General features: G+C 43.9%; 6 protein-coding genes across 9 annotated transcripts; 1 reads left to right on the plus strand and 5 right to left on the minus strand.

The window, feature by feature from the left end:
- Nucleotides 1-738: 738 nt before the first annotated feature.
- On the minus strand, nt 739-12,055 carry LOC120048561 (B-cell receptor CD22-like). Its single transcript, XM_038994644.1, has 10 exons — nt 11,984-12,055; nt 10,896-10,971; nt 9,658-10,020; nt 9,188-9,478; nt 8,708-8,959; nt 8,300-8,560; nt 8,084-8,180; nt 7,899-7,985; nt 7,682-7,757; nt 739-1,384 (listed from the first exon to the last, which is right to left on the minus strand). Exons 2-10 carry the CDS (start codon nt 10,948-10,950, stop codon nt 1,319-1,321), a joined length of 1,548 nt encoding a protein of 515 aa, XP_038850572.1. The 5' UTR covers nt 10,951-10,971; nt 11,984-12,055; the 3' UTR covers nt 739-1,318.
- Nucleotides 12,056-23,947: 11,892 nt separating this feature from the next.
- Nucleotides 23,948-27,335, minus strand: LOC120048574 (urokinase plasminogen activator surface receptor-like). Its single transcript, XM_038994662.1, has 5 exons — nt 27,274-27,335; nt 26,795-26,905; nt 26,529-26,675; nt 26,076-26,186; nt 23,948-24,860 (listed from the first exon to the last, which is right to left on the minus strand). Exons 1-5 carry the CDS (start codon nt 27,317-27,319, stop codon nt 24,658-24,660), a joined length of 618 nt encoding a protein of 205 aa, XP_038850590.1. The 5' UTR covers nt 27,320-27,335; the 3' UTR covers nt 23,948-24,657.
- Nucleotides 27,336-40,611: 13,276 nt separating this feature from the next.
- smg9 (SMG9 nonsense mediated mRNA decay factor) lies at nt 40,612-49,685 on the minus strand. 3 transcript variants are annotated; one of them, XM_038994646.1, is made up of 14 exons: nt 49,099-49,196; nt 48,580-48,741; nt 48,415-48,489; nt 48,053-48,287; nt 47,857-47,954; nt 44,249-44,361; nt 43,965-44,076; nt 43,738-43,833; nt 43,440-43,525; nt 42,993-43,099; nt 42,791-42,898; nt 42,466-42,591; nt 42,201-42,345; nt 40,616-42,076 (listed from the first exon to the last, which is right to left on the minus strand). In XM_038994646.1, the coding sequence occupies exons 2-14, from the start codon at nt 48,721-48,723 to the stop codon at nt 41,998-42,000; spliced, it is 1,524 nt and encodes a 507-aa protein (XP_038850574.1). In that variant the 5' UTR covers nt 48,724-48,741; nt 49,099-49,196; the 3' UTR covers nt 40,616-41,997. The 3 variants fall into 3 exon arrangements, with proteins under 3 accessions (XP_038850575.1, XP_038850574.1, XP_038850573.1); XM_038994645.1 differs by lacking the exon at nt 49,099-49,196 and adding an exon at nt 49,573-49,685 and having other exon boundaries at nt 41,428-42,076; XM_038994647.1 differs by lacking the exons at nt 43,738-43,833; nt 49,099-49,196 and adding an exon at nt 49,573-49,685 and having other exon boundaries at nt 40,612-42,076.
- A 2,697-nt stretch (nt 49,686-52,382) lies between these two features.
- LOC120048552 (zinc finger protein 836-like) lies at nt 52,383-64,631 on the plus strand. Of its 2 annotated transcripts, none has more exons than XM_038994631.1 (3): nt 52,383-52,453; nt 53,282-53,400; nt 60,138-64,631. In XM_038994631.1, exons 2-3 carry the CDS (start codon nt 53,293-53,295, stop codon nt 63,768-63,770), a joined length of 3,741 nt encoding a protein of 1,246 aa, XP_038850559.1. In that variant the 5' UTR covers nt 52,383-52,453; nt 53,282-53,292; the 3' UTR covers nt 63,771-64,631. The 2 variants fall into 2 exon arrangements, with proteins under 2 accessions (XP_038850559.1, XP_038850560.1); XM_038994632.1 differs by lacking the exon at nt 52,383-52,453 and adding an exon at nt 52,685-53,137.
- Nucleotides 64,632-74,488: 9,857 nt separating this feature from the next.
- Nucleotides 74,489-111,119, minus strand: LOC120047223 (intermediate conductance calcium-activated potassium channel protein 4-like). The gene is made up of 9 exons (XM_038992752.1): nt 111,084-111,119; nt 110,776-110,961; nt 104,837-104,932; nt 97,545-98,008; nt 95,749-95,884; nt 87,663-87,773; nt 84,601-84,722; nt 75,702-75,771; nt 74,489-74,665 (listed from the first exon to the last, which is right to left on the minus strand). Exons 1-9 carry the CDS (start codon nt 111,117-111,119, stop codon nt 74,489-74,491), a joined length of 1,398 nt encoding a protein of 465 aa, XP_038848680.1.
- A 10,440-nt stretch (nt 111,120-121,559) lies between these two features.
- Nucleotides 121,560-132,101, minus strand: LOC120048568 (maternal B9.15 protein-like). The gene is made up of 5 exons (XM_038994654.1): nt 132,024-132,101; nt 131,644-131,821; nt 131,374-131,511; nt 124,086-124,419; nt 121,560-123,862 (listed from the first exon to the last, which is right to left on the minus strand). Exons 2-5 carry the CDS (start codon nt 131,814-131,816, stop codon nt 123,659-123,661), a joined length of 849 nt encoding a protein of 282 aa, XP_038850582.1. The 5' UTR covers nt 131,817-131,821; nt 132,024-132,101; the 3' UTR covers nt 121,560-123,658.
- Nucleotides 132,102-144,179: the final 12,078 nt, after the last annotated feature.

Genomic DNA, 144,179 nt, shown 5'->3' on the forward strand with positions numbered 1-144,179 from the left:
GGTAGATGGTTTAGACTGTTTGTACTCAGAGTATATAACTATAGGGGATCACTTTGGGATAGATTCTCTAGATGGGCTTTTACTGCAACACCATTTATTGTGATCCAAATCTACAACAACATCGTCCTGATAATCTTTGATGTAAATCTAGAGCAGACCAGACAGAACTGGTGCTGCATTAAGTTTGTTCACATTTTAGTCCTCTACTTCTCTTGCTCATCAATACTCAATCCATTTCACATAAACATATGATGTAATACCTTCTATGAACCAACAGGATGAGATGTGTTGATTTACAGAGGCCACCACGACTTGAGAAGAGTTTCAACTAGATAACACAGCCACAAAGTCAACGGACTATATCCTTATAATCTATGAAAACAAAAATGTGTTTTATTTTTCATCTAAGGTTAGAGTTAGGTTTAAAAGCAGATTTTAACGAGATAATTTGTAGATATAGGTGGGGTTTAGGACTTTGTGGCTGTGATAACCAGTGAAGACCCCTGAGAAGAGGAAGACAAGTGGAGACAGCAGCTCATTGGTGACTAATAATTACTTCTGCTTGACATTTACATTCTTTGAGTACTTGAAGTTGATTTATGATAACAATAGATGTTTGTTTTTCCCACACATTAGATCAATGTGGATCAGAGTGTCCCAGTAAGAACATAAAGGATGAAAAATAACTCAGTAGTAGATTGGGAGATTCAGAAACAAACATTACAGACTATATTAAAATGCAATGAAACACATATATTTTTCATTTGATCACTGTTGTTGTTGAAAATTTACACATGTTCATATTCAATCTGATCTGGAGAAGATGTTCAAGGTACTTTACTTTATAATCGTTGTATTCTCCATCTCAAGTACATACAGTATATCTCAATATGGCCTGTTTTGACAAATGACACTATACTGTATCTCTCTGTACATTCAAGGGGACCACAGAAGCACTGTGCTGACCTGAGTATCAGTTACACATAAGTAGATTGCAGTTGAAAGGAGCAACACAAAAACAATAATATACTGTATATACACTTCCCAATAATTATACCTGTATAGCCATTCATATCAGGTTCATTCTGATTCACCCAAGCCATAGATACAAACAAAAGCCTTGTGAAAGCCATAACACAAGCCACAACACAAATAAGAATGTACTATATTCTTTAGCCATAAGAACAATAAAGCTAACAAATAAGCAGTCGGCTGCTGTGCTACATTGGGTTAAAATGTAAATATTTTACTGGAACCTTTGACAGAATGAGTACAATGGCCTCTGAGCCAGCTGACTCCCACATGCTTCCTGTTGTGTTCAAATGTTACCATAGACTGCATCGTCTTCACCGACACATTCGTATGGGTCGCCATCCTCTTCAGCCTACAGGAAACCAGATCAGAGATATCATCATCATCAACAACAACACCTCTATTGTTATCTTAATCCTTTTTATTTAGAGCAAAGTTCTTCTCAGATCTTTACAGTAGCTGTAAACATATGCAGTAGGCCTACAGTAAAGGTGTGAATTATGGGGGAGCCAGGGGAGGCTCAGCTCCCCTGAATGAGACATGAGCTCCCCTAAATGCAACAAAAGTCAAGTAGGCTATACTTTAATGACAGTAGGCCTATAAGGTGACTCTTTCAGTTAGAAGAGGTTAACGTTCGGTTAGAAGCATTCGATTTTGCAATGGCATAGGACAAACATTATTTTGGATTTGTGTGCCCTTAAAGTGTTTTCACGGCGAAACATAATGAAATGTTATGAATGCATAGTTACACTTACAGTGCATTTTCCGAGATCTCCAAGATCCATGATTTGTACAGTGTTTAAGTTCAATGTTCTAATTCAACACTCCAAGCATTAACTCATGAATTATGGACAACTCATGAACTAGGGTGTAAAACCTGTTTTGATTCAATTATATTGAATGAAGGCTACCTGTTCTGCGTGTGTTTGAATATGTGTGTAAAATAGTCTTGACTGAGAGACTGAGAGGGTTGGCTACCGGCAGTGGTGTCAGCCTAGTGGAGGCTAAACGCAAGTAAACTCTGTTTACCCACCTTTTTCAGAGAAATTCATTTAAAGTATAGGGAGTGTTAACAATATTTATTTTTACCCCGACCGGCAATCAGAGTTTACCCACGTATGTTTTTTACCACTACCTCACTGGCTACCGGTAGGCCTATTTGAAGTTCATGGTAATACACATTGTAACCTAGTCTAGTAAATTGACTTTGTATGTTAGGCAGTGGAAGCTCCTCAGAGGAGGAAGGGGAGGACGATCCTCCTCAGTGAATTTCATAAAAATAAAATTGTGAAACAATAATAGATAAAACTATACTAAATATATCCACGTCACCAAATCATTTATTTAAAAAAACTATTTTTCTGTGAAGGTCTACAGTAGCCTCAACAGCACTCGCTAGGGGAGAACAATGGTGTAGCCGGAGGACAGCTAGTTTCCGTCCGCCTCTGGGTACATTGACTTCAATACAAAACCTAAGAGGCGCATGGTTCTCACCCCCTTCCATAGACTTACACAGTAATTATGACAGCTTCTGGAGAATGTCCTCCAATCTATCAGAGCTCTTGCAGTATGAACTGACATGTTGTCCACCCAATCAAAGGATCAGAGAATGAATCTAGTACTGAAAGCATAAGTTACAGCTAGCTAGCTAGCACTGCAGTGCACAAAATGTGGTGAGTAGTTGACTCAAAGAAAGAGAAAGATAATAGTTGAACAGTTTTGAACAAATTAATTTCTTCAAAAATGAATTAGAGAGAGCGAGCTAAATATATTTCATTGTATTTTTTTTCACTTTCACTTCCCTAGCTTGTGAATGCAGCTAGCTAGTTTAGCCTATTCAAACACCTGGCTCAAACAGAGAGGGATGCTATGTTAGCCAGCTGGCTATGGCTATCCAACACTAGAACTCTTCAAAGTCAAGGTAAGCTTTTGGTTTTATTAATTTATTGCCACCGGGGCCCGACGGTGTAACTGCCAAACTGCTTGCTTTACACTGTACTGCATGATTGTTGCGGGTTTATTAACATGTTAGTTCTAGTAGCTAATGTTAGCTATGTTGACTATGATGTTAGCTAATATGGTGACAACGATGTTGGCTGTGTGTAGCGGTTATGGTATCAAGGTTTGGCATGGAAAGGTTTTTTCACCTGGTCACACACAGCTGTTGTATTGTGCATTGAAGTCCACAAGCGAATGTAAAGGGTGAAAGGAGGAGAGTGCTTAGATGCAAGAAGGAATTATATAATGAGCAAATGATCATGCTGTTTGTATTTGGCTGCTATGAAAGTGAACTGTGTTTGCGGTGATCAGGGGTGTATTCATTCTGTCCGTAATGTTGAAAAACATTTCTTAAATGGAAGCAAATGGAATGAAACAGGAATAAACATAACTGAATTTGTCCAATAGAAACACTCATTTGCAACTGTTGTACTAATGATTATACCCTAGATCAGCTAAATACAAGCAAGTGTGCAAGGCGGTATTGCATGTGTCAATGTCTGTCAACTTGATTACTCACATTTTTCTCTCGACCTGTGCAGCTACGTTGTAAACTTTCGTTCATAGGCTAGGTTGTAGCAATCTCATGATGGGAATAGGGAAATTTGTATATCATGTAGTAGCCTAAACCTATCGATGTTACATTGAGCTGGGTGAATGGAATATGAATGACAGTCATCCAATACGCTGTAATAGAAATAAGACCATGCTCATAAAAATAAATAGAAATCGTCCTCCCTCATCTTAAACGGCACTGTTCGCAACTGATGTTAGGGTGACCATCCCATTTTTCAATTAATGTAGGCCTTATCAATGGCAATCACTGAATGTCATTGGCATAACTTTTTGGTGTTTTATAAGAGATGTTTATTTCCATTTATCAAACGGGGCGATTAGAGACTACAGTTTGGATGCTATAATTATTTTGGAGTAGACCAACATGCAGAGGTAGCTTACTTTTTGAAGTGATTTGTTTGACAATCAGATGAAAATATAATGACTGGTTGTGTTCATGCCACATTGAAAGGTAATACATTTTTACTGTTTAAATTACGTATTTATTTTTAATTGAAATAAATGATGTATGGGCAAGCGAGTGCACTCAATAGAGACCCCCCTGAATGTGTAACGGCAGTCTAGCTCTTCCTCCTCCCCGGACGAGGAGAGGAGAGAAGGATCGGAGGACCAATGTGCAGCGTGGTAATTTTCCATGAATTTAATTAACACAAAGACAAGATACTGACAAACTAATACAAAACAACAAACGACCGTGAAGCTACAAACAAAAGTGCAATACACAAGCTACTAACGTTAGACATAGACACTATACAAAATAACAAACTAACTAACCGTCACAGTCCTAGCTGGTGCAGACAAAACACAAAGACAGGAAACAACCACCCACAATCCCAAACACAAAACAAGCCACCTATATATGATTCTCAATCAGGGACAACGATTGACAGCTGTCTCTGATTGAGAACCATATTAGGCTGAACACAGAAACAGACGAACTAGACACACAGCATAGAATTCCCACCCAGCTCACGTCCTGACCAACACTAAACAAGCAAAACACATAAGAACTCTGGTCAGGACGTTACAGTACCCCCCCCCCCCCCCCCCTGAGGTGCGGACTCCGAACGCACCCCTAAAACTCAAGGGGAGGGTCTGGGTGGGCATCTGTCCGCGGTGGCGGCTCCGGCGGTGGACGAGGACACCACTCCACCATTGTCTTTATCCCCCTCCTTAGCGTCCTTTGAGTGGCGACCCTCGCCCCCGACCCTGGTCTAGGAACCTTCCCAAAGGTCCCTCCTAAATAGAGGAGACAACTCAGGACAGAGAGGTAGCTCAGGACAGAGAGGTAGCTCAGAACAGAGAGGTAGCTCAGGACAGAGAGGTAGCTCAGGACAGAGAGGTAGCTCCGGACAGAGAGGTAGCTTAGGACAGAGGGACAACTCTGGACTACTGGCAGCTCCGGACTGTAGGGCAGCTCCGGACTGTAGGGCAGCTCATGACTGGAGGGCAGCTCATGACTGGAGGGCAGCTCATGACTGGAGGGCAGCTCTTGACTGGAGGGCAGCTCCTGACTGGCTGGCGGCTCTGGCGGCTCCTGACTGGCTGGCGGCTCTGGCGGCTCCTGACTGACGGACGGCTCTGGCGGCTCCTGACTGACGGACGGCTCTAGCGGCTCCTGACTGACGGACGGCTCTAGCGGCTCCTGACTGACGGACGGCTCTAATGGCTCGGGACAGACGGGCGGCTCTAATGGCTCGTGGCAGACGGGCGGCTCTAATGGCGCTGGGCAGACAGATGGCTCAGATGGCGCTGGGCAGACAGATGGCTCAGACGGCGCTGGGAAGACAGATGGCTCAGACGGCGCTGGGCAGACAGATGGCTCAGACGGCGCTGGGCAGACAGATGGCTCAGACGGCGCTGGGCAGACAGATGGCTCAGACGGCGCTGGGCAGACAGATGGCTCAGACGGCGCTGGGCAGACAGATGGCTCAGACGGCGCTGGGCAGACAGATGGCTCAGACGGCGCTGGGCAGACGGATGGCTCAGACGGTGCTGGGAAGACAGATGGCTCAGACGGCGCTGGGCAGACAGATGGCTCAGACGGCGCTGGGCAGACAGATGGCTCAGACGGCGCTGGGCAGACGGATGGCTCAGACGGCGCTGGGCAGACAGATGGCTCAGACGGCGCTGGGCAGACAGATGGCTCAGACGGCGCTGGGCAGACGGATGGCTCAGACGGCGCTGGGCAGACGGATGGCTCAGACGGCGCTGGGCAGACGGATGGCTCAGACGGCGCTGGGCAGGCAGGCAGCTCAGACGGCGCTGGGTAGACAGATGGCTCAGACGGCGCTGGGAAGACAGATGGCTCAGACGGCGCTGGGCAGACAGATGGCTCAGACGGCGCTGGGCAGACAGATGGCTCAGACGGCGCTGGGCAGACAGATGGCTCAGACGGCGCTGGGCAGACAGATGGCTCAGACGGCGCTGGGCAGACGGATGGCTCAGACGGCGCTGGGCAGACGGATGGCTCAGACGGCGCTGGGCAGGCAGGCAGCTCAGACGGCGCTGGGCAGACGAGCAGTGCAGGCGGCGTTGGGCAGACGGCCGACTCTGACCTGCTGAGGCGCACAGTAGGCCTGGTGCGTGGTGCCGGAACTGGTGGTACCGGACTGGAGACACGCACCTCAAGGCTAGTGCGGGGAGCAGGAACAGGGCACACTGGACTCTCAAAGCGCACTATAGGCCTGGTGCGTGGTACCGGCACTGGTTGTACCGGGCTGAGGGCACGCACCTCAGGGCGAGTGCGGGGAGAAGGAACAGTGCGTACAGGGCTCTGGAGACGCACTGGAAGCCTGGTGCGTGGTGTAGGCACTGGTGGTACTGGGCTGGGGCCACGCACCATAAGGCGAGTGCGGGGTGCTGGAACTGGAGGTACTGGGCTGGGGCGGGAAGGTGGCGCCGGATATACCGGACCGTGCAGGCGTACTGGCTCCCTTGAGCACCGAGCCTGCCCAACCTTACCTGGTTGAATGCTCCCCGTAGCCCGTCCAGTGCGGGGAGGTGGAATAACCCGCACTGGGCTGTGTTGGCGAACCGGGGACACCATGCGTAAGGTTGGTGCCATGTACACCGGCCCGAGGAGACGTACTGGAGGCCAGATATGTAGAGCCGGCTTCATGGCACTTGGCTCAATGCTCATTCTAGCCCGCCCAGTACGGGGAGGTGGAATAACCCGCACCGGGCTATGCACACGTACAGGAGACACCGTGCGCTCTTACGCATAACACGGTGGCTGCCAGTACTCCCGCTCTCCACGGTAAGCATGGGAAGTGGGCGCAGGTTTCCTACCTACCTTCGCCACACTACCCTTTAGCCCCCTCCCAATACATTTTTGGGGTTTCTTCACGGGCTTCCAGCCACGCTTCCGTGCTGCCGCCTCATACCACCGCTCCTGGGCTTTAGCTGCCTCCATCTTTTCCCGAGAGCGGCGATATTCTCCAATGTGAGCCCAGTGTCCTTTACCCTCCAGAATTTCCTCCCATGTCCAGGATTCCTGTGTAGTGGGCCGCTGCTGCTCGTACTCACGCTGCTTGGTCCGAGTTTGGTGGGTGGTTCTGTAACGGCAGTCTAGCTCTTCCTCCTCCTCGGACGAGGAGAGGAGAAGGATCGGAGGACCAATGTGCAGCGTGGTAATTTTCCATGAATTTAATTAACACAAAGACAAGATACTGACAAACTAATACAAAACAACAAACGACCGTGAAGCTACAAACAAAAGTGCAATACACAAGCTACTAACGTTAGACATAGACACTATACAAAATAACAAACGAACTAACCGTCACAGTCCTAGCTGGTGCAGACAAAACACAAAGACAGGAAACAACCACCCACAATCCCCAACACAAAACAAGCCACCTATATATGATTCTCAATCAGGGACAACGATTGACAGCTGTCTCTGATTGAGAACCATATTAGGCTGAACACAGAAACAGACGAACTAGACACACAACATAGAATTCCCACCCAGCTCACGTCCTGACCAACACTAAACAAGCAAAACACATAAGAACTCTGGTCAGGACGTTACAGAATGTCATGGTGTAATTCACTGCAGTACATACAGTACCTCCATGTTGCCATATAGGTGATCGTTGGTGTAGTAGTTTGCGTGGGTTTCACTGCTGGTGTCTTTCTGCTCTTTCCTGTGGATAGAGTTAGGGCCACTCTCAGATGCATTCTCTTCATTTGATAAGACACTACAAGATTGAATTTAGGCTAATGGGCTTTAGCAACTCAGCAAGGATTGTAGGTTAAGATAGATAGAACTGCCTGTATTAAAATACCTTGATGTTGAGGGATCTGAGGAAGCAGACTTGGATGCATCCATATCCTGCTTACTGGCTACTGGTTGGTCACTATGACTCGTCCCACTGATGAGAAAAATGCCAAGTTATCAAAACAGAACAAAACAGCCATCAAAAAAAAATCTACTTAACTCCTTCCAAAAATAAATAAAATAGTAACTTACCACTTCTTAGTCAATAGGCAAGCTGACATGGGAATTACTATTACTACCACCACAAATGCAGTAATACCAATTGAAACGTACAGCAGGAACATCTTATCTGTCCAAAAACAAATAAATATGATGTATTAAATGTACCTATACTATTCCTTATGATATAAATAATTCTTTGTTTAATTAATTAATTAATGATACACTTCCCTCCACGGTTTCCCTTACCATTTGTGGGCACAGTGAAGGACAAGGTGGCATTGCCCTGTGTGTTGTTGGCATGGCAGTGGACGGTCTCTGAGAAGCCTAGTGCCCTCTGTAGGGTCACCATGGTAACTGACCCATGCATCTCCACCCTGGTACTGGGCAGGTGTCCTGCTGGAAGAGACCACTCCACAGTGCTGGGGGGCTCTGAATCCACAATGCACAGACATGTTACCATAGAGATGTCTGAAGTGCAGGCTGAGTCCACTTTGATCTCAGGGGGGTCTGGGATGAGAATGATGAACAGTTTGGTTTTAACTGAACATGTAGTGCTACATCCTGAAGAGTATTGTCTTAATATTATATACACAGACATGACATGCCCCTTAGTGACAACATGTGGATGAATCAACTAACTCTGGATCTACTTACACTCTATGTTGAGCTTCAGAGGGCTGGAGGGGACTTGACCTTCTGTGTTGATGGCAGTGCAGTAGAGGGCTTCAGTGAGTCTGGTCACATTCTCCAGTGTGAGTGTGGGTCCAGTGGTGGACAGACGCCCTCTGCTGTTGTGCCAGCGGTAGCTGTGTGCAGCAGGGTTACTGTCACTGGAGCATCTCAGTTCTACAGAGTCTCCCTCCTTCACACTGGACACTCCCTTAACCTTCACATCCACTGGGGCATCTATGAATAACATCATTAGTAAGAATGATATTACTATGTAATAAACATCTTAGGACAGATTCAGTGGATCAACCACATGATTTCAATCTATTTTAATTTCCAAAGGGAAGTACGGACAAAGTTTTAGTACCCTTTTCAAAGAAGTTTCATTTCTCATATTCACAGAAATATTGTGAAAGTGAAAATCTTCCAAACAGTGTTGTTAAAACACAGATGTGGTCCACTTACATTTGACATTTAGCGTCTTGGAGCTGCTCACTGTCATCCCTCCCCTGTATGCTGCTGTGCAGACCAGAGGCTGGTTGTTATCAGCGATGCTGGATCTAAAGGTCATGGTTGATGTCTCTTCCCACTGGCCCTTGGTCTGCTGCTGTGATTGGATGCTGGGTGTTCCAGAGTGGCTCCAGGTGATGCGAGGGGGATCAGATGGGCAGGAGTGAGACACAGAGCAGGAGGCAGATACCTCCTCCCCCACATTCACCTCCTCCATCACTGACAGAGAGGGGGGGTCTGGAGAGCCTGAAATCAACAAAGAGATGACAACAGTTGTAGCACTTATTCTTGGGTCTGTCCTTTTTTGTACCATTACAATTATAATCAACAAGAAGCTATAGCTAATATGTTAACTTTAGGGTAAATAGGATACTGTAATTAACACATTTGAAGTTCTCCTTGTCAATTTTCCCTGGAGAACTTACTGCTCACTGCAATGGAGACTCTGTCATCTTTGTATGAAGCCTTGTTATAGTTTTTTATTTCAATCCTGAAAGTAAAGGGTCCTTCGTCACTGCGATGGAGGGGGTCGATTCTGAGAGAGCAGTTCTTCTGTCTGAGGTCTCCCACCAGCTCTGTACGATGCCTGTAGTCTGTGATGGCGTTGGAGCTGTCTGGGTGGTAGATAACCTCATAAGTGTCTTTGAACCAGATGCCAGTGAATTCAGAGGGCTTTATCTTTGGTTCTGGGTAGTTGAATGAGCAGGGAATCACGATGCATGAGCCCTGCAGGCCGGAGACTGAGTTGGGCACCTCAGCAGTCCATGACGAGGTATCAACTCCCCACACTCAAATAGCAGATGGAGAAATGTTAGTCAGAGGTGTTGGACATATGTCAAGGAATTTGAGTATAAGAATGGAATGCAGCTAGCTAGTTTAGCCTACTCAAACAACCGTCTCAAACAGAAAGGGATGCCATGTTAGCTGGCTGGCTATGGCTATCCAACGCTGGAACTCTTCCAAGTCAAGGTAAGCTTTTGGTTTTATTAATTTATTGCCACCAAGGCCCGCTTGTGTAACTGATAAACTGCTTGCTGCTAACTGTACACTCTACTCCACACTGTACTCTGATGTGTTGTGCAATGAAGTCCACAAGCGAAGGGAAAATGTGAGAGAAGGAGAGCGCGTAGATGGATGTGAGAAGGAATTATACATACAACGAGCTGTTTGTGTGTTGCTGCTATGGACGTGAACTGTGTGATCAGGTGTGTATTCATTGTGCCGGTTCTGTTGACGGGGATAAACATACCTGAATTGGTCGAATAGAAACTCGTTTTCAACTGTTGGACTAATGATTATACTCCAGATCAGCTAAATGCAGTGGTAGGTGGTACTGACTGTGTCACTGTCTGTCACCTTGATTGATTACTCAAAATTCTGTCAACCTGTGCACCTATGTTGTAAATGTTCCTTCATCATGATGGGTACAGGGAAAATTTGAGCATCATGTAGTAGCCTCAACCTATTGATGTTACATTGAACTGGGTGAATGGGATATGAATGACAGTCATCCAATATGCTGTAATAGAAATAAGGCCATGCTCATAAACGGCACCGACCGCCACTGCTGTAATCACATTGTTTCTATTTTCTTGTCAGCAAATAAGTAAATAAATAAATACAATATTTTTTACTGGATACAGAATCTATATTTGTAGCCTACCTCCAAGCCAAATGCAATGAATAAGAAAACGCCATGTTAATTTTTCAATCCCCATCACCTCCTCTCAGTGCTGGACCTGAAGGTATAAGGAACATTTTATTATCACTAGTAAGTTAACATTTGATATGATACTTGTAATGTCTAAAATCCAAATCAATTACTTGCATAGTTTGCCAATTCTTGCTCGTTCTTGTCAGATAATCACCCTCCTTCAGAGAATAAGGGCACTAATGTGTACATTTCACATCTAATTCCCATCTCACATGTAAAATGATTTCTTTATTTTTGCCATCAGGAGTTCCCATATTTTGTCTCAGACTGATAGTGAGGCGAGTTAACTATTCTGCCCTACCAAGCAAAAAGGCAGTAACTGCTAATTTGTTCGAAAATGAGTTAATGTCATTTTTGCTTCATTAAACACATGCTTAATCATGTGGACAAGTATCCTGCCTTTATTGTATTGTGTTTTGGAGAAAATGGGGGTCATGTTAGCAGTAACTGCATAAAGTTACTGTGAAACCAAGGTAAATAAAAGCCATTTTTCTCAGTTCCACACTATAAGCAGTTACTGTCTTTTTGCTTGGTAGGGCAGTATATTCCCTTGAGGGTTAACTGGCCTCTGCTCAGTACCCTGCCCTGAACCTTAGACACTGTCACTAGCCGGCTACCACCCAGTACTGCTGCCCTATGTACATATAGTTAAAACCCTTTCACACGCACCATCACACCCGTGTCATTAGAACGCTCATTTAGAACGGCCAGTTTCAAATGACGTAACAATCAGCATTTGAGCTGGCTACACTTTTTTCAGAAACTTTTTACACAAACACTGTCCTTACAAAGTTATGTCCAGAATGTGAGCAGTTTATTTTTGGATGCAATGTTCAGATATTCACAGAAGTATCTATAGCATAACACAATCATCCTAACCGGAAAAATGTAGGCTACATTTGTCCTCGCGCTAACTGAGGAAAGATTGACGCAACACAAGCGGTCATATTTTCTAACTCTCGGCTGACATAAACTACAATATGAATTAGCTAATAGCAATTGCTATGTCTAATTAATCACATCAAAGGTGAGCTCACCGTTGAGTTAAACACTTTCTAGAAATCGAAAGTAATCAGATGATTAGTTTCAGCCCGCAGCCCAATTTTTTTCCACAAAGATAATAAAAGACAAGATGAGTTTGGTCTGTTTATAGTATGCATGTTGAAGGGGTGTGTCGTCTACCATCGTTCACATCCCACCATTCACTTCTTGAAGTTCTCAAAATGAGTGAACCCTGACTCACCTCATTTTGTTATAGCATCTTTGGTACGACGGGCGATCACGTGAAATCCAGAATGCATTGTATACATTCTGGAATGGAGATAACGTTCTAACATCACTTGCATAAAAAAACTCACGCTGGGGCGACCGTTAGAGATATTTGGAACTCAAAATGCACCTGTAGAACAGTGTTAAGACACTAACAGCTTACAGACGGTAGGCAATTAAGGTCACAGTTATGAAAACTTAGGACACTAAAGAGGCCGTTCTACTGACTCTGAAAAACACCAAAAGAAAGATGCCCAGGGTCCCTGCTCATCTGAGTGAATGTGCCTTAGGCATGCTGCAAGGAGGCATGAGGACTGCAGATGTGGCTAGGGCAATAAATTGCAATGTCCGTACTGTGACCGACAGCCGATCATCCTCGCAGTGGCAGACCACGTTTAACAACGCCTGCACAGGATCGGTGCATCCGAACATCACACCTGCGGGACAGGTACAGGATGGCAACAACAACTGCCCGAGTTACACCAGGAACACACAATCCCCCCATCAGTGCTCAGACTGTCCGCTATAGGCTGAGAGAGACTGGACTGAGGGCTTGTAGGCCTGTTGTAAGGCAGGTCCTCACCAGACATCACAGGCAACAATGTTGCCTATGGGCACAAACCCACCATCGCTGGACCAGACAGGACTGGCAAAAAGTGCTCTTCACTGACGAGTCGTGGTTTTGTTTCACCGGGGGTGATGGTCGGATTTGCATTTATCCTCGAAGGAATGAGCGTTACACCGAGGCCTGTACTCTGGAGCGGGATTGGTTTGGAGGTGGAGGGTCCATCATGGTCTGATGCAGTGTGTCACAGCATCATCAGACTGAGCTTGTTGTCATTGCAGGCAATCCCAACGCTGTGCGTTACAGGGAAGACATCCTCCTCCCTCCTCCAGCATGACAATGCCACCAGCCATACTGCTCGTTCTGTGCATGATTTCCTGCAAGACAGGAATGTCAGTGTTCAGCCATGGCCAGCGAAGAGCCCGGATCTCAATCCCATTGAGCACATCTGGGACCTGTTGGATCAGAGGGTGAGGGCTAGGGCCATTCCTGCCAGAAATGTCTGGGAACTTGCAGGTGCCTTGGTGGAAGAGTGGGGTAACATCTCACAGCAAGAACTTGCAAATCTGGTGCAGTCCATGTGGAAGAGATGCACTGCAGTACTTAATGCAGCTGGTGGCCACACCAGATACTGACTGTTACTATTGATTTTGACCCCCCCCCCCCTTTGTTCAGGGACACATTATTCCATTTCTGTTCAAATCAAACCAAATTATATTTTTCACATACACATGGTTACCAGATGTTAATGCGAGTGTAGCGAAATGCTTGTGCTTCTAGTTCCGACAATGCAGTAATATCCAACGAGTAATCGAACCTAACAATTTCACAACAGGTACCTTTTACACACAAGTGTAAAGGAATGAATAAGAATATGTACATAAAAAGATATGAATGAGTGATGGCCGAACGGCATAGGCAAGATGCAGTGGATGGTATGGTATAGAGTACAGTATATACATATGAGATGAGTAATGTAGGGTATGTAAACATATAAAAGTGGCATTGTTTAAAATGGCTAGTGATACATTACATCAAGATGCAGTAGATGGTATAGAGTACAGTATATACATATGAGATGAGTAATGTAGGGTATGTAAACATATAAAAGTGTCATTGCTTAAAGTGGCTAGTGATACATTACATCAAGATGGCAAGATGCAGTAGATGGTATAGAGTACAGTATATACATATGAGATGAGTAATGTAGGGTATGTAAACATTATATGAAGTGGCATTGTTTAAAGTGGCTAGTGATACATTTATTACATAAATTTTTCCATTATTAAAGTGGCTGGAGTTGAGTCAGTATGTTGGCAGCAGCCACTCAATGTTAGTGATGGCTGTTTAACAGTCTGATGGCCCTGAGATAGAAGCTGTTTTTCAGTCTCTCGGTCCCTGCTTTGATGCACCTGTACTGACCTCGCCTTCTGGATGATAGCGCCTTCATCACCACGCTGTCTGTGTGGTTGGACCATTTCAGTTTGTCCGTGATGTGTACGCCGAGGAACTTAAAACTTTCTACCCTCTCCACTACTGTCCCGTCGATGTGGATAGGGGGGTGCTCCCTCTGCTGTATCCTGAAGTCCACGATCATCTCCTTTGTTTTGTTGACGTTGAGTGTGAGGTTATTTTCCTGACACCACACTCCGAGGGCCCTCACCTCCTCCCTGTAGGCCGTCTCGTTGTTGTTGGTAATCAAGCCTACCACTGTAGTGTTGTCTGCAAACTTGACGATTGAGTTGGAGGCGTGCATGGCCACGCAGTCGTGGGTGAACAGGGAGTACAGGAAAGGGCTGAGAACGCACCCTTGTGGGGCCCCAGTGTTGAGGATCAGAGAGGTGGAGATGTTGTTACCTACCCTCACCACCTGGGGGCGGCCCGTCAGGAAGTCCAGGACCCAGTTGCACAGGGCGGGGTCGAGACCCAGGGTCTCGAGCTTGATGACGAGTTTGGAGGGTACTATGGTGTTAAATGCTGAGCTGTAGTCGATGAACAGCATTCTCACATAGGTATTCCTCTTGTCCAGATAGGTTAGGGCAGTGTGCAGTGTGATTGTGATTGCGTCGTCTGTGGACCTATTGGGGCGGTAAGCAAATTGGAGTGGGTCTAGGGTGTCAGGTAGGATGGAGGTGATATGGTCCTTGACTAGTCTCTCAAAGCACTTCATGATGACGGAAGTGAGTGCTACGGGGCGGTAGTCATTTATCTCAGTTACCTTAGCTTTCTTGGGAACAGGAACAATGGTGGCCCTCTTGAAGCATGTGGGGACAGCAGACTGGGATAAGGATTGATTGAATATGTCCGTAAACATACCAGCCAGCTGGTCTGCGCATGCTCTGAGGACGCGGCTGGGGATGCCGTCTGGGCCTGCAGCCTTGTGAGGGTTGACACGTTTAAATGTTTTGCTCACGTCGGCTGCAGTGAAGGAGAGCCCGCAGGTTTTGGTAGCGGGCTGTGTCAGTGGCACTGTGTTGTCCTCAAAGCGAGCAAAGAAGTTGTTTAGTCTGTCTGGGAGCAAGACATCCTGGTCCGCGACGGGGCTGATTTCCTTTTATAGTCCATGTTAGTCACATGTCTGTGGAACTTGTTCAGTTTATGTCTCAATTGTTGAATCTTGTTATGTTCATACAAATATTTACACATGTTAAGTTTGCTGGAGGGAAAAAACAGTTGACGTTTCTTTTTTTGCTGAGTTTATAAGACACACACTGAGTGTACAAAACATTAGGAACACCTGCTCTTTTTGTTATGACAGACTGACCATTTTAGGTGAAATCTATGATCCCTTATTGATATCGCTTGTGAAATCCACTTCAATCAGTGTATTTGAAGGGTTTGAGATAGGTTAAAGATGGATTTTTAAGCCTTGAGACATGGATTGGGTTGTTAATTTGATTCGTTATGACATTTCTCAATATTTTTATTTTTTTTAACTTGTTTGACATTTTACTGCATTGTGAGGAGCTAGTAACATAAGCATTTCACTGCACCCGCTATAACATCTGCTAAACTGTATACGTGACCAATAATCTTTGATTGATTTAACCCCCTAAAGTGTAATGTCTTTTACAAGATGTATTTTGACTTTGCTTTCCACATTGCCAAACTCAAAGATTTTCAGAAGCTAAGTGTGAAATCTCTTGAAATTAGTATTAAATCTTATAAAATTGTATCCTGTACCATTCCACCATTTTCACTTTAGTTAGGGCTATTACTCACACTCAGTTAGTATGACTAACAGCACATGATTAAATCAAACTGTTTGTCATATGCATTTCAATTCACAATTTCATTCAAACAATGTACTTGTGATAAAGTCTTTCACAGTCTGTATCATGATCTGTGCTGTGACCATAGAATTGGGGATAGAATACTGGAATGGACATGAAAGGTCTTATAAAAGGTCAGCCATTTTGGTCAGAGAGTTGGTCAACCATGGTCAGCCAGTGTGCTATGATAACTATTCTCTTACATCTGCTCCTGCCACGCCCTCTACTCCTCATCCTGTGTCTCCTTGACCTGCCTCCACTCCCTCAGTACTCTCTCCCTCTCCCTCTCTCTGTGTGTGATTGTGTGGGCGGAGACAGGTGTGCTGGAGTCAGAGCAAATTCCCACCAGCTGCAACCTGTTCCATAATCAAGACCTCTACAAATACTCAGCCCTGCCACTTCCACGCTGCTAGATCATAACCTCTGCTCAGTCAGTCTTCGGTTCTAGCCGTTTGTTACTATTTAGATCCTGTTATCCTGTTGTGCCTGTTTTCCTTGCCTGATGCTGTTTTCCTCTCCGCTACAGTTTTGCCCGCTATTACTCTGGTCCCTGTCTCCAGTCCCACGTCTCGTCATCCTGCTACTCTGTCCTGGATTCCCCACTCTACTACTCCCTTGGATTCCCCTCCGGACCTGCTTACCCTGTCCCAACCCCTCTCGCTCCAGTCTCAGCCTCCGCACCTGGTTTCCTGAAACCCGCCTGTGCTTCCCCTGACCTGCATTCCATCATCCCCCTATGTTTCAATAAATACATTGGTTACTTCATCCCAGTCTCCTCGTCTGAGTCTGATCTTGGGTTCCCCTGTTCCACTGCGCGTAACATATTCCACTTAAACTAGCCAGCCAGTTGAAGTGGAAGGGTTCCAACATTTTTTTTCATTAACTGCCAATATAACAACATTCCATTGAAACAATGCAGTCAGGCATATAATCAGTTGATGATAGGACTTAAACAAGTGGTAAATGCAACAAGTACTAACATATCATATAATACACAGCTTTCTAAGAAAACAAACATTGAGACCTTGATGGTCTATTTACATTTTAGAGGCTATTTATACAGAAAATGTGTATAAAAACGATATATACTGTATTCATAAGTATATGACAATATTGAAGGTTACCAATAACTATGTTACACAATTTCTGATATATTACATGCCTTACTATTATTTTCCTGCAAAAGTAAAAGCAGGAAATGCCTCTACTGCTACTCATTCCAATCAGACTGGTTTGGATTTCTCCCTGACCACGACTGCCATTTTCATACATTCTGGAACTGAGGGTTTATGACATAACCCCTCTAGTAATTTAATAGGATCTCTATGGCTGTGACTAGGTAGAAATATTTCACTAATCTATCCCTTAATATTGATAAAGGTCATTAGTCACGCCCAATTCTAAATACAGTAACAGTTCCAAGCAAAAAAACTGCACACAGTATATCATTCTCTAACACAATTATTAAAATAGTCTTTACCTTATAACAATGTCTGGTCTTCAATTAGATATGTGTATGGTGAGAAAATGTTTCAACATAGAGCGACCCTCCCTCGCTTGTCATGTAAGGCTTTTCGAATCAAGTTGAGCAGTGACTCAATCAGGAAGTAACAAGAGATCTAACTGTAGGACCTCATACATAGATAACGGTTATAGCTGTCACGCCCTGACCGTAGAGAGCTTTTTATGTCTCTATGTTGGTTTGGTCAGGGTGTGATTTGGGTGGGCATTCTATGTTCTTTATTTCTAGGTCTTGTATTTCTTTGTTTCTGGCCTAGTGTGGTTCCCAATCAGAGGCAGCTGTCTATTGTTGTCTCTGATTGGGGATCATACTTAGGCAGGCCTTTTCCCTCCTTCTGTGTGGGATCTTGTTCTTTGCTTGTGTGCAGCTAGTTTGCACGACGGAGCTGTTCGGTCGTCGTATTCTTTATTGTTTTGTTGGTTCGTAAGTTTCACGTTGTGAATAAAATATGTGGAACTCAAATAACGCGGCGCCTTGGTCTCATCCTTCCGACGACAACCGTTACAATAGCGCCTGAATGCATTGACTAAAACATGTCCATTAACATGACAAAGTGTCAAATGCAACAGTGAGTAATTAACAGATTAAAGGAAAGAATGTGCTAAACACAAATGCTGTAACACTTTATTTTATTCCTGAGTGTAGCCGGCCCCTTCAATGCTATCACCATCAAAAACCCCTATCGGTGTCCTTTTTTCATCTTTCAGTGGCTATGTTTTGCATGTATTAGCCTACACAGGATGTGTCTTCATTATTCTATGTATCCTTGGGGAGTGAGAGAGTACAATCTATGGAGACAACAGTAGAGAATCAGACCAAAGGCCTTGTGTAGGTCTACTATTTTCATACCACCCCTTGGTAGCTCTCATGATCTGTCTATGAAACATATCTGATATATTCATATTCTGTACTGTAGTCATATGGTCAAGAAGAAACCCTGACTTCCATGTGCAGAGTGGAGTGGTTTTGGAAATTCCAATTTAAATGATTATTATTATTATTTTTTAATGTTATTTTAATATTGCAAAATTAACATATTTAAATAGAGTAACAACAAGTGTATAGTAAGTTCTGACCTAAAGACATTGCTGTCCATTGTTTCAATGTCCCAAAAGACTACAGCTTTAGTTCATTTTGGACAAGTTTTCCCCAATATTCTAAGAGTCAGATGTATTCTTCCAGTTTTCACTTTAGTGTATACTGCCCTTCCAAGCAAAAAGGCAATAACTGCTCATAGTGTGGAACTGAGAAAAATTGCTTTTATTTACCTTGGTTTCACAGTAACCCACTGCAGTTACTGCTAATATGACCCCCATTTTCTCCGTAACACAATACAATAAAGGCAGTGTACCACATGATGAAGCATGTATTTAATGGAGCAAAAATTACATTAACTCATTTTTGACCAAATTAGCAGTTACTGCGTTTTTGCCTGGTTGGGCAGTATAGCTGTCCATGATAAACAGAAGTCAATGGTTCTTTCCTGGGTGACTCAGGAGTTCTGGTCTTCCACAAAGGCTGGGTTACACATCTCTCCCCTGTTAAGACAGAATCTGCTGGTCTGAGGGCATATGGCCAGGTGGATGTAACGGATGCAGCTGCTCCTAGCGAGATGCTCCAGCTTGTTCCCGGCACAGCCATGCTTGGGGACCGCCAACAAATCCTCTTCCTGTTTGGCCAGGAAGTCCTCCAGCTTGGCCTTGTCCTCCTTGCGGCTGCCCCAGGACAGCTTCCCAAGAGGGTGGGACATGTAGCCGCTGGATACTCTGTTTCCCATGGGACAGGAGGAGGTTACTGAAGACAGGTAGAGGGGTAGTCTGTGGATCACAGAGCACATGAGATATGGAAGTTAAACACACTGTAATCAGTGTCATGTGAGGAAAAAGGACATATACTGGTGCTAGTTGTTAAACCCACTTACAAATGCTGCCTGCCAACAATTGTACGAATGTGTTGAGGGTAAGATGTCATGAAAACATAATTGAGCCATAAAAACTGCAGCAATGTAATTTATTACCAGTGGTTTTGCCTCCGTGGTCAGCAACTGATGGAGAAGTGGGTGACTTACTCTGTTTATGGCAGAGGTCCTGTGGGCCTTAGAGAGGTGTGAATGGGCCTAGTCGCCATCAAACAAAAGGTTTCACTCAAATCTATTTTGACAAGATGAATGTATCAATCAGAGGATATCTGATTAGTTGAAACAATACCACTTCTCTTCATCATTGCTGATGAATGCATTTGGCTCTCAATCAATTTAAGATTGGTGGTACAAAATAATGGGGAAAAGCACAGGTATTTCAAAATATGTAACTTATAAACTTGCAAATATTGTAAAAATGTGTGGGAAAATTAGAGAAGGTGATATACACGCAACTGGCAAGTGGCTAGCGTGGGGCCCAGCATGATGACTCAATCACGATTTAAGACATTGTTTGGATGGCTGACCATTTGTGGACTATCACAGGGGTCAAACAAAGCTTATCTGTGGCAATCTCAAGGAAGGGAGGTTCCCACAGAAGTTCTGGTAGCACGGACACTGTTGGAGCTGTGAAGACAGATGAAAACATGAAATCGACTAAATGAATGTTACTGTGTGAATTGAATTGTCATGTTTGGATAGTTTCAAGAGTTAATAAAGAGCTATGCATGTTGATATATTTTATTGTACTTTTTAAACTGGGTGGTTCGAGCCCTGAATGCTGATTGGCCGAAAGCCGTACATCAGTACATCAGACTGTATACCACGGGTATGACAAAACATGTATTTTTACTGCTCTAATTACGTTGGTAACCAGTTTATAATTGTAATAAGGCACCTTGGGAGTTTGTGGTATTTTGCCAATATACCACGCTGAGGGCTGTATCCAGGCACTCTGCGCTGCGTCGTGCGTAAAAACATCCCTTAGTCGCGGTATATTGGCCATATACCACACCCCCTCTGGTCTTCTTGCTTTTAAGTAAGTGCTATTGATGTTTTGTTACAGGGAAACTGTGTTATTTTGTTCGTCGGATGGCAGATACGTAGCTCATAGAGGCACAGGGGTGTGCTCCTATCATTTCAAATTAGTTGATTAGAATCTTGGTGTGTTGTTCCTGTCTTTTGTTTTTACTAGCAAGTTGCCAATAAATGTTAATAGAGGTTGGGAGTGAGTTTCTGCTTGAAATTGGTTAGATTCCTCCAGAGACGCACAGGGCCTCTTGCATTTATTCACATAATATTGGAGTCAGATTGATGAATGTAGTTTATTATTATATTCAACATAATTTCTACATAATGGCTGGATGATTTCTACACCTAATATTGGTGCATTGGATTTGTTCACATTTTAGTCCTCTACTCCTCTTGCTCATCATTCATATTTCACATAAACATATGTAATACCTTCCACAAACCAACAGGAGGAGACGTGGTGATTTACAGAGGCCACCACAACCTGAGAACAGGAAGACAAGTGGAGACAGCAGCTCCTTGGTGACAAATAATTACTTCTGCTTGACCTTTATATTCTTTGAGTACTTATAGTTGATATCTGAAGTTGATTTATGACAACAGAGGTGTGTTTTTCCCCGCACAGTAGATCAATGTGAAGCAGAGTGTCCCAGTAAGAACATAAACTGTGGTAGAAAAAGGATGAAAAATAACTCAAAGTAGATTGGGAGATTCAGGAACAAACATTACAGACTATATTAAAACGCAATGAAACACAGATATTTTTATTTGATCACATTTACACGGTTCATATTTCATCAGCAATAAAATGCTAATTAATTACTTAAAAATCATACAATGTGATTTTCTGGATTTTTGTTTTAGATTCCGTCTCTCACAGTTGAAGTGTACCTATGATAACAATTACAGACCTCTACATGCTTTGTAAGTAGGAAAACCTGCAAAATCGGCAGTGTTTCAAATACTTGTTCTCCCCACTGTATATAACATTTAGTTTGCAGGAAGAATTTTGAATAAGAATTTGAATGGAAAAACTTGAATCAAGCGTTGTTTTGCATATATCAGTTCATAAACCCCGTGCCATGGAATCAGCACATCGAAAATCTCTTCCCAACTATTTTGCAACCTATATGGCGCCGCAGTCAACATTTTGGTCCTCAAATAAAACTGATAATTTTTTTTGTCAAATATATTTTTTGACAGTATTGTTGTTCTTTAATAAAGGCAGACAAACGAGTTCCTTACCTTCTTCCACTTGCGTCCTCCATTTTTGCGGTAATTCTGCAATCAGCTTATTGTAATTTTGGGTAGAGCAAACATTTCCATATGCAGAAGTATGTGGACACACCTTCAAATTAGTGGATTTGGCTATTTCAGCCACACCCATTTCTAACAGGTGTATACAATTGAGCACACAGCCATGCAATCTCCATATACAAAGATTTGCAGTAGAATGGCCTTACTTTAGAGCTCAGTGACTTTCAACGTGGCACCGTCATAGGATGCCACTTTTCCAACAAGTCAGTTCGTAAAATTTCTGCCCTGCTAGAGCTGCCCCGGAAGCGTCTAGGAGCAACAACGGCTCAGCCGTGAACTGGTGGTTCCAAATCTCCTCTGGAAGCAACGTCAGGACAATAACTGTTCATCGGGAGCTTCATGAAATGTGTTTCCATGGCCGAGCAGCCACACACAAGCCTAAGATCACCATGCGCGATGCCGAGCGTTGGATGGTGTAAAGCTTGCCGCCATTGGAGTCTGGAGCAGTGGAAATGCGTTCTTTGGAGTGATGAATCACGCTTCAACATCTGGCAGTCCGACAGACGAATCTGGGTTTGACAGATGCCAGGAGTACGCTACCTGCCCCATTGCAAAGTGTCAACTGTACAGTTTGGCGGAGGAGGAATTCTGGTCTGGGGCTGTTTTTCATGGTTCGTGCTCAGCCCCTTAGTTCCAGTGAAGGGAAATCTTAATGCTACAGTGTACAATGACATTCTAGACGATTCTGTGCTTCTAACTTTGTGGCAACAGTTTTGGGAAGGCCCTTGCCTGTTTCAGCATGACAATGCCCCCAGGCACAAAGCGCGGTCAATAGAGAAATGGTTAAGATTAGTGTGGAAGATCAGCACAGAGCCCTGACCTCAACCCCATTGAACACCTTTGGGAGGAATTGGAACGCTGACTATGAGCCAGGCCTAATCGCCCAACATGGGTGCTGACCTTACTAATGCTCTTGTGGCTGAATGGAAGCAAGTCCCCGCAATAATGTTCCAACATCTAGCAGAAAGCCTTCCCAGAAGAGTGGAGGTTGTTATAGCAGCGAAAGTGGGGACCAACTCCATATTGATGCCATGATTTTGGAATGAGATATTGAACTCGTAGGTGTCCACATACTTTTGGTCATGTTTGTTAACTGCACATGTGACATAACTCCACCTTTCCTATTCATAATATCATTAACAAAGACAATTTCTTTGTAAAAAAAAAAGTACTTTTTTTTAATCAATTAGTATATTTGAATTTAACCATATTATGTTGTAATATTTGTTGTGTCTTTTCTGGAGGATGAAACTGGAATTGCAACCAGCTTTGTATGGCTTGTTATAGAAAGGACAATATTTTGAAAAAGGTTCCATTTTCAAGTAAGTGAAAGTGAAAGGTTGTAATCTGGATAAAGGAAAAAAGGCAATGTTTTAACAAGGGGTGATCCATTCTTACTAATCTACTGGAGAACCAGTTCTGCTTTAAGTATAACTTTTGTATGACTGATGCTTTTAGTGAGAGGTTTAATGCATTAATATTGAATAATTTTAGCCCCCCGAACTCATATTCATTATATAAATAACAAAGAGCTGCAGTCGGTTTTAGAATGGGTGGCAAGTAATAAGATAGTACTGTCACGCCCTGATCTGTTTCACCTGTCCTTGTGCTTGTCTCCACCCCCTTCCAGGTGTTGCCCATCTTCCCCACTTATCCCCTGGGTTTTCTGTCTGTCTGTGCCAGTTTGTCTTGTTTGTCAAGCCAACCAGCATTTTGTTTCTCAGCGGCCTGCGGTGCCCCCCCCCCCCCCCCAGTCGCTCTTTTCTTGCCCTCCTGGTTTTTGACCATTGCCTGTCCTGACTCTGAGCCCGCCTGCCTGACCACTCTGCCTGACCCTGCCTGTCGTACTGTACCTTGGACCCACTACTCTGGATTATCGACCCCTGCCTGCCTTGACCTGTTGTTGGCGTGCCCCGGTTGTTACAATAAACATTGTTACTTCAACACAGTCTGCACTTGGGTCTTACCTGAAACCTGATAACTACTAAATATTTCAAAAACTTAAAGCATTGTATTTGGGACAAACCATTCACTAAACCCTAAACCTCAACTAAATCTTGAAATGAATATTGTGGATTTTTTCAAATGTATTTATTCATTGCCTTATTGGAGGGGGAAGGAGGTTGTGAGAATAGTCAGCTCATCTATTCAGTAATTAATATGCTTTAATTTACAGAATTCATCTTGTTCATCAATTAGGCATTGGAAATACATTAACACTTTACACATCCAGTGACATTTAATTTCAAGTATATTTCTGCCATGTTAAAAATGGGATTCAATAGCCTTTATGTTGTACAGAATGTTAAAATAATGTGAAAGCTAACAATGCCAATGATTTGAAGCAATGTACAACACTTGCTTAGATTGGCAGATGCCTTGCCAAACATCCATGCCTCACTGACTCACAGGGCCTTGAAGAGAGAAGTGGATGGGTGTGGGTGTGTGTAGGGGTTATGGGATGGGTGTGGGTTGTGGGTGTGTTTTTTTTACGAGAGCTGTCCCTAAAATGAAATGGCTATAGTGCATTCCACAGGTGGCTGCAGCATTACACTAGTGGGGGTGGAGGGGTTGAGTTAATCCTACACAATGTGAAGCCCCAAGGGAGCGTCTAACGAAAGGGGCTATTCAATAAAATCCATTATTAATACACACAACCGGTAGATAGGGTAGACTGGGGAGATGGGGGGTGTGGACAATGACAGGGAGGCTCCTGTTACGATGGAACTAATAAATAGAACGAGGCAATGTCCAGAAGAGGAAAGGGGAGGGGAAAGGAGGGGAGGGGAGGTAAGGAGGTGAAGGCAAGGTGTCTCTCAGTGGAACAGGGCCACAGAGACCATGGATGTCAGCAGGAGCAGGAGGCTCAGTCCGATGCTCTGGGCGTTGTTACATAGGTTTCCCTCGCAGCACTTCATTTCAATGCCCATGGTGGGCCCCAGTGCTCCTGACATGTCTCCCACACAGATGCTCTTGGAGGCACATCCCTTCATTGTCATCTTCTCGCCACCCACGTTCACTAGCAGCACACATAAGACAATATTACTGATATTCTCAAGACTCAATGCTTCAAAGGCCAGTCAACTCCTGATAAGTGCACATTGGATAAAACTTTCAGCCCATTCCGTTATGGAATACACCAGGGGGTGCCGATTCTGTAGGTACCAGATTACATTTGGACCTGCGAAATATGAAGCTATACCGTCCACTAGGGGCAAAGTGAGTGCCTATTACCATCTAGTAGGCTTGCTAGGATGTTGTCGTTGGGGATGGGGTGTTTAAGCTGCAGGCTCTGGCTCTGAGGGTCGTGTGTTCAATTCCAGTGCTAGGCACTCAGTAGTTTTTTTTAAGCCTTTCCCAAACCTTAACCCTTAACTTAACCACTTGGAGTTAAGTGTTTAAGCGGGAAACTTTCAGTGCACTAAACATTCAATTAAAATACTGTACATGAAGTTTTTACTTGCTCAGGGTAACTGCATGCTATCAGAGACCAAGACTATATAATCACACAGAATATCAAGCACTCCTCATCAGAGTAGGCCTATTATCATACATTTGAGATGAGCAGACTCATTTTGTATTATTCTGTACGTAAATCTGAGAACTCAAGTTAGTATGAAATGTTACCTTTCATATAGTATGAATTAATTTGTGGATGTCCCTCATCCATTTTGTATAATATGTTACAAATTGCAATTCGTACAATACGTTACAAATTGCAATTCGTACAATATGTTATGAATTTTCAAAATATGCAATATGTTACGAATTTACTAAACATATGATATGTTACAAATTCCAATTTGTTGTTGCTATCATTACCTATGTGGCTAGTTGGCTAATCTTATCTTAAAGCACTAGGGGTTAGGGTTAAGAGTTAGGGCAAAGGTTATCTAAAAGGATTAGGGGAAAGGTTAGTTAACATGCTAAGTAGTTGCTAACTAGCTAAAATGCTAAAGTTGTAAGTGATGAGATACAAACATGCACCCTTTGGGTTGCTAGATGTTCGCATTATATGCCCACCCATCCACCCTCCTTACGTGTTTGCCTTAAGTAACATTCTATCTGATGTAATTATACCAAACATAACATATTATCCAAATTATGGGTGTCCCGGAATTACGTTTACTATGTTATGTCTAGTCTATGAGATCAGTCAGAGACTAAAGGAAGAGGCTTTAGGAATGTAAAGAATGTGCGGATAACGGCGCGCCATTAATCTGACACACACTACCTATTGTTGAGATACAGCGGTCCTCGTCTCCCACACAGCTCAGAGCGCTCGTGCAGTCCGTTCCGGTACAGGTGAAGCACTTCTTGCCATTTGGGGTGGTTTCAGTAGATTCTACAGGATAGGTGATTCCACTTTTCACTCCCAGCTAACCACAAACCAAAATAGCTTCATTCTATTCCTTATAACAGCCTAATTCAATTATTCCTCTGTTGAAAACACTTGGCAGCTGTTAAATCATTTCGCTAAATAATCGTTTGGTTGTATTTCATTTTTAGGTAGACATGCCAATTTAAGAATTGAGTTCAAGTCTAATTCATAAACTCAAACTTTCCTCATAGAACTATCAATTAAAACAATTCATTTCAACTCCTTTCAACATGGTATCAAATCGAATGTTTTAATATTAGCATTTATTGACGCTACCAGACAATACATTCTAATTGAGATAGTTACCAGGGACGCTTTGGGAGTTGCAGAGGTCTGTATTGCAGCATGTGCTGGCGATCATAGTGCGCGTCATTCCGAAATTCACCGATGCAGTGAGACACTGTGCAGGCACCGAGCAAGACTTCATGTTCACATCGGATACTTTTGTACCACCTGGAAAAAGAAAGAAGAGGTCGAGACAAGCAAAAAAAATACAGGTAAAAAAACTACTAAATGTTTGTTTTGTCGTCAGGCTAAAACTTGTGAGCTAAATTAACCTGCCTTTAATTTACCCATATAGGATGTAATCCGCGTGTTTCCACATTGGGTTGGACAGTCAGTCTCCTTATCCGTGCATGCTCCCGATTCTCCCGGTGTGCACTCAAAGCACTTGAGTGAATATGCTGAGAAGGTGAAAAGTTACAGCATCCCATTACTTGAAATTCCGTTCATAAATTATCAGGGATATAATAGACTAAAATGTGGACACTTTGTTCATTGGCTGAAATGCATTTGTCGTTCGGTAAATTGATCAATGCTGTTGAAGTTAGATGTATTGCATCTTCATTATAGTTCTAAACTGTTTGCTATAGGCTAAACTGAAATTACAAAAACGTATAATAATTGCTGAACTTGATCTTCAAAGCAGTAATAAGTAATTTAAAAAAGATATGGTCTATATATATATATATATATATATATATAGACATTTAAAATAAATGATAATTAAAATGCAATTTAACCGTAGGCTATAGCCTAAATTGTTTCTTACCTTTGGGGAGTAGCAAGCTCACGAGGATAGGTACAATAAGGTACATTTTGACTTGGAGCTGAAGGAGGTGAAATGATTTAGTGTGTGTCGAGTTACAGCATTTATCTGTTATCATTTAGAGGTGTGGTATGTTTGTCGAGAAGCATCCACACTCAGAGCTCGAAATCCAATGTGTTCAATACTTGAGCTTTGAATACAGTGTTCTGTTGCGAAACATACCATTTGTAGAATGTGGCAATTTCTTGAATTTTCACATTTAGTTTTCTGTGTTTTTCCAGCCTGGAATTAAAATGCATTCCCTTTTTACTGTTTTTCACTGCTCAATGTTCTGTAAAAACATTCACAATTTCAAAATAAAAAAATACATGTAAAAAAATATAATTTTATTTTTGGATAGGCCTCCACCAACTTTGCACACATCTTTCACAATTTTTCAAAGTCAATCAAGTTGTTTGCAGATCATTGCAGTCAAAAATATGTCAGCCCCATTGTGAATATGATTTTATTCCTTTTTATTTATGTTGTTGTGTTTACTGTTGTTAAATCTGTCTTTTGTCTTTGGCAATGAGAAAATACTGATTTAATAACAGAAAATAAAACAAGTTAAATTATAGTCACAAAGGCGGTATAGGTGACTCAGGAGTTTCCACTGTCTTGTCTGGGTAAGAAACAGTTTTCTTTCAATAAGAAAGTGTGGTTTTGGACTTGTGTTTTGTGTTATAGTCCTGCTAAAAGGAGAAAGTATCTCCCAGTGTCAGGTCTCAAGCAGACTGGATCAGGCCTAAAGGCATCAGCATGCTTCAGATCGTCTGGCGGCTAGCCAAAGTCGGGTAGGTGAACAAAATGAGTGTGCTTGCATACTCCAAGACCTTCACTTGAAAAAAGAAAAATCAATCAATCAATCAAATGTATTTATAAAGCCCTTCTTACATCAGCTGATGTTACAAAGTGCTGTACAGAAACCCAGCCTAAATCCCCAAACAGCAAGCAATGCAGGTGTAGAAGCACGGTGGCTAGGAAAAACTCCCTAGAAAGGCCAGAATCTAGGAAGAAACCTAGAGAGGAACCCGTCTATGAGGGGTGGCCAGTCCTCTTCTGGCTGTGCTGGGTGGAGATTATAACAGAACATGGCCAAGATGTTCAAATGTTCATAAATGACCAGCATGGTCAAATAATAGTAATCACAGTGTAACGACTTTCTTCCTGAGATGAAGGAGAGGACCAAAATGCAGCGCGGTTAGTGTTCAACATGTTTAATTGAACATAAACGGTGAAACACTTACAACAATACAAAAACAACAAATGTGAAAATCGAGACAGTCCTATCTGGTGCAGAACACAAACACAGAGACAGGAAACAAACACCCACAAAATCCCAACACAAAACAAGCCTCCTATATATGAGTCTCAATCAGAGACAACGACTACCATCTGTCTCTGATTGAGAACCCACACTAGGCTGACATAGAAACAGACAAACTAGACACACAACATAGAATTCCCACCCAGCTCACGTCCTGACCAACTAAACACATACAAAACAACAGAAAACAGGTCAGGAACGTGACAGAACCCCCCCTCAAGGTGCGAACTCCGGGCGCACCCCTAAAACTCAAGGGGAGGGTCTGGGTGGGCATCTGTCCGCGGTGGCGGCTCCGGCGGTGGACGAGGGCACCACTCCACCATTGTCTTTGTCCACCTCCTTAGCGTCCCTTGAGTGGCGACCCTCGCCCCCGACCATGGTCCAGGAACCTTCACCAACTCCCCTCTACAATAGAGGAGACAACTCAGGACAGAGAGGTAGTTCAGGACAAAGAGGTAGCTCAGGACAGAGAGGTAGCCCAGGACAGAGAGGTAGCCCAGGACAGAGAGGTAGCTCCGGACTGAGTGGCAGCTCCGGACTGAGTGGCAGCTCCGGACTGAGTGGCAGCTCCGGACTGAGTGGCAGCTCCGGACTGAGTGGCAGCTCATGACTGAGTGGCAGCTCATGACTGGAGGGCAGCTCATGACTGGAGGGCAGCTCATGACTGGAGGGCAGCTCATGACTGTAGGGCAGCTCATGACTGTAGGGCAGCTCTGGCAGCTCCTGACTGGCTGGCGTCTCTGGCGGCTCCTGACTGGCTGGCGTCTCTGGCGGCTCCTGACTGGCTGGCGTCTCTGGCGGCTCCTGACTGGCTGGCGTCTCTGGCGGCTCCTGACTGGCTGGCGTCTCTGGCGGCTCCTGACTGGCTGGCGTCTCTGGCGGCTCCTGACTGGCTGGCGTCTCTGGCGGCTCCTGACTGGCTGGCGTCTCTGGCGGCTCCTGACTGGCTGGCGTCTCTGGCGGCTCCTGACTGACGGACGGCTCTAGCGGCTCCTGACTGACGGACGGCTCTAATGGCTCGGGATAGACGGGCGGCTCTAATGGCTCGTGGCAGACGGATGACTCAGATGGCGCTGGGCAGACGATGGCTCAGACGGCGCTGGGCAGACGGATGGCTCAGACGGCGCTGGGCAGACGGATGGCTCAGACGGCGCTGGGCAGACGGATGGCTCAGACGGCGCTGGGCAGACGGATGGCTCAGACGGCGCTGGGCAGACGGATGGCTCAGACGGCGCTGGGCAGACGGATGGCTCAGACGGCGCTGGGCAGACGGATGGCTCAGACGGCGCTGGGCAGACGGACGGTTCAGACGGCGTTGGGCAGACGGGCAGTTCAGGCGCCGCTGGGCAGACGGGCAGTTCAGGCACCGCTGGGCAGACGGCAGACTCTGGCCGGCTGAGACGCACTATAGGCCTGATGCGTGGTGCCGGAACTGGAGGTACCGGGCTGAGGGCACGCACCTCAGGGCGAGTGCGGGGAGGAGGAACAGGGCTCTGGCGATGCACTGGAAGCCTGGTGCGTGGTGTAGGCACTGGTGGTACTGGGCTGGGGCGGGAAGGTGGCGCCGGATATACCGGACCGTGAAGGAGGACACGCGCTCTTGAGCACCGAGCCTCTCCAACCTTACCAGGTTGAATGGTCCCCGTAGCCCTGCCAGTGCGGCGAGGTGGAACAACCCGCACTGGGCTATGCAGGCGAACCGGGGACACCACCTGTAAGGCTGGTGCCATGTACGCCGGCCCGAGGAGACGTACTGGAGGCCAGATACGTTGGGCCGGCTTCATGACATCCAGCTCGATGCCCAACCTAGCCCTCCCAGTGCGGCAAGGTGGAATAGCCCGCACTGGGCTAAGCACGCGTACTGGGGACACCGTGCGCTTTACCGCATAACACGGTGTCTGACCAGTACGACGCCCTCTCACTCCACGGTAAGCCCGGGGAGTTGGCTCAGGTATCCAACCCGGCTTCGCCACACTCCCCTTTAGCCTCCCCCCAAGAAATTTTTGGGTGAGCCTCTCGGGCTTCCAGCCTCTCTTACGTGCTGCCTCCTCAATCCACCGCTCCTGGGCTGTGGCTGCCTCCTTCTCCCGAGAGCGGCGATTCTCTCCAACCCTTCCCCAGGGTCCTTTTCCGTCCATGATCTCCCAAGACCATTCCTCCTGTGTCCAGTAGTCCTGTGTACTGGGCCGCTGCTGCTCCCCGTTGCTACGCTGCTTGGTCCGGGTTTGGTGGGTGTTTCTGTAACGACTTTCTTCCTGAGATGAAGGAGAGGACCAAAATGCAGCGCGGTTAGTGTTCAACATGTTTAATTGAACATAAACGGTGAAACACTTACAACAATACAAAAACAACAAATGTGAAAATCGAGACAGTCCTATCTGGTGCAGAACACAAACACAGAGACAGGAAACAAACACCCACAAAATCCCAACACAAAACAAGCCTCCTATATATGAGTCTCAATCAGAGACAACGACTACCATCTGTCTCTGATTGAGAACCCACACTAGGCTGACATAGAAACAGACAAACTAGACACACAACATAGAATTCCCACCCAGCTCACGTCCTGACCAACTAAACACATACAAAACAACAGAAAACAGGTCAGGAACGTGACACACAGTGGTTGTAGAGGGTGCAACAGGTCAGCACCTCAGGAGTAAATGTCAGTTGGCTTTTCCCCAAGGGGGTCGCCAACCCAGACAGGAATATCACGTCACTGACTCAACCCACTCAAGTGACGCACCCCTCCTAGGGAAGGCATGGAAGAGTACCAGTAAGCCAGTGACTCAGCCCCTGTAATAGGGTTTGAGGCAGAGAATCCCAGTGGAGACCGTAGCATACGTGTAGGTATGTACGGCAGGACCAAATCGGAAAGACAAGTAGTTGCAAGCCCATGTAATGCTTTGTAGGTTAGCAGTAAAACCTTGAAATCAGCCCTTGCCTTGACAGGAAGCCAGTGTAGAGAGGCTAGCACTCGAGTAATATGATCACATTTTTTGGTTCTAGTCAAGATTCTAGCTGCCGTGTTTAGCACTAACTGAAGTCTATTTAGTGCTTTATCCGGGTAGCCGGAAAGTAGAGCATTGCAGTAGTCTAACCTAGAAGTGACAAAAGCATGGATACATTTCTCTGCAAAAAGTGGCAATAGTACTGTTTGTCCATTTTGAAACGCCGTAGTCAGAATTAATCTAACATAACTCAAGAAATCTGTCATTAATGTAAATTGTTTCAGAAAACTAGGTGTATGTCGCACATCACTACTTCACAGGAGAGGCATTTGAAGTTCATTTTTATTTTTTTCATAAAAATGCATTTTTTGGCAGAAATGCCTTCTGGAACATTTCATGTGCCTTAAGAACAAACATGTATGCCATCTGTATATACAAGATAAATTACGAGCGTAGTTGGTTTAGCCACGGGAAAAGACAGGAACCTTCCCACTAGCAATGATTGGCTGAGATAATGGATGGGCTGGACATGCCAAGATATGAGTTCAGATTGGTCTAAAGCAAAAGAGAACACAGAAGGCTGTTGTATAAAACACCTGTCTGGATTACATCTTCAAACTAAGGGCAACCATGGCATCTGTGACAGAGAGGGAGAAGTGTTCATCCATGTATACGGGTAAGAGAGTCTAACTAGCTACATTTTCAGATATTATACATTTCTAATTTTGTCAGAAAGTTGTTTTCATTGCAAATTAAAGAGTACCGTTAGCTAGCTAGCTATCATTAGCTGGCTGGCTTACTAGCTAACGTTATGTGCATGATCTGTGTAGTAATGTTATTCGTATCTCAAAGTCATTTGCATTGCTAGTTATAGCTTAATGCTAGCTAACTAACATTGAACCTAGCTAGTTGGTTAGCTTTAGCTACCTATAGATTCATGAAGGGTAGTAAAGTTATGAGTTGGCATTATGGTTAATTGTTTAGCTAGCTAGCTACATGTCTAAACAAAAGACTCCACTATGCAAGTAACCATTTCACTGTACCGTTTACACCTTCTAACAAGCTAGAAACTAACCAAAACATTGTTTATAAAGTTGCTTTTTGTTGCCTGGTTTGCTAGATTGACACATACTGAATTCATTTTTAAACGGATGGGTTTATTCGTGTTAAATTGCACCAGTTATTCTATTTTAGACCCACAGGCTGCTGATGTCATGCAGCCTGTCGATTTTGTAATTATACTTTAATTACAACGACAAGTTTGATGTTGGACGACAATAGAATGTTCATGATGTCTCTGTGATAACTGTATACAGACATGTTGATAGAAGTAGTATAAACCATTCTTGATCTTAAAATCTTTGGTTGTACACTAACATACTCACTGTTTGGTGCAGTATTTCTCAATAAAAAAAATTGCATGAAAATGAGTGGAGAAATTTTGAGGGTTACTCAATTAAGTTTTGTGTTGGCTTTGCCCCAAATATAATACTTTGTATTTTGGCTTTTTTGCAGTACTAAGTGCCATGCTGCAAACATGATGCATGCTTTGGAATGGGTTTCTCAGCACAGGCTTTCACTCTGTCATACAGGCCAGTGTGAAGCGACTGCGATATTGTTGATTCATATCATGAATCTTGTTCTGGAGACAGCTCTGCATAGTGGTCACTTGCTGGCACCCTAACTTTAACCCTCACCACACTACTAACCCTAATGCCTAACTACATGTACATATTACCTCGACTAACCTGTAACCCCGCACATTGACTCGGTACAGGTGCCCACTGTATATATAGCCTCGTTATTTTTATTGTTTAACTTTTTTTTAACCTTAGTTTATTTAGTAAATATTTTCTTAACTCTTATTTTTCTTAAAAATGCATTGTTGGTTAAGGGCTTGTAAGTAAGCATTTCATGGTAAGGTCTACACCTGTTGTATTCGGCGCACGTGACAAATAACATTTGATTTGACTACTAACTACTACTAAATTAAGACCAACAAGCAAGTTATTTACAATAGAAGACATTTTGACAGAACACAGACTTGAATTGTATGACTATGCATGGCATGAGACTAATGGATTTGTTTACTGTGTTCTACTGTTTTCTTAGTTATTTGCTTCTTGATACACAGTCTCTGAGAGAGACATTTGGACAGGAGTTAATGTTGACCTGATGAGCAATGAGGAGGATGGCCTGCAAAACGGCAAACCAGTATGGCTTTGTCAAGAAATACAGAGCTGCTCAGAGCGGGACCATAGCTACTTGGCGAGCCACACCACACGGATCATGTCTGGGGACTTTTCGTCAAGGCAACATAGATCCCATGGGCCCCTCAACACTATAGCAGCACTTTAACCCTAATTGATATTTGCCATGGGCAAAGCTGGATGACTCATGTCATCTCTCCCCCCTTAACCCATGTATGCAGGTAAGAACCACATTCGAAATTCAAAGATTAATGAAAGTATTTTCAAAAGAATCAAGCAGAGTACTGGCAGGAGTCATCCAGCTTGGCCCAGGTCGCCTCCATGGGGGTTACTTTAGTTTCAGGCCCTGCTTAGACTAAATCAAATCACATGTTTTATACAACAGGTGTATATCTTACCTTGAAATGCTTACTTACAAGCCCTTAACCAACAATGCAGTTCAAGAAATAGAGTCAAGAAAATATTTACTAAATAAACTAAAGTAATTTTTTCACTATAAAATAACACAATAAAAGAACATGTAGGTAGCGGTAAAGTGACTATGCATAGATAATAAACAGTGAGTAGCAGCAGCATAAAAACAAAGGGGGGGTGCATTGTTCAGCAGTCTTATGGCTTGGGGGTAGAAGCTGTTAAGGAGCCTTTTGAACCTAGACGTGGCGCTCCGGTACCGCTTGCCGTGCGACAGCAGAGAGAACAGTCTATGACTTGGGTGACTGGAGTCTTTGACTATTCTTTGGGTCTTCCTCTGACACCGTCTAGTATATAGGTCCTGGATGGCAGGAAGCTTGGCCCCAGTGATGTACTGGGCATACGCACTACCCTCTGTAGCACCTTGTGGTCGGATGCTATACCAAAATCGAATCAAATTTTATTGGTCACATACACATGGTTAGCAGATGTTAATGCGAGTGTAGCGAAATGCTTGTTCTTCTAGTTCCGACAGTGCAGTAATATTGTTGTAGAAAAGGCAACATTTTTACATCCGTTCTCAGAACATTTCAAAAACTTTGAACGGTCAGGAAACATAAGGCTTCATTCCCAGAACCAATTGGAAACAAAAAACGTACATTCCCACAACTTCCAAGGAACCAAATGTGCTAGCGGGGAAGTGCCTGGCCACAAACAGGATGCATGCTTTAGAATGGGTTTTTCAGTGCATACTTTCACTGTTTTCACTCTGTCTTACAGGCCAGTGTGAAGCAACTGCGGAGTTGCTGATCCATCCCAACACAGGTTAGCGTTTTTTGTCATGAATCTTGTTCTGGAGGCAGCTCTGCATAGTGGTCACTTGCTGGCACCCTAACTTTAACCCTGACCACACTACGAACTCTAATGCCTAACCCTAATCTTAAATTAAGACCAAAAAGCACATTTTGGTTTTCATGAATTTTTACAATATAGCCAATTTTGACTGTGCAGCTGGCCCATGTTGCCAAAATAGCTCAGTTCTGCCTCAATGAGAAGACTCATGATATAAAATACAGTATATACCTGCTATCCAGACACAGTTTAGTTTCTCTAACCTCAGCCATAGTAGCTGTGACAAAATGAGCATCTGTGTTTAATTACATATTTTTAGATGATACTGTACCAGAAAGCCAAAGAATGGGTTTGAGAAGGAAATTATCAGGGCTGGATACATCCCAAAACAATTCCTGAATGTCAATCTTATGGAGGAAGTCAGGAAGGCTGTTGAGAATGCAAGAGTAGCAGCAAGCAAAGCAACATGAAATGAGGGGCTTCCTAATGAGGCACTAGTTTCCTAATTTACTGCCAGTTTTATTCTCAAAATGGTATCCCCATAATCACTGCTTTTGGTGTACGCACCCACAATTTCCTCTCCCGCTACAGTGTATACGTTCTCTTTTGCCTACTTTGAGTGCTGACATCTTGTCTTTGTCTGGTGGCCAGGTGTGTGTTATTATTTTGTGTACCTCCAAATAACTCCTCTTCAGTTACTCACAACAAGTAAGTTCTCAACATTTCTGCCTCATATTGACCCAATCATAGCCACTTCCTTTGTCTCCATGCGTCAGACATGCTGTTTACAGTATCTCTCGCACTGGTTTTTGGTCTGCCCGTCTATGCCAACCTACATCTGGTTCTTGTAACTGTTTGTGATTGTGGTCTGCATACCCATCTCCCTGAGCATGAATAAGCCCATGTATGGACACCAAGCCCCCTATAGGGTGTTTGTCTTGTGCCTAGAGGCTGACAGCTGTTCATCATCCAGACAGGAAACACAGTGGCAAGTCTAGTGACGACTGCACAAGGAAATATGTCCAACAGACCAACCGGGACATTGAAACAAATGTAAATTGATATTTCAAAGTATTTAAATGTCCAATGCAGCCGTTTTCTCTCAATATCAAATAATTTCTGGATTGTTTTCAATTAAAATGGTTTAAAAAAAATAAAAAAAATAAATAACCTTTATTTAACCAGGTAGGCCAGTTGAGAACAAGTTCTCATTTACAACTGCGACATGGCCAAGGTAAAGCAAAGCAGTGCGGCAAAAAACAACAGAGTTACACATGGGATAAACAAACGTACAGTCAATAACACAATAGAAAATCTGTATACAGTGTGCAAATGAAGCAAGGAGGTAGTGCAATAAATAGGCCATAGTGGCGAAGTAATTACAACTTAACAATTTACACTGGCGTGATAGAAGTGCAGATGAGGATGTGCAAGTAAAAATACTGGTGTGCAAAAGAGCAGCAAAAAAACAAATATGGGGATGAGGTAGGTAGTTGGTTGGATGGGCTATTTACAGATCGGCTGTGTACAGCTGCAGCGATCGGTAAGCTGCTCTGACAGTCGATGCTTGAAGTTAGTGAGGGAGATATGAGTCCCCAACTTCAGTGATTTTTGCAATTCGTTCCAGTAATTGGCAGCAGAGAACTGGAAAGAAAGGCGGCCAAAGGAGGTGTTGGCTTTGGGGATGACCAGTGAAATATACCTGCTGGAGCGTGTGCTACGGGTGGGTGTTGCTATGGTGACCAGTGAGCTGAGATAAGGCGGAGCTTTACCTAGCAAAGACTTATAGATGACCTGGAGCCAGTAGGTTTGGCGAAGAATATGTAGCGAGGACCAGCCAACGAGAGCATGCAGGTCGCAATGGTGGGTAGTATATGGGGCTTTGGTGACAAAACGGATGGCACTGTGATAGACTGCATCCAATTTGCTGAGTAGAGTGTTGGAGGCTATTTTGTAAATGATATCGCCGAAGTCAAGGATCGGCAGGATAGTCAGTTTTACGAGGGTATGTTTGGCAGCATGAGTGAAGGAGGCTTTGTTGCGAAATAGGAAGCCGATTCTAGATTTAATTTTGGATTGGAGACGCTTAATATGAGTCTGGAAGGAGAGTTTACAGTCTAGCCAGACACCTAGGTATTTATAGTTGTCCACATATTCTATGTCAGAACCGTCCAGAGTAGAAAATAGCTTCTTAACAAAGATACATTTCTTTCTTATTGGTCTATTAACTAAGTTACCACCTGGTGATGTCACCAGGCAGGCCAAAACTCAATCCCACCAAAGCAGGTGGGATCTTTTCAAACAGCTCTTACACAAAAAAACGAAACATTTTCACAGTATTGTTTCAACCTCATTGTGTGGAAATATATTTAAGACACAGAAAAATAAATCATGCATCCTTTAACATCTGTATCTGACTCAGGTTTGTTAGACACAAAATAGTAATCTCTCCACTGTAGTAGCTGGTGTGTGATGAGCTCCACATCCCCCTCTCATATAATGCAATATACACTGAGTGTACAAAACATTAAGATCACCTTCCTAATATTGCACAAAACATTAAGAACACCTTCCTAATAGTGAGTTGTGCCCCCTTTTTCCATCAAAACTGCCTCAAGTTGTCGGGGAATGAAGTCTACAAGGTGTCAAAAGCGTTCCACAGGAATGCTGGCCCATGTTGACTCCAATGCGTCCCACAGTTGTGTCAAGTTGGCTGGATGTCCTTTGGGTGGATTGCAGTTCTTCAAACACTCAAACTGGTGCACCTTGCACCTAATACCATACCCCGTTCAAAGGGCACTTAAATCTTTTGTCTTGCCCATTCACCCTTTGAATGATACATATACATAATCCATGTCTCAATTGTCTCAAGGCTTAAACCTCTTAAGGATCCGCCCCTTTTTTTCAATTCTCACCTAAAATGACATATCCAAATCTAACTGCCTGTAGCTCAGGACCTGAAGCAAGGATATGCATACTCTTGATACCATTTGAAAGGAAACAGAAAGGCCATAATGTATTCTTCCAGCCCAGGAGCAATTTCGATTTTGGCCACTAGATGGCAGCAGTGTATGTGCAGTTTTAGACTGATCCAGTGAACCATTGCATTTCTGTTAGCTCAACCGTCCCGCGGGGGACTCACCGATCCCAAAAATCCTTCTTTAACCTGTCTCCTCCACTTCATCTAGACTGATTGAAGTGTATTTAACAAGTGACATCAATAAGGGATCATATCTTTCACCATATCTTTCATGGAAAGAGCAGGTGTTCCTAATGTTTTGTACACTCAGTGTATATAATATGTCATTTAGAAGACGCTGTTATTCAAAGCGACTAACAGTCATGCATGCATACATAAATGTCAAATATTTATTTAATCAAACCCATTATCCTGGCGTTGCAAGCACCATGCTCTACCAACAGATGACCAAAGTGCTTCAAGCACCTGGTGGAAAGGTGTTATATAAATCCAATCCACTGTTGTTGTTATGATTAACTACCTGTTAGGGCACATCTGTATTTTGTTGTTCCATGTTCTGATTGGGAGCTATTCCATGAGAAGATGCACTTGACAATCTTAATCCTCTCCCTCCACTTCAGCTAGCCTAAACCAAGCCCTGTTTCAGGAGTACCAATGTGTGATGCCCGTTTATTTATCTTTATAATAAGAAAGTCTGCACATGGCATATTCTGCTCCCAAGTGCTTCAATTTGACCTGCACCTGGTACAATGTGCTCCTCCCAAACATTAAGGACCTTTCTCTATTCATATAATTAATTGTTTGCAGCAGGGTGTGCCTATCGCTCACACTGACTTCTTGTATTGGTACATGATTCAATCCCTGCTGACTAACGGGTGCTGGTTTTACACTAAAGGTGTGGTCTCCCTGTTCTCAAGACTTATAGCTAAAAGTCTTGAACTTGTCTCAAATGTATCTGTTCTGACACAAACATGTCTTCTCTAATGGGGGAAGATTTCTGCAGTTTCACAATAAATTGAGTTTTCCCTTCTGTTCTTGATCCAACAAGGATCATTGAGGTTTAGAATATTCTAATAATATTTCTCCCAGAGATGGTATGAGGACTCAGGAAATCTGACCACCCATGTAATCAAATAACAATAATGTTATTTTTCTGGACAAAACGTTAAGTGAATTTAAACACTTAACCCTAGTTGTTCCTGTAAGTCACTCTGTATAAGTGTCAGCTAAATGACTAAAATGTAAATTTAATTTGTCCAATAGAACAGAATTTAACAGACTGATACAATGTTTTTCCTATGATTGCAACAATGTCATTGGGGTGTCTGGCACCAAATATGCACAGTATTGCATCGTGATGAGTGGACAAAGAAATGGGACAGGAAACCAAGTAACACAAATGCATACAACACTTTGCCCTTGAACTGAAGCTAATATGTAAATGATTTACATTTGGTTGGTGATATTAGTTTGTCACACTCCTGTTTTTACTTTCATTTACTCTGCAAATGAGTTGTTAAGTTTCTATTCCTTTAGTTACATTTTCAGTCAACCTCAAACCTCATGTGATTGGCCCTACTTTTTGAATTGATAAACCCTGACCACTTTCCTTTCTTTCATTGTTTCATTGTTCATTTTAAGATTCTGTTTCTCTCAGTTATGTTTTGTGTCATGAACCTGTTTCACAACTTCTCGCAACAAATAGCGGGTTTGTCTGTGTTGCTCCTATTTGTTATTGTTTGAATCCGGGAAAACAATCTGGATCCGAGTCAGAGGAACTCATGCCTGACTGATGCCTGAGGGCGGTTTACAGGTTTTTCCTCCTGTAATAGACACCTTAGGGAAATTGTCTGCTCTGTGGTTGCGTGAGAATGAAAAGCTTTTTCAAAGCCTATTACCCTGGCAGTGCCTCTTTTGAAGAGGAATGATGAAAGTAAAAAATATTGACTGGACAATAAATCAAATTAAATGTTATCGGTCACATACACATGATTAGCAGATGTTAATGTGAGTGCAGCGAAATGCTTGTGCTTCTAGTTCCGACAGTGCGGTAATATCTAACAAGCAATCTAACAATTCTACAACAACTACCTACTGTCATACACACAAATATAAGTAAACTCCATGAGCAACTCTGATGGCCAGCAAGTGGGAGGGTTTTCAGGTGTTTTATTTCATTTATTCAGTACGGAGGGAACCACACCTATTCAGTAGGGAACCACACCTGCAAAGCTCATTATGCATAAAGTAAGTCTGAATACCAACTACTGAGAAGTGCGTAGGGCCGATTTGAAGTGGATTTAACAAGTGACATCATTAAGGGATCATAGCTTTCACCTAGCTAGATTCACCTGGTCAGTCTATGTCAGGGAAAGAGCAGATGTTCCCTACAGTGTATGTAGACACTGGTGTGGTGCTGGTGTAGAATAAAGCCTAATGTTAAAAAGTAGCTCTTTAAAGGCAAAGAAAAATATATTTTTAGGGGTGATGTCATTATGTCCAGCTGTTTTCATCAAAAAGATAGTTAAATGGAAACTCACCCTAGCAGACAATTGTCGCATCTATTTTCTATGCGAACTTTCTAAATGTCGACCCCAAAAAATAAATCACTGGACAAAGTTACTGGAAACATAGTTACTGTTGTGGTTGTACTTGTCTTGATTTTATTTGCTTTGCTCTTCTTAGGACTTCAAGTATCATGGTGTGGTCTCAGGTCTTCCTCATCTCCAGTTACAGTACCTCTCTATGATTTCCTCAAGTTGGGGAAGACGATGGAGAAGGAACTTCCATTTCCAACATGAAAATCAACCAGAGGAAGAAAGAGGCTCTCCAAGCCAACATATGGAGATCAGCTCTTGTATCTGGCTGTGTGGCAGCAATACAGTACCAATTTCAGGTCTCTCCTTTAGTGTAGATATAACCATATCTATCAGGCTTTTGGTCTTGATAATGAGTCTCTGCAGAGCCTTGCTGATGAACAAATGTGCCAGTGGAGGAGCTGAAAGCAGTCCCCTCTGAACAAGGAGATAAGACTCATCAACATTCTGACCAAGGCACCTGTGCCTTTTTATTATATAAGGGAAATATATTGCCCAAAAATATACATGAAATACTATGCTTCCTTTTGCATATCCATACCAATTTAATTTCTATAACCTACAGCATGAAATCTATTCTTTTTTTAAAGGATTCTATCACCACCATGACAGTCGGATGATTGCATAATCCCAAAATGTTTTTTTGCTTCTGGATTTGAAAAGAATCCTAGTTAATACTTAATATTACTTGCCTGAAATGTAAAGGAGGTGATATACAAAGGATTTTATACTCTTTCAGAATGTTCTAACAATAATCTTATGTTATTACATCAGAAGAAGGGAGGAATAACAGAGTATATCGGTTTAATGTTAATGATTACATCATATTTGTATAAATTCTTGTCAAGTTGCAGAAGTGTCTCGTCCTGAATCTCAGCTCCATCTTTACACAATGAACATTTCAGGTAAACAGGTAACAAATACTTTAGACAATCACATATTATGAAATAAAAATGAAGCAGCACCGTTGTATGCTTCAACTAAATATAACTTTCACCATTTCTATCATGTTAGTCAGAATGTATCTTTCAAAGTCAGTCATTTTCTGTACCATCTGATTCTTCTAACACTTAGCAGGGTTATTTACTGTCACATTGACACCTGAATCTTATCAGCGGTCCCTTTTTCTCCCTCTGTTACAAAGACACCAAAGTTGAACTATCTGTAGTTCCATGAGATGAGATGGACCTCTCCTCAACATCAAACACCTCATATCACCACTGACTGAACCTGTAAGCCCAATAGTACTGGCACTGTCCATCTCCAGACCCACCTCCCTCTGTCTCTTCTGGTCCTCATGTAGGACAGGGACATCCATTTCCTCCAGTATATTCATAACAACAGGTTGACAGTGTTGCTAGGCCTGTAGACGGCTGTATTCAGACAGGGCTGAGGACTTCTTCACCCCGTCCCAGATGCGAGCCGCATAGTGAAACCTGTCACAACATAACAGTCAAACATATTTTCGAGTACAGTTTTGCCTCATTTCCAGCTAATCACAAAATGTATACAGTGAGTGACAGACACGCCAACACTTGTGTCCCTCTGTGCTTCCCTTACCAGTTCTTCTCTGTGAGGATGGTGTGTGACAGCTGACAGCGGGACATGGCCAGGATTTGGCTGCGGAGCTTGGAGACCTGAGAGGAGAAGGTAGGGTGTCCTCTGTAGCCCGGGAGGAGAGAGAAGAGAGGGGCAGACCCAGACCCTGGAACAAAACACCAAGACACAGACATGGGGAATCAGTAACACAAAGGAATGAGAGAGGAGAACATCCACAAATATAGACAGAAGTGTGTGAAAACTAAGACATGGTATTTGCTCTGACCTGCTTTGGTTAGCGCGTCCTCCCCCTCATTCTCCATGAGGGGCAGCAGGAACATGTTGACCTCTGTTTCCAGGTAGTCGCGGTCCAGGCCAGGAAAAATATTACAGTCCAGCATGGACAACGTGCCTGCATATAGAAATCAATACATGCTAACTAAACCCATGTCTGCACAATTTATGGGGCTTTTTAATGACATTCGTCACTGCTTTGCACATCTCACCCTTCAAAAAGATGCACGTGCAGGAATCCTAATATAGAAACAACACAATAGTATAAATATGTGAATGTTGTGATAAGCCTGTTGGTACATCCTCTCCAGTCTAACCTTTGTATTTCAGATGGGAGTGGGCCATCAGCTTGTCCACTGCCATATGCATCTTCTTCAGGTTTCTGGGACAGAACTCATCACGACTAGATTTGTTCTGCAGGAAGACTAGACAACAGAACAATACATTATTGAGCGTTCAGTACACTGAGCTGGAACTAGAGTGTGTGTGTGTGTGCGCGTCTGTTTCTGCGTCTGTCACCTATGTGAGGGTAGTACTCTGATCCCTCTTCATTGCCAGAGGAACCAGTGCTGTCGTGGCTGGCTGAGGGGGTGGAGGGCTTTAACATCTCTGCTGTCTGGAGGAACCTGGTCAGAGACAAAATCATCATCACAGAGACACTTCGTACAACCTGGTCAGAATATTCACACAGCACAACAACCACTACAACGACAACATGAATATGATATCAGAACATTCCCAATGGTGTGACAGTGGAATGGATGTGAGGGTGTAAATCATTTCCCCAAAAATATTTCCATGGTGATGAGTGGAAAAGGTAATGCCACAGCCAAAATACACTCAGACACAGAACACCACCCTGAAATAATGATCCTACCTGCCCTGATTTGAAAACCCCATGATAAGCATTAGTGAATCAGTGCTAATGGACTCTTTTTTTTCCAGACGGGTGGGGTGGTTGGTTACCTGTAGAGGTTGATGTCAGTGAACCAGTCTTGAATCACAATGACCACGTGGCACACTGTGAACAGGAAGGCAGTGATCTGAAGAGACTGATTCAAAAAGAGCAGAGGTGAAAGAGTGAGTTAACACCTTGAGAGAACAGTAGAACTTACAAACTGACTTCAATATACAGTATGGAAACACATTATGCAAACAGACAGATGTTTTAAGACTCAATCATAAGACTGGATCAGATTAGACAGGAAGTAGCTCTCCTTTAGAGCCTCTGTTGCCCAGTGCCCCCTGCTGGCCCCTCACTGACCTGCATCTCCACATAGGTGTGAGGGAGGTTGTACTCTGGAGGCAGCTTGCGGTCGTTGTTGATGAGGTGATCCAAAATGGAGGGGCTGAGAATGGGCTGGAGGAACACACAGAGCAGAGGAACACATTGGTATAGAAAACAACATTGGAGCAAGAGGAATGGTACATGGATAAATACCAAATTAGAGATACAGCAAATTGCCTTAAATGCTGATGCTTTAATCTGACCTGTGTGTCCAAGAAGATGACTCTTTCCTGGGTAATGTAGAAGTCAATACCAGTGCTCTGGTTCCCTCCTCTCTCTTTGATCTCCTGAGTCTGGGCCCTGAACACATAGCCCCTACACAAACACACACAGGCCTGTCAGACACACAGATACAATAAAACCATCTGTTACCGTTTACTTTCAAATTTAATTACATTCATTTAGACTATAAAAATATACAACACAATATTCCCTGTCTTTATAGATGGAAAGAGCTCCATGTAAGGAGGTGTCAATAGAACAATACCTTTGGTCTTCTTCAGGTGCGTTGGCAGACAGGAGAGACATGATGGTGGATTTCCCTGTTCCCTGCAGGCCAATGACTCCCACTACCAACATGTCTGTCTGGTCCCTTAGGTACTGTAACACAGGACAACACAACATGTCTGTCTGGTTCAGTGTTCCTCTGGAAAAATGTGTAGCAGTGGGGAAAAAGGTTGCAGTGGAGGGGGTTAAGAGGTGGGTCCGGATCTCCCCGGAAAATTTTTATATAGAAGAACCGAGAAGCACATTTCTTGTGATTTTTTAAAAAGCCCCTTCCCCAAAATGAATGACAATAAAATTATGCTGACACCATCTAAATTATAATTTTCAACTTCAGAAGTGAGCCCAATAATATATTGGTAAAATTATTTTAATATATTGGACCATGCATGGTCAATATTATCAGGTATGGTATTAGCAATAAGCATTATCACTTGTAGCCCAACCAAAAAAAGGCATAGTGGCAAGAAATAAATTAGCTGAAGCACGGTGTCACGACCTGCATTTACCCTAGTGAGCTAATCATTAGCTAGATCCCAAATGGGATCTTTTAATTAAAACTTCTTAAGGCTAGGGGGGCGGTATTTTCACGTCCGGATGAAAAGCGTGCCCAAAGTAAACTGCCTGCTACTCAGGCCCAGAAGCTAGGATATGCATATTATTAGTAGATTTGGATAGAAAACACTCTGAAGTTTCTAAAACTGGTTGAATGATGGCTGAGTATAACAGAACTTATTTGGCAGGCGAAACCCCGAGGACAAACCATTAAGAAAAAAAATAATAATTGAGGTCACTCTTTTCAATGGGTTTTCTACAGGGATCTGGATTTCTAAGGCACTTGCTTGCAGTTCCTATCGCTTCCACTGGATGTCAATAGTCTTTAGAAATTGGTTTATGTTTTTCCTTTGTGTAATGAAGAATTAAGGCAGTTCAGAACGAGGGTTGAGTGAAGTGTACTGTTTGTTAGAGGCGCATGACCTGAAAGAACACTCCACTTTGTTTTCGTCCGGTATTGAACGCAGTTTATCCCGTCTTAAATTTGATCGATTATTTACGTAACAAAATACCTAAAGTTGTATTAGGAAAGTTGTTTGAAATGTTTGGACAAAGATTACAGGTAACTTATGAGATATTTTGTAGTCATGTTGCGCGAGTTGGAACCGGTGTTTTTCTGGATCAAACGCTCCAAATAAATGAACATTTTGGATATATAACGACAGAATTAATCGAACAAAAAGGACCATTTGTGATATTTATGGGACATATTGGAGTGCCAACAGAAGAAGCTCGTCAAAGGCATGAATTATATCTTTATTTCTGAGTTTCGTGTCGCGCCTAGCGGGTTGAATTATGATTGTCTGTGTTTGTTTGGTGGGGTGCTATCCTCAGATAATCGCATGGTTTGCTTTCGCCGTAAAGCCTTTTTGAAATCTGACACTTTGGCTGGATTAACAACAAGTTTAGCTTTAATTTGGTGTATTGCATGTGTGATTTCTCTGCCATTTCACCGGATGTTGTCAAAACGATCCCGTTAATGGGATTTGATCCCTAAGATAGTTAGCATCATATTCATTATTTATTTTGTCCCAAAACAAACTGTGCATTATGAATTGATGTGCATTGACTGCTTGTCAGAATGCATGTTTACCTCCTTATGGCACTCGCAACTTAAATCTGCCTTGAGGGGAATATTTATCTCACATAGAAGGCACAACAACAAACCGATAAGGTAAATAGATAAACTGTTATACTATGGGGTTTAGAGGTCGACCGATTATGATTTTACAAACGCCGATAGCGATTATTGGAGGACCAAAAAAAGCTGATACCGATTAAATCGGACGATTTTTATTTATATATATTTGTAATAATGACAATTACAACAATACTGAATGAACACTTATTTTAACTTAATATAATGCATCAATAAAATAAATTTAGTCTCAAATAAATAATGAAACATGTTCAATTTGGTTTAAATAATGCAAAAACAAAAGTGTTGGAGAAGAAAGTAAAAGTGCAATATGTGCCATGTAAAAAAGCTAACGTTTAAGTTCCTTGCTCAGAACATATGAAAGCCGGTGGTTCCTTTTAACATGAGTCTTCAATATTCCCAGGTAAGTTTTAGGTTGTAGTTATTATAGGACTATTTCTCTCTATACATTTACATTTACATTTAAGTCATTTAGCAGACGCTCTTATCCAGAGCGACTTACAAATTGGAAAGTTCATACGTATTCATCCTGGTCCCCCCGTGGGGAATGAACCCACAACCCTGGCGTTGCAAGCGCCATGCTCTACCAACTGAGCCACACGGGACCTATACCATTTGTATTTCATATACCTTTGACTATTGGATGTTCTTATAGGCACTATAGTATTGCCAGCCTAATCTCGGGAGTTGATAGGCTTGAAGTCATGCACAGCGAAGAGCTGCTGGCAAAAGTAGGAAAGTGCGATTTGAATGAATGCTTACGAGCCTGCTGGTGCCTACCACCGCTCAGTCAGACTGCTCTATCAAATCATAGACTTAATTATAATATAATAACACACAGAAACACGAGCCTTAGGTCATTAATATGATCAAATCCGGAAACTATCATTTCGAAAACAAAACGTTTATTCTTTCAGTGAAATACGGAACCGTTCCGTATTTTATTTAATGGGTGGCATCCCCAAGTCTAAATATTGCTGTTACATTGCACAACCTTCAATGTTATGTCATAATTATGTACAATTCTGGCAAATTAATTACGGTCTTTGTTAGGAAGAAATGTTGCGAACTGTGTGAAGACCGAGCCAGGCGGCCCAAACTGCTGCATATACCCTGACTCTGCTTGCACAGAACGCAAGAGAAGTGACACAATTTCCTTAGTTAAAAGAAATTCATGTTAGCAGGCAATATTAACTAAATATGCAGGTTTAAAAATATCTACTTGTGTATTGATTTTAAAGAAAGGCATTGATGTTTATGGTTAGGTACACATTGGTGCAACAACAGTGCTTTTTTCGCAAATGGCTTGTTAAATCGTCACCCGTTTGGCGAAGTAGTAAATTAACAGGCACCGCATCGATTATATGCAATGCAGGACAAGCTAGATAAACTAGTAATATCATCAACCATGTAGTTAACTAGTGATTATGTTAAGATTGATCGTTTTTTTATAAGATAAGTTTAATGCTAGCTAGCAACTTACCTTGGCTCCTTGCTGCACTTGCGTAACAGGTAGTTAGCCTGCCACGCAGTCTCCTCATGGAGTGCAATGTAATCAGCCATAATCGGTGTCCAAAAATGACGATTACCGATTGTTATGATAACTTGAAATCAGCCATTCCGATTAATCGGTCGACCTCGAATGGGGTTGTCTGATTTTTCTATTAATTTATTTTGCAAAGGAAAAGTTAATGTGGCCTGTCCTAGCATCTTCAAAGTGCCACAGCTAAATGACTGCAGCAGAAACACTGATCTGGTCCCTTAAATACTGTAATGCAGGACAATAAATCTGTTACACAACATGGAACATGTGTAGCCTGGCTACAGATCTGTTACATATATGTATGGCATGACAACAATAATCAGAAGAGCTTTACCTCCATGGCACTGTCACACCAGTTCATCTGATCGTCCACCAGCTTGATGCTGTGCTTCATCTTCTCAGGGGGGACGAGCTTGGTCTGGCCAATCACAGCTGTAAGTAATGTGCATGTGTTAGAGATTGTATTCCCTGCTACAGTAAGTAAACACTTATGATGGCTAGGGTAATGCTGATGACCAGTATTGACTCACGGTCCACAGCACCGCTGGAAGCAGCTGCTCCCATGCCTCTGTTTTGGATCTGGTAGACAGGTTGGGTAGGGCGCTGGCCCTCCCTCTCTAGCTTTGAGGCCCCAGAGCCGGAGGCCGGAGAAGCCACCTCAGGAGGGGTCCCTGGTTTCCCCCCGTCCTCCCTGGACTTGATGAGCATGATGGGCTTCTCCAGGGCCTGGCCTCCACTGATGGGTACACTCTGGGAAGGCTTGGACTGAAACAAAACAAGAGCCAATGCATTATACTTGTTGTATTTACTGCCAAGAACCATGCATCTGAATTCATTAAAACCTTTAGTCAACTTACAGACAACAACCTTCAGTAAGAGCATCTCTCCTTACCCGTTCTCCAGGGGGTTTGGCCAGGATGATGGGGGTCTTCTGAAGGAGTGGTCCTGGAGGCTCCTCACTGCCATCCTTCAAAGACCAGATGAGAACTACAATAAACTAAGGTAGCCCATATAGATAATTTTCCCACAGAGGAAAGCCTTGCACTTTTGTCCTTACCCTGCGTTCTCTGGGGACATATTCCCGATCTCGACTGGGACCAGAGAGGTTTTGCCCCGGGGGACCCACATCCCTGTCTCGGCGTCGCCTTCTCCTCCTTCCCTGTCCGTACATGCCAGGTTGACTGTGGCCAGATTCTGACATGTTGCACACTATGGTCAACTGTCAAAATAAAACGGGAACAGATAGCGACAACATCAGTTCAAATGTAATGCATTCTGATCTACTGAAATGCAGTGGCTAGCTACAGTAACCCATTTGGGTGGAATGGATCTGAGGAGTGGCTCTTTTCACACTTCAGGGTTCTTAAAAGCGGAAGTAGCTGCAGGTATGTAGACGCACTTCCGGCAACAGAAATGCCAATGGCGGAATCGAGAAACATACGTTTTTGTAGTGTCCCGCAGTGCTCAAATTCCAAACATAAACAGACATATTTCCCCGAGCAATGATGAACTGAAGTAGTAGTGTGGGCAGGAAATGATACGTCGAGGAAGCACATACTGTATATTTGCAGCTTACATTTAAACCCTAGCGACCATCTTCCTTCGTCAGACCGCAAGGGTCTGAAGCCGGGGGCTGTTCCTAGACGTTTTCAATGGAACGACTATCATCCCGCAACAACCTAAATATAAAAGGGCAAATGCTCGTCTTGGAGTTCGAGAAACCGAGAACCAATAGCCGGACACTTAACTGCTCTTGTGTTGCTGGCGACCACGACTATGCGAAACCTCCTCCTCTTGGTAACGTTAAGTGGTGAATGTCTATTATTAGTTAGATCAACTCGCTGTCCAGGTAAAGTGGACGGGAACATCTTAAAATATAAGATATACATACTACATGAACAAACCATAGAAATTACCATAGCTTTAGCCGGGGAAATTACAATGATTGAATGAACGCTACTAGTCTTTCCAGGCCAACGACGCATATATTTAAAACACTTTCACTCGTCTTTCATTTCACAATACACATAGTTATTTCGTTAACACTTACATTATGCGATTAATTTGGTTTTCAAGAAGGATTAGCTAATTGCTTTCCAGATAGAATCCGCAAAACGGAAACAAAATCAGATGGTAACGCTGAAGTACAGCTCTCAAATTCTTTCGTTGGGAAACGAAGCCAGCTGCATAGGTTCCGGGCAGTTCAACGTGGTTTTGCTGCACGACAGGGGTCTCTATTCATTACGCCAATCCTGTTGTAAAACGTTTTGCAACGAATACGATAGTTATTGGACATATTCAAGTAGGTAGGTGCTAGGTCCCTCCCCGTTTCGTTTGCTCTGTTTTCTTCCCTTTTGTTCTCAAACGGTAAACGGTTTCCGTTGCAAGACGTAATGAATACACCCCATATTTCCATGTTTTGTACACTGATTGGAGTTCCAACATTTTGTAAATGCAGTGTAAAATGTGGTTAGTAAAATGTAGCACCGTTCATGTAGTTCAGGCATATTTTTAGCTAATCATACTATATATATATATATATATATAGTGGGGGAAAAAAGTATTTAGTCAGCCACCAATTGTGCAAGTTCTCCCACTTAAAAAGATGAGAGAGGCCTGTAATTTTCATCATCGGTACACTTCAACTATGACAGACAAAATGAGAAGGAAAAAAATCCAGAAAATCACATTGTAGGATTTTTTATGAATTTATTTGCAAATTATGGTGGAAAATAAGTATTTGGTCAATAACAAAAGTTTCTCAATACTTTGTTAAATACCCTTTGTTGGCAATGACAGAGGTCAAACGTTTTCTGTAAGTCTTCACAAGGTTTTCACACACTGTTGCTGGTATTTTGGCCCATTCCTCCATGCAGATCTCCGCTAGAGAAGTGATGTTTTGGGGCTGTTGCTGGGCAACACGGACTTTCAACTCCCTCCAAAGATTTTCTATGGGGTTGAGATCTGGAGACTGGCTAGGCCACTCCAGGACCTTGAAATGCTTCTTACGAAGCCACTCCTTCGTTTCCCGGGCGGTGTGTTTGGGATCATTGTCATGCTGAAAGACCCAGCCACGTTTCATCTTCAATGCCCTTGCTGATGGTAGGCTTTGTTACTTTGGTCCCAGCTCTCTGCAGGTCATTCACTAGGTCCCCCCGTGGGGTTCTGGGATTTTTGCTCACCGTTCTTGTGATCATTTTGACCCCACGGGGTGAGATCTTTCGTGGAGCCCCAGATCGAGGGAGATTATCAGTGGTCTTGTATGTCTTCCATTTCCTAATAATTGCTCCCACAGTTGATTTCATCAAACCAAGCTGCTTACCTATTGCAGATTCAGTCTTCCCAGCCTGGTGCAGGTCTACAATTTTGTTTCTGGTGTCCTTTGACAGCTCTTTGGTCTTGGCCATAGTGGAGTTTGGAGTGTGACTGTTTGAGGTTGTGGACAGGTGTCTTTTATACGGATAACAAGTTCAAACAGGTGCCATTAATACAGGTAACGAGTGGAGGACAGAGAGGAGCCTCTTAAAGAAGAAGTTACAGGTCTGTGAGAGCCAGAAATCTTGCTTGTTTGTAGGTGACCAAATACTTATTTTCCACCATCATTTGCAAATAAATTCATTAAAAATCCTACAATGTGATTTTCTGGATTTTCTTTTCTCATTTTGTCTGTCATAGTTGAGGTGTACCTATGATGAAAATTACAGGCCTCTCTCATCTTTTTAAGTGGGAGAACTTGCACAATTGGTGGCTGACTAAATACTTTTTTGCCCCACTGTATGTGTATATATATATATATAAACAGGCCTGGCATGCAGGAGAAACGGGGTGTCACAATAATTTCAGAGGGATTTTGAAATGTCCTCTAAATGAACCTAGAATAAATCATGTGAATAGGCTTCAGTGCACAGATTTCAAACCATACATGCATGTGTAATGAGCCAGTGCCATGAAAACATGTTATTGTGTTGTAGAGGGTGAATATACAATATAGGCCTACACCCTGGTAAGACTAAAAATATCAAAACTTTACTCCTCCAAATACGACTCGTCAGGAAAGCATGCAGTTTATTAGGCTACAGATTAAATTAATTATGATGAACTTCACAGAGTGGTGAAAGTGCATGGTAGTGCATCTGTAGAGTTGAAAATTAGATGGAAACCCATTTAACTTGTATTTTTTATTCAGAAAATGGGAATTTAACAGCAAATTGTATTTTTACGCACAGTATTTTATCTGCAACAAATCAATTTGGTGGGAAAATGCGCACATTGTTTTTATGCGGATTTTGTAATATTCACATGATAATCTGTCACCAATTGGATGGATACCTAGCTAGTGATGCAAAACTGAAGAAATAATAATCAAATAGAACCACGTGCATTTTTGTAGGCCTATATGGTATGATATCATGATCTAGTGCAGAAAGGTTTTATGACTATGTTATTGTCATTAGATTGTGCCATTAGGTTGTAGAGAAGATAAGTGTCCTACACATAACCTAAAAATAGTAATTTAGCTACTTAACAACAATATAGTCCTATTGTTACTAATTTAAATTCCTCACTTAGCTAATAAAATAGTCCTAATAATATAATTAGTTGAAATGGCATCAACACTTGGCATCACATTTAAATCCTCAATTATTGTATGCCCTTATGGGCAGAGGTTACAGTATGGTAAACAAAGGTACAGTGTGTAGTTTCTACAGCAGTCTTTCAACTTGCAATATAATTATGTGTAGCCTAATTATGAATGTGTTTGTTTATTTGTTCGTTTTTTGCAAATGTGTGTAATTCGTTTAAATAAAATATGAATACTGGGAGCTGTAGGTTTCACACTGGCTCCACCCATTCCTGCTAAAACAGGAAATAGAGAATAAATGATGGAAGCCAAAGCAGGGAATATTAACGTTTTAAAAAGAACTTAAAAGGTAATGTTTTTCGAAATGCTGCTATAGTTATGTACAATTCGTAGTAGGTGTTAGCTAGGTAATGTAAGTCAAAAAATGAATGAATCAACGTCAATTTCGCACGTGCACCAAACCAACGACATTATCGAATGGGGGAACGCGCTCTCTCTATTGACAACAACAACAACAACAACATTGAGAGCGTCATTGCTTTGGAGATAAATTGTTACGTCATCCTCACATTTGAGAATTAGCTTGTACATTAGTGAGCGATGTAGCTACACACCTGTATAGTCTAGAGTACATAATTGGAATAACTTGTTGTCTCATATCTAGTCAGGGGTGTATTCTTGACGCTATTCTGTTGCAAAACGGAAGCAAACGAAACGGGGTGGGATTTACCTGAATTTGTCCAATTTGCAATTGTTTGGACTAGTGATGACACCCTAGGTTGTCTGAATAAAAACATTTGATGATAACTTGTGAAGTAGCAATCTGCGTAGCCCAGCTAACGGCAACGTTAGTACCAGCAGAGAGGAATAGGCGGCAGTACCAAGTAGCTAGTAACGTTAGTGGTTAGTTGTACAATATAATGGAAGTTAGCAACCCGCTTGGTCAATATTAGCAACGTTTTGCAGAAACTGACATTAGTACTAATATTTTGCCTTTGGGAGTTGAACTATCACAGTAGTACCAAATATACTGGTAACTAACCCTTCAATCTGTGGTAATGCAGTAGTAGCAAGTTATTCTGACTTAATCCATGTCACTATATCATCTGTGTGTCTGTCAGTCAGTGTCTGTGTGTGTGGATTTCTCTTTGCTTACTTTGTGTCACTCAAAATGTAGGGAGCCAGTATATGGTTGCTATGGAGATGGCTGCTGAAGACATAGTGATTCAGGAGACCGTGGGGGCAGAGGTGGAGCTACTGGAGGATGTGAACAAAGCCCAGAAGCAGAGTCCACCGGTGAGTTGTTGATACAGGCCAGAGACGTTAGTTATCAATGATATCCTATCAGTGTTCACAGTGGTATGTCATCCATCCCAAATTATGTACAGCGGGAGAGTACCTATCATTTTGATAGCTGTCAATTTAGATAATAAAATAAAATATTTAACCTTTATTTAACCAGATAGGCAAGTTGAGAACAAGTTCTCATTTACAATTGCGACCTGGCCAAGATAAAGCAAAGCAGTTCGACACATACAACAACACAGAGTTACACATGGAGTAAAACAAACATACAGTCAATAATACAGTAGAAAAATAAGTCTATATACAATGTGAGCAAATGAGGTGAGATAAGGGAGGTAAAGGCAAAAAAAGGCCATGGTGGCGAAGTAAATACAATATAGCAAGTAAAACACTGGAATGGTAGAGATTCGCAGTGGAAGAATGTGCAAAGTAGAGATAGAAATAATGGAGTGCAAAGGAGCAAAATAAATAAATACAGTAGGGGGGGGGTAGTTTTTGGGCTAAATTATAGATGGGCTATATACAGGTGCAGTAATCTGTGAGCTGCTCTGACAGCTGGTGCTTAAAGCTAGTGAGGGAGATAAGTGTTTCCAGTTTCAGAGATTTTTGTAGTTCATTCCAGTCATTGGCAGCAGAGAACTGGAAGGAGAGGCGGCCAAAGGAAGAATTAGTTTTGGGGATGACCAGAGAGATATACCTGCTGGAGCGCGTGCTACAGGTGGGTGCTGCTATGGTGACCAGCGAGCTGAGATAAGGGGGGACTTTACCTAGCAGGGTCTTGTAGATGACCTGGAGCCAGTGGGTTTGGCGACGAGTATGAAGCGAGGGCTAGCCAACGAGAGCGTACAGGTCGCAGTGGTGGGTAGTATATGGGGCTTTGGTGACATCGGATGGCACTGTGATAGACTGCATCCAATTTATTGAGTAGGGTATTGGAGGCTATTTTGTAAATGACATCGCCAAAGTCGAGGATCGGTAGGATGGTCAGTTTTACAAGGGTATGTTTGGCAGCATGAGTGAGGATGCTTTGTTGCGAAATAGGAAGCCAATTCTAGATTTAACTTTGGATTGGAGATGTTTTATGTGAGTCTGGAAGGAGAGTTTACAGTCTAACCAGACACCTAGGTATTTGTAGTTGTCCACATATTCTAAGTCAGAACCGTCCAGAGTAGTGATGTTGGACGGGCGGGCAGGTGCAGGTAGCGATCGGTTGAAGAGCATGCATTTAGTTTTACTTGTATTTAAGAGCAATTGGAGGCCACGGAAGGAGAGTTGTATGGCATTGAAGCTCGTCTGGAGGGATGTTAACACAGTGTCCAAAGAAGGGCCAGAAGTATACAGAATGGTGTCGTCTGCGTAGAGGTGGATCAGAGACTCACCAGCAGCAAGAGCGACATCATTGATGTATACAGAGAAGAGAGTCGGTCCAAGAATTGAACACTGTGGCACCCCCATAGAGACTGCCAGAGGCCCAGACAACAGGCCCTCCGATTTGACACACTGAACTCTATCAGAGAAGTAGTTGGTGAACCAGGCGAGGCAATCATTTGAGAAACCAAGGCTATCGAGTCTGCCAATGAGGATGTGGTGATTGACAGAGTCGAAAGCCTTGGTCAGGTCAGCGAATACGGCTGCACAGTATTGTTTCTTATCGATGGCGGTTAGGATATCGTTTAGGACCTTGAGCGTGGCTGAGGTGCACCCATGACCAGCTCTGAAACCAGATTGCATAGCGGAGAAGGTATGGTGGGATTCGAAATGGTCGGTAATCTGTTTGTTGACTTGGCTTTCGAAGACCTTAGAAAGGCAGGGTAGGATAGATATAGGTCTGTAGCCGTTTGTGTCAAGAGTGTCCCGCAGCTGCTTTCCAATCTTTGGGAATCTCAGACGACACGAAAGAGAGGTTGAACAGGCTAGTAATAGGGGTTGCAACAATTTCGGCAGATACGTTTTTAGAAAGAAAGGGTCCAGATTGTCTAGCCCGGCTGATTTGTAGGGGTCCAGATTTTGCAGCTCTTTCAGAACATCAGCTGACTGGATTTGGGAGAAGGAGAAATGGGGAAGGCTTGGGCGAGTTGCTGTGGGGGGTGCAGTGCTGTTGACCGGGGTAGAGGTAGCCAGGTGGAAAGCATGGCCAGCCATAGAAAAATGCTTATTGAAATTCTCAATTATAGTGGATTTATCGGTGGTGACAGTGTTTCCTGTACTCAGCGCAGTGGGCAGCTGGGAGGAGGTGCTCTTATTCTCCATGGACTTTACAGTGTCCCAGAACTTTTTTGAGTTTGTGTTGCAGGAAGCAAATTTCTGCTTGAAAAAGCTAGCCTTGGCTTTTCTAACTGCCTGTGTATATTGGTTTCTAGCTTCCCTAAAAAGTTGCATATCACGGGGGCTGTTCGATGCTAATGCAGAACGCCATATGATGTTTTTGTGTTGGTTAAGGGCAGTCAGGTCTGGAGAGAACCAAGAGCTATATCTGTTCCTGGTTCTAAATTTCTTGAATGGGGTATGCTTATTTAAGATGGTTGAGGAAGACATTTAAAAAAAAATAACCAGGCATCCTCTACTGACGGGATGAGATCAATATCCTTCCAGGATACCCCGGCCAGGTCGATTAGAAAGGCCTGCTCACTGAAGTGTTTCAGGGAGCGTTTGACAGTGATGAGTGGAGGTCGTTTGACCGCTGACCCATTACGGATGCAGGCAATGAGGCAGTGATCGCTGAGATCTTGGTTGAAAACAGCAGAGGTGTATTTAGAGGGCAAGTTGGTTAGGATGATATCTATGAGGGTGCCCGTGTTTACGGCTTTGGGGTGGTACCTGGTAGGTTCATTGATAATTTGTATGAGATTGAGGGCATCAAGCTTAGATTGTAGGATGGCTGGGGTATTAAGCATGTTCCAGTTTAGGTCGCCTAGCAGCACGAGCTCTGAAGATAGATGGGGGGCAATCAGTTCACATATGGTGTCCAGAGCACAGCTGGGGGCAGAGGGTGGTCTATAGCAGGCGGCAACGGTGAGAGACTTGTTTTTAGAGAAGTAGAAGTTCAAATTGCTTGGGTACAGACCTGGATAGTAGGACAGAACTCTGCAGGCTATCTTTGCAGTAGATTACAACACCGCCCCCTTTGGCCGTTCTATCTTGTCTGAAAATGTTGTAGTTAGGAATGGAGATTTCAGAATTTTTGGTGGTCTTCCTAATCCAGGATTCAGACACGGCTAGAACATCCGGGTTGGCAGAGTGTGCTAAAGCAGTGAATAAAACAAACTTAGGGAGGAGGCTTCTAATGTTAACATGCATGAAACCAAGGCTTTTACGGTTACAGAAGTCATCAAAAGAGAGCGCCTGGGGAATAGGAGTGGAGCTAGGCACTGCAGGGCCTGGATTCACCTCTACATCACCAGAGGAACAGAGGAGGAGTAGGATAAGGGTATGGCTAAAAGCTATGAGAATTGGTCGTCTAGAACGTCCGGAACAGAGAGTAAAAGGAGGTTTCTGGGGGCGATAAAATAGCTTCAAGGTATAATGTACAGACAAAGGTATGGTAGGATGTAAATACAGTGGAGGTAAACCTAGGTATTGAGTGATGATGAGAGAGATATTGTCTCTAGAAACATCATTGAAACCAGGTGATGTCATTGCATGTGTGGGTGGTGGAACTGAAAGGTTGGATACGGTATAATGAGCAGGGCTAAAGGCTCTACAGTGAAATAAGCCAATAAACACTAACCAGAACAGCAATGGACAAGGCATATTGACATTAAGGACAGGCATGCTTAGTCGAGTGATCATAAGGGTCCAGTGAGTAGTGAGGTTGGTTGGGGTAACGGCGATTCAGCAAGCTAGTATAGGATGGAGGTCTGTTTTTAGCCACCTCGTGCGTTTCCGACGGTAGATTAGTGGGGTTCCGTATGGTAGAGGGGAATCAATCCAGTTGGCAAAATAGATATAGTTATAGTGACCCAAGAAAAATTGTCCGATAGACCTATTCAGATAGCAGCCGATAAGACAGCTAACGATTAGCGGGCCGCAGATGGGCGTTCAGATAACGTCGTGATGGAGGGGCCAGTTGGATAACTCCCTCGGGCAGATAACGTCGGTAGTCCAGTCGTGAAAGCCCGGTGGGGCTCCGCATCGGCAGTAAAACGGGTCCGGATAGGTGATTGTAGCCCAGGAGTGGCTGATGAAACTCTTCAGCTGGCTAGCTCCGGAATAATTGATGTTTGCTCCAGGATCGACGTAAGCCAATAATCACAAGGATAGCAGCTAGCTAGCTGCGAGATCCAGGTGTAAATGTCCAGAGCTTGCGGTTGAAATCCGGGGATATGGAGAGAAAAATAGGTCCGGTATGTTCTGGTCTGAGTCGCGTTGTACAAAACTGGCGATAGCTTTTCGAGCTAAAGGATAGCTGATGACCACAAACCGTGGTGAGCTGAATACTAACGTTAGCCAGTAAACTGGCTAGCTTCTGGTTAATAATAATTAGTTGTATGAATTTTTCATTATTTAAATTTTTAAACCAAATTCCCTTTCGGTCAATTCAGTCTGGCATGGAAATGGAATTGGCTCTGTATCCCTCTTGAATGTATCCCTATCTATACTTATCTCTTTCCTCTCTCAATGCCCTCTCCATCAGCTGCCTTGTTATTTTTTCTTTCTCTTTTCTCCTCTGCAGGACAGGGAACACTCTGAAAATCCCAACTTTATTTCTACTCCTGTACACTTGGTACTTTTGAAATGTTTGCCTTTTTGTAGACTATTAAAGGAGACGTTCACTCTTTTGAAATAAATCTGTATTTTGGATGTAAATGGCCTGTTATTGAAGTACCCAGACACTTTTTTTGCGATTTCACTTGTTTTTGGGAAGTGTACCCCAACAGCGATATACTTCCTCATGCTCGTTTAGCAGTTACAAGGGCATTATAAAACGTGAACAAAGGCTCCAAAAACACTCAAGTACATATTTTTTGAAACAGCAACTCTCTCAGTATAGTGATGCAGGTCTTTAGATATTGTACACATGAAATTGTGTGATCCAAACTTTATCTGCACCGTTATATTCCATTTTGTGTGACTCAAGTGATACTTCTCCGTGTAATCCATGATACTTTTCCGTGTGCGTATGTGCAGGCTACATGGAGAAGTGACACAGATGGATAGGGGAAACTGCTCGAGTCGCACGAAACGTTGGTAGCCATGAAGTGCTTTGAAAGACTGGTCATGGCTCACATCAACAGCATCCTCCCTGGACCCACTCCAATTCGCATAGCGCCCCAACAGATCCACAGATGACGCAATCTCAATCGCACGCCACACGGCCCTTTCCCACCTGGACAAAAGGAACACCTATGTGAGAATGCTGTTCATTGACTACAGCTTAGCGTTCAACACCATAGTGCCCACGAAGCTCATCACTAAGCTAAGGACCCTGGGACTAAACACCTTGCTTTGCAACTGGATCCTGGACTTTCTGACCCCAGGTGGTAAGGGTAGGCAACAACACATCTTCCACGCTGATCCTCAACACTGGGGCCCCTCCGGGGTGTGTACTTAGTCCACTCCTGTACTCCCTGTTCACCCACGACTGCGTGGCCAAACACGACTCCAACACCATCATTACGTTTGCAGACGACACAACAGTGGTAAGTAAGCCTAATCACCGACAACGATGAGACGGCCTATAGGGGGGAGGTCAGAGAACCTCTCCCTCAGTGTGAGCAAGACAAAGGAGATGATCATGGACTACATACAGGAAAAGGCGGGCCGAACAGGCCCCCATTAACATCAACGGGGCTGTAGTGGAGCGGGTCAAGAGTTTCAATTTCCTTGGTGGTGTCCACATCACCAACAAACTATCATGGTCCAAACATACCAAGACAGTTGTGAAGAGGGCACAACAAAACCTTTTCCCCCTCAGGAGACTGAAAAGATTTCGCATGGTTCCCCAGATCTTCAAAAGGTTCAACAGATGCACCATCGAGAGCATCCTGACCGGGTGCATCACCGCCTGGTATGGCAATTGCTCGGCATCTGACCGTAAGGCGCTACAGAGGGTAGTGCGTATGGCCCAGTACATCACTGGGGCCAAGCTTCCTGCCATCCAGGACCTATATAATAGGCGGTGTCAGAGGAAAGCCCATAAAATTGTCAGAGACTCCAGTCACCCAAGTTATAGACTGTTTTCTCTGCTACCGCACGGCAAGCGGTTCCGGAGTTCCAAGTCTAGAACCAAAAGGCTCCTCAACAGCTTCTACCCCCAAGCCATAAGACTGCTGAACAATTAATCAAATGGCCTATTTACATTGTTGTATTCGGAGATTGTGACAAATAAAGTTTGATTTGATAAAGGTGTGATTTAAAGTTCGGAATGACAGAATGTCATGTGTATTGCTGGTGGAGTAAGTTTCTCAAAAACAAGTGAAATCTCAGTGTCTGCATACTTCAATAAAATGCCATTTACATCCAAAATACAGAACTTATCCTTTTAATAAATTGATTAAGAAAAACTACTCTGGCTGTTAGGCTTTGAATATGCTTCAGCTTAGGCTGTATCTTTCTGTAGACTGTTTCCAATGCTCTATTTATTGACGTTCACCAGTGCCTGCCTCATATGTAAGCAATTGGCAAACAATAATATATTTGTGGTCAGTCAATAGTCATCACTTTGTAAACTATTGATTGATTAATTTACTCACTTTGTCTCTAATATGTAATTTTGCTGTGAATTGCAGGAGATCCCCAGGTTTTCTGTGCCACGCCCGTTCTCCATTCCAGAGGACTCGAGTGACGATGACTGTGACCTGTCAGGGGACAGCGTCTCTGCTTACGGCATGCATTCCATGGAGCTGGGGGGAAAGTGCTGGGAATGTGGCGTGCAATTCAAGTCTGGCCAGGAGTTGATCGAACACTTTGAGAGCCACAGGTCCAAGGTCTCAACGTCCTGCAACATATGTCAAGTGACTTTCAGTCGCACAGTATCACTGGCTATGCACCTAGTCAACGCACACCCAAACTCAGTCCTCCATTGCAGCAACTGCCAGCTGCATTTCAGCAACTTGTGGGATCTCAACAAGCACATAGGAATACACTTGTTCACCGAGTTGTTAAATACACCCCTTGAGGACATCTCAAATAATGGCTTGAATAGCAGTGAAGAGACTTTAAAGGGACAGTATACTCTACCTTCAGCCTTGGCACTCAAACATGAGGACTACTCAAATGATGGCAGTGAGGAGACTTTAAATGCACAGTGTACTTTACCTTCAGCAGTGACCCTAGACCATACGTATAGCATGGAAAGCAATGGGAGAATGACAAAGACAAGACATAGGCTGGAGGAAGATGTCAAACCAGACCCTTCCACTCTGACCCTAGGCCCCTCCATTCTGACTCCCTCACTGAGGATCCGTGTCAAACTGGAGAGAGGGGTTGAGGTTGATGGCGCCCCCCTCCAGTGGGATGAGGGGATGAGCGATGGAGAGGGGAGTGAACATAGCGAAGACACTGAGAGTGCAGGAGGAACAGACAACGACAGGTTAACAGAGAGCAGCGGAGAAACGGATATAGATGAGGAGGACATCAGGCTGAGTGAAGAAGAGGAGGAGGAAATGAAAAGTAAACAGGGGGAGGATAGGAAGAATGACATCCAGAGCGAAAAAGAGGATGAGGATGCTGAGATACTGATTGACCAAGATGGTGAGCCCTCCTCGTCTGAGCGGGAGTCAGAATTTGACCCAGAAGAGTTATCAGATTCTGACTCGGGGTCCAGCAGCACTGGGGAATCCAGTGGGTCTTCTTACACTCCTGTACGCACACGGAAAGCCAAGACCCGGCCATCCTGGACTAAGCGGCCCCAGACCAAGTTGTCCCAGGTCAAGCCTTATTATTGCATCTATTGCACCAAAGGACCGTATCATAATATGGACTTTCATGTGAAGACCTGCAATATGAAGGACTTTCAATGCTCTTTATGCCAAGCCGTCTTCCCTACCGAGATGGCCATGTTGGACCATGAGGTTCGGACTCACTCTGAAGCCATATCGGGCCAAATGTACACCTGTGAGTTCTGCCGTCAGGTCTTCCCCGATCTGGCCATCTACAAAAACCACAACTGTCCCAAAAAAGACACATCCCCCCCATATGTTCCTGATCCCACTACGTGTATCCATTGTGGAACAGGGCCATTCACTAATATGGACGTTCATTTGAGAAGCTGCAGTTGGAAAGGTCTTACATGCACTGAGTGCAGAGTACTCTTCCATAATAGGAAGGCCCTGCAGAACCATAACGTTTCAGTTCACGGACAGCTTTCCACTATGTGTGCTGTTTGCGGCAGAGGGCCATTCACTGATATGGACTTCCATTTGAGGAGCTGCTCTAGGGATTGGTCCTTACAATGCTCTGAGTGCAAAGTCCAATTTCCTTCTGAGAAATTCCTGGTGGACCATAATCTTCAATATCACAGTGCCACATCAAAGACCTCTGACCAAGGTGTCTGTGTTTATTGCGGCAGTGGACCATTCACTAGTCTGGACATCCACATGAGGACCTGCTCTAAGCAGAAGGGCTTAAAATGCTCTGTGTGCAATGTTTTTTTCCCTACTGAATCGGTCCTGGCTGATCATATGGTTTGCTATCACAGCACCCCATACCATGTCCATAGAACCCCATACCAAGTCCAGAGCATCCCATACCAAGTCCAGAACAGAGACTCAGAGACCCCTGAAGGTACCTGTCTCCATTGTGGCAGAGGTCCATTCACTAGTCTGGATATCCACTTGAGGACCTGCTCTGGGAAGAAGGGCTTCAAATGCTTTGTTTGCAACGTTTTCTTTCCTACAGAGACAGCCCTGGCCGACCATAAGGTTCTCGTTCACAGTATCCCATCAGAGACCCCTGACAAAGGTACCTGTGACCATTGTGGCAAGGGGCCATTCACTAATCTGGACAACCACATGAAGACCTGCTCTGAGAGGAAGTGCATCCAATGTTCTGTGTGCAAGTTTTTCTTTCCTAGTGATGTCCTGGCCAACCATATGATTTCCTATCACAGTACCAAATCCCGAGTTCAGAGCCCAGTCACAGAGACGCCTGACAAAGGTGCCTGTGTCCATTGCGGCAGAGGGCCCTTCACTAGTCTGGAACATCACATGAAGTACTGCAATAAGCAGAAGGGCATCCAATGCGTTATGTGTAAAGCTTACTTTCTTACTGAGGGCAGTCTGGTGGACCATATTGTTTTGGCTCACGCTGACAAGCTGGTCACCCAAGCTGGTGGGTCCTCCGCTACGACTTTCTCTTTCGTACCCATGGCTATCTCTACCACCTCAGGCCGGCAGAGCCCCAGTAGCTCCACCCTGATGTGTTACAGTAGTGGCAATAAGGAGCTGAAACGACTGGCCCCAGTCCCTGTGGCTGATCAGGACCCCAGTCCAGTTGGCCAGCTAACACCTGCTGGACAGTCTCCTGTGTCTCTGCCTAGAGTAATGCTGTCTACCACCTCCTCTTCCCAGCCAGCTGTTCCTGTGGTGGCCACCTTGCTCTTTGACAACACTGGTGGTGGTCCAGGGAAAATGGCCAGGCTGGTCCCAGTGGCCCCACAGACCAACCCTCCCAAACCGCAGGTCACAGCACCCATGCAGACTAACACAGCAAAGCCCCTTGGGCAGTTCTCTAACCTTCTGCAACAGACTATCCATCAGGCAAAATCTGTCCAACAGCAGACACCCAGCCCTACTACCCTAGCCATGGACCCTATCAGATCACCCACCACTCCATCCCCTAGACCTGTCTCAGCCTCTGCCCCGGGGAAAATCACCTTGATCCGCCTCTCACCTGTCCCTACCCCCCCTCAAGCTCAGTCTTCCCCCCTTACCCTTGCCTTTGCCCCAGCCCCTCTAAGCATCATGTGTATGTTTGTGAATAGAAGTAAGGAGCTGGCCCTGGAGAAACGCATGAAGATGAGCTGGCGCTCCAAGGGCACCTACACCTGCCGCCAGTGCGGCGCTGTCTCGCAGCAGCCCTCGCTCAGTGTGAAGCACCGCTACCTCCACCGGGGCTCCCGGCGGTACCGCTGCCACTGTGGTAGGTCGTTCCTGCGGCGGTTGCACCTCCTGCGTCACTACCTCCAGCACGCCCAGGCCACCCGCTACATATGCACTGCCTGCGGGGAGACCTTTGACGGGGCAAAGTGCCTCGCACAGCACATGGTTGGAGCTTCCAGCACAACTAGATGTCCAGGTGACAGCATAACTTTGAAGCTGAGGAAAGAGTGCCGGATGCCCTTCTCCTGTCACTGTGGGCAGATGTTTTGTAGGCCTGCTGCTTTTCTCTGGCACAAACTGAAAAACACCCAAAGGACTTAACACTGAAATGGGCCCACAGCAGGGCCCAGTCTAGGCCCTATTCAAAGCAGTGGTTTTTCCATGGCTCACACAGGCAGGCAAGCCTATCATTTACTATGCTTAGGGGTAGAGGAGGACAATGCAGTTTGTGGACTTGTTTGACTTTTTTCACTGTGAATGAAAGATGATTCCTTATGAAATAATCTATGTATGTATTGGTTTAAAATGTGTTTTCACTTCCACTAAAACATTCTGTTTTCACCAAAAGACCAAAAATACAATCATATTAAAATGATATATTTGACTTGAGTTGTCTTTGTAAGAGGTCATAGGTTATTTGTACATTAGAAGACTAAAGCATTATCATTAATTCGGTTCCATGAGATGGCAATATTATTATCGTTAATATTATAAGTAGGTTATGATTTAGCTGGTAGAACAATACTCATTCAAAAACTTTCATTCACCAATGGCTTTTAATTGTCAGGAAGACCAGAAAATGTATTTCCAATGCATGGTTTTATCATGTGCAAAAGAACCTGTAAACGTTTCACTTCACATCGTTTTTGCAGAATCTATCCTTTTGTAAGCCGATTTCACAATATTACCTGTACATGTGATCCTCATGTTAAAAAAACAAAATATATTTTTTAAAGAATTACATATCTTAACTCCAGTTAATGAAAATGCAGACGTCCAGTTTAAATACAACCATGGGAATAGTTGTCCTCACAAGGTGCTTGATTTAGTAATGCCCCAGATTACCAGCCTTACCATTGGGGCTGGAGAACGGGTACAATTTGTGGATTCACAAAGTGAATGACATAAATTATGCAAATAAGACAATGCTGTGCCACTGACCCATATTTCCCCATTCACACTTGAGTGCAACATGTATTGAGAGCTGTGTTCTAAAAATGCACCCTCATTTAAAGACTGGCCACTTTTAATCCTACCTGTTTGCTAAGTATAATTTGGCTGTTACTAGTCCAAAAACAATCCATGTCACACAAGTATTGTTTGGTAAAAGATTTCAAAACTATTTAGACTGTGATGATATATTACCCATAGGCTGCCACAGAGACCCAAGAATATGACGTCGTTTGACATTCATTCATGTCTTTGACTGGTGTGTGATTGTCATGCATGTACATATCCTCTGGAGGGAGCTGTCACATCAGAATTAGAATAACAGTGAGCAATGTCTCCATGTACTTTATGCAGGTTGACGTTTATTGTTGTGAGTCTTGCCCTGGAGGCAGAACTGAGCGGTTTCCGCTAGATAGGCCAGCTGCAAGTCAAAATTGTCTATATTGTAAAAATTCATGAAAACAAAAATTTGGTTAGGCATTATGTTTAGCAGTGTGGTTATGTTTCAAAGCAGATTTTATGACTGTGGCTGTGCCAGCTAGTGACCACTCTGCAGAGCTGCCTCCAGTACATGAGTCATCCCAATAAATATCAGCTTGCGTACTTTATTAGGCTATGCTACTTGTCTCTTGATCTTTATGAGAACAGCTTAACTATGTAAACTGACTGCTTCCCCATACAATCATCCTTAAGACAACAATATATGTCGGGCCTTAACAGTCTAGATTAGTTACAGTACCTTAGGGAGTGTTTGAGTGGGTGGCCGGGCAGCCCTTGAGACATGGCAACTGACTAGCAGTTTATCCCTCTGACTGAGGCCGTGTGAAGAGAAATTGTTCTATTTCCTAATCTAACAAAATGGAGAGGATTATAACAGTTAGAGAACAGAGATGTGTATTTTAAAAGTGACCAGCAGCTCTCTCTAGTAATAAGGCAGTTGTCTCATACACTGGTGCCTCTGAGGATGTCACCGCTTTATACTTCCTGTTAGGAAAAATGTGTGGAATAACCATTGTGTTTTACTTGTGGAAAAAGGTATAATTGAAAGACGCTTTGCGGGAGGCTGTCAATACTGAGTGGCATTCAAAGAAGTTCCCCTCACATTTAAAAACGCTGTTTAAACCTCTCATTCCATAGGAACCAGGCATTATGTTTAGGTGACTCCAATGTAACTTGTAACACTAATAGCAGGAGTTAGGGGACATACTTTACAGAGCCATCAGTGGGTGAACCCATAGAGCCCCTCCCTCTGAGATGACACAAGCTACAGAACCAGAGGCCGTGTTACTGTAGTTCTTAATTGAGATTGTTAATGCAATACTTTGTACATTAAACACATCTGATAAAAATACACCAGTCATCTATATCAGACCCCGCTGTAGTAAAATTAAGTCCTTTTTCTTTTTTGTCTTTACAAGTACGAGTCGTTGTGTAGGGTCCATTCAGTCGCTGGGTCAGAAGACGATGCCAGCCTTGGTCCTGGCAGTAGTCCAAGTGGTGCCGCAGGTCAAATGTTAAATGCAGCTTTGGGGGGGAAGAGGATTCCCATCCCGGTCTGATGGAAATTACAGAAGGCTGGTAGCATCCATCTTTAGTCTTTGGGAAAGGCCTGCAGCGAGTGTGGTTCACCCAACCACCACCACCACCACACAGCCACGAGTCACCTGTAGAGAGAGAATAGTTAGAATCTACAGTACAGGTTATTCTCAAGCATGTTCATATCAAGTTTTGTTGTGAAAGTTAAAGGTGCTAGACATTTTTTATTTTATTTTTGCATTGTAATGTCAGAAAATGTCCATAATATTTCTGGCACTAATAGTGAAATGATAGTGTTTCACACTATTACTTATCCGGCAGTGTTGTAATTGGCAGTGATATTCGCCTATTGATTTCTACTGCCGGAGCGGCATCTGTTGTCACATTGTGAAAGCTGTTCTGACTTTGTGGCTGTGTTATCGAGTTGACACTTCAGTTTATGTGAGAAAACAAGCACTGAATAGTGTAGGGAGTCATTGTACCATCTAAACGCTGTGAAATATATTTTCAATAATAAAAAAAACTATTGTTTTTATAGCTGTTTAAAGCTGGTGGACCAAAACCGAAAGTAACAGCTGTAAAAACAATCATTTTTTTGTTGTTGAAAATATATTTCTCAGCGATTTCACAGCAATTTAGTACAATGATTCCTTACACTATTAAGTGCTTGTTTTTTCACATAAATGGAAAATGCAACCATTTTGAAATGACAGAGCGATTTCCACTAGATAACAGCTAGCCACAAAGTCAGAACAGCTTTGACAACAGATGCCGCTCTGGCTGGAGAAATAAATAGGTGAATATCACAGCCAATCACAAAACTGGTGGATAAATAATACTGTGAAACTCTATCATTCCACAATTAGCGCCAGATACTGTATATTATGGACATTTTAAGAAATTACATTGGAAAAAATTAGATTAAAAAAAACCTACGTGTTGCACCTTTAAGGCCTACTGTAAAAACTGCTTAGGTTGTGAAATGGTCTAATCTCAGGGTTGTGTTTGGGTTGTGGTTGTCTTACCTATAACGGTTGTGGTTGTGTTAGCTGTAGCTGATAGGAGTTCTGTATTTGTATTTATTAAGGATCCCTATTAGGCTTCTTGGGGTCCAAACAAGATTAAGGCGATTATATCGCAAAAAATAAAACACTACATCATACAACACATTATTACACCACTACTCTACCACTACAAAATGTAAAATACCACAATACAACAACATTACAATGTATGTGTGTGTAAAGTGTGTGTGCCTGTGTGTGCATCTCTTTACAGTCCAGGTTGTTCCATAAGGTGTAGTTTTATCTGTTTTTCAAATCTGATTTTTACTGCTTACATGAGTTACTTGATGTGGAATAGAGTTCCATGTAGTCATGGCTTTACCAGTGTCTGTTCTGGACTTGGGGACTGTGAAGAGACCACTGGTGGTATGTCTTGTGGGGTATGCATGGGTGTCTGAGCTGTGTGCTAGTCATTTGAACAGACTGCTTGGTGCTTTCATCATGTCAATACCTCGCACAAAGACAAGTAGTACTAGTGATGCAGTCAATGTCTCCTCTACTTTGAGCCAGGAGAGATTGACATGTATGTTATTGATGTCAGCTCTCTGTATACATTTAAGGACCAGCTGTGCTGCTCTGTTCTGGGGCAACTAATTTGCCTATGTCCCTCTTTGTGGCACTTTACCATATGACTGGGCAGTAGTCCAGCTGCAACAAAACTAGGGCCTGTAGGACTTGTTTTGTTGATAGCGATGTCAAGAAAGCAGAGCAGAGTGTTATTACGCACAGACCTCTCCCCATTTTAGCTACCGTTGCATCAATATGTTTTTACCATGACAGTTTATTATCCAGGATTACACAACGCAGTTTAGTCTCCTCAATTTGCTCAATTTCCACATTATTCATTACAATATTAAGTTGAAGTTTAGTGAATGGTTAGTCCCAAATACAATGCTTTAAGTTTTTGAAATATTTAGGACTAGCTTATTACTTGTCACCCATTCTAAAACTGACAGCAAGTCTTTGTTAAGTGTTGCAGTGATTTCACTTGCTGTGGTAGCTGATTTGTATGATGTTGAGTCATCAGCATACATAGACACATAGGCTTTACTCAGTGCCAGTGGCAGGTCATTAGTAAAGATTGAAAAAATTAAGGGGCATGGACAGCTGCCCTGGGGAATGCCTAACTCTACCTGGATTATGTTGGAGAGGCTTCCATTAAAGAACACCCTTTGTGTTCTGTTAGACAGGTAATAATAAATTCACAATATAGCAGAGGATGTAAATCCATAACACATACATTTTTTCAGCCACAGATTATGATTGATAATGTCAAAAGCTGCACTGAAGTCAAACAAAACAGCTCCCACAGTTTTCTTATTATCAGCCAATCATCAGTCATTTGCTGTACATGCTGAAAGCCCTTCCCTATAAGCGTGATGAAAGTCTGTTGTTAATTTGTTTACTGTGAAATAGCATATATCTGGTCAAATATAATTTTTTCCAAAAGTTTACTAAGGGTTGGTAGCAGGTTGACTGGTTGGCTGTTTGAACCAGTAAAGGGGACTTTGCTATTCTTGGGTATCATAATTACTTTTGCTTCCCTCCTGACCTGAGGGCACACGCTTAGATTGTAGGCTTAGATTGAAGAGATGGCAAATAGGAGTGGCAATATAGTCCGCCATCATCCTCAGTAATTTTCCATCCAAGTTGTCAGTCCCAGGTGGTTTGTCATTGATGATAGACAACAATACTTTTTTCACCTCATCCACACTCACTTTACATAAATCTAAATTAAATTGTTTGTCCTTCATAATTTAGTCAGTTATGCATGGATGTGTAGGTGCAGAGTTTGTTGTTGGCATGTCATGCCTACAATTGCTAATCTTGCCATGAAAAAATCATTAAAGTAGTTGGCAATATCAGTGGGTTTTGTGATGAATTGATTCAATGAAGGATGGAGCTTTTTGCCCAAAATCTCATTTATGGTGCTCCAAAGCTTTTTACCATCATCCTTTATATCATTTAGCTTTGTTTCATAGTACATTTTTTTCTTATTTTTGTTTAGTTAAGTATTTAACCTTTATTTAATTAGGCAAGTCAGTTAAGAACAAATGACGGCCTGGCAAAAGGCCTCCTGCTGGGACGGGGGCTGGGATTAAAAATAAAAATATAGGACAAAACACACATCACGACGAGAGACACCACAACACCACATAAAGAGAAACACAAGACAACAACACAACAACACATGACAACTACAGTAAGTTTGCCAATCGGCTGTGCAGCCAGACTTATTTGCCATTCCTTTTGCCTCATCCCTCTCAACCGGGGATTTAACCATTTTTACATTCATTTTCCTAATGGGTGCATACTTATTAGTACAGTGCCTTGCAAAAGTACTCCTATTTGGTTGCATTACAACCTGTAATTTAAATTGATTTTTATTTGAATTTCATGTAATGGGCATACACAATATAGTTCAAATTGGTGAAGTGAAATGAAAAAAATGACTTGTTTCAAAACATTCTAAACAATAAAAAACGGAAAAGTGGTGCGTGCATACAGTGGGGAGAACAAGTATTTGACACACTGCTGATTTTGCAGGTTTTCCTACTTACAAAGCATGTAGAGGTCTGTAATTTGTATCATAGGCACACTTCAACTGTGAGAGACGGAATCCAGAAAATCACATTGTATGATTTTTAAGTAATTAATTAGCATTTTATTGCATGACATAAGTATTTGATACATCAGAAAAGCAGAACTTAATATTTGGTACAGAAACCTTTGTTTGCAATTACAGAGATCATACGTTTCCTGTAGTTCTTGACCAGGTTTGCACACACTGCAGCAGGGATTTTGGCACACTCCTCCATACAGACCTTCTCCAGATCCTTCAGGTTTCGGGGCTGTCGCTGGGCAATACGGACTTTCAGCTCCCTCCAAAGATTTTTTATTGGGTTCAGGTCTGGAGACTGGCTAGGCCACTCCAGGACCTTGAGATGCTTCTTACGGAGCCACTCCTTAGTTGCCCTGGCTGTGTGTTTCGGGTCGTTGTCATGCTGGAAGACCCAGCCACGACCCATCTTCAATGCTCTTACTGAGGGAAGGAGGTTGTTTGCCAAGATCTCGCGATACATGGCCCCATCCATCCTCCCCTCAATACAGTGCAGTCGTCCTGTCCCCTTTGCAGAAAAGCATCCCCAAAGAATGATGTTTCCACCTCCATGCTTCACGTTTGGGATGGTGTTCTTGGGGTTGTACTCATCCTTCTTCTTCCTCCAAACACGACGAGTGGAGTTTAGACCAAAAAGCTCTATTTTTGTCTCATTAGACCACATGACCTTTTCCCATTCCTCCTCTGGATCATCCAGATGGTCATTGGCAAACTTCAGACGGGCCTGGACATGCGCTGGCTTGAGCAGGGGGACCTTGCGTGCGCTGCAGGATTTTAATCCATGACGGCGTAGTGTGTTACTAATGGTTTTCTTTGAGACTGTGGTCCCAGCTCTCTTCAGGTCATTGACCAGGTCCTGCCGTGTAGTTCTGGGCTGATCCCTCACCTTCCTCATGATCATTGATGCCCCACGAGGTGAGATCTTGCATGGAGCCCCAAACCGAGGGTGATTGACCGTCATCTTGAACTTCTTCCATTTTCTAATAATTGCGCCAACAGATGTTGCCTTCTCACCAAGCTGCTTGCCTATTGTCCTGTAGCCCATCCCAGCCTTGTGCAGGTCTACAATTTTATCCCTGATGTCCTTACACAGCTCTCTGGTCTTGGCCATTGTGGAGAGGTTGGAGTCTGTTTGATTGAGTGTGTGGACAGGTGTCTTTTAAACAGGTAACGAGTGGAGAACAGGAGGGCTTCTTAAAGAAAAACTAACAGGTCTGTGAGAGCCGGAATTCTTACTGTTTGGTAGGTGATCAAATACTTATGTCATGCAATAAAATGCAAATTAATTACTTAAAAATCATACAATGTGATTTTCTGGATTTTTGTTTTAGATTCCGTCTCTCACAGTTGAAGTGTACCTATGATCAAAATTACAGACCTCTACATGCTTTGTAAGTAGGAAAACCTGCAAAATCGGCAGTGTATCAAATACTTGTTCTCCCCACTGTATGTATTCATCCTCTTTGCTATGAAGCCCTTAAATATGATCTGGTGCAACCAATTACCTTCAGAAGTCACATAATTAGTTAAATAAAGTCCACCTGTGTGCAATCTAAGTGTCACATGATCTGTCACATGATCTCAGTATATCTACACCTGTTCTGAACGGCCCCAGAGTCTGCAACACCACTAAGCAAGCTGCACCATGAAGACCAAGGAGCTCTCCAAATAGGTCAGGGACAAAGTTGTGGAGAAGTACAGATCAGGGTTTGGTTATAAAAAAATATCCGAAACTTTGAACATCCCACGGAGCACCATTTAAATCCATTATTAAAAAATTGAAAGAATATGGCACCACAACAAACCTGCCAAGAGAGGGCCGCCAGCCAAAACTCCCAGACCAGGCAAGGAGAGCATTAATCATAGAGGCAACAAAGATACCAAAGATAACCCTGAAGGAGCTGCAAAGCTCCACATTGGAGATTGGAGTATCTGTCCATGGGACCACCTTAAGTCGCACACTCCACAGAGCTGGGCTTTACGGAAGAGTGGCCAGAAAAAGCCATTGCTTAAAGAAAAAAATTGGTGTTCGCCAAAAGGCATGTGGGAGACTCCCCAAACATATGGAAGAATGTACTCTGGTCAGATGAGACTAAAATTGAGCTTTTTGGACATCAAGGAAAACACTATGTCTGGCGCAAACCCAACACTTCTCATCACCCCGAGAATACCATCCCCACAGGGAAGCATGGTGGTGGCAGCATCATGCAGTGGGGATGTTTTTCATCGGCAGGGAGTGGAAAACTGGTCAGAATTGAAGGAATGATGGATGGCGCAAAATCCAGGGAAATTCTTGAGGGAAACCTGTTTTAGTCTTCCAGAGATTTGAGACTGGGACGGAGGTTCACCTTCCAGCAGGACAATGACCCTAAGCATACTGCTAAAGCAACACTTGAGTGGTTTAAGGGAAAACATTTAAATGTCTTGGAATCGCCTAGTCAAAGCACAGACCTAGGAAAAATGCCAAGGGGGTGAATACTTTCGCAAGCCACTGTAAGTGGAATAAGCAATTTCATAAATTCATCAAGTGCAACATCAGGTTGCTCCTCATTGCACACCACAAACCAGCAAATATTATTTACATCATCAACACAGAAATCACTACAAAACCTCGGTATGATCTCTTATGCACTATATTAGGCCCAGCCTTTGGAATTTTGGTTTTCCTACATGTAGCTTCTATATTATGATCACTATATCTGATGGATGTGTAGATTTCTGCAGCATTAGTAAAGATGTGATCAATACATGTGGATGATTTCATTCCTGTGCTGTTTGTAAATACAGTGTTAGGTTGATTGATAACCTGAACCAGGTTGCAGACACTTGTTATAGTTTGAGGCTTTTTCTTGAGTGGACAGCTTGGTGAAAGCCTGTCAATATTTAGGTCACCTAGAAAATATACCTCTCTGTTGATATCACATACATTATCAAGCATTTCACACATATTGTCCAGATACTGACTGTTAGCACTTGGTTGGATTGTGGTTGGGTTAACTGTACCTGATATACAGTATGTGATGTGGTTGTGTTAGCTCTACCTGATCTCAGGGTTGGGGTTGTGTTAGCTCTACCTGATCTCAGGGTTGGGGTTGTGTTAGCTGTACCTGATTTCAGGGTTGGGGTTGTGTTAGCTGTACCTGATTTCAGGGTTGGGGTTGTGTTTAGCTGTACCTGATTTCAGGGTTGGGGTTGTGTTAGCTGTACCTGATTTCAGGGTTGGGGTTGTGTTAGCTGTACCTGATTTCAGGGTTGGGGTTGTGTTAGCTCTACCTGATCTCAGGGTTGGGGTTGTGTTAGCTGTACCTGATTTCAGGGTTGGGGTTGTGTTAGCTGTACCTGATTTCAGGGTTGGGGTTGTGTTAGCTGTACCTGATTTCAGGGTTGGGGTTGTGTTAGCTCTACCTGATCTCAGGGTTGGGGTTGTGTTAGCTGTACCTGATTTCAGGGTTGGGGTTGTGTTAGCTGTACCTGATTTCAGGGTTGGGGTTGTGTTAGCTGTACCTGATTTCAGGGTTGGGGTTGTGTTAGCGCTACCTGATCTCAGGGTCGGGGTTGTGTTAGCTGTACCTGATTTCAGGGTTGGGGTTGTGTTAGCTGTACCTGATCTCAGGGTTGGGGTTGTGTTAGCTGTACCTGATTTCAGGGTTGGGGTTGTGTTAGCGCTACCTGATCTCAGTGTCGGGGTTGTGTTAGCTCTACCTGATCTCAGGGTAGGGGTTGTGTTAGCTGTACCTGATTTCAGGGTCCGGGTTGTGTTAGCTCTACCTGATTTCAGGGTTGGGGTTGTGTTAGCTCTACCTGATTTCAGGGTTGGGGTTGTGTTAGCTCTACCTGATCTCAGGGTCGGGGTTGTGTTAGCTCTACCTGATTTCAGGGTCCGGGTTGTGTTAGCTCTACCTGATTTCAGGGTTGGGGTTGTGTTAGCTCTACCTGATTTCAGGGTTGGGGTTGTGTTAGCTCTACCTGATCTCAGGGTCGGGGTTGTGTTAGCTCTACCTGATCTCAGGGTCGGGGTTGTGTTAGCTCTACCTGATCTCAGGGTTGGGGTTGTGTTAGCTATACCTGATCTCAGGGTTGGGGTTGTGTTAACTATACCTGATCTCAGGGTCGGGGTTGTGTTAGCTCTACCTGATTTCAGGGTTGGGGTTGTGTTAGCTCTACCTGATTTCAGGGTTGGGGTTGTGTTAGCTCTACCTGATCTCAGGGTTGGGGTTGTGTTAGCTCTACCTGATCTCAGGGTTGGGGTTGTGTTAGCTGTACCTGATTTCAGGGTTGGGGTTGTGTTAGCTGTACCTGATTTCAGGGTTGGGGTTGTGTTAGCTGTACCTGATTTCAGGGTCCGGGTTGTGTTAGCTCTACCTGATCTCAGGGTTGGGGTTGTGTTAGCTGTACCTGATTTCAGGGTTGGGGTTGTGTTAGCTGTACCTGATTTCAGGGTTGGGGTTGTGTTAGCTCTACCTGATTTCAGGGTTGGGGTTGCGTTAGCTGTACCTGATTTCAGGGTCGGGGTTGTGTTAGCTCTACCTGATTTCAGGGTTGGGGTTGTGTTAGCTGTACCTGATTTCAGGGTTGGGGTTGTGTTAGCTCTACCTGATCTCAGGGTCAGGGTTGTGTTAGCTATACCTGATTTCAGGGTTGGGGTTGTGTTAGCTGTACCTGATTTCAGGGTTGCGGTAGCGCAGGGCCTGTGCCAGCAGCTCAGAGGTCTGTTGGAAGCAGTGGCCCAGCTCGTCTAACTTCTGCTCCATGGAGATGATGCGCTGCTCCAGCTCCCGGTACGAGTTATTCCAGTTGGCACTCAAGTCGCACATGATCATCTGCATCTGTTCACCATCAATCAACCAACCAACCAACCAAACATGATCATCTGCATCTGTTCACCATCAATCAACCAACCAACCAAACAATCAACCAAACATGATCATCTGCATCTGTTCACCATCAATCAACCAAACAAACAACCAAACATGATCATCTGTTCACCATCAATCAACCAAACATGATCATCTGTTCACCATCAATCAACCAAACATGATCATCTGTTCACCATCAATCAACCAAACATGATCATCTGTTCACCATCAATCAACCAAACAAACAATCAAACAGACAAACATACAGACAATTAATCCATTCATCCAATGCTAGTTGTTTTGTGTTTATTATAGTTATTTGTCATAACAACACAAGCATGCCTAACAAAATCCAGACATGGAATTCAGATAAACCCAGACTTAACCCCGGATGAGCTGAGGGTGACAGTGGCAACTCTCTTGGGGGAAACAACTCCCTAGGGTAGTTAAAACATTGAGGGGAACCACATACATCACATGTACATATCTCCCTCCTTAAAACTGTCTCCTGTGACCGTTTCTTCCTCATAAATTTGCTCCTGTGTTTGATATACATATGAGCTGGACTTGCACAAATATATCAATCAATTGAATTAATAAAAGCGCTCACAACCCATTAACTACAGCCACTTTCTTTAGTTGTGCATTCTTTGCCAGGTATACTGCCCATTAGGTAAAAAGCTCTGAGTCTAGGATTACATCACAGGGTGACTTGAACCTTCTGCTAAACCTCATGGTCGTTTTATAGAGTTTTATGTGTCTTTTACAGACATTTTATGTGTCTCAACACCTATTAATAAATAACACAGCAACTTTAATATACTGGATAATGGTCTGTGTAAAAGTGTGGTTATTACCTGGATCTAGGTTATCCTGCGCGTGGTGTGTGTGTGTGTGTGTGTGTGTGTGTGTGTGTGTGTGTGTGTGTGTGTGTGTGTGTGTCAAACATGTCGACACAGCTCTGCCGTGAGTTGTTCTAGCCTACTGTATGGTGTGGTTGGTTTACCTTGGGCAGGTCGACCATCTCACTGGCGTAATCTCTCAGCTTCCTTTGTTTAAGTCGCAGGTGCCGGAATCTGTCCAAAACAGACAAAGGATATAGCAACATCTTAGTATGATAACAGTGTGATAGAGACCTGAAATAAATGCCTGGGCCTGAAGTAAAAAAAACTGTCTTCACTGCCACTAGTACGCATTACAGTATGTATAAATCTGACTGGGTAGTGTGTGCACTGTAGAGGGTCCCCTTCACTGAACAAACACAACACCCCTTACACTAACAATTACACAATCCCTTGGATTTGAGAATAGCTGAGGTACATAATAAACAGTTGCTTCAGGCTTAAAGCGGCAATCAGCAATAGAAACAATAACATAGTGTCCTCCCTGCCCCTTTTTCTGTGAAACTGAGGGATGGAGCTGGAGAAATGAAACCACTCACATTCATAGACAGAGCTATGGATGCAAGGACTGACCATCCATGCTATCAAAATTATAGTTTTAGCTATGTTTTGAGGCTATATAGTGTTTGCTATATAGTACATTTACATTGTTTAAAAACATTGGAGTATAACAAGCTTATATTTTGGGTTCTGATGAGGCACAACAGTTGAACTAAACTGATGAGGCATTTACAAGTCATACTCTTCAAGAATCAATGGGTAGGGGAGACCGGGGTTGGTTGTCACACTTTGTACTCTTGTGTGTATTTCTCAGCACTAGTATATCTTACAAGATTATTTTTTAATGTTAGGAGAAAGACCAAGGTCTTCGGTTGAAATGGGGACCCTTTTTATCCTCATATTTATTCTAACATGGAGTTCTAAGCCATCAAACACACTCTGTCCACTTGTGACAACCAGCCCCATCGCGGGGTTGGATACAATGTTTGCTAGTAGTTTATTCATTTTCTAACAGGAAATTAAGCAGTATAGCATACAGTCTTACAAATAGCCTTTCCTTGATTGAACGATATTCCTGACAGAATTCAGAATTTTATGTCGTGAGAATAACATATGACATTCTGAGTAAATGTGTATGTAAGTGTTTAGTTTAGTTCATTAGGATCCCCATTAGCTACTGCACATGCAGCAGCTACTCTTCCTGATGTCCACATAAAACGTACAAATACATGACAAAGTACAGAACAGTTGCCCGCAGGACCGCCTCAATTCGTCGGGGCATGGACTCTACAAGGTATCGAAAGCGTTCCACAGGAATTCTGGCCAATGTTGACTCCACTACTTCCCACACTTGTGTCAAGTTGGCTGGATGTCCTTTGTGTGGTGGACCATTCTTGATACCCAGGGGAAACTGTTGAGCGTGAAAAACCCAGCAGCGCTGCAGTTCTTGACACACTCAAAGCGGTGCGCCTGGCACCTACTACCATACCCCGTTCAAAGGCACTTAAACCTTTTATCTTACCCATTCACCTTCTGAATGGCACACATCCATGTCTTAATTGTATCAAGGCTTAAAAATCCTTCTTTAACCTGGCTCCTCCCCTTCATCTATACTGATTGAAGTGGATTTAACAATTGACATCAATAAGGGATCATAGCTTTCAACTGGATTCACCTGGTCAGTCTATGCCATGGAAAGAGCAGGTGTTCTTAATGTTTGTATACTCAGTGTATATTCATATTCTTATATACAGTACAGTTAAATCAGATCTTTAGAAAGAGGAGAGGCGATGTGATACAGTACTGTATGTTTATTATTAATGGTGGCAGAGCATTCCACGATGACATGGCGCTATACATAACTAAGCAACGCATACAATCTGTTTTTGGTTTGGGTACCGTGAAGAAAACCCATAATGGCGTGTCTGGTGGGGAATGTGTCTTTTTCAAGTGTATGCAAATAGATTATACAAGTGGTTAGGCATATTGAAGCACACACATGTTTCTTAAAAAGACTTAAAGAGAAGTAGTCAATTTTTCCTCAACCCTTAACCATGAGACCATCATGCATGTTGTTGATGTTAGTTTTGTTTGTGCAGTTAAGGGCAAGGCACACTGCTTTGTTTTGAGCCAGCTGCAGCTTTGCTAAGTCTTTCTTTGCTGAACCTGACCATATCACCGGACAGTAATCAAGACTGAACAAGACCAGAGCCTGAACAACTAGTACAGTTGATCTTTGTGTCACAAACGCAGAATATATTTTTATAACGACTTTGTCAATATAACTTGACCTTGATAACAGACCATCCAATGTTACTCCTAGGAGTTTAGCTTCTTCAACTTGTTCAATGGTCACATCCTTTATGCACAAATCCAGTTGAGGTTTTAGGTCTAAGATAATGTTTATAACCAAATATAATGCTTTTGGTTTTAGATGCATCTAAGGCCAGTTTATTATTAATTACCCATTCTGACTGTTACTCCTTGCTAAGAGTCTCAGTGAGCTCACTGGCTGTAGGTGCTGATGTGTAGAGTGTGCATTCTTGTACACAATAGAGAATAGTAACGGCCCAAGGCAACTGCCATGATGTATACCACACTGTACATATCTGATGTTAGAGAAGCTTCCATTAAAGAATACTCTCTGAGTTCTATTTGATTAGTAACTCTCCAACCATGTGATGGCAAGGGATGTAAACCCATAACACATTTTTTCAATATGAATTATGATCAATAACATCAAAGGCTGCACTGAAATCTAACAATACAGCTCCAACTATCATCTTACTATCCATTTATTTTAGCCAATCATCAGTCATCTTAGTCAGTGCAGTACAAGTTGAGTGCCCTTCCCTATATGCACACTGAAAGTCAGTAGTTAACTTATTCTTTGAAAAATAGCATTGTATTTGTTTAAACACAATTTTATCCATCCGTTTACTAAGAACAGGCATCAAACTGATTGGGCGGCTGTTACAGCCAGCAAAGGTTGCTTTACTATTTTTAGGTACTAGAATTACTTTAGCTTCCTTCCATGCCTGTGGACACACACTCCTTTAGGCTTTGGTTAAAGACATGGCAAATAGGGGTGGCAATACAGTCTGATACCATTTTCAATAGTTTCCCATCTAGGTTGTCTATACCTGGTGGCTTATCCTTTTTGATGGAAACCAATAGTTTTCCCACCTCTTCCACACAAACTTGACCAAATTCAAAGCAATCATTCTCTTTCATTATTAGATCTTCAATACAATAATATGATGGTTCACTGGTCAGTGTTGTCATTTCGCTTCTCAGTTTGTCCACTTTACCAGTGAAACAGTCATTGAAATGATTGGCTATATCAAAAGGTTTTGTCAGAAATGACGCATGAACTTCAATGAAAATGTTTTTTCTGCCCATAATATAATTTAAGGTACAAATACTTTTTCTGTGGATGTGTGTTAGAAATGACAACGAAGGGAGAGAGACAACGAAGGGAGCTCTTTATATCACAAACACAAAAAAGCTTGGGATTTTATAATGGAGCTGATAGTGACAACCTACCCAACAGTTATCACATGACTTGACCTAGGAACTCATAAATTGTCACACCCTGGCCTTAGTTATCTTTGTTTTCATTATTATTTTAGTTAGGTCAGGGTGTGACATGGTGAATGTATGTGTTTTTGTAGTGTCTAGGGTGGTTGTAAGGTTAGGGGGTTTATTAGAGTAGTTGGGTTTATGTTTAGTATAGAAGTCTAGCTGTGTCTATGGTTGCCTGAAGGGTTCTCAATCAGAGACAGATGTCATTAATTGTCTCTGATTGGGAGCCATATTTAAGGCAGCCATAGGCACTAGGGTTTTGTGGGTAATTGTCTGTGTCTATGTGTAGTGTTTGTGTCAGCACTATCTAGATTTATAGCTTCACGGTCGTCTGTTTGTTGTTTTGTTTCGTTTTCCTTCTGAAAATAAAGAGAAGATGTATTTTTCACGCGCTGCGCCTTGGTCCTCTCTCTCTCCTAAAGACGATCGTGACAGAATTACCCACCAAACCCGGATCAAGCAGCGTGACAAGCGGCAACAGGATCAAGGCATCAAGGATTCATGGACATGGGAGGAGATATTAGATGGAAAGGGACCTTGGGCACAACCGGGAGAATATCGCCTCCCTCGTGAAGAGCTGGAGGCAGCGAAAGCCGAGAGGAGGCGATATGAGGAGGCAGCACGGAGGCAAGGCTGGAAGCCCGTGAGTACTACCCAAAAATGTCTTGGGGGGGGGCTAAGAGGTAGTGGGCCGAGGGCAGGTAGGAGACCTGCGCCCACTTCCCAGGCTAACCGTGGAGAGCGGGAGTACGGGCGGACACCGTGTTACGCAATAGAGCGCACGGTGTCTCCTGTACGTGTTCATAGCCCGGTGCGGGTTATTCCACCTCCCCGCACTGGTAGGGCTAGATTGGGCATTGAGCCAGGTGCCATGATGCCGGCTCAACGCGTCTGGTCTCCAGTGCGTCTCCTCGGGCCGGCATACATGGCACCAGCCTTACGCATGGTGTCCCCGGTTCGCCTACATAGCCCGGTGCGGGTTATTCCACCACCCCGCACTGGTCGGGCGACGGGGAGCATTCAACCAGGTAAGGTTGGGCAGGCTCGGTGTTCAAGGGAACCAGTACGCCTGCACGGTCCGGTATTTCCGGCGCCACCTCCCCGCCCCAGTCCAGTACCACCAGTGCCTCCTCCACGCACTAGCCCTATGGTGCGTGTCTCCAGCCCTTTACCACCAGTGCCTAAACCACGCACCAAGCCTCCTGTGTGTCCCCAGAGTCCTGTGCGTCCTGTTGCTGCTCCCCGCACTAGCCCTGAGATGCGTGTCCCCAGTCCGGTACCACCAGTTCCGGCACCACGCACTAGGCCTAATGTGCGCTCCCAGGGTCCAGTATGCCCTGTTCCTTCTCCCCGCACTAGCCTGAAGGTGCGTGTCCTTAGCCCGGTGACTCCAGTTCCGGCACCACGCACCAGGCCTACAGTGCGCCTCATCCGGCCAGAGCCATCCGTCTGCCCAGTGCCATCTGAGCCATCCGTCTGCCCAGTGCCATCTGAGCCATCCGTCTCCCCAGCGCCATCTGAGCCATCCGTCTCCCCAGCGCCATCTGAACCATCCGTCTCCCCAGCGCCATCTGAGCCATCCGTCTGCCCAGTGCCGTCTGAGCCATCCGTCTGTCCCGAGCCATTAGAGCCGCCCGTCTGTCCCGAGCCGTCAGAGCCGTTAGTCAGTCAGGAGCCGCTAGAGCCATTCGTCAGTCAGGATCTGCCAGAGCCGCCAACCAGACAGGATCTGCCAGAGCCGCCAACCAGACAGGATCTGCCAGAGCCGCCAACCAGACAGGATCTGCCAGAGCCGCCAACCAGACAGGATCCGCCAGAGCCGCCAACCAGACAGGATCCACCAGAGCCGCCAACCAGACAGGATCCGCCAGAGCCGTCAGCCAGCCATGAGCAGCCAGATCCGTCAGCCAGCCATGAGCAGCCAGATCCGTCAGCCAGCCATGAGCAGCCAGATCCGTCAGCCAGCCATGAGCAGCCAGATCCGTCAGCCAGCCATGAGCCGTCTAGCCAGGATCCGCCAGAGCCAGCCAGCCAGCCAGGATCCGCCAGCCAGCCAGGATCCGCCAGAGCCAGCCAGCCAGGATCCGCCCTTCAGCCTGGTGCTGCCCCTTATCCTGGTGCTGCCCCTTATCCTGGTGCTGCCCCTTATCCTGGTGCTGCCCCTTATCCTGGTGCTGCCCCTTATCCTGGTGCTGCCCCTTATCCCGGTGCTGCCCCTTATCCCGGTGCTGCCCCTTAGTCCGGTGCTGCCCCTTAGTCCGGTGCTGCCCCTTAATCCAGTGGGGTTAAGTTGGCGGGTGGTCAGTTGGAGGAGGCTACGAAAGCGGGTAGTGACTATGGTGGGGTGGGGACCACGACCAGTACCAGAGCCGCCACCGTGGACAGACGCCCACCCAGACCCTCCCCTAGACTTTATGCTGGTGCGCCCGGAGTTCGCACCTTAAGGGGGGGGTTATGTCACACCCTGGCCTTAGTTATCTTTGTTTTCATTATTATTTTAGTTAGGTCAGGGTGTGACATGGTGAATGTATGTGTTTTTGTAGTGTCTAGGGTGGTTGTAAGGTTAGGGGGTTTATTAGAGTAGTTGGGTTTATGTTTAGTATAGAAGTCTAGCTGTGTCTATGGTTGCCTGAAGGGTTCTCAATCAGAGACAGATGTCATTAATTGTCTCTGATTGGGAGCCATATTTAAGGCAGCCATAGGCACTAGGGTTTTGTGGGTAATTGTCTGTGTCTATGTGTAGTGTTTGTGTCAGCACTATCTAGATTTATAGCTTCACGGTCGTCTGTTTGTTGTTTTGTTTCGTTTTCCTTCTGAAAATAAAGAGAAGATGTATTTTTCACGCGCTGCGCCTTGGTCCTCTCTCTCTCCTAAAGACGATCGTGACATAAATAGGTTTGAAATATAGCTCTCCCTTTCCTATTTTCAACAAACATAATTGTTCATGGATACTCACATAATTCGAACATTTACAAAGAAAACACCTTTTATAAAATATTTTTTTACTTTTACCTATGAAAAACACAAATTCCCCTCACCTCAATGTTTTGTCATGCTGACATGAATTGACCAGGTGGATGAGTTCTTTCCAAGAATTCACACATTTTAACGTTAAATATACAGTGTATTACACAGCATCATTGACATTGGGAGTAATTAGCACTGTGACAACCAACATGTGAGACAACCAACCCCAGTCTCCCCAACATATCATTCATTTATAAGTCCAAAAATGGATGTAGCAACTGCAGGTTGACCCTTTAAGTTTATCATGTTTGGCTCTTAGATACTGTCAATAACTCAACATCCAGGAGCCCTGCTTAGTGTTCGGGATGGGTAGATTGGAGAAATGTCTGTTGCTCCAAAGTTTTCAACGTTTAAATTTTGATTCTAAGTTGGATGAAACCAGAACTGCCCCAGAAAAACAGAAACCAATATTGCAGGGAACTTCCATCAAGCACTCATGTGCACTAAAATGTCCTAGTGGGGATGCCAGAGCCAAAGAACCGATGCATAAAAGCCTGATAAAGTAAAAACAAAATGAGTCTCTAAATAGTCTCTTAACTGTTTGGCTCTGTCTCCATTCCAAGGTGCTGGAAGTGCCTCCTCATGCTTTCTTTCCACCATGTATTTATAGTGGGTCTGCTAACTGTACAGCAGGAAATGTAACCCCTCCACCCTTACGGGCATACTCTCTCTCTCTCTCTCTCTCTCTCTCACACACACACACACACACACACACGCACACACACACACACACACACACACACACACACACACACACACACACACACACACACACACACACACACACACACACACACACACACACACACACAGTATTATGAAGTCCTGCTGCCTGATAATGACTCACACATTCACACGTCTAAGCTTCCTAGTTTCCTAATTGTTAGGATCTCCCGTGAAAGAGGTCAGGCAACCCCACACCTCACTCCACTTGTTATTAGCAGGAAGACTAGGAGACATATTTTCAAACAACATGGATGAACAACAATGAAAGTAGACATGGGGAAGCAGGCTGAGGACGTCAAAGTTCCCAAATGCTATTAGGAGAAGGAACTGTCATTCAGACTTTTTTGTTATTGTGAAACACAAGCAGTTTTTTGTGAATTAAGTGTTTCTAAGTGTTTCTTAGTTGTGAATTGACGGCACGTGATGGAAGTTCCTTCTTCTGAATTCTGTGTTAAATAAATGTTTCACTGTTTGTGAGATGACCATTGTCCAGTTATTTTAGTCACGAGAGCTTTTGTGAGAGTGAGACTATGTTGTATCTTTACTCTATTCTAAATTCAAACTTTACTATTGTCAGTGTATCCATTTGATTGATGTCTAAAGTCGATTTTACATAGTGGCCTAATCTTTTACCAAAGGGGTGGAGTACCAAACTTGTTTTGCTGGACCGTAGCATCCAAACAAAATAGACTCAGTTATGGTGTTGACAAAAAGTTAATAACCCATAAAACCAGCACAGCACACACACACACATGGACACACACACATACACACACACAGTATTATGAAGTCCTGCTGCCTGATAATGACTCACACATTCACACGTTTAAGCTTCCTAGTTTCCTATTTGTTAGGATCTCCCGTGAAAGAGGTCAGGCAACCCCACACCTCACTCCACTTGTTATTAGCAGGAAGACTAGGAGACATGTTTTCAAACAACATGGATGAACAACAATGAAAGTAGACATGAGGAAGCAGGCTGAGGACGTCAAAGTTCCCAAGTGCTATTAGGAGAAGGAGCTGTCATTCAGATTTATTTTTTTGTCAAACACAAGCAGTTTTTTGTTAACTTTTCCGGTGTTTCTTAGTTGTGAATTGACTTCACGTGATGGAAGTTCCTTCTTCTGAATTCTGTGTTAAATAAATGTTTCACTGTTTGTGAGATGACCATTGTCCAGTTCTTTTAGTCACGAGAACTTTTCTGAAAGTGAGACTATGTTGTATCTTTACTCTATTCTAAATTCAAACTTTACTATTGTCAGTGTATCCATTTGATTGATGTCTAAAGTCAAAATTTTACGTAGTGGCCTAATCTTTTACCGAAGGGGTGGAGTACCAAACTTGTTTTGCTGGACCGTAGCATCCAAACAAAATAGACTCAGTTCAGTGTTGACAAAGAATTTATGAACCATAAAACCAGCACAACACACACACACACACACACACACACACACACACACACACACACATACACTTTAGACGGCTTAGTGTTCTGAACGGTCTCTAAAAGTATTGCTATTCTTCTGTTCTCCAGTGTTTCTGCAGAACAAATCTAGTCGAGATGAGTTGTGTCCCAGAAACCTGAAGAAGATGCATACAGCAGTGGACAAACTGATGGCCTACTCCCATCTGAAATACAAAGGTTAAACTGTGATGAGGACTTACACTCTGATGGCCTCCAGTAGGCACCTCTGGTGTCTGCGGTGCTCTCCACTGTTTCCCCTGGTCAGGTTGGTGCGGTGCAGCAGCCAACACTCCCTCAGCACATTGGCAGCAGCATGGCGGATCTGGGACAGACAGAGTGCCAACATCAAGACCCAGTCAATCAAACCTGCAGCCCTAACGTGTACGTGTGTGACACACACTCCTTTGTACAGCATGACTGTCCCAGCTGGAGATAAGAGTATATGGAACGGTGATGCATTAAGCTAACACTCATGTTTATAGCAGGATTAAGTTTAGATATAAAGAATTACAGCACTAACCGGAAGGATGACAGCATGTCATAGCATGGTTTCATCTTGGGGGCATGTTTATATCATGGTGCCATCTTGGGAGCATGTTTATATCATGGTGTCATCTTTGGGGCATGTTTATATCATGGTGTCATCTTGGGGGCATGTTTATATCATGGCATCATCTTGGGGGCATGTTTATATCATGGTGTCATCTTTGGGGCATGTGTATATCATGGTGTCATCTTTGGGGCATGTTTATATCATGGTGTCATCTTGGGGGCATGTGTATATCATGGTGTCATCTTGGGGGCATGTGTATATCATGGTGCCATCTTGGGGGCATGTGTATATCATGGTGTCATCTTGGGGGCATGTTTATATCATGGTGTCATCTTTGGGGCATGTGTATATCATGGTGCCATCTTGGGGGCATGTGTATATCATGGTGTCATCTTTGGGGCATGTTTATATCATGGTGTCATCTTGGGGGCATGTTTATATCATGGTGTCATCTTGGGGGCATGTTTATATCATGGTGTCATCTTTGGGGCATGTGTATATCATGGTGTCATCTTTGGGGCATGTTTATATCATGGTGTCATCTTTGGGGCATGTGTATATCATGGTGCCATCTTGGGGGCATGTGTATATCATGGTGTCATCTTTGGGGCATGTTTATATCATGGTGTCATCTTGGGGGCATGTTTATATCATGGTGTCATCTTGGGGGCATGTTTATATCATGGTGTCATCTTGGGAGCATGTTTATATCATGGTGCCATCTTGGGGGCATGTTTATATCATGGTGTCATCTTTGGGGCATGTTTATATTATGGTGTCATCATTGGGGCATGTTTATATCATGGTGTCATCTTTGGGGCATGTTTATATCATGGTGTCATCTTTGGGGCATGTTTATATCATGGTGCCATCTTTGGGGCATGTTTATATTATGGTGTCATCTTTGGGGCATGTTTATATCATGGTGCCATCTTGGGGGCATGTTTAAATCATGGTGTCATCTTGGGGGCATGTTTATATCATGGTGTCATCTTGGGGGCATGTTTATATCATGGTGTCATCTTTGGGGCATGTTTATATTATGGTGTCATCTTTGGGGCATGTTTATATTATGGTGCCATCTTGGGGGCATGTTTATATCATGGTGCCATCTTGGGGGCATGTTTATATCATGGTGTCATCTTGACAGCATGTTAATATCATGGTGCCATCTTGGGAGCATGTTTATTTGCTGATTAAACTGCTGTTATGAAGTGAGAGGTAGTCCATGGTTAACGTTGATGAAAACAATGTTGCCTAGTGCAGAACTGGGTCAGGCGGGATGGGCTGTACACTAATGTTTGCTACACGGCGGTGTTTGCTAAAAACCTAAACGGATGGACATGTACCCGTCATACAGGGAAAAATATTTGAGGATGCGAATAGGCATCAGTGGGCCATATGTTGGTTACGGAAACATATTCTTCTTTTTTTCTCTTTGATTCTATTCGTGTCTGCTATTCTTACTGATGAGTACACTGTAACTGCCTATCTGAGCCTGGTGAAGTCACTCCAGCCGGGCCCTGTCTTGTGTTGTCCTGTGTGTGGGGTTATTATTAGGGGCCGTCAGGGGCCGTGCCCAGATGTCTTTTCTTATTCTTCCTGTCAACGTAAATCAGGGCAATGACGGACATCTCCGCAGGGACGCGCACACACACACCAAACAACTACCAACAGACATAAGGATGCACCCAGTGAGAGGATGTGTTCAGTGCCAGGGAGGAAGCAGTTACATCCTCAGCAGACCTATAACCTCACATCCTCACACTGACAACACACTGCAGCCTGCAGCCAGGTGTAGCCTACACCCTACACTGCCAACCTAGCGCTCAGCTAATGCTCAGTCAGGTCAGTGGATTTCAAAGAATCCTGCCATACACTACTTATATATTCGAGAATGATGAATATTTGGAAATGGATATGGAAATCATGCTAGCATCTTCCGTTGTGCTCGTTTATTTTCAGGTTGTTGATTCTCCTTCCCGGCGATAAGCAAGCAGATGGATCCTGTCCGAGGCTTCAACATGAAGTAACCCCTCAACAACATACACTCGCTCACTGTGTCCTCAGTTACGGCAGTGAGTATATACACACACACACAACACACACATCATCTTATCCAGTTTCCTCTCGGTCCGAGCGCCCCGTCCTGGACTGACACAAGTCCCTTTCCTGACAGGGACACTATTGTTTCCTCTTTTTGACGCCTTTTGGAGGCTATTAAGAGATTGGCGGGCCCCACCTCCCAAGCGCTCCGCCGCTTGGGAGGTTTTATAAATTATATTATAAAAAGACTCCAAAATCATAACACGCGGCGATGCAGAAAATATCTCTGCATCCACCCAGAAGGCCTCATCTGTTGTGTCAAGGGTTTTGTTTTTCTTGTGAGACCGAGGGAAACTTTGAAGGGAGCTGGCTGCTACCGGTTATCAATGCAGGACAGTGGTTTGGATCTTCACAGTATGTTTTTCTTTTCATTCAGTTATTGGAAATATGGGGATAAATGACTCCTTGAACTAAGAGACACCCACAACATGTACATTCATTACTGTCATTATAGAGCCAGGTATTTCTACTGACCCTGTGACCACCTGACCAGGAAAAACTCCCAACCCTAGTAAAGGTTAGAACTAAGGCCCAGAGTTTTCCTGACTAGGTGGACACATGGGATATGGAAAAACTCTGGTGCAGTCGTTCTCCTTGTCTCACCCGTTTGGAGATCTGGATGTCCATCATGAAGAAGTGCACGTGTTTCTCTCCTTTGTTCAGCGCCAGCTTCTTGGTCATGACGGCCACCAGCATGGCGGTACAGGCCACACCCTGAGGTAAAAACACACAGACAGCCACACCACCGTCATTATGGTTACCACCACCACCGTTTGTCATCCTCCTCGTGTCCGTAAGAGCGGGAGTCAGAGTCGGAATTCACAAAATGATCATGTCAACATTCAAAATTAGCCCTATTGCTTCAGGTCTGCTTGGCTAACATCAAGATAGACATCGCAATTCCTTTTCAAGAGGTTATTAAATAGTTGTGACTTGCTATAACTTGTACAAATATGGTGGGCCTATTTTGCCTATTTCGCCAAATAATACTAGTTACACTGAATTGACCTTATGTTTATGTGAGAGTGAAATGGTTAATCATATGCCACTGTGCCACTGATATAGTAGTATGGTTTACTCTGAGAATAGCATTGTGCTATTGCTGGATAGGGAACAACTAAATGCTGACGAATGCTCAGGAACCCCACAGGGTGAATCAGAGTGACTTGGCACTAAAAGTGACTATATTTCAGTGTGGTACAATAGTCTCAACACACTAATTCTTACTGTGAAATCTTAGACTACACTTCTAACCTATGGGGGAGATATAACATACAGATTAAGTCAGAGGATTACATAAGCCTTAGACAAATACATTTAAACTCAGTTTTTCACAATTCTGACATTTAGTCAGAGTAAAAATTCCCTGTCTTAGGTCAGTTAGGATCACCACTTTATTTTAAGAATGTGAAATGTCAGAATAATAGTAGAGAGAATGATTTATTTCAGCTTTTATTTCTTTCATCACATTCCCAGTAGGTCAGAAGTTTACATACACAATTAGTATTTGGTAGCATTGCCTTTAAATTGTTTAAATTGGGTCAAATGTTTCGGGTAGCCTTCCACAAGCTTCCCACAATAAGTTGGGTGAATTTTGTCCCATTCCTCCTGACAGAGCTGGTGTAACTGAGTCAGGTTTGTAGGCCTCCTTGATTGCACACGCTTTTTCAGTTCTGCCCACAAATTTTCTATTGGATTGAGGTCAGGGCTTTGTGATGGCCACCACAATACCTTGACTTTGTTGTCCTTAAGCCATGTTGCTACAACTATGGAAGTATGCTTGTCGTCATTGTCCCTTTGGAAGACCCATTTGTGACCAAGCTTTAACTTCCTGACTGATGTCTTGAGATGTTGCTTCAATATATCCACATAATTTTCCTTGACATCTATTTTGTGAAGTGCACCAGTCCCTCCTGCAGCAAAGTACCCCCACAACATGATGCTGCCACCCCTGTGCTTCACAGTTGGGATGGTGTTCTTCAACTCGCAAGCCTCCCCCTTTTTCCTCCAAACATAACAATGGTCATTATGGCCAAACAGTTCTATTTTTGTTTCATCAAACCAGAGGACATTTCTCCAAAAAGTACTATCTTTGTCCCCATGTGCAGTTGCAAACCGTAGTCTGGCTTTTTTATGGTGGTTTTGGAGCAGTGTCTTCTTCCTTGCTGAGCGGCCTTTCAGGTTATGTCGATATAGGACTCGTTTCTCACATTGGATATAGATACTTTTTACCCGTTTCTTCCAGCATCTTCACAAGGTTTGCTGTTGTTCTGGGATTGATTTGCACTTTTCGCACCAAAGTTCGTTCATCTCTAGGAGACAGAACGCGTCTCCTTCCTGAGCGGTATGATGGCTGCATGGTCCCATGGTGTTTATACTTGCATACTATTGTTTGTACAGATGAACGTGGTACCTTCAGGCGTTTGGAAATTGCTCCTAAGGATGAACAACACTTGTGGAGGTCTACAATTTTTGGTTGGCTGATTTCTTTAGATTTTCCTATGATGTCAAGCAAAGAGGCACTGAGTTTGAAGGTAGGCCTTGAAATACATCCACAGGTACACCTCCAATTGACTCAAATGATGTCAATTAGCCTATCATAAGCTTCTAAAGCCATGACGTAATTTTCTGGAATTTTCCAAGCTGTTTAAAGGCACAGTCAACTTAGTGTATGTAAACTTCTGACCCACTGGAATTGTGACACTGTGAATTATAAGTGAAATAATCTGTCTGTAAACAATTGTTGGAAAAATTACTTGTGTCATGCACAAAGTAGATGTCCTAACTGACTTGCCAAAACTATAGTTTGTTAACAAGACATTTGTGGAGTGGTTGAAAAACGAGTTTTACTGACTCCAACCTAAGTGTATGTAAACTTCCGACTTCAACTGTAGTTAATTTACCATTGAGTGCAATTTTATATCAATATGTACTGTAATTGCACAAAGCTCACAGTTGTACCAATGTGTATCTACCTACACTGTAATTGCATTGTACCTGCCAGGGTAATTACTGTGAAAATACAGTACATGGTTTTAGAGACATAGTGTAATCATATCATTTAAAGATTAGACTGGTTTTACCTGTTTTCCTTCCCTTGTTTGCATTAGTAAAAGAGAGAGAGAGATACAAGTCTGATAAAGAAGAACAATCATATTAGCATGCACGCATAGGCTCACAATGAAACACAGATTACAGTCTGGTCACAGAGATAATGCTAAGAGCCATTCAGATAGATGAATCACAAATCCTGCAATAGTCCCCTGTCCTCTCCTAAGAGCTCCCAAAATACTCTGCTGGCTTCCTAACATCAACCAACCCACTCACTGGTACTGGGATGGGCATGGGCATGACTTGAACCAAAGATTCTGTGTGAATCTGCCCCGGTGTAATCTGGGAATTTTGAAAGACACAACATCCTTCCCAGGGATCCATCCACACCCCACTGATAGGATGTGTGGCGAGCACGCTGTACTGCTCACCTCCCCAACACAGCTGGGGTACTACCAGAGAGGCAGGCCAGCCCAGGATAGAGGTGTTGAGCCTAGGGGTCATTGACAGCCGAGCACTACAGGTGTGAGTACTGCTTCACTCATTGTCCCCGAGAGCTGCCCTGTTGGGAGTAGGAAACTTTTTTTTCTTCCAAGTCATTGGCACAGGTTGGCACGCCCTCCTGTTCCAGTGGTGCCAAAGGCTATAAACTACCTAAAAATGGAAATGGTGGAAAGTTTCCCCTTAAAAAAGGGGAAAGCTTATATAAACAAGGGGAGAGGGAGAGAAAGAGGAGTGAAGGATAATTTTCCACTGTGTCAGGGAGGTGTCTCAGCCTGGCTCCCGCCCCTCTGACTCTCCGTCGCTAATCTGCTCGGATCGGAAACGGGCAGAGCTGAGGTGAGGCAGAGAGCCAAGTCCTTACAGCCCAATAAGCAGAAAACACCCAGATACCTCCCTCCCTCTCTCTCGCTCCCTGTACTAGGTACATGGCCCTAAACCCTTCAAAGTGCAAGATCCTGTTGGTAACATGTATGAGAAACCTGTCCCTGCATGTCCCCTTATGATATATGGGAAAAACCTGCAAGTCTGTGAAAGTGTGAAAGTCCTTGGAGTCATTGTGCAAAACATTCTGCAGTGGGACGAACAAAACGATTCAATGATTCGCAAGGGAAGCAAAAAGTCTTCCTACGTCGACTTAAAATATTTAACTTTCCACAAATGGACCTGGTAGCCATCTACACGGGCTATGTTCAACCCTGCCTAGAGTATACCGCAACAGCTTGGCACAGCTCCTTGACTCAAGCCCTCTCTGAACAACTCGAGCCCATACAGAAGCGTGTTTGCAGAACCATCCCTGGCACGGCATATCCTGGAAACAACAATGCTCTGACCTCACTATCACTGCCCTCACTTCATGAGAGAAGAGAGAAACTGTACCTTGACTTTCCTTTTTCCCTGTTCAAGACCCCCTTCAGAGAACAGTTACCCGTCTGCCGAGGACAAGTGTCAGGCAGATCCACCTGCTCTCTATTCCACATGCCAGGACTGAGAGATATATAAGTCGCCCATTCCATACCTATATACAGTACCAGTAAAAAGTTTGGACACATCAACTCAGGCCTGTGACGCACAATCCAGCTACGCTTGGAAGATGCAAGTCTACACAGGGAAGCCGACCAGTGGAGGCTCGGAGAAGAACCAGGGGATGCGGGTTGTGCTTGATGTGACAGACAGACTGAGGGGGCACAATGTCAAGTGTGACAATTTCTTCACCTCTTATGAACTCAGCCAGCAGCTCCCGAAGAGGAAGATCACCATGGTTGGTGCAGTTAGAAAGAACAAGCCTGAGCTCCCCCCTGCACTCCTCGCAACAAGGAGACCTTCTCATCAAAGTTTGCCTTCACCCCCACCACCACTCTAGTTTCTTACCTCCCAAAGAGGAACAATAATGTGGTCTTCCTGAGCACACTGCACAAAACGGCTGAGATCAGTGATCGTGAGGACAGGAAGCCAGCCATCATCCTGGACTACCACCACAACAAAGGAGGCGTGGACAACCTGGACAAGGTGATTGGAACTTACAACTGCAGGAGGATGACTGCCCGCTGGCCCCTGGTCATCTTCCATAACATCATTGATGTGTCCTCATACAATGCCTTTGTGATATGGAACAAGATCAACCCTACCTGGATGCCTGATAAGCGGAACAAGAGGAGGGTGTTCCTAGAGCAGCTGGGAAAGGCACTTGTAACCCCACACATTCAAAGAAGGGAACGCTTCCCCTGCACAGTAGCCTCTGCAGTGCTTGTGGAAGCTGTTCAGGGGGCTGAATCTTGTCCTGATCCACCTGAGGCTGTAGCTGGAGCAGGCAAGAGGAGGAGATGCCAATTCTGCCCCCAAAGAAGGACTGTAAAACAAATACTATGTGCTGCACATATGAGAAATGCATCTGCAAAGTCCATGCACACACATTTGCATACTGTCCTACATGTGCTAACTAGAGTTGATTGATTTATGTACTTCACGTTTTTGTTTTGTATTTATTATTTTATTCTTATTTATTGTTGTTGTTTATACACCTTGTGGGTGGGGGCAATGGTTCAAAAATGTGAGAAGACTAGTATTTTGTAGTTGAATTCCTCATTGTACAGTATATAAGAATATATCACTATGTTGCCAAAAAATGTCAAGGCTGTTATTGTTTCCCATCAGTAAAATGCATTCAAACTACTTTCTGCACATTTCTGCTACTTTCTTAGAGCAGCTGGGAAAGGCACTTGTAACACCACACAAGTGCTAGCAAGTGCTATCTCTTGCAAAAAAAATTATGTTTACACCTATGCAGTACCTTTAGCAATAATAATAATAACAAACCTAAAAAAAAAAAAATTATGACAAGTGTGTTGTAATAAAAACGAGTGGTGTCCACTGATTTAAATGCAGACTTTTTGCATTGTGAAGAGAGAGAACCCCGGTTATTATACAAAGTTTGTGATGAATGACAGGTTGTTTCTTCATGCAAAATAGATTTGGGGTTTAAAATTCAATTAAGCTGCTTTATTTTAGGGGTTTAGTGAAGGTGGGTCATTTTTTACCCTTAGGGCAAGGGGAGTATACAAAATGTTAAGACTACACAAGGGTAAACAGGTGTGCCTTGTTAAAAGTTAATTTGCGGAATGTCTTTCTTTCTTAATGCGTTTGAGCCAATCAGATGTATTGTGACAAGGTAGCGGTGGTATACAGAAGATAGCCCTATTTGGTAAAAGACCAAGAACAGCTCAAATAAGAAAAGAGAAACGACAGTCCATCATTACTTTAAGACATGAAGGTCAGTCAATGCGGAAAATTTTAAGAACTTTGAAAGTTTCTTCAAGTGCAGTCGCAAAAACCATCAAGCACTATGATGAAACTGGCTCTCATGAGGACCGATATGCCATCCCATCTACTTAGTGGGACTATAATTTCTTTTTCAACAGGACAATGACCCAAAACACACATCCAGGCTGTGTAAGGGCTATTTGACCAAGAAGGAGAGTGATGGAGTGCTGCATCAGATGACCTGGCCTCCACAATCACTCGGCCTCAACCCAATTGAGATGGTTTGGGATGAGTTGGACCGCAGATTTAAGGAAAAGCAGCCAACAAGTGCTCAGCATATGTGGGAACTCCTTCAAGACTGTTGGAAAAGCAATCCAGGTGAAGCTGGTTGAGAGAATGCCAAAGTGTGCAAACCTGTCATCAAGGCAAAGGGTAGCTACTTTGAAGAATCTCAAATATAAAATATATTTAGATTTGTTTAACACTTTTTTGGTTACTACATGATTCCATATGTGTTATTTCATAGTTTGGATGTCTTCACTATTATTCTACAATGCAGAAAATAGTACAAATAAAGAAACCCTGGAATGAGTAGGTGTGTCCAAATTTGACTGGTACTGTAAAAGATAATACAAATAAATACAAATATTCTTCCATTGTAAAAACCTATCAACTCTTTGTACTCAGCATCAACCTACTTAACTGAGATATTGGCCTATATTCTTATTGGTGAGGGTCCATTGTTTTGTGAACAATGGCAGTTGAATTATGACAATATATCATATTGAAACTCCTTTGTTCTTTTCTATGACAGAACAAGACCTGAAGTGTATTATTTAATGTCATTTCCATGGCATCCAGACTGCTTGAACATAAGAGTCGCAGCTCTTTCACAAATTTCAAATATGCTTACAGTGCTTCAAATTAGCTTTTTTTCTACTGCGTGTACCTTTCTTACCAGTGGGTGTAACCAAAGCGTTTGAGTCACAGACATAACAATACATGCGTCAATAACCACACCGCTTTCGTTGTTCGACAAGAGAAAGGTCATATGTTATCATGTAGAGCACATTGGGGCTGCATTCTGTAAGAAACGTGCTATAAAAATAAAGTTCAATATTATCAGTGCCTGTACTCTCTGAGTTCACCCATAAAAACAGTAAGCTCACTGTAACCTTTCACATCTCCCACCTCTGCTCAGTGCCAAGACATCTACATAACAACTACTCCAGTGTGTGTGTGTGTGGTGTGTGTGTGGTGTGTGGTGTGTGGTGTGTGTGGTGTGTGGTGTGTGGTGTGTGGTGTGTGGTGTGTGGTGTGTGTGTGTGTGTGTGTGTGTGTGTGTGTGTGTGTGTGTGTGTGTGTCACTTCTCTGACCCATTACTCAACACCCCTTATCTCAGAGGTGTATCAACAACCAAGACATTGTCAGGTATTCTTCCCTGAACATGTCATATACAAGCTGATAGTGGGGAAAACAATAATAAAAATACTATTACAGTGGTACAGTCGTGTTAAATTCATTTTCAGAATAGAATAGAAAAGCTTCAATATGAAAACTACAGCTACTGTACTTTAAGACATCATAGCATGCACTGGCAACACACCGGGGGCACATGCTGTAGTGTAGGACATTGTAAGAATGCCATCATGGAAAATAATATAGAAAGAGGCCAAGACAAGAGAGATCGATGGGAGTAGCGACAGGCAAACAATGAGTTAGCAGCAACAGTACTGTACATGGCATGCTCTCTGCATGTACCCAGCAACTAGCCGCCAGCATCAAAGTCATTATTGGGACTGTGTGGCACCAACCACCACTGTATTTCTACTGTAAGTAAATAACTTTCTGCAGCCACTTCAACGTAATGGGTACTTACACAACAACCAACTCAAGAGCACTGACTAGTGTTTCAATTTCTCTCTATTCTTCTTCATTTGATCACCCTGTTGCAAAAGAACTTTCCTGCAATGCAGTTTATTTGAGGTTTAAAAAGGCTTCTGAAGTTTGTAATTTCTACCTTGAAATTTCAGACATGATTTTCCCTTACAAAAAATTGATCAACCCCTACAAAAATATTCATTAAAATCCATTTCGTAATTCACATTTCCTGTTGCTGCTGGATTATTGCCCTGCTGTAGCAAACTGGCAAAAATGTTGATCATACATCTGTACACCTGCAGAGACAAGAAGCCATGTACAGTACATGTATGTTATTTAGCCTGTCTACTTTACAGTAATGTTCTGCTTTAAAAAGCCATTGTAACCTTTAAGATACAGGCTTTATCATGCTTTGACACTCAGGCTAGAAATTTTATTTTCCCTATCTCTCCATATTCCCCTCCCCATATAGTTACCATGACTCCATATAGTTACCATGACTCCGGTGAAGAGGCACACCACTTTTCCACAGCTGGTTTTGGGGGACACGTCCCCGTATCCCACAGTGAGGAAGGTGATGGCAATGAGCCAGAGAGCCGTGTCCATACGACCAGTCTCCTCCTGTATCTGCCTGTAGAGGGCCACACACCCTGGGGTCACTCACTACATACACAGATACATATGTCTTACATGAAGATATTCATAGATTTTATCAATATTATATAGACATTACATTACTAACAAGATCAGACAAATGGGTAAGACAAAAACAGAGATATATTAAGTTGACAAATCTGATTGTCAAGAACTCCAGTCACCCAAGTCATGGACTGTTCTCTCTGCTACCGCACCGTAAGCGGTACCGGAGCACGAAGTCTAGGTCCAAAAGTCTCCTTAACAGCTTCTATCCCCAAGCCATGAGAGTGCTTTACAATTAATCAAATGGCCACTCAGACTATTTGTATTGACAACCCCCCCCCCCCCCCATTGTTTTTACACTGCTGCTACTCACTGTTTATTATCTATGCATAGACACTTTACCCCTACCTACATGTACAAATAACCTCGACTAACCTGTACCCCCGCACATTGACTCGGTATCGGTACCCCCTCTATATAGCCTCATTATTGATATTTTATTGTGTAACTATTTTTTTATTTTTTTACTTTAGTTTATTTAGTAAATATTTTCTTGACTCTATTTTCTTAAAACTGCATTGTTAGTTAAGGGCTTGCAAGGAAGGATTTCACGGTAAGGTTGTATTCGACGCAGGTGAAAAATAAAATTTGATTTGATTTGTTTTGAGATTTAGAATCTTTATGGGCATCCAAAGATCAAAGCGTTGTAGTTACAGTTAGACTGTGATTATCTGTTTATCTGTCAGTGGCTGTGGGGTCAGGGAAGGTCCTGTTTCAATTCCAGAAAAGAGAAAATGGAAGTTGAATTGTCTGGACAGATGGTGAAATTGACTCAAAAATGGGCTGACTTTTGTAAGTTGTTGTTTTCTCAGAATCTATTTCAAAACCATTCCAATTCAGTGTTCATCTTAAGTATTCTATTGCCTACAGGGAAGTTATAATGCATTATACCTGTCGGGTGTTACTCAGAAGTCTTACAATCTGTCAATCATCAGATCGTATAACCAAAACGTCAGTTTGTTTAACATGCAGCTTGATTAACTAACACGTTTGATTTTCTCTATGTAACTGAGATCTAAGAATCCCATCCCATTGTAGGTTCAGCCTAAACAAATGACCTCACGTTGGCCACAAGCAGACTTCAGAGGCCTAGGATGGTATGTGTTGGCTCGCAATGAAGAGTCATTTTTCGGAGTAACTCAACAGAAAACGATCAACTTTGAATCTGTTATTAGACATCCTTTCTGAATGGGGAACTCAAATTGACCATCAATATTTGAAGTAGAGTGAGCAATTGATTGCCCCAGTCTGTTTGTAATAAACTGTGTAGGGGTGTGTGTGTATGTGTGCGTGTTTCTGTGCTGGCAGTAGTAATGTGTTATATTTAGATTTTTGGCAAACTGTTTTCATATCTCACTGTGTGTCTGTGCCTGTGTATCTCAAACAGAAGATTGTGTGCGAGTCATGCAGTGCATGTGTGTGTGTGTGTGTGTGTGTGTGTGTGTGTGTGTGTGTGTGTGTGTGTGTGTGTGTGTGTGTGTGTGTGTGTGTGTGTGTGTGTGTGTGTGTGTGTGTGTGTGTGTGAGCATGCGTGTGAGCATGCGTGTGAGCATGCGTGTGAGCATGAGTGTGTGCGCGCCCCTCCACCCTACCTCTCACAAAGTGTGAGCATCCAGGAAGCGATGAGCCAGAACAAGAAGATGAACACCATTAGCGTGCGCGCCGGGTACTTGTTCATCAGCACCTTGAGCACGAAGCGGAACGTGAAGTTGATGTTGTTGAGCGAGCCGATACTCCTATAGGAGGCACTGAGCAGCACCTTGCTGTGCAGTAGAATCGTCCTGTGGACCAGGTACAGCCTGAGGAACATCAACGCCGACAGTAGCAGCTCTGTGTCCAACAGTGCCTCCCCGTGGCGGGAGGACACACACAGCGGCGCCGAGTTGGAGGAGTTGACCTCTACCCCCTCCCTGGCGATGGGCGCAGGGACACCCACCTCCCAGTAGGTGCCCACGGGATGGATGGCACAGACCAGCAGCTCCAGGGAGATGCCCAGCACCCTGCGGCTTGTCATGGCGATGCGCCAGTCCACCTGGTTGTGGTCAATGATGAAGAGCTGGAGAAAAAGTGAGGGGTCGGAACAGGGGCGACAGGGGAGATAGAAGGGGATGAGGGCGATTGGAAGAGCCAGAGGGAGAAGGAGAGTTAAAGGAAGAGAGAGGGGGAAAGAGAGTGAAAGATAAATACAAAGAGAAAGAGAGAGAGAAATTGCAAGAGGGAAAGGGATTGAGTGGGAGAGAGAGAGAGAGGTAGGAAAAGAAGGATGTCAACGGAGAATTGTTCATTTGATTTGAAGCATTAAGGAAATGATGATTAACTAAAGGTGGGAATTAGAAGAACAGCAACGACAGAAACATGATGCCAAGGCAAACAAAGACCCACCCAAGCAGATACGGAGCCAGTGAAAGTCAAGATTGTGGGGGTTGTAAGCGACACAAGCCCTCTCTGACTCACAAGTCTCTTAGATTCTAAATATAATCCTGTCTGATCCTAGTCTGACATGACACAACTCCAAGAAATCACTTTATTATATTACTAAAGAAAATGAAAACCAAATCCCGCGCTGGCCAAAACCTCCAATTCCTGTTGTTTTGAGGTTTCTTCGTAACTCTTGATATTTGAAACTGCCGTAAGCATTTTACAACACTCAGTTCGTAGTCTTGTTGCCCTTGACTGACTTTCCCATTACCCAATCACCACCCAGTTCCTGCAGCAGAGGGGGAACTTCAGTCACACTCTTCCCCTTGATTTTGCCACACCGTTCCCTTGATATTGTCACACCCTTCCATTGATATTGCCACACTCTTCCCTTGATATTGCCACACCGTTCCCTTGATTTTGCCACACCGTTCCCTTGATTTTGCCACACCGTTCCCTTGATATTGTCACACCCTTCCCTTGATATTGTCACACCCTTCCCTTGATATTGCCACACCCTTCCCTTGATATTGCCACACCCTTCCCTTGATATTGCCACACCCTTCCCTTGATATTGCCACACCCTTCCCTTGATATTGTCACACTCTTCCCTTGATATTGCCACACCCTTCCCTAATTATTGCCACACCTTCCCTTAATATTGCCACACCCTTCGCTTGATATTGCCACAGTCTTCCCTTGATATTGCCACACCCTTCCCTAATTATTGCCACACCTTCCCTTAATATTGCCACACCCTTCCCTTGATATTGCCACACCCTTCCCTTAACATTGCCACACCCTTCCCTTGATATTGCCACACCTTCCCTTGATATTGCCACACCCTTCCCTTGATATTGCCACACCCTTCCCTTGATATTGCCACACCCTTCCCTTGATATTGCCACACTCTTCCCTTGATATTGCCACACCCTTCCCTTGATATTGCCACACTCTTCCCTTGATATTGCCACACCCTTCCCTAGATATTGCCACACCTTCCCTTGATATTGCCACACCTTCCCTTAAATTTGGCTCACCTGAAGCCTGCTGGTGTAAGTTAATTTCCTTACCTTTCACCTGTGTTTATAGAAATTCAACTGAACCTCCATATCCTGTGTTCTTATAGACTAACCCCCAGGGCAGAGCAAGCCAACCTCAAAATACAGTCCTTGACCAACCAACCCTAACCAGTTTTTACATCCTTCGAGCCTGATCGGGCTATCATGGTGGAAAGGACAACAATGGAGTACAGATTCCCATCTGACTGAGGGCTCATCTTCAGATAGAGAATGAGGGAGATTACACATCAAATCAGGTGGATGGAAACGAAGGAACCATCCATCCCAGTCCCACTCAAGCCTCATTTCAGAAATGGATTGGTCCAAAACTCTACAATTACCTATTCATATGAGCTCAAGCCTAAACTCCAGTTCCTTGTGCTCTACTCAACTGCATTACCCTTTCAGGGTAATGCAGTAGTACCCTTTCAGACTATAACACCATCTCCACTGCAGTACCCTTTTAGACTCCACCTCCATTTCCACTGCAGTACCCTTTCAGACTACAACTCCATCTCCACTGCATTACCCTTTTAGACTCCACCTCCATTTTCACTGCAGTACCCTTTCAGACTACAACTCCCATCTCCATTGCAGTACCTTGTGCAGTCCCATATCTAGCTTACTAATGGCAAGCTTGTCAGGTCTGCAGTAGTCAATGGAGTCACCTTAGCTCCAGTCCCAGGGGCCAGCCAGGCTCCCGTGTAAGATTACCCTGTGCCCCCTAACACAGAAGACCCAGTACCTCCAGTGGCCAGTGGGCCAGTACCTACAGAGGCAAGCTGACCTCACACTGTGGCTGGTGGCCCATTCCAGTTCCTGTGGACAATGGCCAACACCTCCACCAGTGGCCATCAAGCCAACAAATCCACCAGTGGCAATCAAGCAAACACCTCCACCAGTGGCCATCAAATCAACACCTCCACCAGTGGCTATCAAATCAACACCTCCACCAGTGGCCATGGAATCAACACCTCCACTAATGGCCATCGAGTCAACACCACTAATGGCCATTGAGTCAACAACACCACCAGTGGCCATCGAGTCAACACCACCAGTGGCCATCGAGTCAACACCACTAATGGCCATTGAGTCAACAACACCACCAGTGGCCATCGAGTCAACACCTCCACCTTTGGCCATCAAATCAACATCTCCACCAGTGGCCATCGAGTCAACACCACCAGTGGCCATCGAGTCAACACCACCAGTGGCCATCGAGTCAACACCACTAATGGCCATTGAGTCAACAACACCACCAGTGGCCATCGAGTCAACACCTCCACCTGTGGCCATCGAGTCAACACCTCCACCAGTGGCCATCGAGTCAACACCTCCACCAGTGGCCATCGAGTCAACACCACCAGTGGCCATCGAGTCAACACCTCCACCTGTGGCCATCGAGTCAACACCTCCACCTGTGGTCATCGAGTCAACACCTCCACCAGTGGCCATCGAGTCAACACCTCCACCTGTGGTCATCGAGTCAACACCTCCACCTGTGGCCATCGAGTCAACACCTCCACCTGTGGTCATCGAGTCAACACCTCCACCAGTGGCCATCGAGTCAACACCTCCACCTGTGGCCATCGAGTCAACACCTCCACCTGTGGTCATCGAGTCAACACCTCCACCTGTGGTCATCGAGTCAACACCTCCACCTGTGGTCATCGAGTCAACACCTCCACCTGTGGTCATCGAGTCAACACCTCCACCTGTGGCCATCGAGTCAACACCTCCACCTGTGGTCATCGAGTCAACACCTCCACCAGTGGCCAGAGAGCCATTCCCCTTGACTTACTTTCTCATTATCCAATCTATTGCGCAAAGCGCATATAAGCTTGGTATATCAACCACTCAAAGTTGGCCTCAGTGGGTGTGACCATAGAATTCTATAGGAGTGACCAACTGAGTAAAGTATTTGCCATCATTTAATTTTAGCGAATCACACGACTGCAAGGCATGGCTCTGTGCTTGTGATGTGCTAGTGTATAAGGGAGGGTTAGGGGGAAGTTGTTGTGGGAGATTATTGGTTGGTAGATTAAGACGATTAAGCCATTGCCTATACACCGGGAGTTTCTTTTTATTGGCTAACGAAGGCCAAGTTTGACGCGTTGGTCCACCATACTCTTCGCTTATTTGGGCAGAAGTGTTTGGACATTTTATTAATCTGTGGCTAATCCGTGTGGCATTCTGACAAACATTGCAGTTCATTTCAGTTCTTTGTTGGTACAAGTTCTTTTCCTTGGCTTTTATCTTTGGAAACGTTTATAGAAATTCAACTGTACCTCCATCTCATGTGTTCTCATAGACACACCACCTGGGTAGCCCACACCCAAACCACCAGCAAGCCAACGTAAAAATACTGTCAATGGTGTGCGTACTGGGAGTGGAGTCAGGTGCAGGAGAGCAGAGAGTTGTGAACAGGCGCACACTTTATTTAGGCAGGAGAAACCAACAGAAGGACGCCACTGCGTCGAAACCTCCATCCAATATGCCAAAGTGCAAAAATGCGCAAACAGACACAATAATACTGTACAAACAAATAAACATACCTCGTGAATAATATATATCACGGAAAATGCACACCAGAAATAGCGCGTTAAAAATGACACGTAACACGAAACAATCACACACAAAGACATGAGGGGGAACATAGGAATAAATACATGTAGTGTGATTGGGGAATGAAAACCAGGTGTGCAGGGAACAAGACAAAACGAATGGATAAATGAAAAATGGAGCGGCGATGGCTAGAAAGCCGGTGACGCCGACCGCCGCCCGAACAGGGAGAGGAGCCGACTTCGGCGGAAGTCGTGACAAATACAGTCCATTACCAACCAATCTTAACCCTACATTTTTACAATTAGAAAGTCTTGTTCTTATTTGTACATTGTTGTTATACAGTATATACCAGTAGGCAAATACAATTGCCTTGTGAACGTATTGAAGATTTACAAAAAATTACACATTTTCAATTCCTGTGTGTAAACACTAAGCACGTGTGAGCCGCCTCATTAAAAGTATATCGCACACAGCAGAATGAAAAGAGGTCCTCCGGTAATGCAAATGATCTGCTACCAATGAAGAGGGCTCTTTATATGTGACTGAAAGGGGAGGGAGTAAGTGCTACTCATACTGGAATTTATCCAAGCCAGAAGCTGGGCCTGTCACTGTACAAGCAGGGCCATCGGAACCCAATGGGAATGGGAGCTGGTAAGAGGCTTAGGGTTGGAGATCATGTAGAGACAGGTGATGATATTGACGGCCCATACCTCTGGGAACGTGTGTTTAGATACTCACCGTCCTGAACGCTGCTCACGTGATGATTAAGAGGGGTATGTCCATTTTCCTCTCTCTATTTTTTTCTTTCTATGCATAATTTCTCTGATAATGTCCTTCTCGTTTCTGTGTTTTTTTGAGAATGAGAAAGGTTAACGCTAGGTTGCGCTGCCCGGCATGTTTTGTTTTCAGCCTAAATATGGAGGCCCAATGCACAGCCCAAAAACGATAACCTCCACCAATGCTTGAAACCTCACCTCCCTTATCTCCCCACAGCACTTGCGCAGAGCACCCCCTCCTCTCAGATAGTCCTACACACGGATGTCAACCTAACAGGCGTTTAAAGACCGGGCAGTGTGCCCTGAAAAACCTTCTGGCTGCCTACCCTTTTGTCTAAAAACATAATCAGATACTGCACTGAGTAGTACATAAAATATATCTACTTCTGCACAGTCTTCACACTTGCACTAAATCTGTTTATCATATAGCACCTTGTTGACTTCTATACTGAGCAGTAAGGACATGGAATGACTGTCTTAACATATTGAATTTCAGTATCATCACCAAAGTCCTGGCACCTTGTGCATTGACAAGGTATTACAGAGCAAGGATGAACATAAGACGACCACAGAGAACTGTACAAATCTCCGTGGATTCGAGTTTCCTCAGGGGGAACGTGCATGTGAGTGTGTGTAAGCCACCGCATGGTTATTTACTAAGAAGTCCTGCTGACAGTATGTGTGTGTACTCAAGATATCATCAAGTTGCATCAGAGTTTTTTGTCACCGATCGATGAACAAACCAACGGCTGAATTTTGGTAGGACCGATTCACTTCCAGATCAAACAAGAAGTATCAAAACAAAAAACACCTTGCCGCCCTGCCACCATAGGCGAGACCAAAAAATGCAGCCCCCCACAAAACTAGAATAGTCCCAGTAAGCAAAATGATGTTTAAAAGACATATTTTCCAGATGTTGAAGTTAGGTTTAATTTAGGTTCTGAATGCAAGGTGAAAAGGTCTTTTCCATATGTTTAAAATACAAATTTTCCAGGATGTTGAAATCAAGTTCATTTTCGGTTCTGAATGAAAGTTGAAAAAAGGAATTTACCAAAACCAATGTCCATGGATGTGGAAATCAAGGCCGGTCCGGAACTGCACCAAAAAAAGACGTCCAAAAGGCTGATCAATTTGGCTATTTAAGCTCTGAATATCAGCTACCCAACTTCATCAGGAGTTAGCTCGAGCCGATTTGCAATGTGTTTACACAGCAGGAAATGCAGAAATATTTTATTTTTCTATGATCAGCTTGTCAAAAAAATTACCGATACAAACTTGAAACCACTGATCGTGACAATGGGGTGAAACTCCTGGACAACAGTTGTGATTGTCCATTCCATATTGTCCATTTTACTTTGACCAGTCCTGTTTTTAGGATATGTTGTTTGTTAACATGACAGCACATTTTTTTATTTGATTGAGCGCCATTTAGGTTAGGCTATTTGATCGGAAAAACCTGCATGACGTAAAATGTGTCTGTCTCGTTACATTATCATACATTTTATCTCTAGCCTGTAGGCTACAGAAAAGGTCACATACTCTTTTTCCCATAACCTATATCTGCTACATGATTTATGTTAGATTTTTGACAAAATGTTGGTGGAGCGCTGCAGCTATGTGTCTCTCCAACAGCACCCTGGAGAGGCACGCTGGGAATAGACAAGCAAGATATTTCGCATCCCTGCCTTTGACAAAGTGAGCACTGCTTATTAAAGGGAGGCATCATCCCTCACCTAAAAAGCCCATATGCCACTGGTTGAGAGAAATTGTAATTGTTTTTAGGCAGAATTATGTGAGGTTTTATGTGTTGTTGTTGGAGGTGCGTCTTGGTCAGTTTAGCTCAGAAAATGCCGCCCTCGTCAATCATTAGGCAGGATTAGTCCTGCCTAATGAGCGGGCCAGCCGTGCAAGTAGCATTCATAAAGGAGAGAAGCACCTTTAACAGTACGTGATTTAATGTAAGCCCTTTCTTCAACTTCTCCATCCAAAGAGTAACTAACACAGTTCCCTCCAGGGCTGCACAGTCAGTAATGGGGTCAGAGGTCAGAGAGAACACACACTCACCCTGATGTCCTTATAATGGAAGGCTACGATGAGAATCAGAAGACACCCAGTGGACATGCTGATGGAGCAGTTGATGATAAAGGCATAGCGGGAGCCCTGGGGAGGAAGAGGAGGACAGACAAGATAAAGACATTAAAGGGAGGTTTAAAGTTATTCCAACAGTGCTTCTGTTTTCGATTATTTTCCATTTAGCGTTTTCCAGTAGCAGTGTGTTAGTGTTAGTGGAATGCTCTGACCTTCAGCCTCCGCTGGACACGAACACTGATTTGGTGACAACTTTATAATGTGTGAGATACACATGCACCCTCATGAACACACGCACACACTTGGGCGGCATGTGATAAAGTCGGCCTATTGACCTGGCATGATATGAAGTATTGACTTCAAGTGAACCACCAGGTCGTGCAACCAAATAAAATGAGTGTAGGCCTACAAAGCTCTTAGCTGATGCATTAAAACGATCTTTATAAACTAGCAGAGCCGGCCCTAGCCACTAAGCGACATAAGCGAACGCTTAGGGCCCCGCGCCTGCTAGGGTGCCCTCGACCCAAAAACAGTATAGTTTTTTTGTTTAGTGGTTATTTTAGAAACTCAGTCAGGGTCTCAACTTACTGTTGAGAGCTAGAATAGTAGAATACACAAGGTGCAATTTCAAAATTTGGTTGTGCATAAGTAGTTTTACTCTTGTTATGTCATTCACTGAGACTCACTCAATTAGCACGTCAGCATAACATTTTGCATATTGGTCTAGCCAGCTATATAAACTAGTAATCGTGTAATCATGGTTGAATTACCCAGGGGCCCTGATCTCCAGGGGGCTCCCATTGATTTTGTTATTCGCTCTCACTCAGATATCATATTAACATGGCATAAGTCAGTGCAAAAAACTGCAAACATTTCTCTCCTCCCTATAGCAAAATGAGTAGAATTGCATGAAATCTGTTATAAAATGGCTAAATCTTCTCGCCGCCCCATGGCAAAATGAATAGGATTGCATGAAATTAGTTATAAAATTGCTAAATATTTTCTCTGCCCTATGGCGAAATGTCACTTAGGGCCCCAAAAAGGCTAGGGCCGGCTCTGTAAGCCAGTTACTAACCAGGTGAGAGGTGACATGCTATCCAAGAGGCCTAAATCAGTTTATCAACTTTATCAAAACCTGAAGATCATGGTACATTTAGTTAGATGAAAGAAAAAGGAACAGGATTTGGCTTCTGTAGCTATGAGCATAGCCGCTGGAAGTGGGGGTGCTGAGGGTGTTGCAGCACCCCCTGAAAAATCTGAATAAAAAAACATATATATTAATACAAATAAAAATAACATTTGAAAACGTAAAAACATATATTTTCACAAAAGTAGTGCACTGGGCCTTTACTAGTATTAGCGGACCGATATTGACATCTGTAGCAATGGGCATACATTTCTTTTTCAGTATCTCCACTTTGGGGAAAAAAAGGTAGTTGTATAATTAAGAACAGTATCTTGTTGGATTCAATAGTTGTAATTGTAAGAGTTGTTGCCCTGTCTTTTTCTCTGTGATTGTCATTCTAATAGAATCCAGAAAGAACAATAACCTGTCATCAAACATTTCCATCACCATGAAGAAAAACAATGTGCAATACAGTAATTTAGTAAATCCAGACATCAAGTGGTTTATGATGATGTGATGTGATGATGGTGCTTCGTTGGTAGAACATAGATGTAACGCTAGGGTTGTGAGTTCAATTCCCACAGGTGACCAGTACGAAAATGTATGCACTCACTACTGTACATTTCTCTGGTTAAGATCGTCTACTGAAATGTAAAACGAATGAAAAGGCCGTTTTAATTTACACATAGAAATAAGTTGCATTTGCAGAGTATTTCAAGAAACTGGAAAACATATATCAAACAAGTATTTTTATATTCCACAAGTACAATATTATCAGATTAACTGTTTTGTACAGATAATTATCAGACTTAAGTTACAAATTCTGGTAAACACTCAAATAGATTTAGTTTAAATATTTTCACAAAAGTAGTGCACTGGGCCTTTACAGGTCCTGTATTAGCAGACCATCAGCGCGGGCATACTACTTCCCCCGAATTATGCAATGATATGTTAACACATCTGATAAGTAGGCTATGAGTGTCTTCATAATTGACTCTGTGAGTAACTATCACTTGACTTCACTGTACTTGAAACGATCGTCTCGACAATGGGCTAAGTGATAAAAGGTGTGCTGTTTATTGCGATGACGTGCACGCAGGCAACTGATGTAACCTCGATGAAAGTTTTAACGGGGAGTTCATTTAATGATGGGTGGTTGGAGTTTACAGTCTAAAAGATATAATTGCAATTTTCAGACAACGTTGGGGAAACTTCAACGCAGAAAGTTGGTATGGTGTGACGTACGTTGGCAACGTTGATTGTTTTCCACAATTTCACTTGTAGCATCTGCATCATGTCTAATTTTATCCCAAGCCTAATTGGACTACATTATTAGACCTCTATCACATGGAGACCACAGCACGTTGCTTACTTCCAGTGTCTAAATTTGTTTTGTAATATTTTCCCTTTGGAAACAGAGTAATTTCAAGCCTTTTTGAAACGACCTAATTTGTAGTAACTGTAACAAGGGTTTTTTATCCAGGCCTTGGACAGACAGAAAGGCCACCCAAGACCAATGCAGGCCAGAATCCATCCCAACAACCTTTAGGCAGACACTGTGAGTAGAGCCAGAAACATTCATCATAATTCTGAATTAATTATTAAAAGAAAGAAAACCCCGCTGTTGACCACTTTTGATAAGGTCTAGTTAATTTGCGACAATGTCCTCGGTGTGCTGTGTTCCGTGACAATGGCACACCCAAACAGTTGCTAGGCCGTCGCTAATAACATCAATAATCATTGTTGTTTGTTTTGTTTTTACAGTCATAACATGATGATGTTGTATTTGCTTTACTTTAGAAACGCATCCTCTTGGCACACAGTCAAACCTGACGCCATATAACTCTGGAAAACACAGTGCAGATTAGCGGATGTAACTAACTAGATGGTCACACTCCAAGATCCCTTTCTGCCTTATCAGTCTGGCATGCTGACCCAAAGACCTTGACAATCAGCCCAGCCTCAGCCCAGCCCAGCCCCCCTTCTCCAGGAGAGGTGAAACTCTTGCATTATTCAAACAGTCTCTAATGAAACACAAATGATGTGGAAAGATCCAAAATGACCGTGGGCAACCTGAGAAACACTAGCTGTGAAAGGAAACAAATGTGGAAAAAGTACCACAAATAGCACATTTTCCTCATCCTGCATAACCTGGTTTCCAAGGAAAAGTATCCTTAAATACACTGTCATGCAGAGAGGGTATACCAGGCATCTGAGCATCCAGTTATCTCACTCATCATGTAGCCATGCATTTACAAAAATAATAGTTTGGCAAACTCAATTGGTTTTCAAAATCAAGATAATGTATAGGGGAAAATGCATGGAAATGCCTGCCTGGGTAATTGCCAGATTCATCAGCATATGGAGCTGTTTGCAACATGAACTTCCAAAATCAACTTCCTCCAGGCCCAGGCTTACACTGCATGTCAGCCTAGTTGCAAATCAATATTTGATCAATCATGTCAATCATGACAATCATATTAATCAAACAAACAGATTGGATCTCCTTTCCCTGAAATCAGCATGATTTAAACAGCCTGCCTGCTGCACTCAGCAGTTTTCACATCACTTGCCTTGGGATCATTACATGGAGGATTTAGGTCAGCTGGACAGGGACTATAGCTTGCTCATCTAGCTGTAACTACCTCTAAGTATAGGGACCTCAGATTGGATCTCCTTTCACTGAACGGCCAGGCAGGTGTCACCAGCCTGAACAATTGTTTAACTCTATTGTTTTCGCTTCACTTGATAAGTGAAAGTGAATTGAAAAAATGGCGAGTGGAGTGGTCAGGCTGGTTACACCAGGGTAGGAATCACCAACCTTATAGTGTTAAGGTGGTCTGACATTTGGTTGCATCATGAGTGAGTTGCTGAGAGCCTCTTTTCTACTTATGGAACTGGCACGTATATTCTAGAACTTCAGTGGGACGGAGTTAAAAACTGCTTGATTGTGTGGACTGGTGTTGTTATCCACCCTAATCTGTATGTTAATGTGAAGAAACGGCAGTACCAAGCAGTGGTTCTGGAAATGGGCTCATAATCAGAAGGTCACCGGGTTTAAATCCCAGGTATGGGTTATGCTATTGTTCTGTGATGCAAGTCATGTTTGTTTAATGGGTCTGTTAATCAAGGAAATGGTTACGACAACAATTAGACATGCCGTTCTGTTCTCTTCCTATGAATGGACTGGATATAGTATTTCTGTACGTAGATTAATCCAAGGACTTTGTGGTAGAGCTACAGGGCACATGTAGGTTGATAATAGCATTCATGATCTTTATGCTGTATCAACAACACCTGTTTTCTGTCCGTCTGACTGACCACTTCATGTCAAATCACTTCAAGATTTTGGCAATGAGACCCTTTATACTTCCCCAGAGCATGCTAGCAGTTACCCATAGACTTCCAGTCATTGCGCTAATGCTAGTTAGCATTGGCTCGTGAAACTACATCCAACTTCCTTCATACTAGACACAGAGACATAAAAATGGCATCCAAAAGTTCATCTGACTGTGGGGAAGTAGATAACAGGCCTCATTGCCAAAATCCCAAAGTATCCCTTTAACATGTTAATTATCCATGCAGAGGTTGATATTCATTCTCCACACAAGGGGGGTGACATTCACTCATTAAAAAAAACACAAATAGTGGTCAGTATGTTTGTGACCTATTCTCAGATAGACTCTCTTTCTTGAGCAGCCTAGTCAGAGTACTAGGGGTATACACAGGATATCTGGTTCCCTGAGATAGTTGCTACTATTCAATGAATTTCTGTGGTGGCCTGGCCAGCAGTAAGTCAGTTGATTCCTGCAGGTTTCAGTTGTATTACATGTTGCTGTTGAGGCCTGCGTTGCTGGTAATTTTATCATTGGTCAGGTGGGGACAAGGTATTGAACCCTAAAGAGGTCTCTAGCGCACCAAACCAACAAGCCATCCTTGTGGTGTCAAACAGGTGTAGTTAACGGTTAGGTAGAGAATCAATCTAATTTATTTTACGTATTACAAGGACAACCTTGGTGTTCTCACCACTAGCCTAATCAACAGTAATTTGCTAATCATGATGGTATTTGCTGTTCTAAGGGAATCATATATTGTGAGCTTTCCAAATATAATGTACCACTGACTTTCCTCTCTCTCTCTGGCATGTGGCTATGACAGGTCAACAGGTGTCTTAGACTAAATCACTTTTTTGGCACATGATAACTTGTCTCTTGATTAATCAAAATATGTGAGCTGAGAAATGATGAATATGCTAAATATCCATAATGGCCTGGCCTGTGCAAAGTGGCAAATGTATGGCACCTGTCTTTGACTCACTTTGAATGTTATCTTTCTGAGGGAAGCATTGTACTTTAAGTTCACTGTCTTGATCTTATCATTTTTAAATAGAAACAGCTCTTTCAGTTCCTCTATTTCAACTTGAGTGTTGCAAGACTATAATGTAGGTCCACCATATTTCACTGAAACTGAAAACCAACAGCAAACAACTTCAATAGCCAGGGATTTGTTATCCTTTCCTTGATAAATTAGTTAGCATGATTATATTTTAACAGTCTTGTTGAAAGTGAATTTTACGGAATGTGACGTGACCAAAATGACTTACTGGTTGGTAAATAAACGGGCACAGCTCCGCGTGCAGTATCATGAGCAGTGTCCCAAGCAGCGCGGTGCCCAGAGCCCAAGCGCACAGCCGTTTTTTGTCCTCCAATAAAACCTTTCTATCTCGCAATCTATAAAGATTGCCCCCCTCGATTTGAGGCATACGCTTCCCAGAGTGGGACAGCGGTACAGATATCTCAGTCATGTCACCGCCGTTTCTGTTGATCACTCCATCGCAAGTGTCAACTTTGGAGTTGAGGTGCAAATTGCGGGTTGTCATCTCCATGTCGCGTTGGCGTCGACTGTGTCCGCTCTCCGTGTTATCGTCCTCTGATGCCTCGTCCTCTCCCTGTCCAGCCTCCCCTCCGTCCGTGCTCTTCCCCGGATTGCGGGAAGGTATACCACGATGGGTCAACTGTGTCCCAGGTCCTCCTTCTCCTCTCCGTGGCTCATGAAAGTAGCGGAATAGGGACTGTAAAACTAACTGTACGCGCTCACCTGAACACGAACAGCGAACACTTCCACTAGCGGCATGGGATAAGCGCACTAATGACAGTTGACTGTTGCGCTGTTCTTATTTGCAAGGGTTATGAGGTGAGAGGGCGCCATAAAAAGTATATATCTTTCTCTCGCTCTCTCTGTCTGTCTGTGTGTGTGTGTGTGTGTGTGTGTGTGTGTGTGTGTGTGTGTGTGTGTGTGTGTGTGTGTGTGTGTGTGTGTGTGTGCGCGCAGTGGTGGAAAAAGTACCCAATTGGCGTACTTGAGTAAAAGTATAGATACCTTAATAATAGAAAGTTACTCAAGTAAAAGTGAGTCACCCAGTAAAATACTACTTGAGTAAAAGTCTAAAAGTATTTGGTTCTAAATATACTTAAGTATCAAAAGTAAATGTAATTGCTAAAATATAATTAAGTATCAAAAGTAAAAGTAGAAGTATAAATCATTTCAAATTCCTTCTTTTAAGCGAAGCAGATGGCATATTTTGTTTTTAAAAATGTATGGATAGCCAGGGGCAAACTCCAACACTCAGACATAATTTTACTTTTGGGTGTCAGGTAAAATGTATGGAGTAAAAAGTACATTATTTTCTTTAGGAATGTAGTGAAGTAAAAGTAAAAGTTGTAAAAATGATAAATAGTAAAGTACAGATAATACATAAGTAGTACTTTAAAGTATTTTTACTTAAGTCCTTTACACCACTGTGTGTGTGTGTGAGTGGCTCGTCTTGCATATGTAGGCTAGCCTACTCATTGGATAATTATAGAGGCTGGTAATTGCATAAGATACAGGATGTAAGGGTTTTGTGACAGGATGATCAAATATGATAATTTCAGATGGTGAGGGTCAATCACCAATTCAGTTGGACAACTATTTTAGTGTGTCGCTCTCTTTTTTTAAATCCCATTTTGATGGGCTTTTCAGTGATGTGTCCCATTTAATTACAATACTGATAAAAACATATATTTAAACAAATCCAGCAACCCCTGTCGAAACAAATTGTTTTAACAATACCACAATACTGTGTGCTCCCAAAATGCTATTCTGTAGCGTTCTAGAATTAATTAATACATTTTGGCATTATCAATTGCAAATAAGCTATCACATAGGCCACCAATAACAAGCACATTATAGACTAGTACTGTTGTTATTTACCTGTGTATTGACAAGGTGAGCCTATTCTCAAATGACACTTTCACAGCTCCAGTGTGACCTCTGGTGGATAAAGGAGTAGGGTGTTTATTGAGATAAAGGGACAATGTTATACAGTATGTAGCCAACTATTTATTGTCAGACCCGCATTTATATGAGAGGGATTTTCAGTCTCTCTTGAATAAAACTGCATTGTTATTATTTTACTATTAATAAACGTCCCGTGAAATGTAGACATCACCTCGTAATTGTTTAATTTTGTTATGTACTGTTCTCAGATGTCTCAACCACTAAACTCTAGAGATCTTTATCTCTCCCCAACAAACTGATAAGTGACATTTAGATAACTACCCCCCTCCTTCCCCAGACATTTAAGTAACATTCCTCAAAATGCCTTGAGCTATAGTGTAGAAAGTGCCCACCCCCCTCCATACACACACACTCAACCCCCATCACCCCCACACAACCTCTCACCCCATTTCCTAGGTTCTATGCCTGGGAGGAACAGCGTCATGACCTTGGGCCATGTGACGCACTCACCCCACACGGATCCTTCCGACAGGGTATCCTGTGCTGGGCTCTTGCTGACGACAGTGTCAGCAGTAGCTGATGGCTCTAAGTTACTGGTTGACCACCTCAGAGTGGCTTTCAGCTGGACCTGACCTGGTATCTGTATCAGGACCGGACCTGGTCTCTGTATCAGGACCTGACCTGGTATCTATCAGTGTCAGGGAGAGGTTGTGAAAACAGGGTTATGGTTAATTGGTGGAGACTAATTTGATAAATACTGGGCCCAAGGCCAACATAGTACACTATATATACAAAAGTATGTGGACACCCCTTCAAAGATTAGTGGATTTGGCTATTTCAGCCACACCCGTTGCTGACAGGTGTATAAAATTGAGCACACTGCCATGCAATCTCCATAGACAAACATTATTGCGACTGTAGCGAAATGCTTGTGTTCCAAGCTCCAACAGTGCATTAATATCAAATAATACACACAAATCTAAAAACTAAAATAATGGAATTAAGAAATATAGAAATATTAAGATGAGCAATGTCGGAGTCTGGAGTACACTATATATACAAAAGTACAGTACCAGTCAAAAGTTTGGACACACCTACTCATTCAAGGGTTTTTCTTTATTTTGACTATTTTCTACATTGTAAAATAATAGTGAAGACATCAAAATTATTAAATAACACATTTAGTAACCAAAAAAGTGTTCAACAAATCAAAATATATTTTATATTTGAGATTCTTCAAAGTAGCCACTCTTTGCCTTGATGACAGCTTTGCTGGAATTTCTTTCCTTAACGTGTTTGAGATCAGTTGTGTTGTGACAAGGTAGGGGTGGTATACAGAAGATAGCCCTAATTGGTAAAAGACCAAGTCCATATTATGGCAAGAACAGCTCAAATAAGCAAAGAGAAATGACAGTCCACCATTACTTTAAGGCATGAAGGTCAGTCAATCTGCAACATTTCAAGAACTTTGAAAGTTTCTTCAAGTGCAGTTGCAGAAACCATCGCTCCCGATGAAGCCGGCTCTCATGAGGATCGCCACATTCAAGGAGGACCCAGAGTTACCTCTGCTGCAGAGGATAAGTTCATTAGAGTTACGTGTAAAAACCGCCTGTCTTTGGTTGCAACACTCACTACCGAGTTACAAACTACCTCTGGAAGCAACGTCAGCACAAGAACTGTTCGTCGGGAGCGTCATGAAATGGGTTTCCGTGGCTGAGCAGCCGCACACAAGCCTAAGATCACCGTGCGTAATGCCAAGCTTCAGCTGGAGTGGTGTAAAGCTCACCGCCACTGGACTCTGGAGCAGTGGAAACGTATTCTCTGGAGTGATGAATCATGCTTCACCATCTGGCAGTCCGACGGACAAATCTGGGTTTGGCGGATGCCAGGAGAACGCTGCCTGCCCCAATGCTAGTGCCAACTATACAGTTTGGTGGTGGAGGAATAATGGTCTGGGACTGTTTTTCATGGTTCGGGCTAGGCCTCTAAGTTGCAGTGAAGGGAAATCTTGACGCTATAGCATACAATGAAATTCTAGACAATTCTGTGCTTCCAACTTTGTGGCTACAGATTGGGGAAGGCCATTTCCTGTTTCAGCATGACAATGCCGGTGTGGATGAACTTTGAAGAGATGGCTCCGGAGGGGATGGCTGCCGTTTTATTGTCTCTTAACAAACCATGCTATTTTGTTTGTTTTTTCACATTGTTACTTATTTTGTACATAATGTTGCTGCTACCGTCTCTTATGACCGAAAAGAGCTCCTAGTGGCCGGGGACTTTAATGCAGGGAAACTTAAATCAGTTTTAACAAATTTCTATCAGCATGTTAAATGTGCAACCAGAGGGGAAGAAAACTCTAGACCACCTTTACTCCACACACAGAGACGCGTACAAAGCTCTCCCTCGCTCTCCATTTGGCAAAGCTGACCATAATTCTATCCTCCTGATTCCTGCTTACAAGCTAAAATTAAAGCAGGAAGCACCAGTGACTCGGTCTATAAAAAAGTGGTCAGATGAAGCAGATGCTAAACTACAGGACCGTTTTGCTATCACAGATGGGAATATGTTCCGTGATTCTTCCGATAGCATTGAGGAGTACACCACATCAGTCACTGACTTCATCAATAAGTGCATTGAGGACGTCGTCCCCACAGTGACTGTACGTACATACCCCAACCAGAAGCCATGGACACCAGGTAACATTCGCACTGAGCAAATGGTAGTGCTGCCGCTTTCAAGGAGTGGGACTCTAACCCGGAAGCTTATAAGAAATTCGGCTATGCCCTCCGACAAACCATCAAACAGACAAAGTGTCAATACAGGACTAAGATCGAATCGTACTACACCGGCTCTGAAGCTCGTCGGATGTGGCAGGGCTTGCAAACTATAACAGACTACAAAGGGAAGCACAGCCCAGTGACACACATTTACCAGATGAGCTAAATAACTTCTATGCTCGCTTCGAGGCAAGTAACACTGAAACATGCATGAGAGCATCAGCTGTTCCGGACGACTGTGTGATCACACTCTCCGCAGCCGATGTGAGTAAGACCTTTAAACAGGTCAACATTCACAAGGCCGCAGGGCCAGACGGATTCCCAGGACATGTACTCCAAGCATGCGCTGACCAACTGGCAAGTGTCTTCACTGACATTTTCAACCTCTCCCTGTCTGAGTCTGTAATACCAACATGTTTCAAGCAAACCACCATAGTCCCTGTGCCAAAGCACAATAAGGTAACCTGCCTAAATTACTACTGACCCCGTATCACTCACGTCTGTAGCCATGAAATGCTTTGAAAGGCTGGTCATGGCTCACATCAACACCATTATCCCAGAAACCCTAGACCCACTCCAATTTGCATGCCGCAGCAACCGATCCCTTTCACACCTGGACAAAAGGAACACCTATGTGAGAATGCTATTAATTGACTACAGCTCAGCGTTCAAAACCATAGTGCCCTCAAAGCTCATCAGTAAGCTAAGGACCCTGGGACTAAACACCTCCCTCTGCAACTGGATCCTGGACTTCCTGACGGGCCGCCCCCAGGTGGTAAGGGTAGGTAACAACACATCCACCACGCTGATCCTCAACACGGGGGCCCCTCAGGGGTGCGTGCTCAGTCCCCTCCTCTACTCCCTGTTCACTCATGACTGCACGGCCAGGCACGGCCAGGTTCCATTCTGGGTTGGAGCCCATTTTGCCATTCACTCCCATTTTGCTATACACTGCCTAAAGGCGGCACAGCCATCTCTGAAACATCTGTCTCCGGGATTAAGTACGGCCTCGGATCTCTGCCTGCACGTATCATGACCTCCTGGAGGGGGGGGGGGTCGGCTAACAGGCTGTTTGTTTTCCGATTCGGTCCAGTCTCAGGTCCTGGAATTGGCTCACTCCTCCAGTGAGGAGCCAATCAAAATATGAGACGGCACTCCGGTGTCTTGTTGCCAGTAACCCCACCACCTGGAGTCAGCAACTGGTCTGGGTGGAATATGCAAGGAACACTCTCCCCTGCTCAGCTACTGGACTATCCCCCTTCGAATGCTCCATTGGGTATCAGCCCCCACTCTTTCCAGAGCAAGAAGTGGACGTCAACATACCTTCAGCCCAGATGTTCGTCCGCCGCTGTCGGCGTACCTGGAGAAGAGCTCGGGCGGTTCTTCTCAAGACCACTTCCAGGTATCGTCGACAAGCGGACCGCCACCGTACTCTGGCTCCTCGCTATCGGGTCGGGCAGAGGGTATGGTTGTCCACTCGGGACCTACCCCTCTGGGTAGAATCCCGTAAACTTTCCCCCCGTTTCATTGGTCCTTCCCCCATTTCTAGAGTCATTAGTCCCACTGCTGTCTGTCTGTTGTTGCCCCATACCCTCCGTGTTCACCCCACTTTTCATGTGTCCAGGATTAAGCCCTTGTCTCACAGTCCTCTGTTTTCTGTTTTTAGGCCCAACCCTCCCCCCGGGTCATCGATGGCCAGCCAGCGTATACGGTGAGACGTCTCCTGAGGGTTCGACCACGGGGCAGGGGTTTCCAGTACCTGGTTGACTGGGAGGGTTATGGCCTGGAGGAGAGGTGCTGGGTTTCTGCTAAAGATGTCCTGGACCCGACCCTCATCGCCAATTTTCACCGCCGACACCCCGGTCAGCCAGGTATGTGCCCAGGTAGGACGTCAGGTGGTGCCCCTAGGTGGGTACTGTCACGCCCTGATCTGTTTCACCTGTCCTTGTGATTGTCTCCACCCCCTCCAGGTGTCGCTTATTTTCCCCAGTGTATTTATCCCTGTGTTTCCTGTCTCTCTTTGCCAGTTCGTCTTGATTGTTTCAAGTCAACCAGCGTGTTTTCCCCATGCTCCTGCTTTTGCTATTCTCTCTTTTGCTAGTCCTCCCGATTTTGACCCTTGCCTGTTTTGTGGACTCTGTACCCGCCTGCCCTGACCTTGAGCCTGCCTGCCACTCTGTACCTCCTGGACTCTGATTTGGTTTTGACCTTTTGCTTGTCCACGACTATTCTCTTGCCTACCCCTTTTGGTACTAATAAGTATCAAACACTCAAACCATCTGCCTCCCGTGTCTGCATCTGGGTCTGGCCCTGAGCTCTTATATCGAGAGCATTCTGACGGGTTGCATCACTACCTGGTATAGCAACTGCTCGGCCTCTGACCGCAAGGCGCTACAGAGGGTAGTGTGTACGGCCCAGTACATCACCGGGGCCAACCTTCCAGCCATCCAGGACCTCTATACCAGGCAGTGTCAGAGGAAGGCCCTAAAAATAGTCAGACTCCAGCCACCCTAGTCATAGACTGTTCTCTCTGCTACCGCACGGCAAGCAATACCAGAGCGCCAAGTCTAGGTCCAAGAGGCTTCTAAACAGCTTCTACCCCCAAGCCATGAGACTCCTGAACAACTAATCAAATGGCTACCCAGACTATTTGCATTGTCCCCCCCCCCCCTTCTACGCTGCTGCTACTCTGTTATTATCTATGCATAGTCACTTTAATAATTCTACCTACATGTACATATTACCTCAATTACCTCGAAACCGGTGCCTCCGCACATTGTCTCTGTACCGGTACCCCCTGTATATAGCCTCACTATTGTTATTTACTGCTGCTCTTTAATTATTTGTTATTCTTATCTTTACTTTTTTAAGGTATTTTCTTCAAACTATATTGTTGGTTAAGGGCTTGTAAGTAAGCATTTCACTGTAAGGTCTACTACACTTGTTGTATTTGGCGCATGTGACAAATAAAATTTGATTTGACTTCACTAACGCTCTTGTGGCTGAATGAAAGCAAGTCCCCTCAGCAATGTTCCAACATCTACTGGAAAGCCTTCCCAGAAGAGTGGAGGCAGTTATAGCTGCAAAGGGGGGACCAACTCCATATTAATGCCCATGATTTTGAAATGAGATGCTCGACGAGCTGTTGTCCACATACTTTTGGTCATGTAGTGTATGTTGCTATACAGTATAGTTGCAAGTGATTCTGGCCTGAGGTAGCCTATAGACTGCTCTTGCGCAAAGAAATATATACAGTGGCAAGAAAAAGTATGTGAACCCTCTGGAATTACCTGGATTTCTGCATAAATTTGTCATCAAGTCACAGCAATAGACAAACAACTAATAACACAGAAATTATTGTATTTTTCTTGTCTATATTGAATACATCATTTAAACATTCACAGTGTAGGTTGGAAAAAGTATGTGAACCCCTCGGCTAATGACTTCTCCAAAAGCTAATTGGAGTCAGGAGTCAGCTAACCTGGAGTCCAATCAATGAGACAAGATTGGAGATGTTGGTTAGAGATGCCTTACCCTATAAAAAACACTCACATATTTTGAGTTTGCTATTCACAAGAAACATTGCCTGATGTGAACCATGCCTCGAACAAAAGAGATCTCAGAAGACCTAAGATTAAGAATTGTTGACTTGCATAAATCTGGAAAGGGTTACAAAAGTATCTCTAAAAGCCTTGATGTCCATCAATCCATGGTAAGACAAATTGTCTATAAATTGAGAAATTTCAGCACTGTTGCTACTTTCCCTAGGAGTGGCCATCCTGCCAAGATGACTGCAAGAGCACAGCACAGAATGCTCAATGAGATTAAGAAGAATCCTCGAGTGTCAGCTAAAGACTTACAGAAATCTCTGGAACACGCTAACATCTCTGTTGACGAGTCTACGATACGTAAAACACTAAACAAGAATGGTGTTCATGGGACAACACCACGGAAGAAGCCACTGCTGTCCAAAAAAAACTGCAAGTCTTACATTTGAAGTCGGAAGTTTATACACCTCAGCCAAATACATTTAAACCCAGTTTATCACAATTCTGACATTTAGTCAGAGTAAAAATTCCCTGTCTTAGGTCGGTTAGGATCACCACTTTATTTTAAGAATGTGAAATGTCAGAATAATAGTAGAGAATGATTTATTTCAGCTTTTATTTCTTTCATCACATTCCCAGTGGGTCAGAAGTTTACATACACTCAATTAGTATTTGGTAGCATTGCCGTTAAATTGTTAAACTTGGGTCAAACGTTTTGGGTAGCCTTCCACAAGCTTCCCACAATAAGTTGGGTGAATTTTGGCCCATTCCTCCTGACAGAGCTGGTGTAACTGAGTCAGGTTTGTAGGCCTCCTTGCTCGCATGCGCTTTTTCAGTTCTGCCCACAAATTTTCTACAGGATTGAGGTCAGGGCTTTGTGATGGCCACTCCAATACGTTGACTTTGTTGTCCTTAAGCCATTTTGCCACAACTTTTGAAGTATGCTTGGGGTCAATGTCCATTTGGAAGACCCATTTGCGACCAAGCTTTAACTTCCTGACTGATGTCTTGAGATGTTGCTTCAATATATCCACATAATTTTAAATTCCTCATGATGCCATCTATTTTGTGAAGTGCACCAGTTCCTCCTGCAGCAAAGCACCCCCCACAACATGATGCTGCCACCCCCGTGTTTCACGGTTGGGATGGTGTTCTACAGCTTGCAAGCCTCCCCCTTTTTCCTCCAAACAGAACAATGGTCATTATGGCCGAACAGTTCTATTTTTGTTTCATCAGACCAGAGGACCAGACGATTCTCCAAAAAGTACGATCTTTGTCCCAATGTGCAATTGCAAACCGTAGTCTGGCTTTTTTATAGCGGTTTTGGAGCAGTGGCTTCTTCCTTGCTGAGCGGCCTTTCAGGTTATGTTGATATAGGACTCGTTTTACTGTGGATATAGATACTTGTGTACCTATTTCCTCTAGCATCTTCACAAGGTCCTTTGTTGTTGTTCTGGGATTGATTTGCACTTTTCGCACCAAAGTACGTTCATCTCTAGGAGACAGAGCCCGTCTCCTTCCTGAGCGGTATGACGGCTGCGTGGTCCCATGGTGTTTATACTGTACAGATGAATGTGGTACCTTCAGGTGTTTGGAAATTGCTCCCAAGGATGAACCAGACTTGTGGAGGTCTACCATTTTTTTCTGAGGTCTTGGTTGATTTCTTTTGATTTTCCCATGATGTCAAGCAAAGAGGCACTGAGTTTGAAGGTAGGCCTTGAAATGTATCCACAGGTACACCTTCAATTGACTCAAATGATGTCAATTAGCCTATCAGAAGCTTCTAAAGCCATGACATAATTTTTTCGGGAATTTTCAAAGCTGTTTAAAGGCACAGTCAACTTAGTGTATGTAAACTTCTGACCCACTGGAATTGTGATACAGTGAATTATTAGTGAAATAATCTGTCTGTAAACAATTGTTGGAAAAATTACTTGTCATGCATAAAGTAGATGTCCTAACCGACTTGCCAAAACTATAGTTTGTTAAAAAAAATTGTGGAGTGGTTGTAAAACGAGTTTTAATGATTCCAACCTAAGTGTATGTAAACTTCCGACTTCAACTGTAAGTTTGCAAAAGTGCATCTGGATGTTCCACAGTGCTACTGGCAAAATATTCTGTGGACAGAGGAAACTACAGTTGAGTTGTTTGGAAGGAACACACAACACTGTGTGGAGGAAAAATGGCACATCACACCAACATCAAAACCTCATCCCAAATGTAAAGTATGGTGGAGGGAGCATCATGGTTTGGGGCTGCTTTGCTGCCTCAGGGCCTGGACAGCTTGCTATCATCGATGGAAAAATGAATTCCCAAGTTCATCAAGACATTTTGCAGGTGAATGTAAGGCTATCTGTCCGCCAATTGAAGCTCAACAGAAGTTGGGTGATGCAACAGGACAACGACCCAAAACACAGAAGTAAATTAACAACAGAATGGCTTCAGCAGAAGAATATACGCCTTCTGGAGTGGCCCAGTCAGAGTCCTGACCTCAACCCGATTGAGATGCTGTGGCATAACCTCAAGAGAGCAGTTCACACCAGACATCCCAAGAATATTGCTAAACTGAAACAATTTTGTAAAGAGAAATGGTCCAAAATTCCTCCTGACCGTTGTGCAGGTCTGATCCGCAACTACAGAAATTGTTTGGTTGAGGTTATTGCAGCCAAAGGAGGGTCAACCAGTTATTAAATCCAAGGGTTCACCCTGCACTGTGAATGTTTACACGGTCTGTTCAATACATGAACACGTATAATTGTTTGTGTGTTATTAGTTTAAGCAGACTGTTTGTCTATTGTTGTAACCTAGATGAAGTTCAGATCAAATTTTATGACCAATTTATGCAGGAATCCAGGTAATTCCAAAGGTTTCACATACATTTTCTTACCACTGTACATATTCTCTCAATAGACTACTTGTCTGTATGAAACAGTACAGTATACACAAGGTAACAGATTGCAAAAACACAATTTGATTTTATAAATCGGTTGATTTAATGTTATGTGCTGACAAGACAGAGAGATGATTAGTATAAAAACTGACACAGCTTAACATAGACATTAGCATGGACAATTGTCTATCAGATACAGTAAGAATCGTGTGAACAGAGTACTGCTCTGTACTCAGAACAAGTGAAAAGGCAGTTCATAACATTGAATAAATATGCATCCAAAGCAGATCAATGGGCCAATAAAAGTTAGTATAAAAATAGAGAATATAAGTATTAAGTTATGAAAACATCTATTCATATTAAAGCTAAACATTTGGATCACCCAAGCATTTTTCATTTCCAGTATATAAAACTATTTACAGTAAATCCATGGAAGACTGATTATACAGGAGTGAATACAGTTCAGTTCAGACCCATTTTATCCCAGCAATCACTCAATCACATTTATTTATAAAGCCCTTTTTACATCAGCAGATGTCACAAAGTGCTATACAGAAATGCAGCCTAAAACCCCTAACAGCAATCAATGCAGCACGGTGCCTAGGAAAAACTCCCTAGAACGGCAGGAACCTAGGAAGAAACCTAGAGAGGAACCAGGCTCTGAGGGGTGGCCAGTCCTCTTCTGGCTGTGCCGGGTGGAGATTATAAGAGTACATCGCCATTAAGGACAGATTGTTCTTCAATCTGGCCTAAAGCAGACTTTTCAGATTTCTAAAAAAGGAAATTATGAACAAATAACCATTTAAAATGATACATGCACCAACACTACAAACTTTATCAAGATATATAAAATAGAGAATATACATAAATATGCATTGAATTTGACTTTACAACAATGATTTTGGTACCACACACAGGTGGAAAAATAAATGACAACAAATTCAAAAAAACAAATGTGGTTGATAATTACTATTTCTTAATAGGTTACAGTATGTACAAAAAGCTTCTGGTTGGTCTGTTAATTATTATAAAATAGAGAGACGTCTGTACTTGACAGATAACAATCACAGTGAATTGTCAAAAATAGTAAATCACATTAGATTGGATTCCAGAATACCATTTCATATACTGTACAGTGCTTGTGGTAATCTATTGTCTCATATTGACACATTATATTGTAATGATATGCAGTAAGATGCAGCTTCTGAGAACTCAAGAGACACGGTACATACGGTACATATGTTACCACATGTAGCTGCATATCGTTACAGTCTATAGCAGGGCTGCCCAATCCTGGTCCTGAAGGGCCGAAACACTACTGGTTTTCATCCTCTCCTAATCAGGGACTAATTCAGACCTGTGACACCAAGTGAGTCCAATTAACTACCAGGTAGAAACAAAAACCAGACGTGTTTTAGGCCCACCAGGACCATGATTGGGCAGCCCTGGTCTATATCCTACAGTGCACATTCACCATTTTGATGCTTCATAGAGGTGACAGATTAAAAGGTAGTCTATAATATTTACAAAACTATATAAAATCATCATAAAAGCTTAGGCTTTCAGCTTATTGCTGAGGATTCCTGAGATGTTATGAGCACCCAATGAAGGAATACCCCTCGAATCAGGCACTGATTTAAACCTAGGACACCAGGTGGGTGTAATTCATTATCAGGTAGAAAAGAAAACCAGCAGGCTCCGGACCTCGCGGGGTAAGAGTTGAATACCACTGGAATACAGTATCACACTAAACTAGTCAATATGCAACAGACTGTCTAGCAGGCCTACTCTAGACACTTCAGCAATATGAATAGACTACTTTTAATCCGTGGATTACCCTAAACCAAAACACACTGGCAGCCCTTAGGGAAGTGCCTGTAGCAATATTTACTAAATGCCTGTTTTAGTATATTCCTTGTTTACTTCAGTGGCAATTCTACCTAAGAAAGTTACATAGAGGAAATCCCCAAAACTGATTTTCACCAAAAATAAGAAAAAGTGTACAGCAATTCAAAAATGATATAATGAAACAAGTTGTGCTCCCCGCTAACCCTTCAAATATTTTGTCAAACTATCTTAACTGCGCCTCACCCACACCTTCAAAAACCTGCATAGACCCATCGTGATTGGCTCATAGGTAAAAGGGCAGTTTTACCTCCCCCTCTCCAACCAGTTGGTTTAGCTCTTCACAGCCCCCCATGGCTGCAGAGTGGCATAAGGCATGATGAACTGCGGGGGTGGCTGAGGCAGGACGTAGTAGCCGAACGCTGGGGGAGGCGGAGGCGCGTATATTGTGGTGAGGAACACAGGACCCTTCTTCTTGTACGTTGTGGGCCACACAGGGGCAGGGTGGTAGAAGTACTGCTGAGAGGTGGGCTGGAGCTGGAGAGAGAGCGAACAGAGGGAGAGAAAGATCTAAGATAGGATTCTGATTTATAGTTAATCTTCATATCAATAATCAGATAGTACTTAGAGAGCACTTCTTCTGGATGTGTAGGATCTGGTGCTACGTGAATCCACGTGTCCACAGTGCTACATTGCGGATGTCAGAGATGGAGATGTGGTTCCACATTAAGGTAATGTAGATTAACAGAAAAGTTCTTACCAGTGATTTGGTGACGTTCTGTTGAGCATGCTCCACCCTGAACCTGTCCCGAACCCTGGGCATCATGGCAATCACACAAGGTATGCCCTCCACCTTTTCTTTCTTTCCCCCTTTCTCTTTCTTCTTCTCCTCATCTTTTCTCCCCACCGTCTCTCCATCCTTCCCCTCCTCCTCTGTGTCGCTGGAGACAGTAGAGCCACAGTCAGACGAGGTGGCGGAGTGGTAGTCGGACGTATCCAGGTCAACATCTTTGTCTCCTTTCACATCTTCCTCATCTTCCTCTTCTCCTTCTTTGAAACGAGCTACTGTGAAGTACCTGCAGTTCTCCCCTGACCTGTGAGAGAGGAAAGAGAATACATTAGTTCCTGTAACAAAACCTATAAACAACCTTGTAGCCCTTTCCTGCAGTCAAATGACCTAGTGGCTTCATGGGTGGAATGTTATTAATATTTTTCATAATCAAAAAAGCCGCCGAAAATTGGGTGTTTTTTTTATATTTCAGCCTTCTGTGATGTATATAAAGTGTAATATTGGGATGCAAACTCTAAATTGAATACATTTCAACTCTATATCTGATATGGAACAGGTGTCTTATTTTTTTTAAGCCCATAACCATATGTGTGAGGTGTGTACTTTTGTTTCACAATAGATGTGTTTAAGATTACCAAGAAACACTTTCTGTGACTGTAACGGCTCTCCTCTTCCTCTTCATCCGAAGAGGAGGAGCATGGATTGAACCAAGACGCAGCGTGATACTTAGACATGATATTTATTTAGACACGACAAAACAACGAAGACAAAAAAACGAACTATACTTGAATTAACTAACAAAATAACAAAACGAATGTAGACAGACCTGGACGTAAGAACTTACATGTAACACGAAGAACGCACAAACAGGGAAATGACTACATAAAAACCGAACGAACAAAATGAACAAACAAACCGAAACAGTCCCGTATGGTGCAACATAGACAGACACTAACACAGGAGACAACCACCCACAACAAACAGTGTGAAAACACCTACCTTAATATGACTCTCAATCAGAGGAAATGAAAACCACCTGCCTCTAATTGAGAGCCATATCAGGTCACCCTTAAACCAACATAGAAACAGAAAACATAGACTGCCCACCCAAACTCACGTCCTGACCAACTAACACATACAAAACTAACAGAAAACAGGTCAGGAACGTGACATAACCCCCCCCTCAAGGTGCGAACTCCGGGCGCACCAGCACAAAGTCTAGGGGAGGGTCTGGGTGGGCATCTGACCACGGTGGTGGCTCAGGCTCTGGGCGAGGTCCCCACCCCACCATAGTCAATCCCAGCTTACTTCTCCCCCTCAGAATGACCACCCTCCTATTCCACCCACCTAATATAAGAGGCAACACCAAAATAAGGGACAGCTCCGGGACAAGGTAGCTCAGGACAGAGAGGTAGGTCAGGATAGAGAGGTAGGTCAGGATAGAGAGGTAGCTCAGGATAGAGAGGTAGCTCAGGATAGAGGGGCAACTCCGAACTGAAGGGCAGCTCTGGACAGAGAGACAGCTCTGGACTGAGTGGCAGTTCTGGATACATGGCAGCTCTGGACGCTCATGACTAGCTGACGGCTCTGGACGCTCATGGCTGGCTGACGGCTCTGGACGCTCATGGCTGGCTGACGGCTCTGGACGCTCATGGCTGGCTGACGGCTCTGGACGCTCATGGCTAGCTGACGGCTCTGGCAGATCCTGTCTGGTTGGCGGCTCTGGCAGATCCTGTCTGGTTGGCGGCTCTGGCAGATCCTGTCTGGTTGGCGGCTCTGGCAGATCCTGTCTGGTTGGCGGCTCTGGCAGATCCTGTCTGGTTGGCGGCTCTGGCAGATCCTGTCTGGTTGGCGGCTCTGGCAGATCCTGACTGACGAATGGCTCTAGCGGCTCCTGACTGACTAACGGCTCTGACGGCTCGGGACAGACGGGCGGCTCTAATGGCTCGGGACAGACGGATGGCTCAGACGGCGCTGGGGAGACGGATGGCTCAGACGGCGCTGGGGAGACGGATGGCTCAGACGGCGCTGAGGAGACGGATGGCTCAGATGGCGCTGAGGAGACGGATGGCTCAGACGGCGCTGGGGAGACGGATGGCTCAGATGGCGCTGAGGAGACGGATGGCTCAGATGGCGCTGCGGAGACGGATGGCTCAGACTGATCCTGTCTGGCGGAAGGCTTTGGCTGCTCCTGTCTGGCGGAAGGCTCTAGCGGCTCCTGTCTGGCGGAAGGCTCTAGCGGCTCCAGTCTGGCGGAAGGCTCTGTAGGCTCATGGCAGACGGGCGGCTTTGCAGGCTCATGGCAGACGGGCGGCTTTGAAGGCTCAATACAGACGGCAGTTCATGCGGCGCTTGGCAGACGGACAGTTCAGGCGCCGTTGGGCAGACGGCAGACTCTGGCCGGCTGAGACGCACTGTAGGCCTGGTGCGTGGTGCCGGAACTGGAGGCACCGGACTGGAGACACGCACTTCAAGCCTAGTGCGGGGAGCAGGGACAGGGCACACTGGACTCTCAAAGTGTACTATTTGCCTGGTGCGTGGTACCGGCACTGGTGGCACCGGGCTGAGGGCACGCACATCAGGACGAGTACGGGGAGAAGGAACAGTGTGTACAGGGCTCTGGAGACGCACAGGTGGCTTAGTGCGTGGTGCCGGAACTGGAGGCACTGGGCTGGAGACACGCACCATAGGAAGAGTGCGTGGAGGAGGAACAGGGCTCTGAAAACGCACTGGAAGCCTGGTGCGTGGTGTAGGCACTGGTGGTACTGGGCTGGGGCGGGGAGGTAGCGCCGGAAATACCGGACCGTGCAAGCGTACTGGCTCCCTTGAGCATTGAGCCTGCCCAACCTTACCTGGTTGAATGCTCCCCGTCGCCCGACCAGTGCGGGGAGGTGGAATAACCCGCACCGGGCTATGTAGGCGAACCGGGGACACCATGCGTAAGGCTGGTGCCATGTAAGCCGGCCCAAGGAGACGTACTGGTGGCCAGATATGTAGAGCCGGCTTCATGGCACTTGGCTCAATGCTCAATCTAGCCCTACCAGTGCGGGGAGGTGGAATAACCCGCACCGGGCTATGCACACGTACAGGAGACACCGTGCGCTCTACTGCGTAACACGGTGTCTGCCCGTACTCCCGCTCTCCACGGTTAGCCTGGGAAGTGGGCGCAGGTCTCCTACCTGCCCTTGGCCCACTACCTCTTAGCCCCCACCCAAGAAATGTTTGGGGTTTCTTCTCGGGCTTCCTTGCTAGCCGCGTACCTTCATATCTCCGGTCTTGAGCTTGATTCTCCGGCTTCCAGCCACGTCTCCTTGCTGCCTCCTCATACCACCGCTGTTGGGCTCTCGCTGCCTCCATCTCCTCACGAGCGCGGCGATATTCCCCAATGTGCGCCCAGTGTCCTTTTCCCTCTAATACTTCCTCCCAAGTCCATGAGTCCTGATCTCTTTGCCGCTGCTCGAACTTGCGCTGCTTGGTTCTGGAGTGGTGGGTGGTTCTGTAACGGCTCTCCTCTTCCTCTTCATCCGAAGAGGAGGAGCATGGATTGAACCAAGACGCAGCGTGATACTTAGACATGATATTTATTTAGACACGACAAAACAACGAAGACAAAAAAACGAACTATACTTGAATTAACTAACAAAATAACAAAACGAATGTAGACAGACCTGGACGTAAGAACTTACATGTAACACGAAGAACGCACGAACAGGGAAATGACTACATAAAAACCGAACGAACAAAATGAACAAACAAACCGAAACAGTCCCGTATGGTGCAACATAGACAGACACTAACACAGGAGACAACCACCCACAACAAACAGTGTGAAAACACCTACCTTAATATGACTCTCAATCAGAGGAAATGAAAACCACCTGCCTCTAATTGAGAGCCATATCAGGTCACCCTTAAACCAACATAGAAACAGAAAACATAGACTGCCCACCCAAACTCACGTCCTGACCAACTAACACATACAAAACTAACAGAAAACAGGTCAGGAACGTGACATAACCCCCCCCTCAAGGTGCGAACTCCGGGCGCACCAGCACAAAGTCTAGGGGAGGGTCTGGGTGGGCATCTGACCACGGTGGTGGCTCAGGCTCTGGGCGAGGTCCCCACCCCACCATAGTCAATCCCAGCTTACTTCTCCCCCTCAGAATGACCACCCTCCTATTCCACCCATCTAATATAAGAGGCAACACCAAAATAAGGGACAGCTCCGGGACAAGGTAGCTCAGGACAGAGAGGTAGGTCAGGATAGAGAGGTAGGTCAGGATAGAGAGGTAGCTCAGGATAGAGAGGTAGCTCAGGATAGAGGGGCAACTCCGGACTGAAGGGCAGCTCCGGACAGAGAGACAGCTCTGGACTGAGTGGCAGTTCTGGATACATGGCAGCTCTGGACGCTCATGACTAGCTGACGGCTCTGGACGCTCATGGCTGGCTGACGGCTCTGGACGCTCATGGCTGGCTGACGGCTCTGGACGCTCATGGCTGGCTGACGGCTCTGGACGCTCATGGCTAGCTGACGGCTCTGGACGCTCATGGCTGGCTGACGGCTCTGGACGCTCATGGCTGGCTGACGGCTCTGGACGCTCATGGCTGGCTGACGGCTCTGGACGCTCATGGCTCGCTGACGGCTCTGGCAGATCCTGTCTGGTTGGCGGCTCTGGCAGATCCTGTCTGGTTGGCGGCTCTGGCAGATCCTGTCTGGTTGGCGGCTCTGGCAGATCCTGTCTGGTTGGCGGCTCTGGCAGATCCTGTCTGGTTGGCGGCTCTGGCAGATCCTGACTGACGAATGGCTCTAGCGGCTCCTGACTGACTAACGGCTCTGACGGCTCGGGACAGACGGGCGGCTCTAATGGCTCGGGACAGACGGATGGCTCAGACGGCGCTGGGGAGACGGATGGCTCAGACGGCGCTGGGGAGACGGATGGCTCAGACGGCGCTGAGGAGACGGATGGCTCAGATGGCGCTGAGGAGACGGATGGCTCAGACGGCGCTGGGGAGACGGATGGCTCAGATGGCGCTGAGGAGACGGATGGCTCAGATGGCGCTGCGGAGACGGATGGCTCAGACTGATCCTGTCTGGCGGAAGGCTTTGGCTGCTCCTGTCTGGCGGAAGGCTCTAGCGGCTCCTGTCTGGCGGAAGGCTCTAGCGGCTCCAGTCTCGCGGAAGGCTCTGTAGGCTCATGGCAGACGGGCGGCTTTGCAGGCTCATGGCAGACGGGCGGCTTTGAAGGCTCAATACAGACGGGCAGTTCATGCGGCGCTTGGCAGACGGACAGTTCAGGCGCCGTTGGGCAGACGGCAGACTCTGGCCGGCTGAGACGCACTGTAGGCCTGGTGCGTGGTGCCGGAACTGGAGGCACCGGACTGGAGACACGCACTTCAAGCCTAGTGCGGGGAGCAGGGACAGGGCACACTGGACTCTCAAAGCGTACTATTTGCCTGGTGCGTGGTACCGGCACTGGTGGCACCGGGCTGAGGGCACGCACATCAGGACGAGTACGGGGAGAAGGAACAGTGTGTACAGGGCTCTGGAGACGCACAGGTGGCTTAGTGCGTGGTGCCGGAACTGGAGGCACTGGGCTGGAGACACGCACCATAGGAAGAGTGCGTGGAGGAGGAACAGGGCTCTGAAAACGCACTGGAAGCCTGGTGCGTGGTGTAGGCACTGGTGGTACTGGGCTGGGGCGGGGAGGTAGCGCCGGAAATACCGGACCGTGCAAGCGTACTGGCTCCCTTGAGCATTGAGCCTGCCCAACCTTACCTGGTTGAATGCTCCCCGTCGCCCGACCAGTGCGGGGAGGTGGAATAACCCGCACCGGGCTATGTAGGCGAACCGGGGACACCATGCGTAAGGCTGGTGCCATGTAAGCCGGCCCAAGGAGACGTACTGGTGGCCAGATATGTAGAGCCGGCTTCATGGCACTTGGCTCAATGCTCAATCTAGCCCTACCAGTGCGGGGAGGTGGAATAACCCGCACCGGGCTATGCACACGTACAGGAGACACCGTGCGCTCTACTGCGTAACACGGTGTCTGCCCGTACTCCCGCTCTCCACGGTTAGCCTGGGAAGTGGGCGCAGGTCTCCTACCTGCCCTTGGCCCACTACCTCTTAGCCCCCCCCCAAGAAATTTTTGGGGTTTCTTCTCGGGCTTCCTTGCTAGCCGCGTACCTTCATATCTCCGGTCTTGAGCTTGATTCTCCGGCTTCCAGCCACGTCTCCTTGCTGCCTCCTCATACCACCGCTGTTGGGCTCTCGCTGCCTCCATCTCCTCACGAGCGCGGCGATATTCCCCAATGTGCGCCCAGTGTCCTTTTCCCTCTAATACTTCCTCCCAAGTCCATGAGTCCTGATCTCTTTGCCGCTGCTCGAACTTGCGCTGCTTGGTTCTGGAGTGGTGGGTGGTTCTGTAACGGCTCTCCTCTTCCTCTTCATCCGAAGAGGAGGAGCATGGATTGAACCAAGACGCAGCGTGATACTTAGACATGATATTTATTTAGACACGACAAAACAACGAAGACAAAAAAACGAACTATACTTGAATTAACTAACAAAATAACAAAACGAATGTAGACAGACCTGGACGTAAGAACTTACATGTAACACGAAGAACGCACGAACAGGGAAATGACTACATAAAAACCGAACGAACAAAATGAACAAACAAACCGAAACAGTCCCGTATGGTGCAACATAGACAGACACTAACACAGGAGACAACCACCCACAACAAACAGTGTGAAAACACCTACCTTAATATGACTCTCAATCAGAGGAAATGAAAACCACCTGCCTCTAATTGAGAGCCATATCAGGTCACCCTTAAACCAACATAGAAACAGAAAACATAGACTGCCCACCCAAACTCACGTCCTGACCAACTAACACATACAAAACTAACAGAAAACAGGTCAGGAACGTGACAGTGACCCTGATTTAGCCCAAGTAAAAGGTTCAATGGTGTAACAGTTTCACTTGTATCAACCCATCTCACTCGGGATCATTTCCTCATTGTAGTGGTCTCACCCTCCTCCTACCGTAACTTGATGAGTCATCACATAGTGGGCAGGTTCGTACAACACATGCATCATGATGATAAATATGGTACCTCCAGAGAGCTGACTGTATGACTGTACAATGAATGATGAATGAAAGCCTTCTTCCTCTGCCTTCTGAGACTGAGTATGTCACCGTCTCACTGTGTGTGTACGTCTGTGCACGTGTGAGTAACATAGTGTGACTCACCGTGCGCACACCTCCAGTGGGTCGATCCACAGCGCAATCTCACATGGGAGGCCCAGCTCGCTGAGTTTGAGCTTGCTCTCCTCACACGCCTTCAGCACCTCCTCATCACACGGCACCCCCTCGCTTACCCTGATGCACCTAAGAGGGGTCAAAGGACAGAAAGCTATTCACCTGTACCACAGTCAACTTATCATCTTCTCAGAGACATCCATACGAAATAACAATCCAGTTACTTCCCTTCTTTAATATTTCACTTCCCTTGTTGTTTACCTGAATGCCTGTCCTTTGTTGGGGTTGTCGGGGTACCAGTGGTCTTTGAATTTGTTGAGCAGAAGTTGCCGCAGCTTTCCAGCAAAAGCGTCAGCTTTGGTGCCATCCAAGCCACCCCGCTCCACGGCTAGGTGTCTCAGGAAATTCACCCCTGCGTTGACCTCTCTCTTCATCGTTTCTGTGAGGAAATAGGTGCAGAAAACATTAGTCTATCCTGTAAAGCTACTCAACTAATTTAGAAGATTTGAACCAACTGTATAGCATGGGAAAAATATTCTAAAACTATAGCGTGTGTGTACAATTCACAAGCCACCACCACTATCAACAAAATTATTTTCTCAGTTCCTCAAACCCTAGAATAGCCCTATTTCACAGTCTACCTTTCAGTCTAATGTAGGGCAGGAGGAAGTCAGCTCCTCGGATAATACCACTTCCTAGAGTATTTAGCCACTGTGTGTTTTCTATTATCATTACCTTCAGACCACACTAGAGGTATATATATGTTCAATGTACGCAAGTCAGACTGGCCTTCTGTTGTTTAAACAAACTGGGAGCCAAAGGTCGTAATTTGTATACAGGCAAACAAGATGCAAATAGACTCATAGGCCATGTTGGCATATGAATATGTCACATGCTTAAAACGTGTCAGATTCAGGTACAGACCAAAGGTACAGTATGTGCCTTCTGATCGATTCAGTCTGTTTCTTCTCAATAGTGCCAGACAGTGTCAGATTGACACAGGGGAGAAGGTACAGTACAACCCCTGCCTACAGTACCAGTCAAAGAAGTGTAATGTTTGCCAGCTTAGCAGAAACGCTGAGCCAGTGTAGCTGATTAGCCATCATGAAACTACGTATGTGAGGAGTGCAAGTGTGTTGACTTCCTGCTCTGGTTTAGTCGAGGTGCGAGGGTTAATTAGTGTTGTTAGTGTAGACCTGACATACAGAGAGTCAGGGAGAATCTGAAAAAAAAACACTGGTTGCATCAGCTTGAGGAAGGCGTGACAATTATATTCCACCTTAAGCATCTTCCCGGAGGTGACAGACTTTGTCTGGTGACACAACTATGTACTAATGGCATTACGTAAACTGTTGAGCAATTATACAGAAACAATTTGTTTCTATAGGTCACAAGTGAAGAAGTAAGTTAATTTCCCTTAAGACCAACATAACAAATAGCTTTACCGTACAGTCCCACCGGGCACAGATGTCAGTTCAACATCTAGTTTTGATTTACATTTGTTTGAGTGTCAACTAATGTGAATTCAATGTGAAATCTGAAGAGAAAAAAAATCACGTCATTGGATTTAGGTTAAAAGTTTGGTGAAAAAAAGACAATGACCTTACGTTGATGACTTTATACAAATCCAATTAGTTTCCCACGTTGATTCAACGTCATCACATTGATTTTGGTGGTTGAAATGACGAGGAAACAACGTTGATTCAACCAGTATTGTCCCAGTGGGGTAGGTTCAGTGAGCTTATACAGTTTGTAACCACGTTATAACTCAGTTGTAGAGATATACCAGATGGTGAGGTAACAAAGTCATATTCAATACATTATTACTTCACAATATTGCTTTCAGATGCTTTTGATGATCACATGGTACTGTGATTGTATCTTATTCAATAACAGAATGCATTTTTCATTAGAACTCTACCAGTACACGGTCACAAGTCCTTGAAGAACTCGGTGTGCCTCAGGATGTTATGTCGAAACTCTCTCCCTCTGTCTCTCTTTCACATAAACACACACGCAGACAGACACAGATACACACTACAAACAGTACCCTCAGTCTGAAGACAACTCTATAAACCTAGCTGACAATGGTTTTTCAGCTAGGATTTCCTGTTTCAGATTGCTGCCATAACTGAAAAGCATTTGCAGGTGGTGCCTCTAGTCTGCACTCTTAAACTGCCTCTTCCCACCATTGGTGGAAAGAAAGAATGTTAGATGGGCAACAGGATATTTACAGTTGGGGGGGGGGGTGGATGGGGGGGGGTGACAGAATGGTATTCCTTTTTACCTTAGGGGTATACAGAAGAAGGGTAGACTATTTGTTCATACATGTGATCTCATCTAAAAATGTGGCATGGACCAATTTCAATGGAATGGAAAAGATTGTTTTCATCACCATGTTGAAACCCAATAGGAATGTCAGTGAGAAGTTACTGATGTGTGACCTTAATTTGAGCCAGTTTGCTACAGCAGGAAAATAATCCTGCATCAACAGGAAATGGGAATTATTATGTAGATTATAATTAATGTACGTTTCTGTAGGGGTTGATACATTTTTTGTAAGGGAAAACTTCAGAAGCCTTTTTAAACCTCAAATACACTAAGTTTAAAATGTCCTGTAGTGCAGAACAGTTCTCCTGCAACAGGGTGACCAAATGAAGATCCTACATCTTTGCAGAAATACAGTAACACAGACTGTTACAGACACAGACTACCGACTCATCGCATTTGTTCTGACTGACTAGTTCCCAGTCTGACCACTTCTCTAACTTCACAGCCACATAATGTCTTTCAGTCTAATAATATCGACCACAACTATCGCCACATGTTTGTTATTTTTCAGACTGCACAGCAACATATAGATGTAGGATCTTAATTTGACCTGTATTGTCACTCGATCGTGGTTAGGCTATTAGCTGACCAAAGGTAGGCTACATGAAAATTGTAATATTGTTAATATAACTGTGTGTTAGTGTGCTCCTCTGTATTTCCTGCGGTGCATTTCAGCAACAACAGAGTGATCAAATTAAGATTCTACAACTGTAGAGCTATTTCTCAAAAGTGTAACTAACAGACACATATTTTGGCCACTGCTGTACATCACTGAGGACATTGAGAGGCAAATTGAGAGACATGAGCATCTCTGAACTTAGTAATGTGGTTCTTGTGCAGTATCTAGGCCAGGGCATGTAATGGCGAGGGTTATCAAGTCAACAGGTGGTGAGAAGTTTCATTCTGTGCGATGCTCCACTCCACTCTGCAGTCTAGTGTGAAACCTCTTACAGCTCAGAGAGCTGACCTCATGTTAGATGATGGCCCAGTCATTTACTGGTTGCCTCATCTGTCATCATAAACTTTGCATATTAAAGTGCCATTATCGCTGTCATGACTAAATCATTCACTACCTTAGTTAGACCGGATTGATGTGGACATTGCTCATGATTAGATTAGAATATGTTAGGGCCACTGAGACCAGAATTAAACATCTCCCTGTCTATAAATTACATTTTTCAGTTAAAAAATGTAATGCCATGAACAGACCCTCATCTATGTCCTAGATCTGTGTGTCCTAGATCGGTGGTTCCCAAACTTTTTATATTCCCGTACCCCTTCAAACATTCAACCTCCAGCTGCGTACCCCCTCTAGCACCAGGGTCAGCGCACTCTCAAATGTTGTTTTTTGACGTCATTGTAAGCCTGCCACACACACTATACGATACATTTATTAAACATAAGAATGACTAAGTTTTTGTCACAACCCGGATCGTGGGAAGTGACAAAGAGCTCTTATAGGACCAGGGCACAAATAATAATCTACAATTTTGCTCTTTATTTAACCATCTTACATATAAAACCTTATTTGTTCATCGAAAATGGTGAGTAACTCACCACAGGTTAATGAGAAGGGTGTGCTTGAAAGGATGCACATACCTCTGCAATGTTGGGTTGTATTGGAGAGAGTCTCAGTCTTAAATCATTTTACACACACAGTCTGTGCCATTATTTCGTTTTCATGCTAGTGACGGCAGAGAATCCACTTTCACATAGGTACAAGTTAAAAAAGAATATCCCGAGTGATAAATCCAGTAATGTATACACCAATGGTGGCACTTTAACTGGGGAGGGCGGGCTCATAGTAATTGCTGGAACAGAATTAATGGAATGGTTGATACCATTCCATTCACTCCATTCATTATTATGAGCCATCCTCCCCTCACCAGCCTGCTCTGGTACACACACTTAAAGTTAAAACAATACGTTTTGAGAAACATTTTGTTTTTTAAACACAACTGAAAACTTCAAGGAGTTGGTCTGATGTGACGTTATTGGCATCCTCTCTTGCTTGAGGGAAAAATAGAGGACATCAACCACCCGAGCCACGGCCTGTTCACCCTGCTATTATCCAGAAGGAGAGGTCAGTACAGGTGCAGCAAAGGTGGGACCGAGAGACTGAAAAACAGCTTCTATCTCAAGGCCATCAGACTGTTAAATAGCCATCACTAGCCGGCTACCACCCAGTTATGCAACCCTTTACCCTAGAGGCTGCTGCCCTATGTACATAGACATGGAACCACTGGTCACTTTAATAATGGAACACTGGTCACTTTAATAATGGAACACTGGTCACTTTAATAATGTTAACATACTGTTTTACTCATTTCATATGTATATACTGTATTCTGTATATACTGTATTCTAGTCAATGCCACTCTGACATCCTAATATTTATATATTTTTTAATGCTTGTGTGCATTGTTGTGAACTGTTAGATACTATGACACTGTTGGAGCTAGGAACACAAGCTTTTCGCTACACCCACAATAACATCTGCTAAATATGTGTATGTAACCAATATAATTTTATTTGAAGATGAAAGCCCCCCCGTACACTTGTTCGATGTCATGACATACCTGGACCTCCTATTGAGATGTGCCTTTTGGTAAGTAAATCAGGTGATAAAGAGGTGAAAATTAACCTGGGTGTGTCTTTAAGTCAAGTCAGATCTGTAGGTAAATTGCATTTACATGCAGATCAACCATTCCAGAAGCAGAGTCTTTGAGTGACAGTACACAGTGGCCCACTGCCTCTAACAGACAAAGCAGTAACACTGAGGTGTTGATATTGCAGCAACCCCTGTATTGATCTTTGTGTAAAGACCGAGACATGACCTCTCTACAGCCCAATAACAACATACATGTCAGTCCATGTTGTGCAAGTTTGAGAAAGTTGACATGGTGTCCCAATAATCTGAACCAGTCCACTGAGCCTAACACAGTTCCATAACCTATATAATAAGATGAGTGGACACTGGCAGTGAGAAGCTTCTGTGTTATACATGCTGTCTGTATTTCTTTAAGACCAGTTAATTAATATCTGTTGTTGTGTAATATGGCTGCTTGGAATATTATGGTTATAGCACAGTAATGTTATAGCAGCATATACAATACATGAATTAGATTGTTGGCCCATGCCATGTGGTGAGTCTTGTTGATAGTAAGTTCATGTAAATTGCAAGAAAACAGCTAAAACTTCAGATCTAAAAGAGTGGATTTGAGTGTTCTATAACCCGGCCACGTGCTTCCTGAGCCCATGGAAAGAGTCCACACTGCAGAGATTGGATACATTGTAACACTTGAACTCAAGTGATTGCTATAATGTAACTTGTGAAGAACATTAAATGGTTATCATTTAGAGATCACACATCCTATAGGCTACACGTCAAACAGATTTCAGATTGGGTTTTCCGTTCAGCCCGTGGTTTTTGTAATTTTCCGCGTTGTGGTGTCGACTTTTTCTTTTCTTTTTTTCTCGTTCGAAAACATTGAACAGGGGAGTGGGTTCTCAACGCGGAAATCCCCCCCATGTAATTGGAAATTCAAAAAGTTTACTTGAATAGATTCTGCGATTATCCTAAAGATTACGTTTTCATTGTTTAAAATATACAAACTTAAATAATATTCCGATTTAGGAATAAAAAAGCTAAACAACAATTAAACTAGGCTACAATTAAATTATTACATGCTACAAGGACTGTCGTGGTGAGTAGGCTGTTGTAATTGCTGTAATTTCTAGTCATTAAGCAATATATTCCCTAAATAATAAATACATTTACAACGTGTGTAATAACCAAACAATAACCAAGTTATTTAAATCACATGTGAAAAGATCCTACATTTGTTTACAAAATTATTTTTCAATCACATCAAAAGGTTGACTTACACATATGGTAAACTTCTCAATATGTCTCCCTTACCTTTCTAATAACAGCAGTATTTTAAATCTCCAGTACAATGACAATTTTCTCTATTTCCTCTCAATATTGCTGTGATCAGACTACTTGTATAGTTATCGGCACATGTTGCTTCCTTGTTCTCTTTAGTACAGTCAAAGTGATCCACGTTCCTGGTTTTGCGTTGGTCTTTGGGAATATCTCAATAGCATTCTCCTCGCGTCCTCTCTCTCGTCTTTTCTCAAAACCCATTGGATGAGAAAGCAAGAGGTCCCGCCCCTCTGACCTTCTCCTCCAATGGGTTTTGATAAAGAGACGAGGAGAGAGGACGCAAGTATTTGCAATTGAGATTTTCCATGTGTTGCGTAGGAGGGTCTGGTGCAAGCGAGAAGTAACACCGTCAATATGACTCACTTCCTTGTTCAGTGCTATGAGCAATATGCTGACTCCCTTTTACTACACCTTGAGACTCCCACTACAGACCAAATATGGCAAGCCCGGGTGAACTGGGGGTCTTCTACTATCATAGGCTATCATTCAAAAACATGTAAGGATGAAATGTACTTCTCACCATGTTATAACCTTATTATAGTGCCAACCAATTATTATTTATATTGATGAATAGTAGGCCTAACAACATTTGGCTTGTAAGACTACTACAACAACAGCCCCTCAATGTAAAATGTCAGTGTACTCAACTTGAAATCTGTCTGTGATAAGCTTCCATGTTCATTTCAAAGTAATTTTGACCCTATGTAAGTGTGCTTGTAGTGACTTCATAAGCCTGCATGTTGGTACCATCAGTAGTCTCTGACAACCAGATGACCCTATGATCACTCGGCTACACAGCTGATGCCTCCCGGACTCTTCACTAACACGACTAGAAGCCACTACTTGCCGGATTCCTGCCGTAAGCTCTGGACCTTTGCATCAGATCATTGCAACTAGCTAGCTGCTACCGAGTGGCTATAGTGGCTAACGCCCTTGTTCCGAAGCTAGCACCAGTTAGCCTTGAGCCAGGCGCATCTCCCGGCTAGCAAACAAAATTACTCCAGCTACATTACCTCTTTTGCCAATTGGCCTGGACCCTTTGTCGACACGGAGCCCCGCAGATCCATCACGACTGGTCTGCCGACGTAATTCCATCCGATGTGCCCTCAACCGGCCTTTGTCGGACATCGATGAAGACGCTTCTGCTAGCCTCGGCCTGCTCACTTTATGAACGCTGTGTCTCCCGGTTGCTGGCGTAGTAACGACTTCCCTGTTTCATCTATTGCTGTTCACTGGACCCTATGATCACCTGGCTACATAGCTGATGCCTGCTGGACTGTTCAAGAATCACGGTACTCCATTTTGTTTGTTTTGTTTATCTGTCGGCCCCAGCCTCGAACTCAGGCCCTGTGTGTAGTTAACTTCTTATGGCTGGGGTCAGTATTGAGTAGCTTGGATGAATAAGGTGCCCAGAGTAAACTGCCTGCTACTCAGGCTCAGAAGCTAAGATATGCATATTATGGATAGAAAACACTCTGAAGTTTCTAAAACTGTTTGAATGATGTCTGTGAGTATAACAGAACTCATATGGCAGGCAAAAACCTGAGAAAATATCCAACCAGGAAGTGGGAAATCTGAGGTTTGTAGTTTTTCAACTCATCGCCTATCCAAGATAGTGTAAATTTGGTCCGATTGCACTTCCTAAGGCTTCCACTAGATGTCAACAGTCTTTAGAACCTTGTTTGAGGCTTCTACTGTGAAGGAGGAGAAAATGAGAGCTGTTTCCACCAGAGGTCTGGCAGAGTGCCATGAGCTCGGTCTCGCGCGCGCCCGTGAGAGTTAGCTGCATTTCTAAAGACAAAGGAATTCTCCGGTTGAAACATTATTGAAGATTTATGTTAAAAACATCCTAAAGATTGATTCTATACATTGTTTGACATGTTTCTACGAACTGTAACGGAACCTTTTGACTTTTCGAGGTATTTGGACATAAATTATGGACTTTATCGAACAAAACAAACATTTATTGTGGAACTGGGATTCCTGGGAGTGCATTCTGATGAAGATCATCAAAGGTAAGTGAATATTTATAATGCTATTTCTGACTTCTGTTGACTCCACAACATGGCGGGTACCTGTATGGCTTTTTTTTGTGTCTGAGCGCCGTACTCAGATTATTGCATGGTGTGCTTTTTCCGTAAAGTAAAAAAAAAATCTTACACAGCGGTTGCATTAAGGAGAAGTGGATCTATAATTCCATGTATAACCCTTGTATTTTCATCAACATTTATGATGAGTATTTCTGTAAATTGATGTGGCTCTCTGCAAAATCAAAATGTGGCTCTCTGCAAAATTGGAAGCAAAACATTACTGACCATAACGCACCAATGTAAACTGAGACTTTTGGATATAAATATGAACTTTATCGAAGAAAACATACATTGATTGTGTAACATGAAGTCCTATGAGTGTCATCTGATGAAGATCATCAAAGGTTAGTGATTAATTGTATCTCTATTTCTGCTTTTTGTGACTCCTCTCTTTGGCTGGAAAAAGGGCTGTGTTTTTCTGTGACTAGTTGCTGACATAACATAATCGTTTGGTGTGCTTTCGTCGGAAAGCCTTTTTGAAATCGGACACTGTGGTGGCATTAACAACAAGTTTATCTTTAAAATTGTGTAAAATACTTGTATGTTTGAGGAATTTTAATTATGAGATTTCTGTTGTTTGAATTTGGCCCTGCACTTCAACTGGCTGTTGTCATATCGATCCCGTTAGCGGGATTACAGGCGTAAGAAGTTAACTGACCCTCTCTGCCCATTCATCGCCATTTTACCTGTTGTTGTCTAAGACAGCTGTTGCTGTCTTACCCGTTGTCTTAGGTAGCTCCCAAACAACACCTGTGATTGCTTTATGCCTCGCTTTATGTCTCTCTCTAATGTCAATATGCTTTGTATACTGTTGTTTAGGGTAGTTATCATTGTTTCATTTTACTGCGGAGCCCCTAGCCCCACTCAACATGCCTCAGATACCTCTTTTGTCCCACCTCCCACACATGGGGTGACCTCACCTAGCATAACTAGTGCCTCCAGAGATGCAACCTCTCTTATCGTCACTCAATGCCTAGGTTTCTCTCCTCTGTACCCACACCCTACCATACCCTTGTCTATACATTATGCCCTGAATCTATTCTGCCGTGCCCAGAAATCTTCTCCTTCTATTCTCTGTCCACAACGCACTAGACGACCAGTTTTGATAGCCTTTAGCCGTAGCCTCATCCTACTCCTCCTCTGTTTCTCTGGGTGATGTAGGGGTTAACCCAGGCCCTGTGTGTCCCCAGGCACTCTCATTTGTTGACTTCTGTAACCGTAAAAGATTTCATGTTAACATCAGAAGCCTCCTCCCGAAGTTTGTTTTTCTCACTGCTTTAGCATACTCCGCCAACCCTGATGTCCTTGCCATGTCTGAATCCTGGCTTAGGAAGGCCACCAAAAATTCTGAGATTTCCATCCCCAACTACAACATTTTCCATCAAGATTGAACTGCCAAAGGGGGAGGAATTGCAATCTACTGCAGAGATAGCCTGCAAAGTTCTGTCATACTTTCCAGGTCTATGCCCAAACAGCTCGAGCTTCTAATTTAAAAAAAAATGTATCTCTCCAGAAATAAGTCTTTCACTGTTGCCGCCTGTTATACACCCCCCTCAGCTCCCAGCTGTGCCCTGGACACCACACAGTTGAAGTCGGAAGTTTACATAGACCTTAGACAAATACATTTAAACTCAGTTTTTCACAATTCCTGACATTTAATCCTAGTAAACATTCCCTGTCTTAGGTCAGTTAGGATCACCACTTTATTTTAAGAATGTGAAATGTCAGAATAATAGTAGAGAGAATGATTTATTTCATATGCTATTTCTTTCATCACATTCCCAGTGGGTCAGAAGTTTACATACACTCAATTAGTATTTGGTAGCATTGCCGTTAAATTGTTTAACTTGAGTCAAACATTTCGGGTAGCCTTCCACAAGCTTCCCAAAATAAGTTCAATGAATTTTGGCCCATTCCTCCTGACAGAGCTGGTGTAACTGAGTCAGGTTTGTAGGCCTCCTTGCTCGCATGCGCTTTTCAGTTCTGCCCACAAATGTTCTATTGGATTGAGGTCAGGGCTTTGTGATGGCCACTCCAATACCTTGACTTTATTGTCCTTAAGCCATTTTGCCACAACTTTGGAAGTATGCTTGGGGTCATTGTCCATTTGGAAGACCCATTTGCAACCAAGCTTTAACTTCCTGACTGATGCCTTGAGATGTTGCTTCAATATATGCACATCATTTTCTTTCCTCATGATGCCATCTATTTTGTGAAGTGCACCAGTCCCTCCTGCAACAAAGCACCCCACAACATGATGCTGCACCCCCATGCTTCACGGTTGGGATGGTGTTCTTCGGCTTGCAAGCCTCCCCCTTTTTCCTCCAAACATAACGATGGTCATTATGGCCAAACAGTTCTATTTTTGTTTCATCAGACCAGAGGACATTTCTCCAAAAAGTACGATCTTTGTCCCCATGTGCAGTTGCAAACCATAGTCTGGCTTTTTTATGGCGGTTTTGGAGCAGTGGCTTCTTCCTTGCTGAGCGGCCTTTCAGGTTATGTCGATATAGGACTCTTTTTACTGTGGATATAGATACTTTTGTACCTGTTTTCTCCAGCATCTTCACAAGGTCCTTTGCTGTTGTTCTGGGATTGATTTGCACTTTTCGCACCTCCTAGTAACTCTAGGAGACAGAACGCGTCTCCTTCCTGAGCGGTATGACGGCTGCATGGTCCCATGGTGTTTATACTTGCGTACTATTGTTTGTACAGATGGACGTGGTACCTTCAGGCATTTGGAAATTGCTTCCAAGGATGAACCCGACTTGTGGAGGTCTACAATTTTTCTTGGCTGATTTCTTTTGATTTTCCCATGATGTCAGGCACTGAGTTTGAAGGTAGGCCTTGAAATACATCCACAGGTACACATCCAATTGACTCAAATAGCCTATCAGAAGCTTCTAAACATGACATGACATTTTCTGGAATTTTCCAAGCTGTTTAAAGGCACAGTCAACTTAGTGTATGTAAACTTCTGACCCACTGGAATTGTGATACAGTGAATTATAAGTGAAATAATCTGTCTGTAAACAATTGTTGGAAAAATGACTTGTGTCATGCCCTAAGTAGATGTCGTCACCGACTTGCCAAAACTATAGTTTGTTAACAAGACATTTGTGGAGTGGTTGAAAACTTAGTTTTCATTCACTCCAACCTAAGTGTTTGTAAACTTCCGACTTCAACTGTATGTGAATTGATTGCCCCCCATCTATCTTCAGAGTTCGTTCTGTTAGGTGACCTAAACTGGGATATGCTTAACACCCCGGCCGTCCTACAATCTAAGCTAGATGCCCTCAATCTCACACAAATCATCAAGGAACCCAGCAGGTACATCCCTAAATCCGTAAACATGGGAACCCTCATAGATATTATCCTGGCCAACTTGCCCTACAAATACACCTATGCTGTTTTCAATCAGGATCTCAGCGATCACTGCCTCATTGCCTGCATCCGTTATGGGTCTGCTGTCAAACGACCACCCCTCATCACTGTCAAACGCTCCCTAAAACACTTCTGCGAGCAGGCCTTTCTAATCGACCTGGCCCGGGTATCCTGGAAGGATATTGACCTCATCCCGTCAGTTGAGGATGCCTGGTTGTTCTTTAAAAGTAATTTCCTCACCATCTTAAATAAGAATGCCCCTTTCAAAAAATATAGAACTAAGAACAGATATAGCCCTTGGTTCACTCCAGACCTGACTGCCCTCGACCAGCACAAAAACATCCTGTGGCGTACTGCACTAGCATCGAATAGTCCCCGCAATAAGCAATTTTTCAGGGAAATCAGGAACCAATATACACAAGCAGTTAGAAAGGTAAGGCTAGCTTTTTCAACCAGAAATGTGCATCCTGTAGCACAAACTCAAAAAAGTTATTGGACCCTGTAAAGTCCATGGAGAATAAGAGCACCTCCTCCCAGCTGCCCACTGCACTGAGGCTAGGAAACACTGTCACCACCGATAAATCCACGATAATCAAGAATTTCAAAAAGCATTTCTCTACGGCTGGCCATGCTTTCCCCCTGGCTACCCCAACACCGGCCAACAGCTCCTCACCCCCAACAGCTACTTGCCCAAGCCTCCCCAGCTTCTCCTTCACCCAAATCTAGATAGCAGATGTTCTGAAAGAGCTGCAAAACCTGGACCCGTACAAATCTGCTGGGATAGACAATCTGGACCCTCTCTTTCTAAAATTATCCACCGCCATTGTTGCAACCTCTATTACTAGTCTGTTAAACCTCTCTTTCGTATCATCCGAGATTCCTAAAGATTGGAAAGCTGCCGCGGTCATCCCCCTCTTCAAAGGGGGTGACACTCTAGACCCAAACTGTTACAGACCTATATCCATCCTGCCCTGCCTTTCTAAAGTCTTCGAAAGCCAAGTTAACAAACAGATCACCGACCATTTCGAATCCCACCGTACCTT

Source organism: Salvelinus namaycush, chromosome 5 (assembly GCF_016432855.1).
Source record: "Salvelinus namaycush isolate Seneca chromosome 5, SaNama_1.0, whole genome shotgun sequence".
Classification (NCBI taxonomy): Eukaryota; Metazoa; Chordata; class Actinopteri; order Salmoniformes; family Salmonidae; genus Salvelinus; species Salvelinus namaycush.

Bases quoted from the DNA above. Each gene is read 5' to 3' on its own strand.
- LOC120047223 (XM_038992752.1), bottom strand. From the start codon at position 111,119: ATGCCGCTAGTGGAAGTGTTCGCTGTTCGTGTTCAG. The intron at 104,933-110,775 runs GTACCGCTGTCC...CTTCCTCCCCAG, and splicing joins GTGACATGACTGAGATATCT to GGCTCCCGCTATGCCTTTAT. The intron at 98,009-104,836 runs GTGAGTGTGTGT...CTTTTTCTCCAG, and splicing joins TCCATTATAAGGACATCAGG to CTCTTCATCATTGACCACAA.
- LOC120048561 (XM_038994644.1), bottom strand. From the start codon at position 10,950: ATGGGGATTGAAAAATTAACATGGCGTTTTCTTATTCATTGCATTTGG. The intron at 8,960-9,187 runs GTAAGTGGACCA...TGTTATTCATAG, and splicing joins CAAGACGCTAAATGTCAAAT to ATGCCCCAGTGGATGTGAAG. The intron at 1,385-7,681 runs GTACTGTATGTA...GGTTTCCTGTAG, and splicing joins ACCTATATGGCAACATGGAG to GCTGAAGAGGATGGCGACCC.
- LOC120048574 (XM_038994662.1), bottom strand. From the start codon at position 27,319: ATGTACCTTATTGTACCTATCCTCGTGAGCTTGCTACTCCCCAAAG. The intron at 26,906-27,273 runs GTAAGAAACAAT...TCACCTTCTCAG, and splicing joins GAGCTTGCTACTCCCCAAAG to CATATTCACTCAAGTGCTTT. The intron at 26,676-26,794 runs GTAAATTAAAGG...TTCTTTTTCCAG, and splicing joins GCGGATTACATCCTATATGG to GTGGTACAAAAGTATCCGAT.
- LOC120048568 (XM_038994654.1), bottom strand. From the start codon at position 131,816: ATGAAGAGAGAGGTCAACGCAGGGGTGAATTTCCTGAGACACCTAGCC. The intron at 124,420-131,373 runs GTGAGTCACACT...CCTCTCTCACAG, and splicing joins CCACTGGAGGTGTGCGCACG to GTCAGGGGAGAACTGCAGGT. The intron at 123,863-124,085 runs GTAAGAACTTTT...CTCTCTCTCCAG, and splicing joins AGAACGTCACCAAATCACTG to CTCCAGCCCACCTCTCAGCA.
- smg9 (XM_038994646.1), bottom strand. From the start codon at position 48,723: ATGTCAGAATCTGGCCACAGTCAACCTGGCATGTACGGACAGGGAAGG. The intron at 48,490-48,579 runs GTAAGGACAAAA...TGGTCTTTGAAG, and splicing joins ATGTCCCCAGAGAACGCAGG to GATGGCAGTGAGGAGCCTCC. The intron at 47,955-48,052 runs GTGAGTCAATAC...CATTACTTACAG, and splicing joins TTCCAGCGGTGCTGTGGACC to CTGTGATTGGCCAGACCAAG.
- LOC120048552 (XM_038994631.1), top strand. From the start codon at position 53,293: ATGGTTGCTATGGAGATGGCTGCTGAAGACATAGTGATTCAGGAGACC. The intron at 53,401-60,137 runs GTGAGTTGTTGA...TGTGAATTGCAG, and splicing joins CCCAGAAGCAGAGTCCACCG to GAGATCCCCAGGTTTTCTGT.